This window comes from Mesocricetus auratus, unplaced genomic scaffold (genome assembly GCF_017639785.1).
Source record: "Mesocricetus auratus isolate SY011 unplaced genomic scaffold, BCM_Maur_2.0 Super-Scaffold_100676, whole genome shotgun sequence".
Classification (NCBI taxonomy): domain Eukaryota; kingdom Metazoa; phylum Chordata; class Mammalia; order Rodentia; family Cricetidae; genus Mesocricetus; species Mesocricetus auratus.
The window spans coordinates 144,446,848-144,588,776 of record NW_024429266.1 but is presented as its reverse complement, the minus strand read 5'-3'; the positions used below and the strand labels follow the sequence as shown (position 1 = coordinate 144,588,776).

The 141,929-nt window shown below is 47.2% G+C and overlaps 4 protein-coding genes across 8 annotated transcripts; 1 reads left to right on the top strand and 3 right to left on the bottom strand.

The window, feature by feature from the left end:
- Positions 1-4,021: 4,021 nt before the first annotated feature.
- On the bottom strand, positions 4,022-11,563 carry Bola3 (bolA family member 3). The gene is made up of 4 exons (XM_005078330.4): positions 11,430-11,563; positions 9,821-9,944; positions 8,503-8,591; positions 4,022-4,269 (listed from the first exon to the last, which is right to left on the bottom strand). The coding sequence occupies exons 1-4, from the start codon at positions 11,481-11,483 to the stop codon at positions 4,204-4,206; spliced, it is 333 nt and encodes a 110-aa protein (XP_005078387.1). The 5' UTR covers positions 11,484-11,563; the 3' UTR covers positions 4,022-4,203.
- Positions 11,564-15,957: 4,394 nt separating this feature from the next.
- On the bottom strand, positions 15,958-34,724 carry Mob1a (MOB kinase activator 1A). Its single transcript, XM_040737454.1, has 6 exons — positions 34,494-34,724; positions 29,878-30,044; positions 27,351-27,444; positions 25,681-25,814; positions 20,829-20,992; positions 15,958-19,298 (listed from the first exon to the last, which is right to left on the bottom strand). The coding sequence occupies exons 1-6, from the start codon at positions 34,505-34,507 to the stop codon at positions 19,221-19,223; spliced, it is 651 nt and encodes a 216-aa protein (XP_040593388.1). The 5' UTR covers positions 34,508-34,724; the 3' UTR covers positions 15,958-19,220.
- An 11,190-nt stretch (positions 34,725-45,914) lies between these two features.
- On the top strand, positions 45,915-57,567 carry Mthfd2 (methylenetetrahydrofolate dehydrogenase (NADP+ dependent) 2, methenyltetrahydrofolate cyclohydrolase). Its single transcript, XM_005078319.4, has 8 exons — positions 45,915-46,073; positions 50,316-50,500; positions 51,759-51,881; positions 52,493-52,645; positions 53,400-53,507; positions 54,192-54,284; positions 54,690-54,815; positions 56,445-57,567. Exons 1-8 carry the CDS (start codon positions 45,973-45,975, stop codon positions 56,606-56,608), a joined length of 1,053 nt encoding a protein of 350 aa, XP_005078376.1. The 5' UTR covers positions 45,915-45,972; the 3' UTR covers positions 56,609-57,567.
- A 1,003-nt stretch (positions 57,568-58,570) lies between these two features.
- Slc4a5 (solute carrier family 4 member 5) lies at positions 58,571-138,984 on the bottom strand. 5 transcript variants are annotated; one of them, XM_005078328.4, is made up of 27 exons: positions 138,861-138,984; positions 134,243-134,320; positions 132,448-132,639; positions 122,493-122,622; positions 108,983-109,143; positions 108,099-108,251; positions 107,025-107,120; positions 104,335-104,390; positions 103,325-103,482; positions 101,938-102,025; positions 99,772-99,926; positions 98,992-99,180; positions 96,722-96,896; positions 93,047-93,180; positions 91,319-91,590; positions 86,861-86,919; positions 85,186-85,386; positions 78,407-78,520; positions 76,385-76,546; positions 75,514-75,692; positions 73,914-73,986; positions 68,065-68,133; positions 67,131-67,304; positions 66,415-66,570; positions 64,385-64,469; positions 63,373-63,440; positions 59,805-59,944 (listed from the first exon to the last, which is right to left on the bottom strand). In XM_005078328.4, the coding sequence occupies exons 2-26, from the start codon at positions 134,316-134,318 to the stop codon at positions 63,406-63,408; spliced, it is 3,342 nt and encodes a 1,113-aa protein (XP_005078385.1). In that variant the 5' UTR covers positions 134,319-134,320; positions 138,861-138,984; the 3' UTR covers positions 59,805-59,944; positions 63,373-63,405. The 5 variants fall into 5 exon arrangements, with proteins under 5 accessions (XP_012974703.1, XP_040593655.1, XP_012974704.1 ...); XM_013119249.3 differs by lacking the exon at positions 64,385-64,469 and having other exon boundaries at positions 58,571-59,944; XM_040737721.1 differs by lacking the exons at positions 64,385-64,469; positions 132,448-132,639; positions 134,243-134,320; positions 138,861-138,984 and adding an exon at positions 125,840-125,860 and having other exon boundaries at positions 58,571-59,944.
- Positions 138,985-141,929: the final 2,945 nt, after the last annotated feature.

The following is a 141,929-nucleotide window of genomic DNA, read 5'->3' as shown; positions in this document are numbered from 1 at the left end:
CACTACATGAGTATCATGAATATGGACCTGTGTGTATGTATGTCAACCACATGTGCATGAGTTTATGTATATCTACCAACTGTGCCTGGCATCTGAGGAGTTAAGAAGATAGTTCTGCTCTCAGCAACAGGAGTTGCAGACAGGGTGAGCTGCCCTGTGGGTACTGATGATTGAACTTGGTTCCCCTGAAAGTGCACCAAATGATCTTAATTGATGAGCCATCTCTCCAGGCCCTTTAAGGAATAAACAAGATCTCCATGTGGCTGTCACAAACAAACATGCCCAAAAGCTGTTGGGGGTAGCAACTGGCACGACCAAGCTTAAAGACTCAAAGGGCAATAGTAGAGAACTATCACAATCCCAGATCTGTGTGCTGGTTACTTTTTTGTCAGCACCAACTAGAGTCATCAGAGAAGGAGACAAAATGAAGGATTGTCCCCATCAGACTGCCTTTCCAGAAACGCTCTGGAGGAATTTCTTGATTGACACAGAAGAGTACAACCCACTGTTGTTGTAGCCACTTCTGGGCAGGCAGCCCAGGGTTCTATAAGAAAGGAGGCTGAGGGGCTGGAGAGATGACTCTGTGGTTAAGAGCACTGTCTGCTCTCACAGAAGTCTTGATTCAATTCCAGTATCCACATGATGGCTCACAATCATCTATGGTGTGATCAGATTCTCTCTTCTGGGGGAGAACAGACATACATGAAGAGGAAATACTCAACCAGTTAAAACACAAAAATAAACAAATCTTTAAAAGAAAAGAAAGAACGCAGGCTGAGTAAGCCAAGGAAGGCCAGTCAGGTAGATTCTTTTCTCCAGACTCTGTTTCATTTCCAGCTTTTAGGTTCCCTGAGTTCCTGTCTTAGTGTTCTATTGCTGTGACGAGACAGTATGACCACAGCAACCCATATAAGAGAATACATTGAATTAGGACTGGTTTACAGTTCAGAGGTTTAATCCATTATTGTCATGGCAGGAAACATGCAGCTGGACAGGAAGCTGAGAGCTCTGTATCTGGATTGGCAGGAAGAAAGGAGAGAGACACATGGGGCCTGGCTTGAGCCTTTGAAACCTGAAAGCTCACCCCAAGTGACACACAATCTCCAATAAGGCCACACCTGCTACAACAAGGCCACACCTCCTAACAGTGCCACACCCTGGTACCAAGCATTCAAACACATGAGTCCATGGGAACCATTACTCTTCAGACCACCACAGTGACAAACTGTAAACCATATAAAACTTTTGCTCCCCATGTTGTTTTGGCCAAGGTGTTTATCACACAACAGGAAAGTACTAACTACCCAGGTGTACAAGTCTACAAGCCCAGCTCTGTGAAGCCCAAGCAGGGGAGCACAAACTCAATCACAGCCTCAGAGCCCGTCTCAAGACAAAAGCTGGGGCGGAGCTCAGCAGCAGAGGGCTGGTCTTGCATGCTCACAAGCAAGGTCAACATGCAGAGAATAAGAAACTGTAGAGGGCTGTCCTGGAATGGGATGTACATAACACACGCGCATCAAGGATCCTTGTGGAAGAGGTGATGGAAAGGTTGTAAGAGCCAGAAGTGGTGGGTAGCTTCAAGGAAATGGTGTTTTCCAGACACAGGAGAACAGCTGTACACAGACCTCCATGGCAGTTGTGACAGCATGCACAAGACCTATATACTCTCAAGCCAAACAAAATCCTGGCATGGGAGAGGGGCAAGTTGGCACAAAATCCCACCACTCTGGGGAGCTTTGGCATTTGATAGAGTGTTTTCTTTAATGCCGTGGCTGCCCTCCCAAGGGTAGTAGATGAGCAACACAAACTGGACTTGATGGGAAGAAAAGGAAACACAAGGTTGGGTGGGTAGGGAAGTGAGGGTGGAGAGGGTGGGTATAGGAGGAGTTGGGGGAGGGGCAGTGAATATGAAGTTCTCAAAGAATTGATAAAATTTTATTCTAAATGTGCTACTGTTGGCCCAGAGGCTGTTTAACCATGAAGAACTGTCAGTCACCTGACCTGAAGTACTCTGCAAAAGTGAGGCCTTCAGCATCCTGGAGACCAGAAGAGGGGTCCAACCCTCACAACCAGTGGGGTGCCTCTCAGCACCTCCAGATCTGTCTAGCCCCCCCTCTCCACCTCCAGCAGTCTGTGCAGACATACCCCCTCCCTCCACCACTGCAAAACCCTGCCCTAGCCTTAAGTGTCCCCACGCCCACACCCACGCCACCGTATTCTCTGACACACACTGATCTCTGCTCTCGGGTCACTCTCACTCTTGGTTGGTACCATGAGTAGCAGCTCAGGGATGTGCCTCATGGCTCACCCGACCCCACCCCTGTAGCTTCTCATCCAGAGCTCTCAGACCCACGTAGGCCCAGTTCTGCTTCTATCCCGTGTCCTGTCACACTTCTGCAGGTCCAGATGACTTTGGCTTCAACTTGTACACCACTCACACCGATACCAATCCAGACCCCACCCCCTGGGTGTCCTCAAGCTGCCCTTGTTACAGTAAGCCCACATTAGAACCTGGCACTGGCTATGGACTAACTCACAGACTGATCTGGGCCGTTATCAACAGACAGCTTGCCCCCATGGGCAGGGGTGTGCTGGAAGAGGACCATAGCAGAGCCCTCCAGAAGCTCGGACGGTTTTTCACACTTTGGTCTAAATTCAAAAAGATAAGTGCTTATGTGCCACACACACATAACAGCTTTAGTTCAGATGCCCAAAACACCTCTAGACTTAGCTGGAAAGGTGGCTCAACTGTAAATTGCTTGTTGCCAAGCCTGAGGTCAGTCCCAGGACTCAGAACAGGCGTCACTGAGCCTGCAGTCAGTCCCCAGGACTCAGAGCAGAAGGAAAGAACCAACATGTGTAAGCTTCCCATGACCTCCATATGTGCTATTGCCAGGTGTGGTGGTACATGTCTTTGATCCCATCACTCCAGAGGCAGAGGCAGGTGGATCTCTGAGTTCAAAGCTAGCCTGGTCTACATAGTAAGCTCCAGAACAGCCAGGACTTTGTGAGAGACCCTGCCTCAAAAAAAAGGGGGGGGGGAGAGACAGAGACACAGAGAAAGAAAGAGAGAGAGAGAGAGAGAGAGAGAGAGAGAGAGAGAGAGAGAGAGGGAGGGAGGGAGGGAGGGAGGGAGGGAGGGAGGGAGGGAGGGAGGGAGAAGGGGAGAGGGGGAGAGAGGGAAGAGAGAAAGCTGTTCGGCAGGGATGGGGAGGCTGGCGGGAAGGTAGAAGCCACACCGAAAGGACTGACAGATCCTGTAGAGACCCGTATGCTTGCAGCAGGCACTGACCACACTTGTATGAATCAGTCAGAATTTAGAGCAAAGGTATGGAGTTGACCACTGAATCTGAAGAACACTGGTGAGCCTTCTTCTGGAAATACAAGATGATACAGGTCCTGGGACTGGGGGACAATCACCCTACACCATCTGCTCACCATCGTGGATCCAGACACACTGGTGACACTCACCCAGCAACCGCTAGAACTTCCACGCAGAATGCCAGACTTCATAGCCCTGGTATCCAGAATATCTAGATGCCCCAGCTTCTCAGAGTCACTCCCTCCCAGAGCCCAGGGCGAGCATGTGTGGCTGGCAAGGCTGGCTGAGAAAGCACAGCTCCTGGCAAACTCTGCCTGCCAAATGCAGAGGATGGAGGCCTTCAAACCCTGGGCTACGCATGCCATTCCTCAGCTCCTCTCCAGGGCATGAGAAACTGGGGGTTCCTTGTCATTCTTGAAGAAGTAGGGGAGGGAAAGTTCTCAGAACTTCTTTATAGAACCAAAAAATCTGGGGTTAGGCATAGAGACATGCTTTTCATCCAAACAGTAGGAAGGCAGAGGCAGACACATCTGTTGTTCAAGCTAGCCTGGTCTAAATAGTTCCAGGCTAGCCTGAGCTACACAATGAGACCTTATCTCAAAAAACAAAAACAACCAAAGCCCAGTCTTGATTCTGTGTGCCGTAGCAGGAAGAACTGTGCAGAGATGACCAGTGTGAACAAGGGCACTGCTTCTGTTGTGAATGGTGGGTATCTGTGGTCTTTAATTAACTCTAAGTAGATAACATAGCTCCTATATTATAATACATAAATGTCTATGAACAAAATAGATATATTTTTTGGCAGGGATTTTTCTGGAAGATTGCTGTGGCGAAGTACACTCAAGGTTTCAAGCATCAGCAGTCACATAGCCGGGGTGCCGTCAGGACTTGGGGACAGAGGTAAATATCCGAAGGCCGTGCATACCCTTGATCTCCTCTTTCAGTGCCTGAGGAAGAGATGGCACAGTCAGTTCTCATGTCTTTACACTGGTTATGGGGTGTTCTACACGGCTCTGTCTGAAGGATACCTTGCACATGTTTTGTTTAAGCAACTTTCCCTTCAAAATAGGTTTTGCCCATGTCTGTGTGCTGTGTGTATGTGTGCATGTTTGCATGTGTGCGGATGCACGTGTGCATTTGTGCACGTGTGTGTCCATGCATTTGGAGGTCTGAGGTTGACACTGGGTATCTTCCTTGACCGCTCTCCGATTTATGTTCAGGTGGCTCACTGAACCTGGAGCCTACTGTTTTGGCCAGTCATCTAGACAGCTTACTCCAGGGATTCCCCGTTCTGCTTTCCAGGCACTGAGACCACGCAGGACTGATGTCAACGCTGAGTGTGGTCCCAGAGGTCTGTAACGCCAGCATCTGGTTTCATGTGGGTTCTGGGAATCCTAACTCAGGTCCTCACACTTGCACACAGCACTTTGCCCTCTAAGCCTCTTCCCAGACCCCTTGTAATTTTCACTGGCTTGAGGCAGGGGCTCACTATATAGCGCTGACTGGCCTGGAACTTGCTGTTGTAGACCAGAGTCCTCCAATTCAGAGTTGGGATTAGAGGTGTGCACCACCACACCCAACTCCTTTAACAGTTGTGTTTAGTCCATAATATTTAGGTTTATAGCCAGGTGCTGGTGGCACATGGCTTTTATCCCAGCACTGGGGAAGCAGAGGCAGGTGGATCTCTGGGAGTTCAAGGCCAGCCTGGTCAACAAAACATGTGCCATGACAGCCAAGGCTACACAGAAAAGCCCTGCCTGAAGAAAGCAACAACAAACCCATCTATGCTTGCTGTGGTGCTACACACCTATAGCCCACCACTGGGGTAAGGCAGGGTGGTAACCTGAGCTCAGGAGTTCAAGTCTAGCCCAGCAATATAGGAAGACCCTGAACCTGTGCTCTCTGTCTCTGTCTCTGTCTGTCTGTCTGTCTCTCTCTCACCTACAGCATACACACAGACGTCTACCTGGGTTGTGGAGTTAAAACAACATTGAGTACCTCTGGCCCAGAGTCAGCAAGGGAGTAAATAGGTCAGGGTATGGGCCCAGACGTTCTGTAGTCCTGGCCACAGCTGGTTTCAGTCATATTCTTAACTGGTCCTACCAAGGCCAACTCTATAGTCAATGGAAGCCTCAACTCTGCAAACAGAAAGGGCCCTTAAAAAGCCTCATCTCTACAACTAGGAGTCAAGACCGTGCTGGAGAATCCTACAGAAACAGCTGTGACCTGACCTAGTGAGAGCACAGGGACCCCAGTTTTAAAGCTGGGGAACCAGCACTGAACGGAACAAGCCCTCTGAATGTGAGTGCCAGCTAGGAGACCTGGGCCCTCTATGGGACCTCTAACAGTGGAACCAGTATTTATTCCTAGTACACAAATGGACTTAGGGATCCCATTCCCTATGGAAGGATACTATTTCAGCCCAGATACACGGAGGAGGGCCTAGGCCCTCCCCCAAGTGATGTGACAAACTTTGATTCCCCCATGGAAGGCCTCACTATCCTTGGGAAGCGGGTAGGAGGTGGGTTGGGGAAGATTGGTAGGGGGCAGGGGAGGATGGGAGCGAGAGGAAACAGGGTGGGGGAACCGATATGTAAAATGATTGTTTCTAAATAAAAAAAAAAAAAATGTTATAAAAAAAGCCTCATCTCCCAGTCAGGTCCCTTCCCTCTGCTTGCTGCAGGCCCAGGATGCCCTCTAGTGGCTATTTCTGTCTCTGCATCTGGGCTATTGCCAGCTAGGGGGGAGCCGGGCACACCTTCAGTTTTGTGGTGTGCACACTTCCTGTTCCCAACACCTCCCTGATCCCCCAAGGCTCCTCATCCCACATCAGTGTCACATGCTACCTGTTACAGTCACAGAGGAGTCACTGACAAAATTACTGAGGTACCTGATTAAAGTACCCTAAGTGTGGGAGTGGGCGCCGGAGGGTCAGTCATGGAGCTGCAGACAATGTACTAAGTTCAATCCCTAGTGCTTAACAAATAAAAGAAGGCCAAGGTTGTCCTCCGTCACTTAGTGAGTTCAAGGCTACCCTGGACTACGAGTCACTGCCTCAAAAAAAAAAAAATCAGGCAGTGGTGGCATACGCCTTTAATCTTGGCACTCAGGGGCCAGGCTGGTCTACACATGGAGTTCCAAGACAGCCAGGGCTACAGAAAACAATAAACAAAAAACCCCAGAGTATCATGGGTAAGAAGATGCAGCTTGAAAGCCAGTCATTGTGGTGCACGCCTTTACTCCCAGCACTTGGGAAGCAGAGGCAGGCAGATCTCTTGTGAGTTTGAGGCCAGCCTGGGCTACATTGTGAGCTCCAGGACAGCCAAGGCTGTACAGAGAAACCCTGTCTTGAAAAAAAGAAAAGCTGCAGCTGGGATGAGCACGATTGGGCATGGCTGGGCACAGTGTTCCATTAGGTATTGGGGACACCAAGGGAAAAGCAAAGGACAACAATGAAGAATAGAGCTACAAAAAGACCTCAAGGCCAGCAACAACGGCACTGCAAGCGCCTGGGCCGTGATTCACCAGGTAAGAGGACTTGCTAAGCAAGCCTGACAATTTGAATATGAACCCAGAGCCTATGTAAAAAGGCCAGATGTGGCACACATCTGTAGCCCTGGCATTCCTACAGTGAGGGGAAGACAGGAGAATTGCCTGGAGATTAGCCTAGAGCACACAGTACATTTAAGGAGGGCCTACTATGTGTTCTCAGCCTGTGTGGACACAGGGAGGTTGAATGACCTACTTGGGATCACGACTAAAAAAGCAGGCCAAGGGATGCATATAGGTTAATGGCATCCAGGAATCCAGTCACACCAGGCAGCATATGATAGATAGATAGATAGATAGATAGATAGATAGATAGATAGATAGATAGACAGACAGATAAATCTTAAAAAGAAAAGAAAAAGTGGAGGGTCTTTGGGGCCCAGCCAGGAGGATGGGAAGCAGCTTTAGAGTCAGGTGCAGAAGGGAACCTAGACCAGAGGTTCATTTAGGGTCAGGGTCTGGATGAAGACCAACAGGCAACAGCCTGCTGTGCGGATGATGGCAGAGTGGGCAGGGAAGCCCCTCTGACAACTGCAAAGGATGTGTAAACTCCAGACAAAGGGGTTTACGGCCAGACTCTGGTTTTCAGAAACTAACCCAGCTGATAGTACACAAGACCTCTGAGAGTGACACCAAACACAGTTGTCCAGAGGGGTGACTTCTGGGACAGAGGCCCGAAGTAAAGGCTGGTGCAGGTTCCAATTGAGGAACACATACCAAATCTCCAAAAACGTGTCTCAAGCACGGTCTGTGCTTACAGATATGTCAGTGTGCAACAGCAGAAAACACTGAGTGGGCCAGGCACAATGGAGCACGTCTATAACCCTGTTCAGGAGGCGGTGGCTAGACAGCATGAGTCCAGACAAGGCATCAGATGGACACCTGTCTTAAAATCCCTCACAAGGGTTGAGGATACAGGGTTTGGCAGAGCACTTGCCCAGCATACACAAAGTTCTGGGTTCCACCCTCAGCACCTCATAAACTAGGTGTGGTGGTGCACACCTAGAAACCCAGCATCATGGAGGTGGAGGCAGGAAGATCGGAAGTTCAAAGTCACCCTCGGCTGTAGTGTAAGTTTGAGACCAGCCTGGACTACATACATGAGAAGGAGTCCTTTAAAAGTACCCAGATGAGTCTGGGATGCAGCTCAGTAGGTAGAGCTCTCACCAAGTGTGCCTGAGTTTGGTACCCAGACTTCATAAGCCAGGTGTGGTGGTACACACCCCCAGCACTTGGGAGGCAGAGGCAGGAGAATCAGAAATGCAAGACCATCCTCACCTACATAATGAGTTTGGGGCTGGCCTGGGCTTCACGAGACCCTCTTTAACAAAAACCTAACTCTCTTTAACCCAAACTCTCTTTAACAAAAACCCAAACCAAAGAAACAGTAAAAGTTGGAAGATAACTATTGGGTGGCTTATTTTCAATTTTTAATGAATTTACATTTGTTTAAAATCTCAACCTAGTAAGTCTTTGATTATGTATTTCAGGGTCTCAAGTCCTGGCCTCCTGACCATATTCTAAAGGCTGCCTTGCTCTTTCCTGGGACTGACAGTGATGGCCACCATGCCCTCTGCCGTGCCCTCAGATGCTGAAAGCCAGAGGGAAAAGGACCGTCAGCAGCCACTGACCTGATTGACCATCTGGTGCTGCTGGACAGTCCTCTTCTCTTTAAATTCTTCTGATTCAATTTTAATCTCGTACATCGCCCCACAGCCTCCTGAAACAGTCAAGGGCATTTCCGTTACAACAGATGGTCGCAGACTCGCACTCCTCAAGTACCAGACAGTCCCAGGAAAGGAATGTCCTGCCGGCATTCTGCTAACAGGCGTAGGTAAGAGCAGTTTCCGACCTGACTATTAACTCCTGGCAGGCAGCCTTGACCCACATGTACTCTTGTGTTTGCAAGGCCTCTCTGCTACCCACAACTGAGTGTGGCAGGAAAGAGGAGACCCAAGGCCTGGGAGGCACTGGGAGGTAGAAGATTCTCTCTTAGCCACGGGAGATGGTGGGAAGGTCAATTTCAATATTTCACCTTCCACAGACCCGTTAAAAATTACAAAAATAGCCTAATGTTTCACCCAAACATATGTGGAGTCCTGCCAACAAGGGTTGATAGTGATTGTCGACTCGACAGCATCGAGTATCACTTAGCTGGGCCTTTGTACATAGTAGGCAAGTGTTCTACCAACTGGGCTACATCCCCAGCCCAACGAAAGCTATTTCTGAATGTTCTCACGACCCATGCAAGGGTGCTTTCTGGGCCATCGGGGAGGCCTCCTTGCAGTGGACGTGCGGGGCTGGTTCTTATCTGGCTACCTGCACCTGTGTCCCTCTCTGGGTGTGTCTAGATAAGGCCCAGTCTTCCCTCTGCTTCTGGTGCAGAAGTTACTCCTCCAGCCCAGTCCTGACAAACAGCCAGGCATTTGGAGGTGTAGCGGTGGCCTTAGAAGAACACGGCCAGCCTGGGCTTAGAGAGTCTGCCCTGGGTCCTGATTCTGCCTCTGGCTGTCCTGTTTCCTGCAGCTGTTTCGGGCTTGACTCTTGGATACAGTCGAGTAGTTGACCAAACCTACCTTGGGCCCATTCTGGTTCTGCCATTGTGGAGAGTCAGAAGAATTGGGGTGGGTGAGTTACAAGGTCCATCTCAAAACTGGGAGACTATTACCTGAGCTCTTGGTGCCTCTACAGGGGCAGGCTTGCTCATCAGCAAGCGGGACCTCATGTGAGCAGGCCCCGTCTGGTAACCCAACGTTCTCTCAGCCTGGCCCTTGTCTTCGTGGTTTCCCCCATTCTAAGTCCCCATCTCCAACTGGCCCAAAGCACACATGGCAGAAGCCACAATGGCAAGTCCCCTCCTCCCGGCCTTTTGACTTTAGTCTCTCCCCAGGCAAAAACTCTTTGAAAACTTTAGCAAAGCCCCACGGAGTAGATGGGAGGAAGCCTCACCTGAGATGTCCGTGACTTTGATAGCTGTGGCTCTCGGAAACTTCTCTTTGAGAACCTGGGTCACTTTGAGCTCCCCCTCAGTCTGGGAGGCAAACATCCGATGTACACAGTGTAGCAGAGGAAGCTGTGACAACAAAGAGGGGGTCCATGGAAACTGAGGTGGTTTCTGCTGGAGTGGGGGCAGGCCAAGTGTTGGGGTCGGTGAGTGCGGGTGCTGAAGGTGCCATCCAGGCATTCCTTAGTCTCACCTGAAGGTCCAGAGCAGGGTGCTAGTCTAGACGTTCAGGGTTGCACCCTGGGTCTCTGAGCTATGTTCGTGTGTGCATGTGCATTGGGGGTCAGAGGACAAGCACATCGGTCATTCTCAGGGACACCACCTTGCTTTTTGAGACACAGTAGCTCACTGGCTTGGAGCTCATCAAGTGGGCTAGGCTGGCAGGCAAGTCCCCAGCAGTGGGATTACAAGTATATTTAAGAGTGTGTGCACATGAATGCAGTGCCTTCAGAAGTCAGATGAGGGTATCAGATCCCTGGGGCTGGGGTTCCAGGCAGTTGTGAGTTGATTGACATGAAGGCTGGAAACTGAATTGGGGTCCTCTGCAAAAGCAGTGAACACTCTTACCCACCATTCCACATGGGCCCTGGGGACCGAACTCAAATCATCCTTGGGAGCACTTTACCAACCGAGCCTTCTCCCCAGCTCTCATTGGCTGGTCTTAAAAGGCCAAGATGGAGTCTGTGCCTCTACAGCAGCATCCCAGGGCTGACCCTAAGGCAGGCCCTCTGAAGCAATGAGTGTACAGATGAGAGCCATGGCCGCTGGACACAGGCCTAGGGGATGACTGAACTGCAGGCTGGACGAAAGGTCTGGAGTTAGATGGTCTGCGTGAGGCTGTGAGGCTGCAAGGTTTCGGGGGTGGAGTGCTCCTCAGACAGAAGCATAGGTGGCATAACCCGATGACAGGCACAGTGGCTAGCACTGCAGAATCCTCACAGGAGCCTGTCACCTTAGCACACTGTCCTGTCAACAGCCTGACTAAATCCCAGATGACCTGCATGGGAGGCAGACTCAAGACCAGCAGGCAAGTGAGGATAAAGAGATAGGTGAGGTAAAGCTTAAGGGAGTGTGAAAAGAGGAGAACGGCCAGGCAGTGTGGCTTATGACTTTATTCTGAGGGTTAGGAGGAATGTCACAAGTTCTAGGCTAGCCAGGGCGATAATGTGAGACACTGTCTCAAAAACTAACAGGAGAGCTCGCTGTATGCTGGGCTCCCACTCCAGGCTGCAGGCTATGGAGGGTCAAGGTCAGAGGCCTGCTCTATGTGCAACTGCAGGGCCCAGCAACCAAGGCCTGGACTACAGGGTTACAGCACCTGTTTTCCACTATGGCAGGCAGGGTTTCTTTCCCAGGTTCGCTGTACTGTGACGGTTTACGGGAAGGAATGTCCCATTCACCTGAGCCCGGTACCCACCGGCACTCCCAGTGCGACTCAGAGAGGTCAGGAGAGAATGAATGAGCAGGGAAGGACCCCGGCCTTGCCCCACGTCCCCAGCCAGACAAGTGCCACCCGAGCTCCCCCGCAGCTCCGCCCGAGCCCCGCCGCCTCACCCCGTGGCTCCCGCGGAGCAGAGGCACAGTGGACGCCGGGCCCCATGCCGCCATGCCCCGCGACGCAGCCCGCAGCCTGAGGTCACAGTGCAGCCGGAAAGACACCGGCACTCTGTCCTGAGCCGCCGCCCTGGGAGAGCCCGCCCCCTGCCGCCCGGAGGCCGCGCCCGCCCGGCGGTCGCCACCCAGAACCAGCCGCACCTGCAGGCCCGGGCACACTCTCCATCCCTCCATGCCGCCTTCCACTACAGGGTCCCAGACCCGCTCCCAGTCACCTACCTCGGCAGCCAGATCCCCGGGTGCACGGGACAGTCCTCCTTCCTGACAAGCCAGTCAGTGCTCTCGGGAACTGACTTCTTTCCAGAAAGAAGTTTCCGTGAAATTCTCAAGCAACGGGTGTCTTAGGTTAGGGTTTTAGAAAGAGCGTTCTGGCTCTTCCTCAGAAGAGCGGACCTTGTAAAGAGGCTGAAATTGGAGAAGACAGACTGATGCAGAGGCCATATGAGCGATGGACTAAACCAGGGGCAGGAGGAGAGGGGATGAGGTATGACGAGGGGATAAGGTGTGTTAGAATGGAAGACAGAAATTTGTTTTGGATTTCCCCAAATTCCAGGAGCCACAACCTAGGATGGAACCTGTAATCCCAGGACTGTTCTGTGTTCAAAGTCAGTCAGGACTAAGTAGTGCATTCCAGGCCAGTTTGGGCTAGAGAGACTAGTCTCAAAACCAAGTGGGATGGGAGTGTGTTGGTTCATGCATTGAATCCCAGCACTGGAGACACAGGCAGGCAGATCTCTTTAGTTCAAGGTCATTCTCGTCTACATATCCAGTGTGAGGCCTGCCAGGGCTACACAGTGAGACTCCGGCTCAAAACAAAACACCAGAATAGGTAGGATTAGAAGCACACACCATAGCCGGGCGTTGGTGGCGCACGCCTTTAATCGAAGCACTCAGGAGGCAGAGACAGATTGATCTCTGTGAGTTTGAGACCAGCCTGGCCTATATAGCAAGTTCCACGACAGTTAGGACTACATAAAGAGACCCTCTCTCAACACAAAACAAAACAAAACTTAAGTGTTGAGTGACTCCTGTATTCTAGCCCTCGGAGCAGGGACTGGCTAACTAGATGGTGACTGGTTTAAGACAGACCAAATGATCTATAAATCAGACACTGAGAAATGGTCCTTGGATTTGGCTGGAACTAAAGAAATTATTTTCCAATGTATTGCTATACTCGTACAAAGCCTGGCACTGCAGGCAAACAGTTTTGTGATCATCTCTCCCTCCCTCCCCCTCTCTCTTTAGTTACTGTTGGAAGCCAGTGCAGACAAGTTTGCCACTTGAAGCTTAGTGCCCTAGGGAAGGTCACAGACTACCTCTGTCATTTACATTGGTGCTTTTGCTTGTCAATCCTGTCCCACAGATCACTCACAAACTGAGACTGAGAACTGCTGGCGCTCCACTGGGTACCCCTTACCTTCAGTTTCCAAGAGGCTGCCCAAAGTGTTTTAGAGAAAAATGTCTCAAATCCTTCACACTCCCAGCACACAAAGGAAACAGTTTTCATATGGCTTCCCCTTACCTTCCTATCCAGCTGGAATCCTAACTACAGGACGTGATACCAGAATTGTCCTGCCGATTCTGCCAGGCATCTGGTCACACGATTTGTCTTTTTTGAGGCTCACCTCCAACCAAACCAGTTTCCTTACAACTTGAGCTTTCTATTTTATGTGTCTGGATGTTTTGCCTGCATGTATGTCTGCACATGTACATCCAGCGTCCAAGGCCAGAAGAAAGTGTCAGATCCCCTGAACTAGAGTTACAGATGGGTGTGGACCCCACGTGGGTGCTGGAATCAAGCCCTGGCCCTCTTCAACAACGGCCAGGGCTCTTAACCAGGAGCCACCTTTCCAGCCCTTTTGTTTTTTAAAGCATCTTTGGCCCAGAAAATGGCTGATCCTTTCTGATCTTGAGGTTCTTTCACCTTTGTTTACTTTGGGCCATAGTCACTGTTTTGTTTATTGTTGAGACAGGGTCTCCTATAGCCCATGCTGGCCTCGAATTCATTATGTAGCTGAAGATGGCCTTAGATTTCTGACTCTCTTGTTCTCGGGTAACAAGCCTGTACCACCTCACCACCGGGACTCCTCAGTTAGAGTCTCTTGGGATGCAGCACTGAGGTTTTTGGTTTTGGTTTGGTTTTGGTTTTTTGAAACAGGGTTTCTCTGTATTTATTGCTTTGGAGCCTGTCCTTGAACTCGCTCTGTAGACCAGGCTGGCTCCGAACTCACAGAGATCCGCCTGCCTCTGCCTCCAGAGTGCTGAAATTAAAGGCATGGGCCACCAACGCCGGGCTCGTTCTGAGACATCTTTACTAGCAGTCATTTTATAGAGCCCCCTAGCACCCCGAGTGTCAGTTCTTAAAAATTCAATCCTACAGCTGGGTGTGGTGTTGCACATCTTTAATCCCAGTGAATCTGAGTTCAAGGCCTGCCTGGTCTACAGAGGGAGTTCCAGAACAGCCAGAGCTACACAGAGAACCCTTTCTTGGGGACTAGGGATTGGGGGCGAGCGGGCGGGGAATTCAATCCAAGCAGCTGTGCATCAGCTCCCTGACCTTGTGAACATCTGTGGAAAAGACTGAAAATTTCCTGGCATGCCATCTCCTGCCTCCCCAGACTGCCCCAAGTACTAAACTTTCCCTGAGTAAAGAGCCCTGCAGTGTCCTCCCAAGCCCTTCAACGTCAAAGCAGAGTTATATGACCTGGGCATCTGCCAACCAAGGGGCATTCAGGTTGCCTTTGACTGGAAAGCCTTGACACTGGACCAAGGTAAAGGATGTATGGCTTGTAGTTTCTGGTTATGTTTCAAAGCCTAACTCAGACCTTCCTAACTCTTGTCTGGGTTATTTCTACTCTTCTAAAGTTTCAAATAGCTTTCAAAGACTTAGCCATTAGATACTCCGACACACATTTTGGTGATCACTTAAAAAAATTTCTTAGGCTATACGTAATTTTCATTTTAAAATTATCATTAAATTCATCTATGTGGGAGCATGTACATGCCACAGTGCACATGAGGTGATAAAAGAACTGATTTCTGGAGTTGGTTCTCTTCATCCACTATGAGGGTTCCAGACATGAAGTCATACTGTCAGGCTTGGCAGCAAACACCTCGACCTACTGGGCTATCTTTATGGCCTTTGTGATCACTTTCAGGTCTACTGAAACAAAACAAAAACGAGACAGGCACAGAGCACTTGGGAAGCCACAGTACAGGACTTCAAGTCTGAAGTTAATCGGTGCTGCAAAGCAAGACCATGCCAATAGATGTACAATGCTGACTGACAGTTTGCCTATATCTTATGAGTATTAAGCACGTTTGATCACTTAGCAAGTTTCCAACTCTACTCAAAAAGCCCCAAACCACAGTAGCACTGCTCTTCAAAAGACCTAAAATGTGCCTGTAGTGGCTATTCTTGGTTGCCCACTTGACTACACATGGAATTAACTAAAACCCAATCAACCAAGTACACCTGTGAAGGATTTTTTTCTCAATTAAGTCATCTGCAGTGGGAAGACCCACTTTTAGTCCAAATCTTTTGAGGTGGGAAGGTCCGCCTTTAATCTGGGTCACACCTTTTGTTGGCAGTCTGTATACAGGACACGGAAGACGTCTTGCTCTTGATGGCAAGTCCATTCCTTCACTGGCACTGGAGCCTACTTTGAGATACTGGTGTATACTGAAGACCAGTTGAGACATCTAGCCTTGTGGGATGAACAACTACTGAATTCTTAGGTCTTCCATTGGCACAGACATTGTTGGACTAGCTGGACCACAGCCTGTTAAGTCATTTTAATAATCCCATGTATATTCACTCTACCAATTCTGTTCCTCTAAAGCAGCGGTTCTCAACCTTCCTAATGCCGACCCTTTAATACAATTCTCGTGTTGTAGTGAGCCCCAACTATGGTTTATTTTTGTTGCTACTCAGTAACTGCAATTTTGCTGATATTGAACGTAATGTAAACATCTGTGTTTTTCAATGGGTTGTTGGACCTCCAAAGAGGTTGTGACCCACAGGTTGAAAACCCCTATTCTAAAGTACCCTCCTGATTAATATAATGAGCTTGTTGGCAATTCTCCCACAAGTGGCTGTTTGGACTGGGGAGGGTTTTCAGAATATAGGAGTATTTGACTTCAAGATTAAGAAAATTAGTGAACCCAGCAGGTTCCATCCCATTTCCCAGGAACGTACATAAGATCTGGAGTCCCATAAGTATCCCAGGATGGAGACTGTTCATTTCTGTCTGGGGTGGATCTGCAATAGTCAGAGGGATTTGTTCTTTGGAATAAGGTTCTGGTATTATATTGGTTTCATTTAGGAACTTCTTCCTAAGCTTTAAGAAAGCAGATACTAAATGGTATGCAAAGACAACCCTCTAAATTTAAACTGTAATCAAAATCCACAGAACCTGCAAAGATCTCATTTCCACATTTAAAAGCATGCTAACACACTTCAAAGCCATTTTTGCTTTCAATATAGTTTATTCTGATGAAGTTACAAAAGTAGATACAAAATACTTTTTTAAAAAGTACAGTTAACGACTTAGAAAAATAGAATAAAGCCCTAAAGTTTTAAAAATACAAATAAATTTCTTTCCATGAGGAATATTTTAAGTTATTTTAGATGGTAACCAAGACTACCGTATGCAAACGATTTTTGATGCAGACCAACACAAGACGCTGTTCTATAACCAGCCCGTAGCACACTGGCCATCTGTTTGGCTTTACCTGTATGACACACTCTGATGAGAAAACCGTGAGATTTCAATGCAGCTGCTTCAGTAAAATTACTGATGCCACACACATGTGCTCCAAAGTCCCTCCGAGACTAGCATCAAAGTTGAATATAAAAACAAGAAGATCAAAAGACTCCTCTCGGTCTTTGCCAGAACGTTCACTGACCTCAGGAGGAAAGAACATGACTGTGGAAGGTACTCAGCAGCTCAGGTCCAGGCTGGCACCATGACTGGAAACATACTTGGAGGACCCACACTCTTCGGGCCTGATTTGTTTATGCTTCTGAGGTAATGACGTCATGTCTAAGAAGCTCTACTACTATATGATATTAGGGCTTGGAGAGAAGTCAAGAGTACAAGCAGGAAACCTCACCACCAGGACTGTGTCTGTGCCTTTGCCTCAAGTCATGAAGAACACAGACCTGCAGTTCTCCAGTGATAGTGTGATTGAGCTCTGCAGACCAGGGTAAAAGAACCCTTGGCCAACTGGTTGCTGGTAAATCACTTTATTCAGTCAGAACAGTAGCATAGTGGCTGTCAACACAAAAACTGGATCACAATGAAGAATGACTTTTTAAATCTAAATCTATCATTGTCCAAGTTTTTTAAAGTCCTGGAAGGTAAAGCACCACAGGGCTAAGGTAGAATTCACCAGGCAATTGGAAGCCACTGCAATAAATCAGACAGGACATCTGACTCCTACTTGGGGGGAAGGGGGGGGGGGGGACAGGGAATAAGCAGATAAACCCAGGACAGACTGATTACTTCGGGTGTTATGTAGCGTCCTCTGCCATGCTCTGCCTCAGAGGTGAGCAAACAGCACAATGTGTGCACTCTGCTGGTTAAGGCAGGTCCATTTGGGAGTCTGGCACTGTTTTCACTTAAAAAGGAAAAACAGGGCAGGGACACACACACACATACGCACACATGCGGAGGCACTCAAATTTCAAAACACCAACAAGGTTTTTCTTTGTGTCCCATTAGAGCTGTCTCCATATCTTAGCATCTACCCAATTGGAGCTCAGTCATGGAGAGGGCATTTCTGTCACTAAAATACATGCAAAGGAAAGAGAAATCTTTGATTTGAGAGTGCAAGATATCATAAAAATGATTGAGCCCTGGTTGAGAAAAGATTTTCACTTAAGCAAATCAAATGGAGTCTGTGGTTAAGAAGTGATGCTTTTGGACCTCCAAAGAGGTTGTGACCCACAGGTTGAAAACCCCTATTCTAAAGTACCCTCCTGGCATCTAGAAGCCTGATTCCTATCTGCAGATGACTGTCATACACTTGCACAACAGCTGACATCTGGACCTTTGCAAACACCTGGGTTAGAAGGTGTTTCCAAGCTGTCCTTTTTTCTCTAAGCCATTATCCCACCTTGAATTCCTCTAGCAGTGATGTGTAGTTTCAGCAAAAGTAAGATAAAACAGTTCCTGCAAAATTCTAAGCATATTTAAGGACATACTAAAAATGAATTATTAAAACTGGAGTTTCTAAGGAATTCTTTCTTTTATAGTTTAGTGGAATCAAAAATACAAAAACCTCATCAACTCTAACCTTTCTAAAGCCACATAGGCCACATAGGCAGCCAGTGAGCACTGTGCAAGTCCCAGTTCTGACACAGAGTACTAGCACTGCCAATCAGGCAAGTGTCCAGGATATTTAGGATGTCATGTACACCTGAGGAGGCAGCCAGAACTGACTAGATCAAAGGAAAAGCAGGCACCTTCCTCAATAAAGGAGTCTTATCCTGATAGGATAAGGAAATTTTCAAGTTTTGATACAAAGACAAAGTAGGAGAGAACCCCTAGAGCTCAATGCAGCCTTTGTGTAGTAACAGGATGAAGCAAGGTGGCTGTTAACTCACTCCCCTTGCTGGGTCTCCAGCTCTCCCTCTAGCAGGCAACAGGGAGATCTTCTGCAGTCACACACACCCTCAAGCTACTTTTTTCCTTATTGCCATAAAGTCTGCATTTCTACACATAAACATCAGGTTTCAAGTTGCAATAAAAACATGGAATCGTATAGGAAATAATCAAGTATTCTAAATATTTTTTTCTACTGTCCCCTCCAGAACTGCAAGGCCTCACGAATCATCAATGGAAACAGTGGCTTGAGGCCTGAATCTGTCACAGTTTTTTGGAGTTCTTGATCTCTGCCAAAATCTAAGTAAAGAGTTTCAAAAGGAGAACCTGCAAGGCCACCATCAGAAGACACAAAGACTGTGTCTGTCTATACATCTTCATCTAGACAGACAAGACACAATCCCAAAAGAGTTTAGAAAGTCACTTAAAATAACTTTGGTTAATCTCATGCCATATATGCCTGTGATTTAAGCCTTGTGGATTTTGCAAAACAAACTGTTTTCAGCAAAAAGTTCACCATGTAGCCCAGGCTAGCTTCCAATGTTTTATCCTCCTGCCTCTGCCTCCACAGTGTCAGGTAACAGGCATATACCATCATGCCTGGATAAAAAAATATATACTCTCATCTATAAACACCAGAACACAGACAGGAGCCTAAAAGGCTATCTAAGGTGAACCGGAAGCTCTAAATGCTGGGATTAGAAATGGAACACCATTTCAGTTTGTAAAATGAAGCAAAACTGATCTGTGTTAGGAAATTTTTTCTAGAAACTAAAGTTATGGCTGAAAATTCTTAATGTCCATTATGCTGTCACATGGGAATACTCAAATCACTTTCTTAAACAAAAGATCAGCAACAAACTACAGGTTAGTCATAAGGTTACAACAAAGGACAGTAACAGGACAGGGGTGGCCACACAGCACCTCTAATTTGGCTGGCTATGGGTCTTGTTCTGAAGCTATCTGGCCAACCTACCTTTGCGACAATTTTCTCTGCAGGCAACACAATGGGTCTTTTGATCCTGTTTTCTTATAGTCAGTATCACTAGTCCATACCAGACAGCAATGAGAGAGTGCTAGCAGTAAATAGAGCAAGAGGGTAATTGTGTTCTAGAAGAAACATTTATCTGTCTTTAGATCCAAGCTTCTCAATTAATTCCTGAAGTGGTGCCAACTCACGCCTATCAATCAGATTAAACTCCTGGAAAGAGAAGAAAAGTGAAATGTAACAATGAACCAAAATTCAAACTCTTACATGTCAACAGTGTCTGGTGACCCTTAAGATCACCAGGTGTGAAAGTTCCCCAGAAAGACCGAGACATGACTCATGACTTTTACGGTGCTGGTACACTATGCTCCCTTCCTAACCAAACTCTTGGGGTTAAACACCAAAATGGAATACATGAGTTTATATATAATGATCTAAAAACTGCAAACTGAGCCTCTGGTAATAGCCACCTCTAGAGAATTCAACTTCACACACACACACACACACACACACACACACACACACACACACACACACACACACACACGAACATATACATGCATGCACACACAGGGCACAAAAACAGTAAGTGTGGTACAGTTTTTGCACTATACACAGAACCCACCAAAAAGCTATCAGGTTTCTCTACTACAAATGATATTTTATATACAGAATTGCCTAGCTCTAAAAGGATTTTTTCCCCCAAGACAGGGTTTCTCTGGAGCCTATTCTGGCATTCGCTCTGTTAACTAGGCTGGCCTCAAACTCACAGAGATCCAGCTGCCTCTGCCTCCTGAGTGCTGAGATTAAGGTGTCTGACACCAATGCCCAGCAAGGAGTCCTTTTTTTTTCCCTTTTCTTTGTTTGTTTGTTTGTTTGTTTTTTAATGTGTTCAGTCTGCATGTATGCCCGCTGGCCAGAAGAGATCTCATTACATATGGTTGTGAGCCACCATGTGGTTGCAGGGAATTGAACTTAGGACCGTTGGAAAAGCGGTCAGTTTTCTTAACTGCTGAGCCATCTCTCTCTAGTCCCTCATTTTCTGCTTTTATAAAAAAGTTTTTACTTTTGTGTGTGTTTTGGGTATCAGAACCCCTGGAGCTGTAGTTACAGGTGGTTGTGAGCTCCGCCATGCAGGTGCTGGAAAATGAACTTGGGTTCCCTGCAAGAGCAGGAAGTGCTCTTCACTGCTGGGCCATCTGTCTTTCCTGGTTTTTTGAGACAAAGTGTCACTCTGATAATTCTTTAGTATCTTTTTCAAATAATGTGAATTATTCTGGCCTTTTGAAGTTCTAATTCTAAGTTAGTGCTCATAGACAAGAAGCCACAAACCTGGAAGCCCAAGTAGGATGCTGTCTTTTTTCCTTTCTTTTTTAAAGCTCTAGTTACTTATTTCAGGCTTGTCTGCGAGCTTTGTGAGTTTATGTGCACCACACGTGTGCACATGCCTGTGGAAGCTGAAAGAGGATGCTGGATCACTTACAGGTAGTTGTGAGCCTACTGATACGGTTTCTGGGAACTGAACCCAGGTTCTCTGCAATAACTGTATACGTTCTTAACTGCTGAGCCATCTCTCCAGCCCAGAGACATAGCCCTTCTATACTGCTTCATGAATTGATGAAAAAGTATAGAGAACAAAACTGGGGACAGAACAAAGCTTATACTTAGACAGTCTACATCTATGAATAAGACACAGTGTTCTTACCCAAGACCAACACCCCAAGATCAATATGGCTCACCTACCTGAACAAAGAAAATAAAGTGCTTAAAGGAGGTGTTAAGGTGGGCCTCCTCTTGCAGCTGCATCACGGAGTCAAAGTGCTGGTGGTAAATATGGGCGTAAACCCTGAAGAGACGCTTCAGAATAGTCTTTGCCACAGACATAAAGTTTTTGGGAAATGGGACACCTGTAATTGAATGCACACCTATCAGTCAAATGGGATAGCAGCGAGTCTTGACACTACTCAAGCAACTACAGCATATAAGTTTCAGAGTACTGTAAGCAAGGCAAACCCAACTTGAGTATTCTTCCCACTCCACACTGATTGCCTACCACAGAAGACACAAGTATAGAGACTGCTGGTCACAGTTCAAATGAACATGTTAGTTGTTGAATATGTTTCTCCCTAAGATGAAATGCAACAAGAAAAGCACTTTGATTATAAACATCACTTTTGTCATTTGTAACAGAAAAAAAAAAGGAATGAAAATTTTCCTAAACACAATAAAAGACAGATGGTCCTCAAGTCATTAAAGAGCATCTCATCTTCCATATTACCCTGGAAAGTTAAAAGCAGGTCTTCATTTTCCTAGAGGCCCAAAAAGGGGGATCCTTCCTGAAACAGAAGATGGGGAACTCGTTCCTTCTCAGAGAAAAGAAACATCTCTTGAGAGAAAAACTGGGAGGTGGGGGGGGGGGCGCTCTGGAAGCAGTAGCCAAGGGGTTGGCAACTGGCTACACTCCTGACAAGTCTGGCTGGCTGGCAGAAACAAAGACAGGTGGATCTGTAAAAGGCCATGGCTGTCCCAGGCTTGACAAGAAGTCAGCTTCAAAGGCCAGTCCCTCAGAACCACTCTAAACAAACACCTTTCAACCACTCAGAAAACAGAGGCTTTTAACAGCATTCCTTCCAAGTATCCTACTTTTTTTTTTTCTTAAACAAGCCCTTAAAAGCTTGATATTTGACCGGGTGGTGGTGGCACAAGCCTTTAATCCTAGAACTCGGGAGGCAGAGGCAGGCAGATCTCTGTGAGTTCGAGACCAGCCTGGTATACAAGAGCTAGTTCCAGGACAGCCTCCAAAGCCAGAGAAACCCTGTCTCAAAAAAACAAAAAAGGCTTGATATTTAAATGAATTTTGCTTATTTCTGTGATTTTCCCAGTCCCTAGTCTGAGTTATACTGAGTTTTCAAATACTACACTGGAGCTTGAGCTATTTCTCTGGACAGAATCTTAGTACAAAATCCCAAAACAGCAGGTTTTAAAATCAAATATCTTTTCTCTTAAAATTCCTATCCTACTAATGACTTAATATATGCTGCTTAAAAAAAGAAAAAAGAAAAACAACAGTTCTAACCAACAAGCTAAAACAACTAGCAAAAATTACAATACTGATAATAGCCTAATGGGGAGGAGGAGGCAGGGGAAGGAGTCTAGAATTATTACAGTAGAAAGAGAAGCTGAGGAAATAGGAGGGATTCTGAGGGCATGATGATGAGATTTTATAACCTCAGCTAGTAGGAAGTAGCTACAGGACCCAGCATTCAAGATCATCCTCAGCTACACAGTGAATTCAAGGCCAAACTGAGCTAAATGAGATCTTGCCTCAAAAATGAAATCAAAAGAAGCATAACTGAGTATACATGTAAGCTGTTTTATTCTAAGTACTCTTTTTTTTTTTTTTTTTTTTTGGTTTTTCGAGACTCTGTGGTATTGGAGGCTGACCTGAAACTAGCTCTTGTAGACCAGGTTGGTCTCGAACTCACAGAGATCTGCCTGCCTCTGCCTCCCGAGTGGTGGCGTGCACCACCACTGCCCGGCTTCTAAGAACTTTCTAAACTGAATTTAATAGACCACATTCAAGTGGATTCAATATAGAACCAAGTATCAGTGAGAAAGGAAATACAAGGTTTAATAGAAGACTGTTAGTAACAAGCCAAGTCTAGCAGGGTTTTTTTTTGCTTCTTTGAGACAAAGTCTCACTCTGTAGCACAGGCTAGTCTTGAACTCCCAGCAATCCTCCTGTCTCAGCCTCTGGAGTATTAGGATTTTCTCCATTTTCCCCAACAGCAGCCTAAGTATAAAAAGTTGATCTAGGGCCAGCAGGTTGGCTGCATGGATAAAGGCATCTGCTGCCAAGCCTGATGACCTGAGTTCAATCTCCAGGATTCACATGATGGAAGGTGAGAACTGACCTCCCTAAGTTGTTCATACCCTTACACTGCCACACAAGTTCACACCCAGACCCAGACACACTGGGGTGTAGAGAATAGGTAAATAAATAAATGTTTTTTTAATTGATCTAAATGTTTCTCCCAGAAGTGCGTCTGTTTAGGACTATGAAGAAAAGCACAAGAAGAATCTGGTAGCCAGGTGGTAGTGGGGCACACCTTTAATCCCAGCACTTAGGAGACAGAGGCAGACAGATCTCTGAGTTCAATGCCAGCCTGGTATACAGAGTAAGTTCCAGAACAGGCTCCAAAGCTGCACAGAAAAGCCCTGTCTCAAAAAAAAAAAAGAATCTGGTAAGAAGATATTCAGACCCCCAGGAACTGCAAGCAGGCTAACTTCATTCTTCAGTACAAAACCAAAATCAAAATAGTAGCAAGCCAGAAATGTGCTCCTAGCAGAACATTTTAGAAAGAAATGGAGAAGTTGGGATATAACTCAGTGGTATAGTTTGTGCCCATCCATATGAGGGGCCCTGGGTCTGACCTCCAGCACCAAAAAACGTAGTAACTTACAGTCATCAAAAATAGACAATGAGAAAATATCTGAAGATGGCTTTGCCGTACAAGGCTGGAGACCCAAATTCCATCCCCAGACACCATTAAATAAAGGCAGAAGGAAGAACTACTCCAAAGTTGTCCTCTGGCCTCCACTCATGTACTGTGACACAAACACACACACACACACACACACACACAATTTTTAAAGTAATTTTTTTTTAATCTACATTTTTTTTAAGGCAGGGTCTGGCACTATACAGCCTTGGGTGATCTGGAACTCACAGAGATCTTCCTTTGGTATTATCTGGAGTGCTGGGGTTAAAGGTAGAAATATGCCCAGCTAACATTTATTTTTACTTTGAAAAAATGTTTCTGTATTTTTATGAAGAACAGATAGAACATACATGAAGAACAGAGTGAGCTAGCCCTATAAGGTAATCCGAAATTATACAATTTCCACAAGGCTTACAAGGCCCCAAAACATGGCAACTTGCTCTATACATGATTTAACTAAGGAAGGAAAGACACTTACATCAAATTGGAACAAACTGGCTAACTTCTTTTAGGAAAGAAAATTGAAGCAGCATTCAGAATAAAAACCTTGACAGCCTAAAGATTTTTTTAAAAATACTAAATAAAAAACATAAGCAATGTCATTATCACCGGGTGGTGGTGGCACAAGCCTTTAATCCCAGCATTCGGGAGGCAGAGGCAGGAGGATCTCTATGAGTTGAAGACCACCCTGGTCTACAAGAGCTAGTTCCAGGACAGCCTCCAAAACCACAGAGAAACCCTGTCTTGAAAAACAAACAAACAAACAAACAAAAAGCAATGTCATTATCTTTTTTTGTTTTGGTTTTTCCAGACAGAGGTTTCTCTGTATTCTTTGGAGGCTGGCCTGAAACCTCACTTTGTAGACCAGGCTGGCCTCTGCCTTCCGAGTGCTGGGATTAAAGGTGTGTGTCACCACCACAGCAGCAATGTCATTATCTAACAATAAAGAAAACCTTTCCCATAGCTAAAATGCAATTTGGGGTGGTAAGCAGAGCTCAGGGTGCCTAGCACACAATCCTAGCACCACAAACAACTTAACCACCCATGTTTTAAAGAAAATGAGCAAAATAAGAGGTGTACATAGCAAAACACCCTATAAATAATACCAAAGGTGCCTTAGGGGAAAAATATACAGCCTACATGACAAAGACCAACGATCTGTAAAAAGAACATAAACAGAACAGAAAATTTCAGGATTTGTGTGTCCATGAGCACAAGTGTATACATACATGCATGTGCTGTTGAGGCGCATGTGGAGTCAAAGGACACCTCCCATCTTGTGGGTCTCAGGGATCAAGCTCCAGCCACCATACTTCCTCTATACTTCCTGAGCCATCTTGGTGGCTCCTTCATCAATATTTTTTTAAGATTTTATTTATTTAGTATACAGTGTTCTGCCTTCATGTATGCCTACATGGCAGAAGAGGGTACCAGATCTCATTATAGATGGTTGTGAGCCACCATGTGGTTGCTGGGAATTGAACTCAGGACCTCTGACAGAGCAGTCTGTGCTCTTAACCTCTAAGCCATCTCACCAGGCTGACATCTATATTTTCAAATGGACATTAAAACAGAAGTTTAGGGCCAATGAGATGGCTCAGTGGGTCTGGTGCTTGCCATGAAAAACTAACAAGTTGATTTGAATCCTCAAAATCCACATAAAAGATGAACACAGTGGTACACACCTTTAATCCCAGCACTCAGGAGGTAGAAGCAGGCAGATCTCTGAGTTTCAGGACAACCTGGTCTACAGAAAGTGCCAGGACAACTAAGACTACGTGGTGAGAACAAACCAAAAAAACACATAAAGGTGTAAAGACCATATCCAAGAAGTTGTCTGATTTGCACATATATGCCATGGAATGCATACATATACACAAAATAATCATTTTAAAGTATATCCAATTTAATAAAATTGGAAAAGATTAAAAAATATGTAACTGGTATGAAAAAGCAGAAGTGGACATGCTAGGGGAATATACATGGGTACAAGCGTTTTTGGAGAGTGTGGCTTTCTCTGTTAAACTGATATAAAGTCACAGAGCACCTCAAGATTACAGATATCATCCAGAAAGAAAAGCCGTTCTACTTACCGATCTTTGAAGGGAAAAGGGTTTCATCATCAAGCTGATCCTGAACCCAAGTCATCAAATAGTCAATATATTTTGGTGCAGAACACTTGATTGGCTTTTTAATATTAGTGCCATCTGCCCAATGGTATTCATACCTGAAGAGAACGACAACGTGTTATTGACAGCTGTTAAACCTTAACATGTGTAACCTGTAATCAAAACAGGCTCACATTTTGTCCACAGAAATTCTATAAGACTAGATTCAATAAGAACAGATTCTTACTTCTGGATGTACAGCTACTTTTGTTATTTCTATATAGGTTACCAAAAAGAATGAGTAAATATTAAAACACCACCTAAAAATTCTTGTAAGAATTTAAACTCTAGGGGCTCAGAGGTTAAGAGCACTGACTGCTCTGTCAGAGGTCCTGAGTTCAATTCCCAGCAACCACATGGTGGCTCACAACTATCTATAAGAGATTTGGTGCCCTGTGCTGGCCTGCAGGCATACAGACAGACAGAATACTATATAAACAATAAATAAATACATCTTTAAAAAAAAAATTTAAACTCTAGCCTAGTGTTGGTGGTACACGCCTTTAATCCCAGCACTCAGGAGGCAGAGGCAGGCGGATCTCTATGAGTTCGAGAACAACCTGGTCTATAAGAACTAGTTCCAGGACAGCCTTCAAAGTCACAGAGAAACCCTGTCTCAAAAAATAAAAAAAAAGAAAGAAAAACAAAACAACAAGAACACCAACAACAACAAAAAAGTAATTTAGCCAGGCACTGGTGGCACACGCCTTTAATCCCAGCACTCGAGAGGCAGAGGCAGGAGGATCTCTGTGAGTTCGAGACCAGCCTGGTCTACAGAGTGAGTTCCAGGACAGCCTCCAAAACAAAACAGAGAAACCCTGTCTGGAAAAACCAAAAAAAAAAAAAAAGAGCACTGGCTGCTCTTCCAGAGATCCTGAGTTCAATGCCCATCAACCACATGGTGGCTCACAACCATCTGTAATGAGATCTGGTGCCCTCTTCTGGCCTGTAAGCATACATGCAGACATAATACTGTATACACAATAAATAAATCTTTAAAAAAGAAAAATAATTTAAACTCTAATCAAACTAAAAAAAAAAAAAAACCAGATCTTTTGGATGAATCTAAGTCACGTTTCTTTTAAAATTACATTTATTTGTGTGGGCATGTACCCATAGTGCATGTGAGAACAACTTTCAGGAGTCAGTCTTGGCAGCAAGTGCCTTTACCCTCTTGAGTCATCTCACTGACCCCTAACTCAAATTTCTGTATGTTTACTCCTACAATAGAACAATACAATTACAATATAAATATCAAACACTGAGTATTCATATAACAAAGTAGTCAACAATAAGGGCTATCGCTAAGTAGTGAAGAACTCACAAACTGAATTATCGATACATGAAGAAACAGGCAAGAATAGTCTTTATTGGGGCTGGGGAGATGGCTCAGAAGTTAAGAGCATTGGCTGTTCTTCCATAGGACCTGAGTTCAATTCCCAGCAAACACACCCTCTTCTGGCCTGTGGGCATACAGACAGATGCTGTATACATAATAAATAAATCTAAAAAATGTTAAAAAAATAGTCTTTATTATTAGTTTATCAGTTATAAAAACATGATTCAAAAGCCTCTGGACCAGGCTAGACACATACCTGGGACCTGCAGACATGACTGGGCAGCTTGCCTCAGTGCAGAATTCTGTAATGGTTCCATACAACATGTTGATCTGATTGAAGAAATCCACAGCTGCAAAGACAATGCCATAACTATGTTAAGTATCTATATAAACCATGACAAACCAGATCTCTTAGCCAAAGGAAAATGGACAATATTTTCTTTTTTAAAATGGGGTCTATGGTGGCACACTCCTTCAATCCCAGCACCAGGGAGGCAGAGGCAGGAGGCAGAGGCAGGCGGATTTCTGTGAGTTCGAAGTCAGCCTGGTCTACAGAGTGAGTTCCAGGACAGCCTCCAAAACAATACAGAGAAACCCTGTCTCGAAAAACCAAATAAATAAATGCATAAATGCATATATAGATAGATAGACAGACAGACAGACAGACAGACAGACAGATAAAGTGGGGTCTATGTTGCCCCAATCTAGTCTGGAACTCCTGGGCTCATGCAATCCTTCTGCCTAAGCTTCCCAAGCAACTGGGATTGCTGGAGCACACTACCATGTCCAACTAACTTAGCTGGAGCTGATTTTAATTTAATGGTAACTAATCAGTCACTGGAATAAATTATTTGATTAGCTCTTGGAAGACTCACAGCTTATCAATCTAAACCACATTTGTTAGGAAAGAAAAAAGGTGCTACAGAACAAACTTAGTGGGAAGTTACAGGCTATATCATACATTTCAAACATCTGCTTCAGCATCAGCATTTGACCACTCAAAACGATTTTAGAATCAAATATCTAGTCTGGGTCTATTCTAATACAAGAGTTTAAAAGATGAATACAAGACACAAGAAGATGGGACCTACATGCCAACAGTAAGTTCTAGAAGTTCAAAGAAAAGGTAACATTGGAAAGGACTGCACAGTCAGGGAGGACATTCCAAAGAAGCTTCCACTAGATTTGGAGGATGAAGAGGAAGGAATGAGTGGTAAACTTGATTGGGTGTAAAGAGAATCATTAAGACTCAGAAAGTGTTTCAAATGCCATGATCCTATCTAAAGGAGTACTTGAAAAAAAATGAACTTGGGCTTTCCTAGTTTCTTCAAAATGAATTAAGAGAAAATTCTGTTTCATCAAAAACATCTCATTAAAAACTCTCTAACTTTTCCAGATTGATGGCTGTGTGGAAAGCATGGGACTGACCCAGACCCCCTGAATGTGGGTGTCAGTGAGGAGGCCTAGGTAATCTATGGGGTCTTGGGTAGTATTTATCCCTGGCATACAAATAGACTTTGAGTGCCCATGCCACAATATGGGAGGCTCTCTCAGCCGGGACTCTGGGGGGAGGGCCTAGGCCCTACCCTGGATGAAATGACAGTTACTGGAGATCCACCATGGAGGGCTTCACCCTCCTTGGTGATCAGAGTGGAGACTGGGTGGGGGATTGGGGGACCTGGTGAGGAGGGAGAGGGAGCTGGGATTGACATGTGAAACAAGATTGTTTCTAACCTAAATTAAAAACAAAAAACTCCCTAACTTACAAATTCCTTCTTAGTTATATTCTATTTTTTTTTTAAGCCAGGCATTGATGATGCATGCCTTTAATCCCAGCACTTCAGAGGCAGAGGCAGGCAGATCTCTGAAAGTTTGAGGCCAGGTCTACAGAGGGAGTTGCAGGACAGTTAAAGCTACACAGAGGAAACCCTGTCCCCAAAAAAGAAATTAATAAAATTAAAAGCAGAAGTTTCCCTAAATTAGTACTTTACATTGCTCAAACAACATACAAGCCTCCTACTTTGCATTTACATTTTTAGTTGACCTTACTCATTTCTTCACAATATTCTCCCCAAGAAACAGCCTAAAACACTTGGTACTTCTCTTCAAAGTCTCCCCACTCAACCACACAACCAAGTACTTTGACAAGTCTAAATGTATCTGTACTCATGTTTTTCCTATAAGAGAAAATTCATTAAACAATATTTTAGCAAACTCTGTAAGTCAATAGCTTAAACTTTTTGTTTTTCTTTTCGAAGCAGGGTTTCTTTGTGGCTTTGGAGGCTGTACTAGAACTGGCTCTTGTAGAGCAGGCTGATCTCGAACTCACAGAGATCTGCCTTCCTCTGCCTCCCGAGTGCTGGGACTAAAGGTGTGCGCCACCACCACCCAGCCAGGTTAAATTCTTTTTTTTGTTTGTTTTTTGTTTTGTTTTTTTGAGACAGTGTTTCTCTGTGGCTTTGGAGGCTGTCCTGGAACTCGCTTGGTAGTCCAGGCTGTTCTCGAACTCACAGAGATCCGCCTGCCTCTGCCTCCCGAGTGCTGGGACTAAAGGTGTGCGCCACCACCACCCAGCCAGGTTAAATTCTTTTTTTTTTTTGGTTTTTTTTTTTGTTTTTTTGAGACAGTGTTTCTCTGTGGCTTTGGAGGCTGTCCTGGAACTCGCTTGGTAGTCCAGGCTGTTCTCGAACTCACAGAGATCCGCCTGCCTCTGCCTCCCGAGTGCTGGGATTAAAGGCGTGCGCCACCAACGCCCGACTCAGGTTAAATTCTTAAAAACTTACTGTTAACAGCAATCCACTCATTGAGGTCCTCTCCCTCTGGCAACATGACAGCTTGCCTCAGATTGCCACTTCCCAGAGTGGCTTCTGCATGTTTTAAGAGTTCATACTGATGGGAGCCTTCAGGAATGTTCTTCTTTGGTTTGAATGTTTTCGAAGAACGGCTGCTGCTGTTGGGTTGAAAGTAAAAATGTATGATTATTTTAGGAATGAAAGCAGACTGGCATTTTTCATATATAAATGGCTCTATTAGGGGGTTGGAAGACAGCTAAGCAGTTAAGAGCAAGTATTACTATTGCACATACACACAAATAAATATTGGAATAAATAAGCTGATCAATAAAAAGCAATCCCTGAAGAGCTAGAGAGATGGTTCAGCTGTTAAGATCCCTAGCTCCTCTTCGAGAGGTCCGAGTTCAATTCCCAGTGATCACAACCATCTGTAATGAGATCTGGTGCCCTCTTCTGGCATGCAGGCAGAACACTGTATAAATAATAAATAAATCTTAAAAAAAAAAATAAAGGCCCCATAGGTCCACATATTTAAATGACCTATTTGAAAGGATTAGGAGGTGTAGCCTTGTTGGAAAAAAATGCATCATGGGGTGGGCTTTATGGTTTTCAAAAGTCCAAGCCAGACCCAGTCTCTCTCTCTCTCTCTTCCTGCTGCCTGCGCTTCTGATGTAGAACTGCCAGTTACTTCGCTAGCGTCATGTCCATCGCCATGCTCCCCACCATGATGACAATGGAGTAAAACCTCTGAAACTGCTAAGCAAGCCCCAGTTAAATGCTTTCATTTATAACAGTTGCCATGGTCTTAATGTCTCTTCACAGCAATATAAGACTGACCAAGATAAGGATATCTGGCGCCTGCTGGCTTCCAGCCTAGTGGAGAAAAAGAGTTCCAAGTTCAAAGATAGACCCTGCCTCAAAGGAAGAAGCAAAGAGTGACAGCAGGCGCCTAATGCCCTCTTCTAGCCTCTGCATCAGGGACACACACCCACACATTTGTGTGCATATTACACAGTCACACGTGTACATATATGAAACAAACAAATGAAAATTTAAAAAAAATTTTTTTTGGTTTTTCAAGATTGGGTTTCTCTGTGGCTTTGGAGGCTGTCCTGGAACTCACTCTGTAGACCAGGCTGGCCTCAAACTAACAGAGATCCGCCTGCCTCTGCCTCCCGAGTGCTGGGATTAAAGGAATATTTCAAATCTTAGTGAAGGAGCAGCACCACAATTTGCTACAACATAGGGCAATTTGTTATACCCCATCTTCCAGAGCATTTTAACCAGGGGGACACACTCTAGATTCCAATGCTTGTAATGGCAACATCTTTTAACAATGCAAATCTACATCTTCCATTCACTTGTAGGCCTGTCTCTTAGATTTGGACAGCACAAAATATCATGGGATGCTACCTAGTAATAAAGGAGGAACTAGTACATATGTTCACAGAAAAATTCAAAACACAGCTGAACACATTACAAAACCAAATTAGAGCAGAGCCTATTTTGTCCATAGAAAGCACTAACAACAACAACAAAACAGAAAAAGCATCAACACATATCAGAATCCATGGTAACTTCTACGATGGGGAAAGGAACAGACTTGTGGACTTATACCTCACCTGTGAAGTGTGAACTTTAAGTAGTATAGGAAGAATTATAAAAGCACCACACTAAAAATCATACTTTATAAACGAGATTCGTTAGGGGAAAAGACAGTCCAGAACACATGGAGATAGGAAACTTAATGACAGGAAACTAAATATGGATAATTAATATTAAGTAATTTCTTAAGATTCAATATGATCTTCATATTATAAACTAAGATTAGTGTGCTGGGCTGTGGTAGTGCACGCCTTTAATCCCAGCACTAGGGAGGCACAGGCAGGCAGATCTCTGAGAGTTTGAGGCAGGCTGGTCTACAAAGTGAGTTCCAGGTCAGTTAGGGCTGTTACATAGAGAAACCTGTCTTGACAAACCAGATTAGCGCTTCAAGGGCTGGAGAGATGGCTCAGTGATTAAGAACACTTACTGTTCTTACAGACGACTGGGGTACAGTTCCTAGTACCCATACAGTGGCTCACAACTATCCACAACTCCAATTCTAAGGGATCTTGTAGTTGGTTTTTATTACTCTTTACTTTTATGGGGAGGCCCACCACCCAGCTCCCAAATAAATACACAAGACTTATTCTTGCTTATGAATGTACAACCTTGGCTTACTTCTAGCCAGCTTATCTTAAATTAGTCCATCTACCTCTGGGCTTTTTTCTATTTCTGTATATCTTTTCTTTACTTCTTACTCCCTGTGTGGCTGTGTGACTAGCTATACATACCCCTCTGTCTGTCTGTCTGTCTGTCTGTCTCTCTCTCTCCCTCCCTTCCCCCATCTAGATTTCTCTTCATATTTATTCTCTCTGCCTGGCAGTCCCACCTATCTTTTCTCTTGCCTGGCAACTGGCTATTCAGCTCTTTATTAGACCAATCAGGTGTTTTAGACAGGCAAAGTAACACAGCTTCACAGAGTTAAACAAATGCAACATAAAAGGATTAACACATTTTTTGCATCACTAAACAAATATTCCACAGAAGAAACAAATGTAACACATCTATTCCACAAAAGAATCTGATGCCCTCTTCTGGCATTCATGGGTAGTGGATGCAAATGACACACATACATGGAAGCAAAACACTTACATACAAAAAGTAAAAATCTTAAGCTGGGCATAATGGCATACATCTTTAATCCCAGCACTCTAGAGGAAGAGACAGGCAGATCTCTTTGAGTTTGAGGCCGGCCTGGTCTACATAGTGAATTCCAGGACAGGCAGAGCTACATAGTGAGACCCTGTCTCAAAGAAACAAAAAGTAACCAGATCTTTAAAAAATATAGTTATGCTTCAATTGATGGCATCAAGACAGTTAAATAAACCAGAGGATGGAAGAAACCATTTTTAAGTCATAGATGTGGACACTCAAATATATGAAGAATTTTTACAAACCAAACAAAAAAGACAGACAGATGGACAACCACTGTACCATATATACACATATGGAAATGTCACAGTAAAACCCACTAATTTGTACAGTTAACAGATGTTAACAAAATAAAAAATCAATCTGATTTTAAAATAGGACAAGGTTTTCTTTTTTTCTTTTCTTTTTTTTTTTTTTTTGGCTTTACGAGACGGGGTTTCTCTGCATTGTTTTGGAGGCTGTCGGTCCGGCCCGGCCTCGAACTCACAGAAATCCGCCTGCCTCTGCCTCCCGAGTGCTGGGATTAAAGGCGTGCACCACCGCCCAGCAGGACAAGGTTTTCAAAAGACTTTATTTTATCCTCAAATAGCATGAAAATACACACACAACTATGCTCGATGTTACTGGTCATTGGCAGAATACAAACCAAGAGAATCTACTTCACACTCAAGTCTAACAAGACCATTGACAGATGTGAATTGGAGAAGTTTGAAAACTCATACAGTGGATAGGGATGTAAAATGCAGTGCAGAGCCGGGCGTTGGTGGCGCACGCCTTTAATCCCAGCACTCGGGAGGCAGAGGCAGGCGGATCTCTGTGAGTTCGAGAACAGCCTGGACTACCAAGCGAGTTCCAGGACAACCTCCAAAGCCACAGAGAAACCCTGTCTCGAAAAAAAAAAAAAGAAGAAAAAAATGCAGTGCAGGCCTTTAAAAAGCTTGGCAGTGCCTCAAAAGACTAACATGTAACAATCCATTCTTAATACCCGGGAGATGTCACGCACGCACGCACACACACACCTGTAGCAAGATGTTCACAGCAGCGTTATTCAGAATAACCAAAAAGTAAGTGTAAAACACTAAGATTTCAAACAGCTTTGGTTACAAATACTCACATTTACCACACCTGTTGAAGAGCTACAAACAAAAAGTCAGGTTTTTTTTCAGGGTCAGGCTCAACTAGACTGCCCATGATAGAGTGGTCAGCTCTACACCCAAGGCAACACTAACTGGGGGTGGGGGGCGGGGGGTGTGCGCGCGCACATATAAAAAATATAAATGATGAGAACATAAATTTGAAAGGGAAATGAGAGGACACTGGAGAGAGGGGTGGATATGATGGGAAAATAACCGCATCTAAGAAGTTCTCAAAAACTAAAAACCTTTAAAAAGAAAAAAAAAACCCTCACATTTGGGGCAGAAGTTAAAGCGTCCACCTTTAAAAACTCCCAGCACCCAGGAGGCAGAGACAGGTGGAGCTCTGAATTCCAGGCCAGCCTGGGCTACACAGTGAGCCCCTCTCTCAGAAAAGACCCACATTTAAAGCAGGCCAGTCCTGGTGGCCTAGGCTGTAATCCTAGCTACTCGGAAGGCTGAGGCGGGAGGCGGCCAGGTTCAAGGCTGCCTGGGATGGGGGGGGGGGAGGGGGAATCACATAACAGGGGCCAGCGGCCAGCTCCTCAAACGTAAACCTGTGTGAAACCACTGAGTATCTGCGCTGTCTAGTCACAGCGCACGTCGTTTTCCTGCGCGAACCTCTTCCGAGGCGGCGGCCCCGCCCTCCGCTCGGCACCCTCGGCCGGGCCCCGCCGACCCACACCAGCCCCGCCCGGCCCGGCCCGGCCCACTCACAAGAGGAAGCTCATCCTCGCTAGCCCGAGGGGCCGCGACCCCGCCCCAGTCAGACTCGGCGCCGCCGCGGGCACCGGAATACGGAGGGCGGTCCGCGGCTAAGTAGGGCCGCCGAAGCTTCAAGGCCCGGGCGTGGAACTGGATCCCAGCCGCCGCGAACCAGCACGGATCACACTGCCCTCCGGAGCTGCCACCCACACTTCGGAGAGCCGAAATGCGGAACCAACGAGATCTCGCGAGACCAGGTTTCCTCCCGCCCCGCCGCGCCTCGCCCCGCCCCGCCCCTGCTGAGCTCAGCCAATCAGTATTCCGTGGGCCCGGGAAGGCAATGGGGCCGGTTCCGCACTACCGACTACTATTCCGAGGCTGCGGGACCTCTGCCAGCGCCACTTAGTGACTGTTTTGCTATTTAGGGCTTCATTCTTTTTTCTGAAGGGATACTATTCCAGCCACATCATCTGTTGATGGGCACTTGGCTGGTGTCCACAGGCACATTATAATGCTGCTATGAATGTCGATGTGCATGTTTCTGTGGGTGATGAAATATGTGCACACCAGGTGACACCACGGTAGAATAAAGAAAAGAAGGAGAAAGGAAACTGACGATAAATGGTGGTACAGGATGCGCAGTGGCAAAGTACTTCTCCGCTCTAATTGCTGGTGGTTTTAAACCATTCAGATGTCACCTGTCACATTAATGACATCGATTTTGTTTTATCAGCTGGTTTTCTTTTTTCTTTCTCTCTTTTTTTTTTTTTTGTTGTTGTTCCTTTGCTGAGATAGGATATGACATAGCCCAAGATGGTTTAAAGCTCAGTAAGTAGCCGAGGGTGGCCTTGAATTCCTGACCTCCTCCCTCTGCCTCTAAGGGCAGGAATTACAGGCTTGAGTTGCCATGCTGGGCTCCTTTTATTAACTTTTATAAACATTATTTACAATCTGTATTTGTGTGTGTGTGTGTGTGTGTGTGTGTGTGTGTGTGTGTGTGTGTGTGTAAGAACCACATGTAGAAGTTGGACCATGCAGGGGAGCAGGGTCCAACCACGTTATCAAGCTTGTTCTGTAAGTTTTCTCATTTTATTTTTGTTTAATTAACATCTATAACTTCTGCAGTTTTATTGTATATGGTTTAAAGTATGTGCATTGATACAGGTTTGTGGTTCTTCCTTTCTTTTTCTGGTTCTTTTTTTTTTTTTTTTTTTTTTTTTTTTGGTTTTTACGAGACAGGATTTCTCTGTATTGTTTTGGAGGCTGTCGGTCCAGCCTGGCCTTGAACTCACAGAGATCCGCCTGCCTCTGCCTCCCGAGTGCTGGGATTAAAGGCGTGTGCCACCACCTCCCGGCTCTTTTTCTGGTTCTTGAGTGAGAGTATCATTACGTAGTCCTGCTGTCCTGGAACTCACTACATAGACCAGGATGTCCCAAACTCACAAAGATCTGCCTGCCTCTGCCTCTCTGCATTTTATTTATTCATTTTGTAATTATAATCTTCTCTCTCTGTCTGTCTGTCTCTGTGTGTTGGGGTGTGTGTGTGTGTGGTGTGTGTAAGTATGTATGTATGTGCGTGTGTGTATATGATTTGAGAGACTGGAGAGATGGCTTAATAATTAAGAGTACTTGTTGCTCCTGTGTAGTTCTTGAGTTCAGTTCCCAGAATCCACAACTGTCTCTACCTCCAGTTCTAGAGGATCTAACACCTTTTCTAACCTTTGTAGGCACCAGGCATTCGTGTACACTGGCAAAACACTTATAAAATAAAAATAAATCCTCTTTTAAGAAGAAAAAAGTGTAATCCCTGCACTCGGGAGGCAGAGGCAGGCGGATCTCTGTGAGTTCGAGGCCAGGCTGGACCGACAGCCTCCAAAACAATATAGAGAAACCCTGTCTCGTAAAAACCAAAAAAAAAAGAAAAGAAAAGAAAAGAAAAGAAAAAAGTGGTCTGTGGTGGCACAGGCCTTTAATCCCTACTAAAGAGACAGAGGCAGGCCCAATTTCTGTGAGTTCTAGGCCAGCCTGGTTTACAGAGGTAGTTCCCGGATAGCTAGGCTAGAGCTGTTACACAGAGAAACCCTGTCTCAAAAAAAAAAAGAAAGAAAGAAAGAAAGATGACAGTATAAAGGAACTCCAGGGGTTTCTTTTTCATCATTTAATGGAAGTGTTCTTAAAGTTGTAAAATTATTAAGTGTATGGGAGGGGAAATACAGGTATTTATCAGAGAAAGCTCTCAGAATGGTCGGCTGTAGGGAGAAACCCTTAGGGATTAGGGGGAAATCTCTGGTCAATATTTAAAGAGGATATCAATATAATTACTGAGGGGCCAAAGATAAAGTTTCCCAGTGAGTGGGGGGAGAGGAGGGGAACAATAGCTAATTGCTATTGCTACAGGGCAATTTGGTCTCCCAGGTAGGGACCAAAGACTGGGTGCTTTAATCACTCTGGCTCAGCTGGGTAGAGAGATAACTTCAAACCATCTGGTTACAGCAGATGTGTAAAACAGAGAAGGGAAGCAGCAGCCAAAAAGGATACTCTGTCCCACCTTTCTGAGCTGCTCCCCACCCCCACCTCACCCCCACCCCCACTGCTACCCCTGTTCAGTATTCAGTTCCCCTTTTGAGCTTCCTCAGGCAAAATTGGCAACCTTGACTTTTCGGTCTGTGTAAGCACCCCTACACCCTCTTTTGCAGAACTCCACCCTCTTTGACACTACCCTCACCCACACAGACCCTCTTCCCTCTCTCTCTCTCTCTCTCTCTCTCTCTCTCTCTCTCTCTCTCTCTCTCTCTCTCTCTCTCTCTCTCTCTCTCTGTTTTGTTTGTCTTTTCATTTTCTTTTAGGCAGACCTCATGTAGCACAGCTGATCTCAAGCTCACCATGTAATCTCAGCATTTGGGAGGCATAGGCAAGCAGCTGTCTGTGAGTTTAGGGCCAGCCAAGGTTATATAATGAGTTTCATATCTCAAAAACAAAACAAAAAAACAGCACAGATCCCTTAGTAGCTAAGGATGTCCTTGAATTTCTGCTCCTCCTGACTCCACCACCCAAGTGCTAGGAATACAGGCAGGCACCTGTTTGTGCAATGCAGGGACAGGGCCCTGGGCTTCGTGCTTGCTAGGCAGGCACTTCCCTAATGAGCTACACCCTTGGCCCTGATAAGTAGTCCAACAGTAGATTGCACATGATTGCAAATCATGGCACTGTGATGAGGAAAAGCACACAATTGATGAAGATTGTTGAAATATTGGCAGGAGAGTTAAAAATAGACTGAATACTCACTTTGGCAGCATATACACTAAAATTGGAACATTATAGAGATTTACCGTGACCCTTGTGTAAGGATGGTTTGTAACTTTCTGACATTTACTACCAAGCTTAACAACCTGAGTTTGGTCCCCAGGAGCCTGGTGGAAGGAGAGAACTGACTCCCACAAGCTATACTGACTTCCGCACACACATTGTGACACACCCAACCCCTAACTCCAACACACACAAAGAAATAAGTTTTAAAAAATAAAGACTGGCCAGGCATTGGTGATGCATGCCTTAAATCCCAGCACTTGGGAGACAGAGGCAGGGAAATCTCTGTGAATTATAGGCCAACCTGGTTTACATAGTGAATTCCAGGAAAGCAAGAGCTTCCTAGAGAGATCTTATCTCAAAAACAAACAAACAAATAAAACTGGAAAATTCGAGTATCATTGAAGCTAAGTCCCCAGAAGATGAGTTTGTCCAGAGTGGGGGGTGGGGGTGAGAGGCACTGCTCAGAGCTGAACCCGTGTGCAAAGGCTCGGAAGCAAGCAGGAGTTTGCTACTGAGGGAATGAAGAATGGCAGCCTGATGAAACTGTGACAAGCCGGAGGGACAGTGAAGGAAGATGAAACCAGCCACCTGAAAGCTTAGCCTCTTTCTTCACAGGAAGGCGCACAAACATTAAGACTGCTTGAAGCCTGATGGCGCGCGTGTTATAGAAACATGTTTCTGTGGGTGTGTGCATAGGTGTGCAGGTACCTATGGAAGGCAGGGGTTGGTGTTGGGTATCTTTCTCTGTTGATAAATTCTTTCTTTCTTGCTTGCTTGCTTGACAGTGTTTCACTATGTGACCCAGGCTGATCTGAAACTTGATACATAGACCAGGCTGGCCTCGAACTCACAGAAATCTGCTTTCCCTGACTCTTAAGTCCTGAGATTAAGGTGTGTGCCACCATGCCCAGCTCAACAGTCTCATTTTGAAAAAGCACTCATTCCTATTATTTTAAACTGTGGACATGTGTGTATGGGGGTATGGGAAGAGTGCAGGTGCCTGCACAGGCTAGAGTGGTTGGATCCCCTGGAGCTGGGGTTCCAGGCAGTTGTGAGCGGCTCATCACAGGCACTGGAAACTGCACATCAGTCCTCTGCAAGAACGGTATGCTGTCTTCACTGCCGAGCCATCTCTCCAGCCTTCAACCACTGGGGTCCCTCACTGTTCCTAGAACTCACTAGTAGACTAGGCCCAGGAGCTCCAAGATCCTCCTGCAAGATCCTCCTGTGTCCACTTCCCAGGCCTGGCTTACAGACATGGCTTTTATATGGGCATTGGGGACCCAGACTCCGATGTTCATGCTTTCATAGTACTTCCCTGACTAAGCCACCCCCTCAGCTCGCATTTACTCTTTAAGAGGGGAAGCAGATCCAGGTGAGGGGACACACAGCTGTAATCTCTGCGTAGAAAGCCTGAGGCAGGCTGGGTAGTGGTGGTCCATACCATTAATCCCAACATTCGGGAGGCAAAGGCAAGTGGATCTCTGAGTTTGAGGCCAGCCTGGTCTACAGAGAGGGTTCCAGGACAAGGCTATGCAGAGAAACCCTGTCTAGAAAAAAAAGTTAAAAAACAAACAATAACAAGGAAGATTGAGGCAGAAAGATTGCTATTTAGCCAGACCCCAATTTAAAAAAACATGTAAAAACTCAAGAATCCAAGAGACCATGGAAATGGTTCAGTGGGTAAAGGTACTTGTTGTCAAGCCTGACTGAGTTCAGTCCTCAGAACTTGAATGGTGGAAGGAGACAACAGACTTCTGAGAGTTGTCCTTTGACCTCCGTACACACACCAGGGCACGGATATGCACACACACACATTTTACAGAAATAAAATTATTGGAGATGGAGTTGATAGGGACTTAGGTCTGTGTGGGCTCAGGCAGATGAAACAAACTAAGACCTATTTTGGAAAGAAGTTCAAGGTGGAACAGCTGGGCATGTTAGGAGGCCGTGGGAAAGAGAAGAGGCTCTCACCTCAGAGTGTGGTTAAAACCTCTTGCCAGCTGAGAGTCAAGGATTCCAGAACAATTAACATTTGTTTAAAGACCTTTCTTCCTTCCCAGCAACAAACCTGCAATTTTCTTGGACTTTCACCAAGAACCCATTGACAGCAAATGACAAATCTTTACTCCTTTCTTGTGACCATAGTGGCCCTATTCTTACTTTATTAGGTTATAATCTCATCCAAGGCAACCTCCAGAGTCATTTTATAATCTCACCTATCAAAAGGGGAGGGAGTTCTTTGGGCAACTTGGGGAGGAAGGGTTTATTTGGCTTACACTTCCACATCATTGTTCATCATCGAAAAAAGTTAGGACAGGAACTCAGACAGGACAGGAAGGAGGAGGCAGGAGCTGATGCAGAGGCCATAGAGAGGAGCTGCTTCTTGGCTTGTTCACCATGGCTTGCTCAACCTGCTTTCTTATAGAACCCAGGACCTCAGCCCAGGGATGGCACTACCCATAAAGGCTTAATCACTAATTATGAAAAATGCTCTACAGCTAAACCTTATGGAGGCATTTTCTCAATTGAGGTTCCCTCCTTTCAGATAACTCCAGTTTGTGTCAAGTTGACAAAACTAGCCAGCACAGAGGGGCTTGGGAGATAGCTCAGTGGATAAGACACTTGCTGTGCAAGTGTAATCACATCTGGGATCCCTGGAACCCATGGAAATGCCAGGCAGGTGCAATGCTCTGTCTGAAATCCTGGGGCTCTGGAGGCAGAGACATGAATTCCCAGGGCTAGCTGGCAAATTCTGGGTTCAGTAAGAGTCCTTGCCTCAATGAGTAAGGGGGGAAGGGATCAAGGAAGAAGACAGCAATATTAACTTCTGGCTTCCACACACATATGTACCCACATCACAAACACTTATGCATATATGCCAGGTGGTGGTGACACTTTAAATCCCAGCACTCGGGAGGCAGAGGCAGGCAGATCTATGTGCGTTCAAGGCCAGCCTGGTCTACAGAGCTAGTTCCATGACAACCAGGGATACTCAAAGAAACCCTGTCTTGAAACAAACAAACACATATACATGCACATGCTAAGGAAGAAAGGAGTGGGGGTAGGGAGAAATAATAAAAAATAATAAAATAATAGGTAAAATAACCGGGCGTTGGTGGCGCACGCCTTTAATCCCAGCACTCGGGAGGCAGAGGCAGGCGGATCTCTATGAGTTCGAGACCAGCCTGGACTACCAAGCGAGTTCCAGGACAGCCTCCAAAGCCACAGAAAAACACTGTCTCGAAAAACCAAAAAAAAAGAAATAATAGGTAAAATAAAAACTGGCTAAGGAGCATTTTTGCTAAACAAATGACAGTCAAATATAATACTTTGGGAAGCAGAAGCAAGTATTTTACTAAGCATATTAAAAATCCATGCCAGGAAGCCAGGTGTGGTGGGGCACGGCTGTAATCCCAACTATCAGCAGACTGAGGCAAGAGGATCAGGAGTTTGAGGCCAGACCCTGGGTTACAAAGCAAAACTAACTCTCTCTCTCTCTCTCTCTCTCTCTCTCTCTCTCTCTCTCTCTCTCTCTCTCTCTCTCTCTCTCTCTCTCTCCCTCTCTCTTTCTGTCTCATGATAGTAGAGCACTTGTCTGGAATGGAATGTGAGAGGCCTTGGGTTCCATCCTCAACACTGCATGGAAGAAAAGGAAGGAAGGAAGGAAGGAAGGAAGGAAGGAAGGAAGGAAGGAAGGAAGGAAGGACAGACGAACTAGGGGTTGGACAGCTGACTCAGTCAATAATGAAGTACCACCCATACAAGCATGAGGATCTGAGCTCACATGCCCAATACCCATGTTGTGGTTGTGCATGCACCTGTAGCCTTAAAGCTGTTGAGGGAAGAGACAGGAGGATCACTGAAGTTTAATCATCCTAGCTTCAGCTTCAGTGAGGTACCCTATCTCAAGAGAATAAGGCAGAGTGTGGTATGGAAGGGTATCTGATGGATGGCCTATTCTGGCCTCCTCATGCTCCCATAGGAGCACCCTAAAATATACAGCACACGCATACACGTATATACACAATAAAATAAAGTGAGGAAGACACCCCATGTTGATCTCTAGCCTGCACACACACACAGACACACACAGACACAAGTATACATACATGCATTCACACAAAAATAAATTTAAAAGTACATATATACAAGACATTCAGATATACTTTTAAAATTTCATATTTTGGGAAAACTTTCAACATTTTGCAAGGAGGTGAGAAGGTTAGCCTTCTTTAATTTTATTTTAAATTTTCTTCTTAAATATTTTTGTTTTTGATTTGGTTTTTTTTTTTTTTGAGGTAGAGTTTCTCTGTGTCCTGGAACTCACTCTGTAGACCAGGCTGGCCTCAAACTTGGATATTTCCCTGCCTCTGTCTCTTGAGTGCTGGGATTAAAGGTACATGTGACCACCACCCAGCTGTTTTTCTTAAAGAATTTCTAGTTGTATGTATTTTATGTGTACAAGTGTTTTGCCTGCATGTATCTATGTCTGCCACATAAGTGACTGGCGTTCATGAAACACCAGCTCTCCTAGAACTGGAGTTAAGGATGTTATGAGCCAACATGTGGGTACTGGCAATCCAAATTTCACACGCGTGTATCATGTATCTTGATCATATCCACCCTGACTCCCTCCCTCCAACACATCTCCTGCCCAACTCCATGTTTTTTCTTCCTCTCCCCCCCCACCCCGTAATAGTCCCCTGAATCCAATTAGTGCTGCCCACATACACACAGAAGTGGGTGGTGTCATCTGCTGAGGCTTGTGCCCCACCAGCAGCCACCCTGGAAGAGAAGTGACCCTAGCTCGGCTTTTCTGAAGCAGGGCGCCCCTTTTCGCTGCCCTTTTCACAGCTATGCAAGTCCAGATAATCAGAAGATGCCACCTGCTGGAGGCTAGCTGGAGATGGGTTCTGAGAGTCATAGTGTGGAGTCACATGACCTGCAGGCCGTACTTGGGCCCATACAACTTTTCATCCCCACTGTCTTGTGGGATCTCAAAGCCACACCCTTTTTCTTAGGCTGGCTTTTTTCTTTTTCATAGTATATGTGTCTCACCCCAAGCCTCAAAAGCACAGAATATTATTTTTTTTATTTTTGAGATAATTTCAGACATACAGAAAGGTGACTGGCAAGGTGCAGAGAATACTTGTAGATTCCCAATTGCTGCTAACTCATACTTGCTCTCTGTTTTATCTAATTACGTGTCCTCATGAATGTACACTGTCATAAAAAGTGTGTCCCCTTTCAACTCATTGTGTTGTTTGGCTATTTTTATTTTTGTCGTTGTTTGTATGAGATAAGGTTTCATTCTGTAAATCAGGCTGATGTGAAACTCACTACATAGCCCACGCAGGCCTTGAACTGGTGGTGATTTTCCTGTCTTAGTCTCCTCAGTGTTGGGGTTATAGGTGTGAAGCACTATCTTAGGCTCTCTCTCTCTCTCTCCCCTCCCCTCCTCTCCCCTCCCCCCCTCTCTTTCTTTCTTTTTTGTGTTTTTAAAATTGTAATAGTTGGTGAGCAGCAGTGTCGAAAACCTTTAATCCCAGCACATGGGAGGCAGAGGCAAATGGATCTCTGTGAATTCAATGCCAGCCAAGTCTACAGAGAGAGTTCCAGGATAGCCAGGGCTACACAGTGAAACTCTGTCTTGAAAAACCACACAAAAAATTATAAGAGTCTTTAAATTGTGTGTGTGTGTGTGTGTGTGTGTGTGTGTGTGTGTGTGTGTGTGTCCAGGATTCAATTCAGACTCACAAGTTGTATTTTATGATCACGAAATTGAATCTGGAACATCTCATTTACCATGATCTTGGCACTTTTGAAGACTGTCATTGGCACACCTCATACGGTGACTTGTTTGATATCTCCTTGTGTGTAGATTAAGATCATCTGTTTTATTCCAAAGTTTCAGGAACATATTTTTCTTTTGCTGGATAGTGTTTATTGTCCAAGTCTATGATCTTTCTTCTTCACATAGAAACAAGAAATGTCTAGTAATTTTTAGGGAATGTATTAGTTAATTTTCTCGTTGTTGTGACTGTCTACCTGACAAGATGGAACCTAAGGGTAGAAGCATTCATACTAGCAGGTAGTTGGGGGATATAGAGCCCACTGTTGTGGGGGAGGCAGATGAGCTCCCAGCTGTGGTAATGGGAGCCTGAGGCTGCTGCCTCACATCTCAATAGATGGGGAATCAGAGTGGGGGAACACAGGCAGGCTTTCTCCTTTCCCCATTTTATTGATCTCCAGTCCCCAGTCCATGGGATAGGAGGACTTTTCCTCCTCAGTTAAACTTCTCACAGACACACCCAGAAGTGTGTCTCCCAGCTCACTCTAAATCCATGGGACACTTACTAGTTTAGGAAAGTCTCTAAATTAATTTTCAGATTTTTAAAAAACTATCAAGTGATGTGTTTTTGTCAGTGCCTCATATCAGGGCCACAGAATATGTCTTTGTCCCATGAATGATAATGCTAACTTTGTTCATAAAAAAAAAAAGGACTATGGAGCTGGAGAGGTGGCTCAGCAATTAAGAGCACCTGCTGCTCTTTAGAGACCCAGACTTCAGTTCCCAACAACCACGGGACGACTCACAGCCGTCCATAACCTGGTTCTGGGGGATCCAATGTCCTCTTCTGGTCTCCATAGGCATCAGGCATTCATGCAGTGCATAGCCATGCAGGTAAAACACACGTACACATAAAACATTAAGTTAAAAAACTTTTTTAAAGATTATGTTGTGTTCTTTACAGTCCAAACCCCCCCCATTTTTACATTTTATGTGTTTTGCCTACAGGGATGTGTAAGCAGCTATACTTGTGCAGGAAATGGAATCTGGTCCTCAGCCAATGCTCTTAGCCATTGAGCCTTTTTTCCAGTTCCTATGGAAAACTTTATGTTTTAGGAATATTTATTTTATTTATGTATTTTTTTTTTGGTTTTTCGAGACAGGGTTTCTCTGTGGCTTTGGAGGCTGTCCTGGAACTCGCTCTGTAGACCAGGCTGGCCTTGAACTCACAGAGATCCGCCCGCCTCTGCCTCCCGAGTGCTGGGATTAAGGGCGTGCGCCACCAACGCCCGGCTTTATTTATGTATTTTATGCATATGAGAGCTCTTTCTTTATGCGCACTAGAAGAAGGAATCTGATCCCATTACAGTTGGTTGTGAGCCATCATATAGTTGCTGGGACTTGAACTCAGGACCTCTGGAAGAGCAGTCAAGTGCGGTTAACCTCTGGGCCATCTTTCCAACCCCCTTAAGCTTTTCAAAAAATGTTTTTAAGTATGTGTGCATGGGAGACCCTTGGAGGTCAGAAAGTGTCTGATCCTCTGTAAGTATGTATGTATGTATGTATGTATGTATGTATGTATATTTGTGTGCCACATGTGTGTGTAAGGGTGCCCTTGGAGGCCAGAAGTTTCTGATCCTCTGGAGTTACAAGAGGTTTGTAGCCACTAGGAGGCTTAGAATCGAACTTGGGTCCTTTGCAAAGGCAATAAGCACTCTTAACTGCTGAGCCATCTCTCCAGCCTCTATGTGACAAACGCACATGTATTTTGCTCCTTATTCAGTTTGACCCAGTTGTTTTGATATCCTTTGGTGATTCCGGATCAATTTTTGTTTCCTGGTTTTTCGAGACAGGGTTTCTCTGTGGTTTTGGAGGCTGTCCTGGAACTAGGTCTTGTAGACCAGACTGGTCTCGAATTCACAGAGATCCGCCTGCCTCTGCCTCCTGAGTGCTGGGATTAAAGGAGTGCACCACCACTGCTCGGTAATTCCGGATAAATTTTAAGTATGATTTTGCCAAATGGTGATTTTTTTCTTTTAAAAAAATATTACTTTAGTGTCTTTCAGATCCTCGGCACACAGTTGGTGGTTTAGACTTTTGTTGGATGGATGGACGGACGGACAGACGGACGAACAAACGAACGAACCCCAGATTCGGTTGGCCTGGCTGGGGGGGGGGAAACCTCTGCTGCCTCTGTTAGGGGCTTGACTCCTTCAGCCAATCAGAACGTGGTCCTGCCCGGCTTACGTAGAATGGAGACCTCCTATTGGCTCCTCCCCCGGCTCAGGGACCAATGGGAGTATGGAAAGGCGGGGCTTCCGCGGGCCGGAGGTATAGCTTCGTGGCCCGCGCGCGCGCTTCTCTCCGGCGCGGGCACCGGCGCGGGCCATGGCTTCATCCTCTCTGTTATCCGCGTTGGCTGTGCGGTTGCTGCGCCCCGCGCACGGCTGCCACTCGCGCCTGCAACCCTTCCACCTGGCGGCAGTGCGGTGAGTGTGTCGGGTAGCGGGTCCGCGGAGCGCGTCGTGGACAGATGTCCTCCTCCCTCCCCGAGCATCTTTCCGGCGTGCGACCGGCCGCTAACGGAGGGGTGTGGTGGGGCGACGTGGCACCGGGGTACACGTGGAGATGCGGTCGCTAGTCCGGAGGACATCGTTCCGCCGCCGCAGGGAAGGGTGCGGAGCGGTCCGCCTTTTCCGGACCCTAGCGGCCGCCGGGGTTGCTGCAGTCTGATGAAATCTGCGAGCCGGCTTGCTCCAGGGGTACCGACTTTCCTCCTCCCGAGTGGGTGTGGTTCGCATGATGCCCCTGCCCCGCGGTGGTTCCCCCCAGTCCACTCGGTAGCCTACCAGTTCTAACCTGGGCGATCTGAGGTGATATGTGTCCCAAAAGTTGCTGGGGGGTACTGGGACTGGGAGGTGCATTGTTTTAGGGGGAGCTGCAGTATTGGAGCTTCCGTTCTGCACGTGGACTGCCGTAGTGGTCACACCATTCTGAGAGTGTTCAATACCACGTAAACTGTATGCTTGAAAATTGCCAGAGGCGGGCGCGTTGAGATTGTTTCTGAGGCAGGGGGATTAAGTCACAAAAAGTCACAATGATACATTTCGTATACGTATTGTACATTAATTTTTAAAAGTTGAAAAATGAATCCCCCCTCCCCCAGTAAGTTGATTGAAGGAAAAAAAATCTGATGGGGAAGGCAGGGAAAGTTCTGTTTGCATTTCCTTCGGAGGATAATTGACTTGTCGGATCTTTCTGGACCTCAAACTCCCATTTCTGAGCCTAGGTGGGGAGACCCAATGGGGGGTTGTGATTTCTTCCCCCACATCTGTGCATTTTGCAATGCTTCTTAAAGCATTTGCATCGCCTGAATCCTGTGTCTTGTAAAAGCTGGTTTTGTGTGGTGCCCCCTCCCCCAACACATCACAGAGTTTGAGACTGAAAATTTAGAGCTGATAAAAACTTTGCCTTCCACAATGGGACTTTTGTTCCTGTTGAAGAGAAAGCAGGTGAGATTTCCACCCGTTGGAAGATATTTCCGGGTCCTGCATGTTGGAACACAGGATGCTGAGATTTTGTTTTGTTTTGTTTAATTTTTCGAGACAGGGTTTCTCTGTAGCTTTTTAGACCAGGCTGACCTGCACACCTCTGCCTCCCGCCTCTGCCTCTGGGATTAAAGGAGAGCACCACCACCGCCCGGCTCCATGCTGAGGGTTTGGAGGGACATTATTCAGGTTTTCCGAGATCTGATCCTGACCTGCCTCTTTGAGCTCCATCTTCCAATTCTCTGTCCTTTCTCCCTTTCCTCTTCCTGAGTTCTGATCGCACGTGGCTGTGGACCACATACATGTTCAGATACCTGGCTAACTGAAAAGATCCTGTAATTCATTACCCAAAGAGCTAGACCAGTTTGCTTGCCCTGCGGTTTACTCTTGCCTGCTATTCTGAGAAGTGTAGGCTCTGTATCTCCGTAGACAATCTGTGCCAACTGCCCTGCACATTAGATAATTGCAGTGTCCACTTTGTTGTCCCAGGGTTTCAGGAACATAAACTCCATGGTTGAAGGGAGAGTACTGTAACCTAGGAGACGGTGGGTAGAGGAGTAAATGAACTTCGTGGCAGATGTTTACACTTGAATCTTGTTTCTTACTGTTTTCTGTATAAAACAGGGTTTTTATAAATAAGCACGATAACCAAGAGTAATTTATGTAAAGATGTTGGCAAAATACCTAGTGTTCAGTGTTGATTTCACCCCCCTTCTCGTTAATTAAGTAGCAGAACTTTTTCCAAAATAAGTTGATTGGTAGTTATAAACTTCCCTGATATTGACTGGAAAATCACTAACTGTTGGTTTAAGAGGAAAATAAATATTACTGACTTGGATATTTTATTTGTTTTGACTTTTATTAGACTTCTTTCTAGTCTGTCATTTTAGTAGGAAAATTTCTAAACATGTCTGTGGAAGAATTTAATATCTAAGTTAAGTATACAGGCTTAGAATTTCCTCTTGGCGGGCCGGGCGTTGGTGGCACAAGCCTTTAATCCCAGCACTCGGGAGGCAGAGGCAGGCGGATCTCTGTGAGTTCGAGGCCAGCCTGGTCTACAGAGCAAGTTCCAGGACAGCCTCCAAAGCCACAGAGAAACCCTGTCTCAAAAAAAAAAAAAAAAAAAAGAATTTCCTCTTGGCTTTTTTTCCCCCCTAGTTTTGGGTCGGAGCTCAGTCTCCTATCTCCCTTTAAGCAGTGATTTAATTTGCCCCTTGGCAAAGAGATGGAGGGAATTGTCAAATGGCTCGTGCAGGAAGCAGCAGAGGGTTAAAATGAATGTAGTTGGCTTATAAAAAGTCTTCATTACATTGTGGCCTGGCTTTGTGTTACTTTGTCCTTTTTTTTTTTTTTAAAGTAAATTGGCATAACATCCAAAACCTCCCTCTGCAGCAGAGATTAAGACCTGAAACTGGCTTTTCCAGAGCCCTGCATCTTAACTTCAGACCACTGTGGATTTTTGGTCCAAGTGGGCATCTGCTGTTTCCTCTGCACTTACTGCTGTCCAAAGAAAGTTTTTATGAAGTACAAGCTAAATCCTTGTTACAGATGTGCAAATAGATGAGTGTGCAGTTCCTCATTAACATGTATTATCTTCCTCCTCCCTCCCCTTGCAGGGTCTTGTGTTCTCAGGCTGACCTTGGACTAGCTGTGTAGCCAAGGGTAACTTTGTCGTCAGCTGTGAGTGGATGGTGGGGTGAAGCAGAGAGCCACTTGGGAGCCACTACCCCAGTCTTAGTTACTTGCTTCTGTGATAATACCCTTACAAGAGCAACAGTTCAAGGTTATAGTTCATCGTGGTGGGAGGTCTAGGCAGCTGGTAGCATCCACAGTTAGGAAATGGAGGGAAGATACTTGCTACTCCTTTTCTTCAGTTTTTTGTTTGTTTTTATTTTGTTTTGTTTTTCTAGACAAGGTTTCTCTGTGTAGCCCTGGCTGTCCTCTGTAGCCTAGGCTGTCTTCCAGCTCAGGGATTCACCTGCCTCTGCTTCCCAAGTGCTGGGATTAAAGGTGTTGTACACCACCATCCTTGGGCTTCTCCTTTTCTTTCTATCCCAGTCGGAATGGTGCCACCCATAGCTCAATTAAAGCACTCAAGGTGATGATACCTTACTGGCATGTCCAAAGGCCCATCTTCCAGGTGATTCTAGATTCTTCCAAGTTGGCAATACTAACCCTCATGCCCTCATATATCAGAACAGTCCCTGAAAGGAACTGGGAAGTGGCGGGTATTCTGAGGTTTGACTTGCCAAGTGTGGTGCTTATTGATCTACTAACCACATGATATAGTTTGTATATAACCAAGGCCTCTGAATCATTCTAAAAATACACGAACCTTTATTTCTTGTTATTTCATCAACAGTATATTATATAACAACTGTTCATACAGAATTGCGCTGTGGTAGGTTTGTAAGCAAGCTATAGGTAATTTAAGGGGTGGGGTGTGTGTGCAAAGATTATCAAATATTGCACTATTTTCTATAAGGAACTTGACCAGCTGTAGGTGGAGAAGGCATCTTGGAACCAGTACTTAAAGAGGGACAGTTGTATTATATAGTACTGTATAATACAGTTCAGTGGGGCTGGAGAATTGCTCAGTGGATAAGAGCACTTGTTCTTATTGCAGAGGACCCCAGGTTCTATTCCTAATGCCCACATGGCAGCTCAAAATCATCTGTTGTTCTCCAGTTCCCGAGGGTCAGATCCCCCTCTTCTGACCTCAGGCACTGCAGGAACATGATACATATGCATATATGCGGGCAAAATACCTATACATACAAAATAAAAACAAGTTAGTCTTTTTGAAAAGGAAAAGAAAATCAGTCTACTACCTGGGAAACGTGACCAGATAGTAATAGCAATACCACCAGTATAACAAAAATTTCAAAAGGAATATCAGTATTGCGTCGGTGGCACTGAGAGACCCTGGGTCTGAAATCTTACCTGGCCAGTGTCAGCTGTCAGCAACTTAAACTGAGTTTCCACGGAACTGTTTTAATCGCTGGCCATCCTGAACTGGTAGCAGATGGCACCCGTCAATCTGCCTCCAGATCTCACATTTAAACCTAAGCCTTTTGGTGTTGAATGACACTTTTTCTAGTTGGAGCATTCCTTTTTTTTTTTTTTTCCTTCTTTTTGCAAAGACCCAAAATTATATTTTTGTAACTTTGTCACCTTCTGCAGCAACGAAGCTGTTGTCATTTCTGGAAGGAAACTGGCTCAGCAGATCAAGCAAGAAGTGCGACAGGAGGTGGAAGAGTGGGTGGCCTCAGGCCACAAGCGGCCACATCTCAGTGTCATTCTGGTTGGTGACAACCCTGCCAGCCACTCCTATGTTCTCAACAAAACCAGGGCAGCAGCTGAAGTGGGTAAGTGTTACTGTCAGGGCCCTTCTGTTGGTTCCTGGAAGTCTGTCTGGAGGCAAGGCCACACCGGTACATGGTTCCTCTTTCTGAGCAGAGTCCTAAGTGACGGCTCCTACCACAATCCCGGCACTTTGGAACAATGAGTCAGGCACTTTGGAACAATGAGTCAGGAGGACAGGAATTCACGGCCAGCTTGGCCATATAGCAAGTCTGAGGTCATCTTGGACTATATGAGACCCTGTCTCCCAAATCTAAAATACAAAGCAAAAAAACTAGAGGGCTGTAATCTCGATTCTGTCCTTAGCAGGAACAGTTTGTCAGTGACCTTGAACACATTTCACATTGGCTTCCCCTGAGCAATAGCTGTCTCTGTCTTGGGTCAGTGAGAAGGCTCATGGGTTGGTCCTTCAGCCCAGCCACATCAGAAGGGAGGCTCCAGGTGCTCAGACCACTGACTGTCACATGAGCATCTGAGCCAGCCGCCTCCAACTTGCTGTCATATGGTAATCTGCAATGCCTGAAGCACAAAGCCACAGATCTCCCATCCCCCAACACCTGAGCTACTCATGCTTATAAAGCCAGTCAGTAAAAAACTCAAAAACCACTTCCTTAGTTGGACAGTCATTTCCTTCAGACCTATGAGCTGTGCCACAGAGGCCTGCTCAATCTTTCCCATTAATGCTTAAGCACCTGAGACAGAGATGCTCTTTTAAAAATTCATAACAGTTATTATGCTTGTTTGTTTATTTAGTATGTGTATGTTTACTCTTCACCTTATATTTTGAGTCAGGGTCTCTCACTGGAGACAGTCTGGCCAACAGGCTCCGAAAATCCTCCAATCTCATTGCCAAATCACTGGGGTTACAGATGTGTGCAGGTGTGCCCGGCTTTTACATGGGGGCTTGGGATCAAACTTGGCTCCTCGGCAAGCATGCGGAGCCATTTCTCCTGCCCTTCTCGCTGGCATCTTATCTGGGTCTCAGGCTCCTTCTTTGTCTCAGTGAGGCTGTTGAAGAAGAACAGACTAGTGCACAGCGAGCCTCGGGCTAGTGTTTAGGAGTGTACGATCTGAAGCTGGAGGGATCCTTGTGGGCAGTTCACTCTAGCCCTCACGGTGGTCGCGCGTTACCTATGGCATTAAGGACTTCGTTGTTCTTTATTTTTCCCCAGAGAAGAACTTAGTCTTTATTCATCCCTACGGTTTGGAGCTGTATACTTTGGTGTTTGTTTTTTTTTTAAGCCTTGACCTTTCTTACAATAGGGATCAACAGCGAGACAATTGTGAAACCAGCCTCAGTTTCAGAGGAAGAGCTATTGAGTTCAATCAGGAAATTGAACAATGATGAAAACGTAGATGGCCTCCTTGTTCAGCTGCCACTCCCAGGTGAGAAAAGGGATTTGGGCTTGCAAGATAGTTTTATGGTTAAGAGCACTGACTGTTCTTCCAGAGGACCCAGCTTCAATTCCCAGCACCCACATGGTGGCTCACAACTGCCCATAACTCGAGTTTCAGGGGATCTGATACTCACTTCGGACCTCCATGGGTACCCGGCACAGACTTGGTATATACATACATGCAGGCAAAACACCCATACACATAAAACTAAAATGATTTTTAAAAATTAAAAAAAGGTTAATGAATTCTGAGCAGTAGAGGGGCTCTGCTGCTATTTGAAGTGCTTAAGGAAGTGCTCACTGTTGCACTGTGTAGACCAGGCTGGCCTCCGACTTACAGCAGTCTTCCTGCCACAGCCTTCCCAGTGCTGGGGTAACTGATATGAGTCATTCCTCCTAGCCTGCTAAGATCTTGATGTAAAAGGGGGGGCACATTGACTGGTATTTGACTCATGGCTTTGCTTAATGTGCAGTCTTTCTGGACATCATGATGTCACGTCAGAAGGGAGTGGGTTCGTGTAACAAGCCTGATACACTGGAGCAGGTCAGCCTTTCCCTCACAGCATGGACCTCAGGCTGCAGCCCTGATTTCTTTTTCAGAGCACATAGATGAGAGGAAGATCTGCAATGCCGTTTCTCCTGACAAGGATGTTGATGGCTTTCACGTCATTAACGTGGGGCGAATGTGCTTGGACCAGTATTCCATGCTACCAGCCACCCCGTGGGGCGTGTGGGAGATAATTAAGCGAACAGGTAGGTGTGTTTTCAGTTGCATTTCTGCTTTAGCATTAGGGAAGTAGGTTAGGTTGGGTATCCTTGATCTGAAAATCTGAAACCCTTTCAGCACTGTTAATTTTAGATTGTTTCTGGAGTGAGAGCTATGCAGATATTCCCACATCCGAGTAACTCCAATATTGAAACATTCCCAGCCCCACATACTTCAGGGAAAGGAATGCTCAACCTGTTCTTATAACTGGCAGAACCCCTCCCCCCAGCAGCAAAGAGTGGGCCCCCACTCCAGCCCAGGTTCCCACCCTGCAGGGCTCAGCTCCTAGCTGTTGCTTATGATGGCTCTCTATTCTACAAGCCTTGGAGGGAATCTAAGGTTTAACAGGGATGACAGCAAGAATCTATAAGATATTTTACAGTTGACAGTGTGCCTTCTCTGTGTTCTCTGCACCTTCTCTATGAGGCAGCCCCAGCTCTGACTGGCTGATAGTGATTAGATTCATGACCTAGGATGTGTGCCTCCTCTGCTGTATATTCTGAGACAGACCAGGACCACTTTTAACGCAACTCTATATGTGTGAATGAGTAACTTGTTATGGAACTAGCTCCAAAGAAAGTCAAGTTCTGGGTAAAGCATGCTTGTAGGCAATGAGACATTTTTAGACATTGTTTTGATTGTATTTATTCAGAGTTGGTATCTGTGCCAATTCATTTGATGTATACACAGATGGTGTGTGTGGGTGTGTGTGTGTTTATATATTATTTTTTATTTTTGCAGGCATCCCAACCTTAGGGAAGAACGTGGTTGTAGCCGGCAGGTCAAAAAACGTTGGAATGCCGATTGCAATGTTGCTGCACACTGATGGAGCACACGAACGGCCTGGAGGTAAGGAAGTTACCATTGCTGTTGTGGGAGAACCCTCAAAACCTAGCCTGTGTCCACTGTTAACACAGAAAACAACCATGGTGTGGAAGGCTACACTCAGTGCCACACGGACCCTGGAACTAGCCTGGGGCTGATTGGAGTCCTGAGTGAAGCATGTTGTAGGGTTAGGTGTGGTCAGCTCCAGCGTGGACAGCACCAGAAGCTTTCTCACTCAGATCTGGTGTCCTCTGGGAGGAGAAGACACTGCAGGCCCCTGCAGAAGAGTGAACTGACATGACTGCAGCGTGTCACGTCATGTTCTGTTGGCTCATCTAAGAAGCTGACTAAGTCAAGAATTTCATGAAATTTCTGTAATAATGAACTTTTGTGACCAACTTCATTTATCATTTACGTGTGTGTGTGTGTGTGTGTGTGTGTGTGTGTGTGTGTGTGTGTGTGTTCTCTTCTGCCTTGAGTTCTGAGGGATGGACTCAAGCTGTCAGGAATGCATGGCAAGCACGTTTACTCCATCTCTCTGTCCTAAGTATTGGTTTTTAAAAATAAATGACAATTAGCCATCTTAGAAATTGTGCCAAGTCCATGATTTCCCAGAGGTGTTGAGTCTCTGCGGTGCTGTGAATAGCTGAAACCCACCTTCATCCCAGCCTGGATTTGGGACTCAGGGCCTGTGTTTTTGCCTCTCAGGTGATGCCACAGTTACAATATCTCACCGATACACTCCCAAAGAACAGCTGAAGAAGCACACGATCCTTGCGGACATTGTGATATCGGCCGCCGGTGAGCTCTGAAGAAGTGTATATATAGGCTGACTCGTCACCTATATATACACCTGCCCAACTGCTATCCTGCCCCGCTCTCCTCAGCAGTGATTCTAGAAGCTGCCTACAAAGATGGGGCTGGGGTTACAGTTGTACCTGTCACTCTGTTTAGACTGGAGGAGGGTTACCCTCAGTATCTCCATGTGAAGCTTAATGGTTCTTAGTTAATGCTGTTCTTCCGGTCACCTGCCTGTAATGCCCTCTGGCTATTATGTCCTCTTCTGGCCTCCGTGGGCACTGCAGGCACATAGTACATATAGATACATTCAAGCAAAACATTTCTATACATAAAGTCAGTAAGTCTAAAATAAATAAAAATTTTAAATGGTATGTTGCCTTAGTGATGGTTGTTCTCTGTTGCCAGGCATTCCAAATCTGATCACAGCTGACATGATCAAGGAAGGGGCAACAGTCATCGATGTGGGCATAAACAGAGTTCAGGATCCTGTCACTGCAAAGCCCAAGTTGGTTGGAGATGTAGACTTTGAAGGTATTTAGTGTCTTTTTTTTCTTTTTTTAAACAAATCTTGTAAATATTACATTTCATGACATTTAGAACAGATTATTTTCTTTTCACTTTATTCATTTATTTATTTATTATTTGAGGCAAGATAGCCTTGGCTGACCAGGGACCTACTGTGTAGACCAGGCTCTTGAACTCAGAGATCCCTCTGCCTCCCGAGTGCTGGGATTAAAGGCGTGCGCCACCACTGCCTGGCCACAACTCTTAATCTTATATTATTTTGGTAATATTTTTAAAACACTTTAAAAAAAAAGGTGTGTCTGTGTGTGTAGGAGTATGTGTTTGTATATGTGTGGATGCATGTCTGTGGAGGCCCAAGGTTGACCCTGAGAGTCTTTCAAGATTGCTCTGAGAGGTACCACCATGCCTGGCTATACATGCAGTTTTTTAGAAAATGGTGATGTATACATGTGTTGTGTATGTGTGTGTTGTGTGGGTGTGTCTATTTGTGTTATGTGTTTGTTGTGTTTGTGTTGTGTGTCTGTTATATGTCTGTTGTATGTGTGTTATGTGTGTACTACATATGTGTGTGTTATGTGTGTACTACATATGTGTGTTATGTGTGCTGCATATATGTGTGTGTGTTGTGTGTTTGTGTTGTATATATATGAGTGTGTGTTATGTATGTCTGTGTGGCACTGTGTGTGTGTCCTTGAATATCTTCAGTTGTTCGTGACTTGTAGTGTTTACTTGGAACTTGCTAGCTAGTGTGTCCAAAGCCAGCCCCAGGGATCTCCCAGCACTGGAGTTACAGGCACATGCCACCACATAATAAATCTTATTTATTATGCATACATCGTTCCTCCTGCATGTATCCCTGCAGGCCAGAAGAGGGCACCAGATCTCATTACGGATGGTTGTGAGCCACCATGTGGGTGCTGGGAATTGAACTCAGGACCTCTGGAAGAGTAGTCAGTGCTCTTAACCTCTGAGCCATCTCTCCAGCCCCACGCTTTTTTTATGTGGGTTCTGAGGCTTGAACTCAGGTCCTCATTTGTACAGACAGTACTTTACAACTGAGCTGTTGCCCTGCTCTGTAGATGCTATTTTTCTTTAAAAAGGGGGGGGGGAGAGGGCTGGGCAGTGGTGGCGCACGCCTTTAATCCCAGCACTTGGAAGGCAGAGGCAGGCAGATCTCTGTGAGTTCGAGGCTGGGCTGGACCGACAGCCTCTAAAACAATACAGAGAAACCCTGTCTCGTAAAACCAAAAAAAGGGGAGGGGAGGGGGGGAGAGACAGAGAGAGAGAGAGAGATTAAAGGTTTGTTGTATGTATATGTATGTGCACCATGTGTGTGCCTGCTGCCCACAGAGGTCAGAAGAGGGTGTCAGATCCCCTGGAACTGGAGTTATGGATGGTTATTAGTCACCATGCTGGTGCTGGAACCCAACCCACTTCCTCTGCAAGAGCAGCCGGAACTTCTGAACCATCTCGCCAACCCCGTAGATGCTGTCTGTCTTTTGTAGTTTGCAGCTAATGACGACTCTTACATTTCTTATTGTTCTTTCTTTGAATACTTTTTTCATAACATGATAAAGTATACATGATCTTTGCCACACATATTTGAAGCAGACTTCCTGTCTTGTTTCTACGCAGAGGTCAAGAAGAAAGCCGGCTACATCACTCCTGTCCCTGGGGGTGTCGGCCCCATGACAGTGGCCATGCTAATGAAGAATACCATTATTGCTGCAAAGAAAGTGCTGAGGCCTGAAGAGCTGGGGGTGCTGCAGTCCAAGCAGCGTGGAGTTGCCACCAACTAGCTGTACTCCATGCCGGTCTGGGAGGCAAAGCGGGCCAAGAGGAATGCAGTGTTTTTAATTTATTCTGTTGAAATGGTTTGAAATAATGTTTGTATTTATTGAAACCTTAAACGGGTGGATGTGTGTGCGCATGGCTCTGCAGAACCTCGCCAGGGTGCCCATCAGTGTCCTGCCAGTCACCTGGTGACGCAGGGGAGACATCCTCACGCCGAGAAAGGATGCTGAACTTCATCAAAAAGCCTGCCTTTTTAGGCTCTCATTTCCCAAGTGCTATTTATTCCAAAATGAGTTGATGACTCATCTGAGGTGCCAAGCCTTCGGAGTTCAACTTTCAAACCAAAGGAAAACTTTCTAGAGAAAACTAGGGGAAAGGAAGAAAGGCAGCACCAAGAGAAGGACGGCACTCCCTTACTTCCTGTGCACGCCAGGTCAGCGCAGGTTTCTCTGAGGAGAGCTCACTTGGCTGGGTTGGCAGAGGAAAGCCCAGCATTGCTAGCTGTCACCCTGTGACTGAGTCACTGGGGAAGGTTTAGGATTTCCCCACTTGCTGTTACCATCCTGTGAGCTTGCCCTATTTCAGTTTTCTAGAATCAAAAAGATCATTTTATAAATGATGTGTGTCATTGTCACGTTCGGCTTTTGCAGCACATTTCAACTTTACATTTCCAACTGTTAAGAGTGTGTGTGTCTGTTTTCTTTGACATAAGCTTTGAGGCCTGTGTTTTGAAAAACAAAACTTGGGTGTGATAATCATGAGGGCAGGTTGGGTGGAACTTACTCACCACCAAAGGACTGATGGCGGCTGCCTGTGTGTCTTTCATGTACCATGTTGGCTTTCCTGAAAGGTACTGAAGAGCTTGAGTTAATGTTAAGATTTAATCAGATTTTCTTATTAAAGGGTTTTGTTGCTACTGTTGGCTTTTTGTTTCTAAATAAAACACATCTGTCTGGTGTGGAAAGAGTTTCTGAAATGCTGTCTGCTTCTGTCTCAGACTTAACCTTGCTACTATTTCCTATCTGATGTTTTGGGCTAACTTCCTAGATTATACCTAGATTACTCTATGAGTAGCTGTGGAGAAACCAGCCTAATCCTTTTGTATCCCAACACTGAGTTCCAAGCCAAGAGTTTATTAATCTAAGACATATGTAAGTGACTGGGTATCTTCTAAGCCAGTCCCTCCATTCATGTACCACTCACTACAAAGGACTTGCTTGCAGATTTTTCAACTCATGTACCTGTGTGTGCAATGGATATATTCATCCCTGCTGTGCAGTCGCTTGGCAAACTGGAAGGTATGTTCTCATGGGTGTTTGGATTTAGGCTGCAAGACTCAATTCCTGCTTAGGCACCCCAGACAAATGAGAGGGGTGACGCATATGTGTTGACCTATCTCTCCCTCATTCTTCTGCCAGTGGCTTTACTCTTTACCCTTGTTTGTTTGTTTGAATGTATATGTGTATTTGCCTGCGTGAATGTATGTGCCATGTGCACGCAGTGCTTGTGGAGGCCAGAGGAGGGCCTTAGGTCTTCTGGAACTAGGGTTCAAATAGTTGCGAGCCATCCCAAGGGTGCTGGGACACAAACCCAGGTCCTCTGCAAAAGCAGCAAGTGCCCTTAACTACTGAGCTAACTCCAGCTCCCTTGCTGGGGATATTTTCATAAGTCAGGTATGATACATGCTATAGGACATGACTGTTGATGTCCTTCAGTTATTAGATATGGTGTAAGATAAGCAGACAATTAAATTTTATTGAAGTGCTGTTTACATTAGAAATGGAAAAAATTTAAGTGAATGGAGAATATGCCAACATGTTAAAGACTACTGAGGTTAAAATGTTAATGTATATACAAAATACAAGTGATATTTAAGGTAAAAATTACATGGATCAATTTACACCAAACTTTTAAAAGCTACCTGGTTTCTCAGCTCGTTTGATTAATGAAGCACACTTACCTCTGAGTCTGTAAAAACGCTACAGTTTAATCTGGATAGAGTGCTATTACAGACCAGTGGGGCTTTGAAACTTGTAGGTTGGCTCTCCCAGGATTGGAACAGAGGAAGATAAGCAACTTTATCTTGGAAAGAGTTTGGATCAACGAAGAGCTGGGCAGTCTTACCTCAAGTTGGGATGGTGTTTCTACCAACCACTTGTATAACATACTAGTTTGATTACCAACATTAGCTGCCTAACAGGCAGTGTTTGTGAAATTAAAATATTGGGCCTTGCTGGGCGATGGTGGCCCACACCTTTAATCCCAGCACTCTGGAGGTGGAGGCAGGTGGATCTCAGAGTTCGAGGCCAGCCTGGTCTACAGAGTGAGTTCCAGGACAACCTCCAAAACAATACAGAGAATCCCTGTCTCGAAAAAAGAAATTTGGGCCTTAGTGATTTCAAAAATTGTGTGTGGGAGGGATCGGGGAAACCTACTCAGATTCATCAAAAAGTGGATTCCAGGTTATGAAACCAGTGGCAAGCTTTAACAGGTTATTTGGTTAACCTAATGTGGTTTTAAGAGTCCAGTTAATGAGCACTATTTTGTCTTAATCCACTCAGCAAGTTAAGGCTCAGGCCTTTAATCAATCCCAGAGACAGGTAGCCCTGAGTTCTGAGCCAGCCTGGTCTACATGGGGAGTTCCAGGACAGCTGAGAGTATGTAGTGAGCTCCGATTTCAAACAAAATTCACTGGTTCTTCCATTAGTAATTTTGGAACTGGCCTTTCAGTGTGTGGACAGCCCAGCCACACCTCCAGAGCCAGGCCCTCTGGACAGAGGACTGAACTTCAAGCAGAATGAGGCAAAATGATTCTCGGCCACTTATTACTTTGCAAACCTTCAGAGCACACTCAGACCTTCAAGTTACTTAGATTTCAATCTAACCTTTAAAAGATACTAAATCAGCAAATACTTTAAATAGAAGATACTAAGTCACTAGATACTTCTGTTCGTTTCAGGAGAAAGGGTATATCTATGTTGGTCATTTTAAGCCACGTGGTTCTGTTTGGGATGTTTTAATAATTGCAAAGGGAAGAGTAGAGCTTGACCGTCGCAGATAGGCCTCCAGGTGTCTGGTCAGTGGGTGAGGAAGCAATTGAAGGGCTTGTCACACGCTCTAGATGAAGCCTGGGCCAGCTTTCATGCTGTCCCCAGCCTGGGAGAGCAGCCCTGTGCTAGAGGGTAGTCTCCCCGCCCACCCCTCTCCCATAGCCCTCATCGTCTGTGAAGTCAAGGTCAGATTCCATCTCTATCTTCACCTGCGGCACCATGAAGACTGGACTCGGTGAGTAACTGAAAGCAGGTGAAGCCGGACAAGAGATTTTGAAGTGCAGGGTGATGCTGAGTAAGACAAATTGGGAATAAAGAATTAATATCCAGTCTTGGGTTTGCTCAGCACCTGTCACTGAACAGGGCTCTAACGGAAAACTTCCGTCATTGCTTATCAACTTAAAAATATTTTTTTAACGTGTGTGGCTATTTTCTGCATGTATGTCTGTGCATTATACGCATGTAAGCTTTCTAAAGAAAAAGGTTTACAAGCCAGGTAGCACTCTGACAGATCTGAGTTCAAGACCAATCTGGGCTACTTAAGTGAGAGCCCATCCCAGCAAAATTATGAATTTACTTATGGGTGTTTGATGGGGGGTATAAGCGTTGAGTAGCAGAGGGTAATGCAGGAGTTGACTTTCTCCTTCTACCATGTAGGTTTCAGGGATTAAACTCAGATCATGGTTTGCTTGTTGGTTTGCTTGGTTTTTCAAGACAGCGTTTCTCTGTGTAGCTCTGGCTGACTTCGAACTCATAGAGAACCTCCTGCCTCTGCCTCTCAAGTGCTAGAATTGAAGATGTGTGCCACCACTGCCTGGCTCAGATCCTGTTCTATTTTATTTTTTTCCAGAAGTGTAATGCTGTGTAGATCAGGCTGACCTTGAACTGCTGCCTCCCAAATGTTGGTATTAAAGGTGTGGGCCACCATTTATTTGAAGACAGGTCACCAGGTTTGGTGGCAAATGGCTTTACCTCCTGGGTCATCTTGCTGGCCTTTTTGTGTTGTTTTTTGATACAGGGTCTCATGTAGCCTCAAACTTGCCTTGTAGCTAAGAATGGATGTTGAATTCCTGATTCCCCTGCTTTTGCATGAGAGACATGAGCTTATTGCATCCTTGGACTCAAGTGTCCTCTGTCTACTGGACTTTCACTGTTGTCACTGAACTGGTCCCAGCCTGCTTAACCTATTCAAATGGCTGCCAGAGCCAACTTTCTGAATCATAGATCGCACTGTTCTGTTCCCTTCTCACTGTTCAAAGGACAGCATCCAGACTCCATGGCTTGGCAGAGACCGCTTAGTTTGAACAGGCCACTTTTCCAATTTGATTGTCCCCCAATCCCTGTGTGTGTATGCTTTCAATGTTGCCTTCGGCCTGTTCCCATGACCTGGACTGGCCTTTCTTCCTCTGCTCTGGCCCACTCTGACCTACTGAGGTCATCAACCTCTACATGTGCCCATGCATGTTCTCACACATGTACTGTGCCTTTGTCTGCAAGTTCCCCTACAACTCCAAGTATGGCACCTCATGCCTGGCAGCCTTTTAAAAACTGTTTGTTTATTTATTTATTTAGCTTTATTTTATGTGCGTTGGTATAACAGTGTCAGATTCTCTGGAACTGGAGTTACAATTTTTGTGAGTTGCCATATAGGGGCTGGGAATTGAACCTGGGTCCTCTGGAAGAGCAGCCAGTGCTCTTAACCACTGAGCCATTTCTCCAGCCCCCAAGTTTTTACAATTTTATTATTTGGTGGCCCTCGCCTTTAATACCGGCACTCAGGAGGCAGAGGCAGGCAGATCTCTGTGAGTTCGAGACCAGCCTGATCTACAAGAGCTAGTTCCAGGACAGTCTCCAAAGCCATAGAGAAACCCTGCCTTGAAAAACCAAAAAAAAAAATCATTTTATGTATATAAGTGTTTGCCTACATGTATGTCTCTACACCACATGTGTGCCTGGTGTCTGGGAGTCCAGAAGAGGGGCTCAGATTCCCCAGAACTAGAATGATAGATAGTTCCAACCTGCCATGCTAGGAACCAAACTTGGGTCCTCTGGAAAAGCTGTTGGTGAACTTAACCTGAGAGCCATCTCACCAGCCCCCATCTCTTTAGCCAGCTCATCCCTCTCCACCCCCATCCATCCAGCCCCTCCCCCACCCCTCAGTCCCCAGCCAGTCCCTCCTCTACCCCTTAGTCCCCATGCCTTTGAGGTTTCATTTATGTTCAGCCAAGTCCTGTCACTGAGCTCTTTCCTCTCTGGAGAGAAGTCCTCTTTTTTGTTTGTTTGTTTGGTTGGTTTTGGTTTTTTGAGACAGGGTTTCTCTGTGGCTTTGGAGGCTGTCCTGGAACTAGCTCTTGTAGACCAGGCTGGCCTTGAACTCACAGAGATCTGCCTGCCTCTGCCTCCCGAGTGCTGGGACTAAAGGCGTGCATCACCACCGCCCGGTGAAGTCCTCTTTTCCTTTCATAGATTTGGGCAAACACCAGTGCATATGGCAAATGCCATCTCTAGCTAACCAAACTCTCTGCATTTATGAACTTGTTCTGTTGCTCTGTGTAATTTAACAAGTTTTAAAAAATTCTCTGTCTTGGTCTAGGCTCTTGCCTGCAGATAAGATAGAGATCCGATTTAGTGTAAGCTTTTCTTGTTTAATGTAAAGGCGTACTCTGTGGGGACAGGGCTCAGTGGCTTAAGAGCACTTCTCTTGCCCAGGAGTATTCTTGCTCCCATGTTGGTGGCTCCTAATCACCTGTCATTCCAGTTCTGGAGGATCTGATGTCCTCTCTGGCCTCTACAGGCACCCACACACCCTGACACTGTGACACCCAAGCAGCTGGAGTCACATCCAGGACCTGCTATATGTAAGACTCTTCATGCATGGCACCTCATCAAGAATACCAAGGCATTGCATTGGTATGAGAGTTCTTGGCATCTGGGCCTTGAATACTTCCCTGAAAAAAAAACTTTTCTTTTTTTTAATGAGACAGGGTCTCATATAACCCAGGCTGGCCTTAACTTGCTCATAGCAAATCATGGCCTTGAACTCTTGCTCCCCTGGCTCTGCTCCCCTGGTGGATTACAAGCATGTACCACCATTCTTGGGTTTCATAAAGTTTTGGGGATTGAACAGGGATTTCTACATGCTAGGCAAGCCATAACCTCTGGGCTACTACCCTAGTCCTTTGCCTGAATGTTTCTAGAACTTTCTAGTTCTCTTTCCTCGATCCTTTTTCTGACCTGTGATAACTAACCCTACTGTTGTTCCTAGAGTACCTTATGTTTTGGTCCTTTGTGTCTATCCACACAAGCTTTCAGTGACAGATAATTAAGCCATGTTTTCAATGTCCTCTGTTGCTTTCTGTTTTCTGTGTTTACTTCCAGTATTTTAAAGCCGACTTCCCTTGTGCATTGTAACCATGTTGGAGTCGATGAGAACATACATTTATTATACTTGACTTCTATAAGCAAATTTCTTACCGCCTGTCTCCCAGTGGTGGGCCAGCAAAGCTGTCCTAGACCCTCAAGCCTTCAGTCACTGCTTAGTCTCTGATCTGATACTCAACGAGTCTACCTCGCCCTTAGCTGAGAAGCTCCTGGCAGCTTATAGCTTCTGGGGAGGGAGTCATTTCCTTATGGGTGTATGGGTGAGAAGTTGTTTATGGCCCAGTCAATAACCCTAACCCATGCACATGAGAAAGAAAAGTACCCAATAGCCCTTTTACCTTCGATCCAGTTCTGAGCCACTGAAGGAAGAGTCAGAACGAGTAACTCCAACTGGAAGATCTTTTTCCTGGAGCGAGATGGAAATGCCAGTGGTGAGCAGGTCCAGTAGGGTACAGGGGAACATTCTAGCTCTCCAGCATGCTCCTCGTCCCTACAGTCAATGTTGCACATGAGGAATACCAGGGTCTCACAGAGGTGGGTGGCTTCAGGCTCAATCCCTCACACAGGGGACTCTCAGCTGGTTAGGAAGGAGTGAAGCACAGGGAAGGCAAGGACTCGAGGGGATGACGGAAAGTGGGTCAGGAGAGGAAGGAACCTGAAGTGACCTTGTGCTATGACAGAAAGTCCTCAAGGACTCCCAAGGGTGCCAGCAGGATGCTCTGACCACCCAGAACTGGTCTTTGAGGAGAGGGACGAGTCCCATGATAGGAGCCCCAGGATCAGGCTCCGTTTTATCTTTCAGAAGACTCCAAGGACAGGTGTCTATCACTAGGGAAGGATTAGAGGCTGTGAAGGATCTAGAAGAGTCTTCATAAGCAGAAGCTGACCCTCCCTAAGCAACGTCGCTGTCGGCGGTGGCAGGCACCTGCGGCTCTCACAAGTCACCCAGCTGGCTCTCTAACAAGGGAACACTTAGCCCTGACTGGAGCTCTCAGTTATCACAATCTCAGGGAAATGTGGGAGGCTCCGGGGCCACATTTGGACTGGTGTGTTCTAAAACCATGAACAGGAAGACCAGCAGAGCCACAGGGTCCAAAGGAAAGTTAGGAATGGAGGTCTTGTCTAAGTGAAGACTGCAGGATGCTCTTTTGTTGGAGTGGGGGGGGCTCTCCATGTGTGCAGAGTTCCTATGCTCTTGGCCAGTCACTTTTATTTCTCCCTAGCCCAGGAGTTCCTCACATCTAAAACAGTTAGACCACTGAGCTGCAAGGCAAAGTCTGTCGGGGAGTAGGGGGCAGAGGGAAGATTGGCAGTTGGTAGAAAGGGAGAGGCAGCAGGTGTTTTACTTACTGGCAATGCAGTGGATACCATTTTGGGGATCAGTTGGGACACTTTCCATAGGGATCTTTATAATGGAGGGAGGAAGGAACTGGGGCTGGAGAAAAACAGTGGGATAGGAGATAAACACCAACACAACTGCTTCCTCATTGAGACAGAAGATGCAGACACGCACAGTGTAAGCCACCATTCTCTTTCCACCCAGGCCAGGTAGTGAGGGCTGCAGCAAACACTCGGGCCCACGGAGGCACTGTGGCACAGCAACCACTGTTCTAGAGACCCACTGTTCCCAGGAGACAGGTGGGAATTCAACCAGGAATGTCACTTGGAACAGTTTAATCTGCCATGTAAGCAGCCGCTGTGAGTGACTCACACTATAGTGACACTGTCATAAAGGCACTTTTAAAAATGAGTTTCTGTGATTCAAATCCCAATTTTTCACTGAGTGTATGCATCATAAAATGTTTCCTCTCAGGCCTGGAGTAATTCCTGGCACATGGGAACATCTCAGATGTTTACTGAAGAAACCAAACATTTGTCTGTAAAAGACACTTGGTGGAGAGTAGGGCTGCAGAGACGGTTCAGCAGTTACGAGCTCCAGCTGCACTTACAGAAGACTGGAGTTTGCTTTCCAGCCCCCACACTGGGCAGCTCACAATCACCTGTAAATCCAGCTCCAGGGAGCTAACACTCTTTTCCGGCTTCCACAGGCACTCATATGCACATGGCCACAGACCGACACCCTGACACATTCATACACAATTTAGGAAATGATAAATCTTCAGACAACTGGACTCTTCCTTCCTTGGTCTTTTCCTTCCTCCACAGACTGGCCTCAAACACACCGTGTGCCTGGGGATGCCCTTGAATTTCCGATCCTCCTGTCTCCACCTCCTACGTGTTGGGTGGCAGGTATGCACGCCCATGCCTGGTTCATAAGGCACTAGAAATCGAACCCAGAGCTTCATGCATGCTAGCAAATGCCCTACCAACTGAGCTATATCCCCAGTCCCAGAACATTTCTCCTTTGTTTTTCAGAAATTTATCTCTGCACATTTTTTTTTACCAAAAAAAGCACATGAAATTAATTTGAGAGCTCTCTTCTGAAAGAGTACAGCAACTAAGGATGAAGCCATCACAGTTAAATACTGGCTTAAGCATTGTTCCCCACTTGGCAACAATTTCTCTGTGAACAACCTTCATTTGCAAATGGTGAGACCCCTAGAATATGGTAGATGAAGGTTATGGGCTTGAGTCAAATGGGGGAGAGTGGGAACCGAGCATGGTATCAGGAGAAGGCAAGATCAAAGTAGGAATGGTTTTCTTAATTTCCTTTGACAGTTGACTATATATACATCTTGGGAGGTTTTGTTCCCTTTGGGGGAACAATTGTCATCATTTGTAATGAGTGCTTGAATCAGGAAATCTTTCTATCTAACGTTTTGAGATTTACTGTAGAGTCTGGACTAACTCCTTGGCTCTTGAGTCCCTGACAGTTTTAGGGCTGAGATGCAAAATTAGCACAGGAGGAGGAGAAGGGCAGGTGGGGCAGCCAGGAGGTCATTCTGTCTTAAGTGGAGATGTGTGTTGCTCCCACTTCCATCCCTAATACCCTGTGGGCCGGCCCTAGGCAAGCTTGCCACTAGGACCCCACCTGGAGTTAGGCTGTTGTGAGTTCCCTCTGGACCCCCTCCCCTGGGCCTGCTCCTTTCTCTGGAGATCCTCCTCCTAACTGTCTTCCTGTTGGAGCCTGTGCTGCCCCCAGGTACTTGCGCTGCTGTTGAAAATGGTCCTAGGAACCCACAGTAACAGGAGGGTGGGTATGGCCATCACCTGTTCCTAGGCAGGGAAGCTCACCAGTTTGTACTACTCTGAGGATACTCCCAGGAACAGATGGGGGTCTCAACACCCAAGACCAACACAGATGGCATCCCTCCTGTGTCAGGTGTTATTTCAGGCCACCAAAAAACCACCCCTCACCCCAGCAGCAGCAGAGAGTCACCCAGCCTCTGCCCTCTGCCCAGGCTGCTCACTGTCCCCACCTCCTCGTCAGTGTTTTCATGGACCCCTTTCCTTCTCTTCTTCTTCTTGTCTGTCTCCTGTTTCTCCTTCTCTGGGAGGATGTTGTCAATCCAGGCCAGGTCGTGCTGGGAGAAAATCAAGTCCAGGAGCCTTCGAACAATGATGAGGCCCAGGATCTGGGTTGGGAAGATGGTCAGAAAGGCTGAAGTTTTGTGGGAGCTCAGAGAAAACTGTGAGCTTGTGTTTTCTCCTTGGTTGAGTTCAGGGGCCCTTTGCGGTTAGTGTCTTTGCAGCCATCCCAATGTCCTCAAGACTAACGAGCCAGCAAGCCCCTGAGATCACAGCATCCCTAGTGCTGGGATTGCAGCCAGTGCCACCCTGCCCAGGATACATTCTCAAGTTCTTGAATCTAGGAATCTGGTCTCTGCCCGTCACGATCCATTCATCTTTTCAAATGCAGTGGTTCTGCACAATGAAAAGCTTACTATTATACTTCTATTTCTAACCAGCTTGAAGTTCACCATGGGGAGCTTGGCTTTCTGCTTTGTCTTGCTTCTCCAATCCCACCCCATCCCACTTGCCCACCAGGGGAGGTTGGTGACTTTTGCCCTGGACTCAGTTTATGGGTTGTCCCTGCAGGGTCCTGTTACTCTGGCACTCTTCTCTGCTCACTGGCCCTGAACCTCTTGGTGGCACTGCCCCGCCCAGTCTGCTAAGGAGCCCACACCCTCCTCACCATGACTGGGAAGATGATGGCAGCCATGGTTGACTTGAGGATCCAGAGCAGTGCCAGGCAGAGAATCTGCACCAGGGTGAACAGGTGGATCCGGCGAAGGGGCACGTGGCGCAGGAAGGCGTGGTCTGGCTGGTGCTTGGCTGGCATGAGGAAAAGCTTACAGCGTTCCCAGAACTGGCAAGAATATGGCATAGGATTCAACTGGGAGGTCATGCTCCTGGGCCAAAGGCTACAGAGCTGGGGAAGTGATGATCTGGTAGGGCCTCGGAGAGAGGACTCCTAGTCATGACAGGCTATCGGAATCTAGGCGTGTATAACATAGGGTAGGGGGCTGGAGAGATTGCTCAGAGGTTAAGAGTGCTGGATGCTCTTCCAGAGGTTTTGAGTTCAATTCCCAGCAATAACATGGTGGCTCACAACCATCTGTAATGAGATCTGATGCCCTTTTCTGGCATGCAGGCATGCATTCAGGGAGAACATTGTATACATAATAAAAAAATAGGGTAGGGCACCAGATAAAGGAAATAGCCTGGAGGAATGTGAATGTGGTCCTTAATTAAGGAAAAAGCAACAAACTTAACTGCAGCACAAACTGCCCAGGGACCCTAGCCTCAGTGTGTCAGAATGAGACAAAATCTTTTCTTTTGTAGAGTATCCTTAGGGAAGTGGGGAGGAAATGTTCATTAATGTTAGCTTCATCTGTCTCAGTTTCTCCACCTGTAAAATGGGATCCAAGGGCCTAATGACATAGATTGTATGATACCTGTGAAGTGCCTGGTATAGTCATTTTGTTGGCACAGTCGATGGAGGAAGTATCATTTCCATTATCCTTTTATAGAATCGGGGCAGCAAGCATTTAGAGACTTGGTATCACACAACTAGACAGGAAGCTCTGACTCTAGGTCACATTAGCCTGGGGAGGGTGCAGTCTTACCTGGATGCCATTCAGGGAGGCTACACCCATGTAGAGGAAGACTCCATAGAGCACTGGCATGGGGATGTACTGCAAAGAGAACAGAGGTTTTGGGCTGGGGAGGGTCCTTGGCTATTTGGTGATGACATCAGCCAACTGCAGAGGCCTGACTTTGGAGGAGCCGAGGGTCCAAGAGCAAATCTGAAGCCAGAGAATGTGAGGGGGGCCATGAGGGAGGAACAGCACTCCTCTTCCTGCTTGGGTGACAACGCCAGCATGCAGCTGCTTTTCAGGACTGGCCGCTCTCTGGGCCACTCAGAACCTATGTGATGGGGGTTACTCCTCCCAGCAAGAGGGAAAGCTACTCGATCCTGCCAGATCCTTCCCACTTCTGCCTCAGCTGACAACCACCGAAGCAACCCTGGCAAGCTGAGCTTGAGCCTGCCTGTTCTTAGGAGGGCCTGGTAAAACACTTTGGAAAGCACAAAGTTTGATACCAACATGGTCGCCTAACTTAGAGGTGCCATTTAAGAACGTTGGGACAGTGACTGGAGGGATGGCTTCAGTTAAGAGCACCAGCACCCACATCTAGAGGCTCACAACCACCTGTAACTCCAGCTCCAGGGCATCCTCCACCGGCACCTGCGTTCAAGTGCACATGTGCACACACAGACACACATACGCACAATGTTTAAAAGTAAAATAAATCTTTAAAGGAAAAGAGTGTCAAGACATCCAAGCAAGCCAGTGCTCTGTTAGACTATTGATTTTTAAGCACTAAGAAAGAGTTGGATCTAGGTGTTGTAAACTTCAACCCCAAGGCATTTGAGCTAAAAGTTAAAAAGGGATTTAGATGGCCCTTGCATTTTCCTGCTAACACATGGCTTGTGAGAAAATGTCCTAATTATAAAACAACATCCCGCCACCACTCAGGAGGAGGCCGGTGGATCTCTGTGAGTTCAAGACCAGCCTGGTCTACAAGAGCTAGTTCCAGAATAGCTTCCAAAGTCACAGAGAAACCATGTCTTGAGAAAAAAAAATAAAGAGAAAAAAATAAGACAACATAAAAAGTTAATATGTTAACACTGTGCAAACTGCATTTTAAGTATGGCAGCAACTGAAAGAAGATCTTAAAAATAAGTCAGTATTGTGGCTTGTTTTTTTGTGCCTTTGTTGTTGTTGTTTGTTTTGTTGGGATTTGTTTCTCTGTATTGTTTTGGAGGCTGTCCTGGAACTCACTCTGTAGACCAGGCTGGTCTCAAACTCACAGAGATCCGCCTGCCTCTGCCTCCCGAGTGCTGGGATTAAAGGCGTGCGCCACCACCACCTGGCATGGCTCATCTTCGTTATCCCAGCACTTAAGAGACTTCAATAGCAGAACTATAGGAAGTTTGAGACCAGCCTGGCCCGTATCTCAGGTTCCAGGCCACTCAGGGTTACATAGTGAGACACTATTTTTAGAAGTAAAAGAACAAGGGTCATGTGCTGCGGAGGTCGCCCAGGGATCTAGAGTGCTCACTGCCCTTCCAGAGAACCTGAGTTCTGCTCTCAGCACCCACATTGGGTGGCTCACAACGGCCTGTAATTCCTGCTCCAGGGTGCTCCAATGCCCTCCTCTGGCTTCTGACGGCACCCAAACTACATGGCATACACTCACACAGACATTCATATAAATAAAAATAAGTCTTTAAAAAAAAGTAGTCAAGGGACTGGGTTAGGAGCGCTGACTGCTCTTCCGGAGGTCATGAGTTCAATTCCCAGCAACCGCATGATGGCTCACAATCATTGTAATGAGATCTTGTGCTTCTGGCCTGCAAGGATACATGCAGACAGAACACTGTATACATAATCAATCAATCAATCAATCAATCTTTTTTTTTTTGAGACAGGATTTCTCTGTGGCTTTGGAGGCTGTTCTGGAACTAGCTCTTGTAGACCAGGCTGGACTTGAACTCACAGAGATCCGCCTGCCTCTGCCTCCTGAGTGCTGGAATTAAAGGTGTGAACCATCACCACTGGGCAAATAAATCTTTTTTTTTTTTTGGTTATTCGAGACAGGGTTTCTCTGTATTGTTTTAGAGGCTGTCCTGGAACTCTCGAATAAATCTTTTTAAAAAAGTAATCAAAATCAATAAAACAAAGAGATGAGAGGAATTTGTCATTAGATATCAAACTGTATCACACTGTACCTGGTTTCTGCAGGGCTGTGATGGAACGAAAACGGAGCCCAAGGGTTCACATACACTCAGCAAGCGTTCTACTAGCTGAGCTACACTCAAGGGTTCGCACACACTCAGGGTTCACATACACTCAGCAAGTGTTCTACTAGCTGAGCTACACTCAAGGGTTCGCACACACTCAGGGTTCACATACACTCAGCAAGTGTTCTACTAGCTGAGCTACAGCCCTAGAATTTTGAAACCCCAGCACCCAGAGCCCCGGGAAGTTCCTAACCCAACCTCAGGGCACCACATTCATGGTTGCCTTCTCACAGTTGCCGGGTCCCATGTCAGCAGCACCCCAGCCTGTACTTCTGCTTCTTGGGGTAGCACTGTCTTAGGACCCAGTTTTGATGCTCTTGTGAGTGTTGTAGCTGTTCAGTATTAGCTGGAAAAAAAACTTAATTCTTTTGAAATCCTATTTAAAAGTTTTTTTTTATTTTAAGTTGTGTGTGTGTGAGTGTATGCTACATGTGTGTGTGTGCTCTCAGAGGCCAGAAGAGGGGTGTTGGGCTCCCTGGAATTGGAGTTACAGGTGGTTATGGGCTGCCTGTTGTGGGTGCTGAGATGCAAACTCAAGTCCTTGGGAAGAGCAGCAAGCTCTCTTACCTACTGAACCACTTCTCCAGATGCCAAAGCCTTCATTTATAGGAAGGTGTACACCTGGATATGCTCAAACCAGAAATCCTATGATTTATGGTCCTGATCCTCCACTGTGGACAGAACCCAGTTCCGTACCTGTGCTAGGTAAGCCCGGTGACACTGAGCTCCACCCCAACCCTAATTTCAGTTCTTTTCTTTATACTGCTATGGGCCTGATGCCCTAGACAAGAGCACAGATGGTATTAGAGCAAAATCAGATGTCAAAATTATGAGCACAAAATACTGGCCATTATATACAGGATGTAATAAATGTGCTCATAAAAGAATTGATCACATTGTAAATGGAATGGAAGGACAGAGACCACAGCAGAATTTTCTAGCAGCCTTATGGTCAGTTCAAACACAGAGAAATGCTGATGTGGGATGGCTGGATTGCTGAGCACACCCGCAACTGGACTGCAGTCTGAGACTGTCCCTGGGAGATGGGAGCTGCTGTCTGCAGAGTGTTGGGAGCAACCTTGGGTCACTGAATCACACTCTTTTTAGACTATTGGGGTTTTTTTTGTTGTTGTTGTTGTTTTTGACACACACACTTGTGTATCAGGACAAACACCAATAGTTCTTTGGAGACTTTTTCAGAAAAGTGAACATTCCTTGGACATTTAAAATATACAATGGGGCCAGGGAAATGCCCAGCAAACACGGTTTCCTGTTGCTGAGCCTAACAATCCAAGTTCAATCCTGGGGACACACAGGTGGCAAGAAAGAACTACAAGTTGTATTCTGACACTCACATATGTCATACACCACATATCACATGCGCATGTGCGTGAGTGCGTGCTTGAACACATACACACACACACACACGTAAAAATGTACAAACAAAATGGTCTGGGAATATAGCTCAATTGCAGAGCACTGTCTGGCATTCACAAGACCCTGAGTTCCATCCCTGGGACCATAAAAGTGGTCCTTCGTTTGCTTGTGATCATATCAGGGCCTTGCAAGTGCCAGGGGAGCCCTCTGCCACTGCTCTGTCCATCCCCCCAGTCCCATGACCGTCCCCCCTACCCCCCCCCCCGTCTTCACTGCACTATTTATTTTGTGTTGAAGCCAGCACTGAACTCACTCTGTAGCACAGGCTGGCCTTGAACTTGTAACTCTTTGCATCATTTTCCCAAGTTAGAGGCCTGGGCTATCAGGCCTGGCTCTTAAAAGTGTATTTTATTTTACATGTATTCGCTTAATCAAATTTAAAAACATAATATGCTCATTGCAAAACAGATTTAATTTTTACTTTATGTGTACTAGTTTTTTGCTCACATGTAAACATATATGCAACATGTATACCTGGTGCCCACTGAGGCCAGAAGAGGGTGTCAGATCCTCTGAAACTGGAATTACAGATGTTTGTGAGCTGCTATGTGGGTGCTGGGAACCAAACCCAGGTCCTCTGCAAAAGCAACCAGTGCTCTTAACCACTGAGCCAGCTCTCCAGCTTCTATTTATTGATTGACTGAGTGTGTGTGTGTGTGTGTGTGTGTGTGTGTGTGTATTCCTGTGTGCAGGTCACTGAGCTTGTATGAAGGTCAGAGGACAGCTTTCAAGAGTTGGTTCTCTCCTTCCAGGGTATCAAACTCAGACTGGCAGCCTCAGCAGCAGGTACCCTTACTCAACGAACTGTCTCCCTAGCCTGCAAAGAACCACTGTAAAATAAAGGAGACCATCTGTCCACCTGCGTGTGATCTATGCACACAACGGAGACGTTCCTTTGAAGGACCCAGCAGCACAGCCACCACTCAGATGTGCCCAGCATCTATTTGCAAGCCAGAAACACTTGTCAGTGAGTGAATCATGCACGTCTGGCTGTTCACTCTGTTCTTGCAAGGCCACCTCAAAACTGGCTGACTTAAGAGATTAGAAGGTGGGAGGAAGGAACAGCAACAAAAGTGGACTCAGTTTAATAAGAAAGGAAAGTCTTGCGTGGCAGAGATGGCTCCTTCAGTAAAGTGCTTGCCACACAAACAGAAGGGCCTGAGTTTAAACCCCAACCCCAAGTGAAAAGGCCGAGTGTGGAGGGACATATTTGTTATCCCAGCACTGTGGAGGTAGAAATGAGAGAAACCCTTGAGCTTGCCGGCCTGCCTGGCCAAATGTGTGAGCTCCAGATTCAGTGAGAGACTCTGTCTCAAAAAAAAAAATTAGAGAAACCATAGAGATAGCTCAGGAGTTAAGAACACATACTGCTTTTGCAGAGAACCTGGGTTCAATTCTCAGCACCCATGTTGGGTGACTCACAAACCCCAGGAGAATCTGACACTTCTGGCTTCCATGGGTGGTGTCCATACTCATTCACGTATATACATGTGCACACGGACACATGTGTGCACATGCACACAGATGTGCACAAGTACACACACACACACACACACACACACACACACACACACACGGGAATCTTCTGTGGGTATTGATGGAAGGAATGGACCATTAATAGACAACTGGATGTGGCAAAGAAGAGAGAGCAGTGCGGCCTGTCAGGATTACCTCATTCCTGACTGGAAAGGGCATCTCCTGAAGGACGCAGCCTTGAATGCAGCGCTGCTATAGTGTCCTCTAGCTGCTGGGAAGTGAGTAAGAAGGGTTTCAAAAATCTGGGGGAATGTCGCTTGTGTGCCCAAGATATAAAAGATGGAGAGATGGAGATTGGTCTTGTACAGCCTAGGGGGTCCTCTATGCAAAGTTTACATTCAGAAAATGGGCAAAGCAGGAAGATCTGGAGTGAGCCCAAACCATGGCAATGTGGACTGCCCGCCTCTGGAGATCTTTAACTAAGTAGGAAAACAACACTGTAGACTTCCCTGGTGACAGTGGCCCCTGGAAGGGCCGGGGCAGAGCAGACAGGACAGCAGTAATGCTAACAGCCCATGTAGCATCACAGAAAATGGTGAATGATGAAATGCCACCATGGCCTGTTCACATCTTGCCTTTCTTATGGCCTGCAGGCCAGGGGCCCTTGGGCCTGTGGGTGATGGGGTAGAGCCTCACCTTTAGGATAGGAGCCAGGAAGACGGAGATGCCTGTCAGGATGAAAACCATGATGCCAGTCACTCTCTGCTCCCTGGCGGAGACAAGCACACAGTCAGTGGTGACCTGGAAGACACTCAGTGGCTGTTCCCAGCCCCTTCAGCTCTTCCATTGGATTTGAAGCTTACTATGTCCCACACTATGGACTTGAGGGGTTGCTTCATTGGGCTCTGCCTGGCAGCTCAAGCCCAGTCTTGGCTGGAAAAGGTGGGGAGCACCTAACCTAGGTCAGGGCATTTTGAGGAGTGCCAGGGAAGCTGTTCAGTGTAGTGCCCAACAGCTGCGTGCTTGAGCTTGAGTTGGACTTAGGTCCGCTCTTGGCTCTGCTACTTACACGTGGGCATTAGGCAAGGCCATGAGCGCCGAGCTGACTATAGTCGATGACAACACCGCTATTGGGAGGTTGTAAAGGGCTTAGTGCTCTGCTTTAGTGTTCAGTTCCTACCCCTGGGAATCACAGCTGATGACGACCCGGGGAAGGAGTCTGACTGCTGGTGGAGGAGGCAGCAGGGCCAGGTGCAAATAGGCCCTGGCACAACCCAGACTGGAGCTGTAGGCTCTGGGCAGATGGCATAGGTCCAGGGAGGGGACTGAGAAAGGTCTCTACCCAGGCCAGTCTTGAGCACTGCAACCAAGCAAAGAGGTCTCCCTCAAGGCATGCCCAGGTAGTCTGTGTGTCCCAAGGACACAGGAAGTTCCCAGGGAAGCCATTTTGGAGAACACCAGTGTCTGGCATGGACCTTGGAGCTTCGCTGTATGAACCGTTTGTGATCTGACACGGGGCAAGAACAGAGAGTCAAGGAGAAGAACAGAAGTGACAAGCCAGGGCTACAGACTGGAACCCTGGATGGGTCCAGGAAGGCTCTCAGGAGGTATGGTGGCTAAGCAGGATGTGAACCAATGGGGAGACCTCTAGAGGGTCCTTCAGGAAAGCCAGAGAGAGAGGCAAGAGGCTCAACAGTGGTCCATGAGTGAGACTCTGGAGCAGCGGTTCTCAACCTGCAGATTGCGACCAGATACTTATGTTACAATTCATTACAGCAGCAAAATTATAGTTTTGAAGTAGCAATGGAATAATTTTATGGTGGGAGGGGGTTCACCATGACACGAGGAACTGTATTAAAGGATCGCAGCATTAGTAAGGTTGAGAACCGCTGATCTAGAGAGAGAGAGAGAGAGAGAGTGTGTGTGTGTGTGTGTGTGTTCATACTGGGGACTACTAAAAAAAAAGTATCATTTAGAATTGTCCAAGGGGTGGTAGTGCACACCTTTAAACCCAGTACTCAGGAGGCAGAGGCAGGCAAATCTCTGTGAGTTCAAGGTCAGCCTGGTCTACAGAGTGACTTCCAGGACAGCCAGGGCTACACAGAGAAACCCTGTTCTCGAAAACCAAAAACAACCACAACAACGAAAGAATTGATAGAATTGAACTTTCACCTCTCTCCTCCAGGCTGAGGTTTCAGTGGTCACAGAGAATGCCCAAATACCTCGAGGAAAAACACCTTCCCTTCCCCTACAGTGTCTACTCCCAGTCAAGTGGCTCGCGCCTGCTCTGTCCTACCTGACCCCCAGGAACTGGGGCTGCTCCCCGGGAGCACTGGTCTCTGTCTCCATCTTGAGGCTGTCGATGTGGGCAATGGAGATGACCGTGGCAGCCACATACCAGGGGAGCCCCGTGAAGGAGCACAGGGCCATGAGGATGCCCACCCAGAACAGGTCCAGATGGTAGCCGGCGGCCTTCTGCAGGACAGTGGGACAGGAGAGGCTTCTGGGGACCTTATCCTTCCCAAAGTAACTGTTTTGTGGGTCATGGTCCAAGGGCTCCCCATGCATTCCAGAGTGTATTCTGGCCCCACTAAGGCACTCACCCTGAGGACTTAGGTGTTTGGGCCTCACCACTCCTAAAGGTGGCTTTAGTTGCCACCTGGTCTAAAAAAATTGAGCCAGGGACACAGGTGTGGAGAGAGGGATGTTCAGGCTTGGCAAGGCCCTGGGTTTGGTCTCTGGGGAGAAGAGCTCGTGCCCACCGGCCACAGCCTCTCTGTTGTTCTTAGGTAAGGGACCAGCGTAGAGTGGTCCAGGCTAAGTGAGGCAGTCAGTGGTGACCTGAGTCTTCTCAGAGCCGAAGGCAGGGAGGGGATCTCTAGGAAGCATGGGGCTGAGGAAACTCCTCTGCCTCCTGATTTTAGGCCTACACTCATCGGCATGTGTGAGGAGCTCAAGTTCAAGTGTCAGGAGGCACCAGCCACAAAGACATTTTGAGGTACACAGGGGGCTTGTGCTGGCATCTGGTTCTCAGACAGAGTCACCTTGGTCCTGTTCAAGGGCATGTGTCTCTCACCTGAGACACTAAAGTGGGACTTATCTTCTCAAAGTATGAAGGGAAGAATGCCCTTCCTCTACCCCCAACCGTGCTCCTGGCTCAGCCTTACCTTCAGCTTGTTCTCCTTCCGGTTGACAATGACAGCAGTGATCTGCTGGTCCATGAAGATCAGGATGGTCACCAGCAGGGCGGGCAGGATGCTCGCAGGGTACACCCACCAAGGGTTCTTCCCAAAGGGGGCAATAAACCAGCCTCGGTCAGGCCGTGTGGGCTGAGTGGAGGAAGTGGAGAGGCCTGTTCCCCTCTCTTTTGTCCCAGACACTTGCCTGTGTCCCTTCTCATCACTGCTCCCTCCCCACTTGGAGGCACCTTTCAGCTACAATATTTCCCCCTCAAAGATGCCAGGAACCTGCAACCTTAAAGAGAATCACAGAAGCAGGTGGGCATGGATGGAGCTCAGACACGTTGGGGCTACACAGAACTAAACAGGCTGCAACACCCTGGGAAAACAGGCAAGGACCGGAGGGCAGCCAGGAGGGCATATGTAGCCATTCTGCACAAAAAGACCAATGGCAAAAAGGAGGCCAGACAGAACAAAGCAAGGAAGTACCTGATGGGCCTAGTGTTGGGGACTATTATTTTAAGTAGGCAAAGATGTGTTACCTTTGTTTCTGCTGCCTTTGTTAATGATGTAAGGATGTTTTACATTTGTTTGTGCTGCATCTGTTTAACTATGTAAAGATGTGTTGCATTTGTTTTACCTTGCCTGCCTAAGGCACCTGATTGATCCAATAAAAAGCTGAACCACTAATAGTTAGGCAGGAGAGGGATAGGTGGGGCTGGTGGGGAGAGAGGAAGAGGAGGAGGAGGAAGAGGAGAACGAGGGAGAAGAATGAGGGAGAAAGAGAGGTATACTCCCAGGGCCGGAGGCCAGGCAGTCACCAGCCAGCCAAACACGAGAAGCAGGAAAGTAGGACATACAGAAAGACAGAAAGGTAAAAAGCCCCAAGGCAAACATAGATGAACAGAAACAGGATAATGTAAGTTATAAGAGCCAGAAAGAAATAAGAGCTAAGATAAGGCCAAGCATTCATAACTAATAAGAAGTCTGTGTCTTGATGTGGGAGCTGGTTGGTGGTTCAAGAGAAAAAAATCTGCTACAGCCTAGTGCTGCCTCTGCCTCTGCCCCTGCCCCTACCCCTGCCCCTGCCCCTGCCCCTGCCTCTGCCAAGCCATCTGCCTAAGGAGCTCCCAGGGCTGTCTGTAAAAAGTCAAATATCAGTTTGCATGTTAAGAATTTGTGCTGGGGGTCCTGGAGAGATGGCTCAGCAGTTAAGAGCACTAACTGTTCTTCTAGAGGTCCTGAGTTCAATTCCCAGCAACCACATGGTGGCTCACAACCACCTTGAATGAAATGAATGAAATCTGGTACCCTCTGATGGCCTGCAGGCAGAAGGCTGTATGCACAATAAATAAATAAAATATTAAAAAAAAAAGAATTTAGGCCGGGCAGGCGGATCTCACAGATATCCGCCTGCCTCTGCCTCCTGAGTGCTGGGATTAAAGGCGTGCACCACCACCACCCGGCGTAAGAATCTGCATTTTTAAGATCCTTCCTACCTAACCCCCAGGAACTTGGGCCTGCTTCCCTGAGGCACTGGTCTGTCTCCATCTTGAGGCTGTCGATGTGGGTGATGGAGATGACCCACACACCAGGGGAGCCCCATGAAGAAACAGGAGGCCATGAGGATGCCCACCCAGAACAATCTGACACTAGTACAGTGTCACCCTTTGGGGATGACCATTCTAAGGAATCACTTTGGACAGATCTCAGTTGGCCCAGTTTGTAGACTGCCACAGGCAGAGGATCAGAAATCCTCTGACAGAACCCCCGAGGCTTCTGCTGGCTTGGAGGGGAGATTTCAGAGTCTTTCCCACTCTAAAGGCCCACAGCCGTGTATTATGGTAATATGTCCCCACCCACCTCTCAGATGATCACCTCCGGGAGGCATACACAAAGGGCTAGAGTACACACAGGGTCTCTTGGCTGAGAGGGAAAGGTTTGATGAACACAAAGGGGACCTTGCAGGTAGGAGGCAGGCAGAGTGACTGCCCAGATCAAGGAGCAAACCTTGATGACATTCGGCACATGCAGCTTGGGGGTTTGCAGGCCAAAACAGGCATCGATTCCACAGAACAGCAAGATGGAGAAAACAATGGAAAAGTCAGCCACCAGGGTCCGGACCTGCGGAGAAGGAGGAGGAAGTGAGTGTGAATCCTGGCTCGGAAATCAGCAGGCCTAGGCTCTCACAGCCTGGATCACCATGTCTCCAAGCCTCAGTTTTCTCTCCTGCAAAATGGAGATAATGACAGCAGTCACCTTGGAGACACAGGTGAGAGATGTTGGTTGAGGGAGCTTGGGAGGCTTTGGCCAGCCTGGCAGTCTCCCTGAAGTCACACTCAGCAGGTGGGGGAGTTGAACTCAGAAGGAAACCCTAGCTCCTCCAAACACACTGGCAGATTGTTGTACCCCACCTGGGCTGAGAGGGGCCCCCTCCATTTCATGGGGGACCCCCGACTACTCTCAGATCGTCCGTCTGCTAAGAGTCTCCAGTCTCTCACTGTTTTAGGGAGGCTATTCCACCTCAGGACCTCCTCTGTCCGTTCAGAACCAGTGTCCCCCAGTGCCGTCTACATGTCCCCTCTTATGTCTTTTCAGAGAAAGTGGTGGTGTCGGGATGGAGCGGAGGGGCACATCACATCTGTATTCTATGGGCACGCCTGTTCTCCGCGCAGGAAGGAATCAGCAGGGACATGTCACCAGCTTAGCGTGCCCACATTGTGAAGTGCTCTGAGCTAAACCACCCTGAAGGAGTGCAAGTCTGCGAAAGAGACACTCAGACATCCCAGGTCTCAGAACTGTGACTGGGCACCTGAGGAGAGGCAGCACTGAGTTCTGGAATGACCGACTGTCTCCTCCACTCCTCTCTGTATCACCATTGGCTGGAGATAAGCCAGGAGGCAGGGAGCATAGTTCTGATGTTCTGTTTATAGAAACCACTTGAAGGGCAGAGGTAGACACAGCACACTGACTTCATCCCCGAATCCCCACGCTTTCTAGTTTGTTATTAAAATAGCATGTAACTGGCTAAAATTCACATAGCATGGAGAGACAGGAAAGGTGCATCTCAACCCCACCGACCTGTCCTCACTTGGTCCTACCTTCCACATATACCCACACTTGGTGTTAGTTCTGGAAGTCTCTTTGGTGGCTTCACACAGCTTCATACTTTAAAACCATTATTTGTTCATTTTTATTTATTTATTGTGTATACAGTCTTCTGCCTGCATGCCAGCGGAGGGTACCAGATCTCATTCAAGGTGGTTGTGAGCCACTATGTGGTTGGTGGGAATTGAACTCAGGACCTCTGGAAGAACATTCAGTGCTCTTAACCGCTGAGCCATCTCTCCAGCCCCTCATTTATTATTATTACCGCCCATGTGGGAGAATGATGAGGGGGCACATATGGAGGTCAGAACACAAGGCTGAGGTTTCAGTTCTCTTCTTCCACCTTTCTGTGGCTTCTGGGGTTGGGCCCAGTGTGCTGAGCCATCTAGCTGACCCTTCATGGTTTGAATTATTAATTAAAACACCCTACTCTCTATACTGGGTCACCTTGCCCAGCCTTAACACATGGGGAGGTGCTTAGTCTTACTGCAACTTGATATGCTGTGTTTTGTTGATATCCATAGCTATCTGCTCTTTCCTGAACAGAAAGGGAGGAGGAGTGGATTGGGGGAGTGGGAACGGAAGGGGAAGTGGGGAGGCCTGGGAGGGAACACTGTAGCCAGGATGTAAAATAAATAAATAATTAAAAGAAGCACTGCCTTTTTTTTTTTTTTTTTTTTTTTGGTTTTTCGAGACAGGGTTTCTCTGTGGCTTTGGAGGCTGTCCTGGAACTCGATTGGTAGTCCAGGCTGGTCTCAAACTCACAGAGATCCGCCTGCCTCTGCCTCCCGAGTGCTGGGATTAAAGGCGTGCGCCACCAACGCCCGGCTAAGCACTGCCTATTGATGAGGGCTTAGATTTGCTTATGCTGTCCTTCCTGCTCGCTCCAAACCCTGGGGAGTTATTTTTAAAATTCTTCTATGAGTGGCCTTTGCTGTTTGTATTTCATCACTGCTTCAGCTTTTGCCAGTGCCTTTAACTCACCACCACAGCAGGTGCCACCCTGCCCTGACCGCCACCTCTCTCCTCCTCTGCTCCCCCTTCCTCTTGTGACACCTTCACTCTGACCTCTACTGCCAAGTGGATTCTATCTGTAAAAAGATTTCTCATTTTAGATCATGTGCTTGTGTGTGTGTGTGTGTGTGTGTGTGTGTGTGTGTGTGTGTGTGTGTGTGTGCGCGTGTGTGTGTTCATAGAGACCAGGCAGTTGTGAGCTGCCGGATATGTGTACTGGGAACTGAACTCAGGGTTTCTGTAAGAGTAACAGATGATGTTAACTGCTGAGCCATCTCTGATACACGTATTTTTAAGACAGGGTCTCTACATAACTCTGACTGTCCTGGAACTCATAGAGATCCACCTGCCTCCTGAGTGCTGTTACTAAAGGTATGTGGCATCACGCCTTCCTCCATTTTGATTCTAATAGTTTAAATATGTAAATATTGGTCACAGCCCAATCAATATTCAGGGCAGGTAGATACTTCTCTTTTCGTAATCTCAGCATCCAGATCAAAGAATTATTAAGTTAAACAATGTGAATTTGCCGTTTTTTCAGATACAGGTGATTTCACATGCTCTGACCTAACACAAAGATGGACATAATACCTAACAATGTACTTTGTTCTGCCTTAAGAAATAAGGTTTCTTATTTCTGGGCGCATACCTTCAATCCCAGCACTCAGGAGGCAGGGGCAGGTGAATCTCCAAGTTAGTGGCCAGCCTGGTCTACATGGTGAGTTCCAGGACAGCCAGGGCTACACAGAGAAACCCTGTCTCGAAAAACCAAAAATAAAAAGTTTTCTAGGTGTGGTGGCTGACCTGGTCTACATGGTGAGCTCCAGGACAGCCAGGGCTACATAGAGAGACCAATCTCAGAAAAGAAAGGAAGGAAAGAAGGAAGGAAGGAAGGAAGGAAGGAAGGACAGAAGGAAAGAAGGAATAGAAAAGAAAAATCCTCCATTTTGTTGATACCTTTCTCTTGAACCCAGTAGCATTTTGCTCTCTATAGAAAACTATTGACAATTTTATCTCATTCAACAAAATATAGTATTGTTTTGTGCTGTTAAAATTGTCACATAAGGCCGGGCGTTGGTGGCGCATACCTTTAATCCCAGCACTCGGGAGGCAGAGACAGGTGGATCACTGTGAGTTCAAGACCAGCCTGGTCTACCAAGTGAGTTCCAGGACAGGCTCCAAAACAATACAGAGAAACCCTGTCTCGAAAAACCAAAAAAAAAAAAAATTGTCACATAAATGGTAGCATATTTTGGTAATCTTCTGACACTTTGTTTGTTCAACATTATTCTTGTGACATTTTTTCCTGGCAGAAAGAGATAGCTACGTACATTAATTGTAGCAATGATTCCATGATTTTTTCCATTTATTTATTTAAAAAAATTGTTTTATGTGTATAGTTGTTTTGCCTGTGTGTGAGTGCAGTGCATGCCTAGCTGGTGCCCAAAGAGGCCAGAAGAGGGCGCTGAATTCCATTCCCTGGAACTGAAGTTACCAACAGTTGTGAGCCACCATGTGGGTGCTGAGAACCAAGCCTGGGTCGTCTAAAGAGCAGCCAATGCTCTTAACCATCCAGTCCTCTCTCCAGACTTTCCATTCATCTATTCGTTGCACTATAAGTTGATACAGATTACTCAGTGTGGCCCTCCTACTTTGGGAAGCTAATGCAGGAGAATTGCCATGAGTCTGGGACTAGTGGGACCACAGTCTAAGTGAAACCTCATTTCAAAACAAAACAAAATAAAGCTGATTACTTTCATTGTTTTTCCTCTTAGAATCAATGTTCTTTGTGAAAAATGTTGCCCATGTGTGAGGCTTCTCTGCAGTGTACACCTGGGTGTGGAAGTGACAGCCTGAGGACAACGTCATCTTCAGCTTCATCCCAGGGGGCACAGCCTTCTCCGTCCTACGTGGCTGGCACTCCTGAACAGCACTTTTCATCTCCAGTCCCTGGTATTCCTACACTTACCAATCTTATGAGTGCCAACCGGTGCAGCCTTCTTCTCCAGGAGGCAACAGAACACTTTAGTCTCTAAAAAAAAAGTGTGTGTGTGCGTGTGTGTGTGTGCGTGTGTGTGTGTGTGTGTGTGTGTGTGTGTGTGTGTGTGTGTACAAACCACAGCTTGTGTATGGAGGTCAGAGGACAGCTTGTGGGAGACGATTCTCGCCTTCTACCATGTGTGTCCCAGAAAGGGTATTTAAGTCACCAGTCTCGGTGACAAGCACCATCACCTGCTAAGCCATTAGATCTTAATTTTGGTAAGATTTAGAATGACATTAAACTTCAGCTAGAAATGCAAGGGTGATGATGTTGCTACTGAAAAAAGACAAAGAACTTGGTCTATAAGACGATACTTATCATAAGGTGTAGAATTGAGGACTGTGGTACTGGCATATAAATAAGCCAGTGAAATGGAACAAAAAAACCCAGAAGGGACACTGTCATGCAGGAACATGTGAGACATGGCAAAGGATGCATTGCAAAACAGTACAGAAAACAATGATCTTTAAAAGCAAAAACAAAAGCTGGGACAATGAGCTTTTTATACGAAACACAAAGCACCACTATCTCCCATTATACATCAGAATGGCTTACAATGGATTGCGGAGCAAACACAAAAGGCAAGCCAGGCTTTTAGAGCTTGACAGGGGATTTCTGTTAGTACTTTCTGAAAGGGAAATTTGACTGTTTGATTAATCAACAGATCCCATTAGAAAAGCCAAGGAGTGGGAGAGGCCGTGGAGAAGGAGGCTTAGCAGTTAGGAGCACTGGCCGCTCTTGCTAAGGTTTGGTGGCTCACAACACTCTGCAACTCCAGCCCCATCAGATCTGATGCCCTCTTCTAGCTTCTTTGGAGACTGCACGAATATGGTGAACATACACACATGCAGGCAAACATTCATACACATAAAATAAATGAATCTTAAAAACAATAAGTTAAAAGAAGCCTGGCAAGACAGCTCAATAGGTAACCCTCAGGACCTGAGTTCTACTCCCAGGACCTACATGGTGGGAGGAGAGGACTAACCCCTACAGGTTGTCCTCTGAGCTTCATACATGAAGCATGGTACACCTGCATAAACAAATAATAAAAAAGTTTTAAACCAGGTATTGGTGGTGCATGTCTTTAATCCCAGCACTTGGGAGGCAGAGGCAGGTGCATCTCTATGAGTTCAAGGCCAGCCTGGTCTACAGAGTGAGTGCCAGGACAGGCTCCAAAGCTACAGAGAAACCCTGTCTCGAAAAACAAAACAAAACAACAACAACAACAAAATTAAAAGAAAAATCAAAGGCCAGTTAACAGAATGGGAACAGGTCTTTGCAACACATACATCACAAAAAAAGAGTACACAGCATATAGAAATCAAATTCAACAGAAAACATGTGACAGATTAAAACAGAACATTTCCAAGAACAAAGCCAATTTGGCTATATGGCCAATAAACACATGATAAGTTTGTTTTGTTATTGTTGTTTTGTTTTTTGGTTTTTCAAGACAGGGTTTCTCTGTGGCTTTGGAGGCTGTCCTGGAACTAGCTCTTGTAGACCAGGCTAGTCTGGAACTCACAGAGATCTGCCTGCTTCTGCCTCCTGAGTGTTGGGATTAAAGACATGTGCCACCAACACCTGGCTGTTTTTCTTTCTTTCTTTCTTCCTTTCTTTCCTTCTTTTTTTTTTTTTTTTTTTTAGCTTTATCAGTCACCAAGGGAACAAAAAAATTTAGAAACACAAGGAGTTAAGAAGCAAAAGGCCAAAAGGAAGGTTGGAAAATGTTATCCTGGGAACCTGGACTTTTCTACCTCCAAAGTCTTGCTTGTGGGTCTTGTTTGTTTTTCGATACTGAAGATTAAATCTAGGGCCTCCGCTGGGCATGATGGCACATGCCTTTAATCCTAGCCCTCCGGAGGGAGGCAGACACAGTCAGATGTTTATAAATTCAAAACTAGCCTGGTCTACAAAGTGAGTTCCAGGACAGCCAGGGCTGTTACGTAGAAAAACCCTATCTTGTCTCAAAAATACCAAAATAAATAAACAAATTAAAAAATGAAAATCTAGGTCCTCCTGCTATCAAAGACAAGCACTCTGACCCCAAGCCATATTCCTAGCCCTCTTTCAAAAAACTTTAATCTTATAGTTAAACCTTTATTTTTATTATTTATTTGTATGTGTATGTCTGTGTAAATGAATGGCGTCTATGTGCTGGGGTCTCTGGTGGCATGTAGAGGACATCATGTCTCCCTGGAGTTTCCCAGGCTGGCTTTGAATTTGTGATCCTCCTGCCTCAATCTCTATGGAGCTGGGAATTATAGGCTTGGGCCACTGGGCTGGGCAAAATTTGTGGTCTTAACTTGTATAAATCCCTCAGGCCAGTGCCTCCTTGGTGTCCATCCTTTCAGAAGATAGAGTCATTTGGAGGGACACTGTGGGAGTATTCCTTTAAAAGAATTGTGCGTGCCCACACAAGCACAGGTACCATTGGCCCAGCTTGGAGGTCAGGGAATAAAGCATGGGAGCAGGTTCTCTCTTTTCACGGTTTTGGTCTTGGGGATATGACTCAGGTTGTCAGTCTTGGCCTTAAGCACCTGTACCTGAGGTGCTGTCTCACTGAGCTGAGCCTGTCTTAAGACCCTGGATGTAAGTCCTGATACCTGCTAGGGATACTTACTTTGGTAGGAAAATAGCGGCTGAATTTGAATTTCTTCAGAGTCAAGGTCATGGAGTAAGTCCCGAAGAAAAGGATGAAGGACATGAGTGCCAGGTCTGGAATGAACCGGCAGGAGTCCCCCAGCAGGCGCCCACCGTAGCTCAGACACTCCTTCTTGCTCAGCAGGGACCAGTCCAGCGCTGTGAGGTTAAGGGGGGTGTACTTGGAGACCAAGCACAGGAGAAAGGGGGTCAGAACCCTCCTATTAGGCAGTGTGTCCTTCTCCCTGTGGTCCTGGGTCACCTCACTTCCAAACCTTTGCAGGTCCCTAGCCCTCCTTCCCATGGTGGTGCCCTTAATACCAGAGCAGTGTCCCTGGGGCAGGCTGCCCAAAGAATGACAGGCACGCAGCTCCCAGAAAGATTAGGGACAGTTTCTTCTGGGACATGTGGCTTTGACAGCAGGAGGAAGATGCTATTTCCTTCAGTAGGTCTGTCTCCCGTTCCAGGCTGAGAGCCTCGGTGCTACTGACACTGCCTTCCCAGAGACAGTTAGCGTCTCTTCCTTTCCCTGTGTCTCATCCTCATTGTTCTCTTCTTGGGTCATTTCAACCACTTCCTCCCTTGGTGTCCCAGATGCTAAAATTCAGAGACTGTGAAATAGTGAAAATACATACATATACTTATAATCTATATCCTTTGTAGCTGTGGGCCTCACATATGTGAATTTAAGCAGTTGCAGATAAAACATTAGTTGCATCTGTATTAAACATGCATTCATTCTTCCTCCCTTCCTGGCTGGATACGACTCCCTGCCTCAAGCCCCTGTGGCCTCGGCTTCCTTGTGGTGATGGACTATAGCCTGGAACTGTGATCTGAATAAACCCTTCCTCTCAAAGCTGCTTTTTTTTGGGGGGGGGTTGGGGTTGCTTGGAGCCACTGTAAGAGGCCTCACACCTTTGTCCTCACGCTTTTAGAAATCTGAGACCACTCTGCGGAGTCACTAAGGAGTGAAGAAGCAATGCAAAGAAGACACAGACCAAACCATCCCAGCGGGTGCATGGGAGGCCACCTCCCAGCACCTAACACGTAACAGGCACTGGTAAGCAGGCCCTGCCTGGGATACACGGTCAATGGAGACAGAGATAGGCTGAGCCATTGACTGCCTGTGCAGGGGAGTGTAAGCATCCTTAGGGACACTCAGAGTTTACAAAGCTGCCCCAAGGCCTATACGCTGCCCTTTACCTGGATTATAATCTAGCATCCTTCCATCTGCTCAGGCTGAGAGAGGCGTGAAGCCCACCACTTACCATTGTTTGGGAAGGCAGACCTGCTGGGGTCCCTGGAGACTATTAGGTGCCAAGGACAGGTTAAATTCATTGGGGGCGGGCTAATGAACTTCCAGATCTGGGAGTGCACTGTTGGATGGGAACTGGGAGTTCCCCAGCAGAAACTAACCGCAAACTGTATATGTATACATCCGTTTATCATCTACCTCCCCTGGGTATGCACACATTATATTTCTGCATAGAGATGCCACGCACAAAAGATGCTTTTAAGCAGGATGCTTACAGTTATAAGCTTAAAAGCATCGTTCGCAGAGCCCAGGTGCTCCTGGGATTGACCTCCCAACTCCTTCCTGACCCCCCACCTTAAACAAAGCGCACGAACAGTCTGCCTGATAAGAAAGGGCTTACCAGAGACGTGTTGGTGTTTGGTGCCAGCGGGGCTGAGGCATTGACCATGGTCGTATTCACTGGAGAAGACACAGAACATGGGCCGGGGTCAGTGGTTCCTAGATGTGCAGCCTGCAGCCTCTGAGGGCCCCACCCCTGCCCATCTCAGATCTCTCCTACTGACTTCACCTTCCCGCTCTGCTCCCATAAGGCAGGAAATTGCACACCTGACTCACACAGAGCAGCTGCGCTGTGCAGACCAGCTCATCCTGAGGACCAACAGCTGATTCTAACAACTCATATCAGCAATCGGGTGCTGAAACCAGCTGATCAACTGTGTGTCTGTGAGTCCTGCTAGACACAATTTTGTGCTGTCATGAAGTTTTAAAAAAATGTTTCAGAGAGCGAATTCCATGTCATGCACTATACCAAATTCTGGGAATGCACTCATTTGTTCATTTCCCAAAATCTCCATGACGTATCCCCATTTTATAGATGAGGTAACTGAGGCTCAGTGATCTATTACCTAAGGTCTCAGAGCTCATGCTCGGAGCTATGATCCCATCCCGGGCCACTGGCGGAGTAACTATCAGCCTCCCACTCTGCCCAGTTTCCATCTATGGAGACGTCTCTCCTACCCACTCTATGATCTTTAAAAGCCAGCCAGACCTACCAGAGTGTTTACTTGGATATTTTCCTCTCTAATATGCACCTTCAGTGCAGGGCAAGAAGAGTATAACCTGGATCTAAGACCTGAAGGAGAACCAGAGCCCAAAAGTGCTGCTTGCTACCAACTGTCCACTCTGCGTCCCTTGCTAAGCAGCCCCTTCCCTGACCTCAGTGTCCCTAACTGTAAGTGGAGTACCTAACAACCTCTTGAGCTCTGGGAGGAAAGCTGGAAGAGTCAGATCATTTCCCACTCTCCCTCTACCGTGTCTGGCTCTCCTGACTCTTCTGGGTAGGAAGGGCTCATCACCCATAGGGCCAGGCTCCCCAGGTGATGTAACCACTCATCATGAAGGCCAGCTTTGGAAGACCCCTGCTTGCCTGCTCTCCTCCTCTGGACTGCATGAGTGGAGGGGAGACTGGCTTCTTCCCTTCTGCCTCCAAGCAGTTCCTGAGTGGCAGGTTTGGGGACCGATGGCAGTTGGTGCTATAGTCTGAAGTGGTGTAGAATCCCCATTGGTTCCTGCTGGCTGTCTACCTTTGGATTGACACGCAGCAAAAAGATCCTAGACCTGAGGCTTCATCCAGCCTCTAACAAGTTGTCCATGGGGCTGGGTTTAATCACAGAAGTTGGTCACGTCTGGGCCAGCTGGATCAGTGTTGACCCTGGGCATACCAGTGCCAAGGGCATTGCATCCTAAGAATCATCCTGAAGAAAGCCTCCCTTGTGAGGAATCAGGGAATCTATTGCCTCTTCTCACAAGAAAACATGATGCCCGGTTAACATCATGAACAGAGAAGCCAGACAAGAAGGCCCAGTAGGGGTTACCCACTCCACTGCTCAAGAGTGCCCCAGCACCCAGTGTTTTCACGACAGACACCTTGTCTTCTACTTGGGCTTACTAATTCTCTTATAGCAAGGACTGAAACCCTAAACGAGATGGAAGAACTATAGTATGGGGAAGTCCAGAAAGGGTCCAAGTAGCAAATATTGTGCAATTCCGGTGTACACAGAGTGGTACTCACTTAAAGTTGAGAGCGGCCAAATCAGCATTTGCAGCATCCATAAACAGAATACAAATCAGTTATCATGGAAAAATATCAAAGAGGAAAAGGGTATCTCAAGCAAGCTTGTATGATGAAGAATGTGAGAGAAGGATAGTGTGCCATCGTTAGACTGGGCTGCACAGAAAAGCTAGGAAATAGGGTGGTCAGCGGCACATGAACTGGGCAGAAACCCCCATTAGCTCCCCACTGCGCTGGTCTTCTAAATGCCCAGACCATCTAAGTTCTCCTAATGAAAATGAACTGGCGTTAACACCAGCCCATTTATTCTCTGTGGAGAAATCGTGCCGGGATTAGTAGCTAATCGCAGCTCAGTCAGGCAAAAATTTTCAGACTTGGGAGGGAGGGCAACTGAAGCCGTTGGAAGACTTGTCCATACACAGCCAGTTGGGCTCTACCCCAGAGTTTCTAGATTTCTCAAGTGTGGGGTTGGAGCCCACAATTCTGCATTTCTGCTAAGTTCCTAGTTGGGGCAAATGCTGCCAGGCTTGGGACCATGCCCTAAGAACCATGAGGATGACTCAAGATAATCAGGCATCAGGCAAGAATTGTGGGGAAGTAATTCATAAACAGGCAACAGCTTTTTTATGCCCTTGGAAGACCACTGTCTATGCTCCTGCAGCCCCTGTTCATAGGGCATCTCTAGGTGAACAGATGGTCAAAGCTCCTCACAGGACCCCTGAGTTTGGGCTCTTTCTAAAAAGAGACAAGGATGTATGATTTTTTTTTTTTTTTGGTTTTTCGAGACAGGGTTTCTCTGTATTATCTTGGAAGCTGTCCTGGAACTCGATTTGTAGACCAGGCTGGCCTCGAACTCACAGAGATCCACCTGCCTCTGCCTCCCGAGTGCTGGGATTAAAGGCGTGCGCCACCAATGCCCAGCTAAGGATGTATGATTCTAAAAGGCAGGGTTGGGCCCAGTGCATGGGCCGAGAGTCTGAAAAGCACAGTAGTAAAACCAAGCTTGGCCCCTGAGGCAAGACTCTGCCTCATATAGAATCAAGAAGGCCTGTAGCAGAATCTCTTTAGAGATCTAGGCGAGGACCAGTACAAAGGGTAGACTTCACCTATCACTGTTTAATAGAACAATTCAAAACTAACGCTAGAAAGAAGAAAAGACAGAGAGAGAAACTTAGACTTCTTTCCAGGCCAGTGTAGTGAGTAATCCCCTGCAGGAAGGGCATCTCATAAAAGACACAGCCTAAAGTAGGACCCCATACTTGCAATACAGAATTTTGACTGACAAGATCAAAAAAATTTTTTTTTGGTTTTTCGAGACAGGGCTTCTTTGTGTAGCTTTGGAGCCTGTCCTGGCACTCACTCTGTAGACCAGGCTGGCCTCAAACTCACAGAGATCTGCCTGTCTGTGTCTCCCGAGTGCTGGAATTAAAGGCAAGATCAATATTTTTAAGGCAGGGTCTCAGCACGTAGCCTTGGCTGGTCTGGAACTTCCTACATACACCAGGCTAGTCTCGAACTCACACAGATCCACTTCCCTCTGACTTTTAAGTTCTGGGGTTAGAAGTGTGTGCCAGCACCCCTGGCATTATCAATTCTTTTTATTATTTTTTTATTTTCATTAAGATGAGGGATTGAACAATCTAATATTTACTTATTTTCCTTCTTATTTGAAAACCCCCCAGGCATCCCTGATAAACACTGATTACTCTTTGACTGTCAGGGAAAGTGAGGTTCAGTGTGGCCGTGGGTGGCCTCTGGACCTCAGTTTGCTTTCCGCAGGCCAGTATAGTGGCGCTTGCGTAGGTCTCGCACCCTACTCTGCATTCCCTTGAGCCCTCCAGCTTTGTTCCACTAGCAGCTTCTAGGGGCATGGTTCTGACCGTGATGGAGATCCGACTCTGGGGAGGCCTTCACTTTGCAGGGGATGATTCCTTTGGTCAGAAAGCACTGAAGATTGATTATCAGGCTGGCCAGATGTTAGCTCCAGCCCACTCAGTGCTGGAGTCCTTTAAACCCCGCTGGCACATGCATGCCAGACAGTCCAAGCAATTGGCTCCCAGGCAAGGGGGTTGGTAGCTCTCACAGTACTCTCCCCGCTGTAAGTTCCCCCTATGCTCGGCAGCAGCTGGCTTCCTGGAACTTCTCAGTTCTCATCCCACATCCTGTGGTGGATGTGGTCCCTCATGACGGTCCTCTCAACCTGCCCACATGCCTAGGAGACTGCATGATGCCAGTTTCCCCAACTCTTCCAACAGCATGACAGGCAAGGCCCCCCCACCGTGACTGTGGAGATGCTTGTCCCCTGGGTTGGTCTCACTCTATAAGGTTTGTAACCACATTGGCAGTGGTATGTCATTTATTAATGGCCCTGGGAGGGACCATCAGATCTCCCCCTGACTTGCACAGCATAGCCGACAGCTGTAACCTCCACACAGCCCATGCTTCGGTAAACCATGCCTTGCTCTTCCTGAAGTGCCCTGCAGTTTCCTGATTACAGCCTTGGGTGTTTTTTTACCACAGCATGTGGTGGCTTTTACTCCCGTTATCATCCCCTCAAATTCTTTCCCAAAATTAGGTTCAAGACTCTGCAGTTAGCATTGTGAATTTCACAGCCAGCTGGGTAGCACAGCCAAGGCCAGTCTGGGTTGTGTAGACAGACCAGTTTCACTAAGTAAGCACCCAGCATGTGTTCCTTTGGAACAGTAAGCACCTGGCTAAGCAACCCCTCCAAACAAGCTCCCCTCCCGCATTGAGAACGTGGGGGGGGCGGTGCGCATTGGTGATTACCTGTGTCAGGAGCAACACACTCGCATTTGTAGGTGGTGATGGAGTCAGGCTTGAAGTCCGTATTAATGGGATAGTAACTGAAGGCACCAATCATCTTCTTGATGGCGTCGTAGATGAAGATGAAACTGATGAGGGTGGAGAAGCCCTCTTCGGTGAATCGGGTGATGTACTTGATGATAAAGCTGGCATCTGTGGCCACCAGGATAAGGCACTGGATGGCGGAGTGCAGGCCAATCCAGAGGCGGAACTCCATGTAGTCCAGGCCATTGGCTCTGGATGGCAAAAGGAAGTAAGGGACCTCTGGTCTAGGCTCCCCAGCCCCACCCCAAGTGGCTCATCTGTAGCACAGAAGACTGCCTTAGGACAAGACAGGGACAATTCCTGGGTGGGGTTGCCTAGTTTTGTGTGTGTGCATGTGCATGTGTGTGTGTTTTCTTTTCTTTTTAGAGGGGTTTTCAAGACAGGGTTTCTCTGTGTAGCTTTGGAGCCTATCCTGGCACTCGTTCTGTAGACCAGACTGGCCTCGAACTTACAGAGATCCACCTGCCTCTGCCTCCCAAGTGCTGGGATTAAAGGCGCGCGCGTGTGTGTGTGTGTGTTTATGTGCATGTGTGCACGTGTATTTGTGGGTTTGTATGTATGTTGGTGTGCATGTGTGGAAATCTCCAGGTAGAGAGTGAAAGGAGAAATATCTGCTCAGGACCCTCAAGGCCAGGTTCTCATCACAAAGGAGATTTATTTGCTCCAGAGGGACAGAGGGTAGGGAATGAGAGACAAAGACAGGAGACAGAGGACCAGGGAGAAGGGAAAGGGATATTTGTTTGAGGGGTAAAGGGGGACAGACAAAGGACTGCCTCTGGATAGAGAGGAGACAGACTTGGCCTGTAGGCAAATGGTGGCTTATAAAGATAAAGGGGGGGGCATGTTAGGATGGGGTGTTTAATTTTAATTGGGCATGTTAGTTAGGTGAACCAGTGCGGGCTTCTTATTGCTGGACTGCAATACTTCGATAGCTGGATCTTGGTAGTCAGCTTCAGGAAGATGAAGTGACTAAATAAGGTACTAGACCTTGATGGCTAGCCTTAGGAATGTAACCTCAGGGTTTTTAGCAAGGCAGAGGGAATGGGAGAGAAGGGCAAGGCCTGCCAGAGCCATGTTTGCAATGCTTGAGCTGGCCAGAGTCCCTTCAGGGACTCCCAGGGACGTACCCATCTCTACCTTCCAAGCACCAGGATCACAAGATGTTACATGTGGGTGAGTTCTGGGGCTTGAACTCAGAACTTCAGGTTTACAGAGCAAGCACTTATTGACTGAGTCACTTCCCCGGCCCTGGGGTGCCTGGCTTTTGAGAATTCTAGGAAGGGACCTCACTGAGTGTCAGGAATCTTGGTGCTTGGTAGGGAATGGTCTGGAGTAACATAGGGAATGGTCCAGTCCAAACCCATAAGGCAGCCGAGCCTTATGAGCACCTGCCCAAGGCTATTCTGCCACACTGGCTTTCCAGTGAGCAGTGGTGTGGCCTGGCTTGCTCCCATATGCTAATCTGCACTCTGAGAACATCAAGGCAGTTTACAGGAGTCAAAAGGAACCACCCAACAACCACAGTTCAAGATGCCCATCCTCAACAAGCCCCTCCATCCCCCACCCAGCCTGGACCTGTTCTCCACCCTCATCTTGGCTAGCTGCTTCAATCAAGACTAGGCATGGAGCCTACCATGTGGTACCTACTTGCTGAAGTCAAAGAGGAGCTTCTCGAAGATGAGGATGGGCCCTGTGCTGCTGAGGATGATGAGGGGCTGCCCCGAGAAGAGGCAGAACAAGGCACCAGCCATGGCAGTGCCCAGGAAGCTCTCCATTACTCCCTGTCGAGTAAGAAAGCAGGAGGCTCAGGGAGGCAGAAGGGGCTGGTGGGTGGGCAGTTTCCTCTGAGATTAAAACCTCCTATCTTGGAGCGAAGCTTCTTAGGACACAGGATTTTTACAAGGGGGTAAAACAACCCATCGTAAAGGGTGGTGAAACTCTCTGTCCTGCAGGGAAGCTCCTTAAGCTCAGGAAGTATACAACTAGATGGCTTCAGGAAGTCCCTGAATCTGAACAGATACACTAGTCAGTACCCACCATGCACATGCAAACTGTAAAGCCTACAGAGACAGAATCTCGGACAAACTGAGCTGCCTGTAGGAGGCTCAGGCCAATTGGGTCAGTTGGAAAGGACACTCTTGAACCTGTGAGCTGCCTGCAGGCTGTGCAGTGTGCCACAGGTTTCTAGCTTTTGTGTGCTGTCACCCGTTGGAGTGGGCTTTGCTGATACAGCGGTATTTGAGTCATATCTGTTCCTGTAAGTAATCCTTCATCCATGTAAGTAACCCCAGAAAAACTCATGGTTCACCAAGTTGAGCTTTGGCGTTATCCTTACTTTGGTCTCTCATGGGCTCCCTATCTGGGGTGAGGAGATGTTTGTTCTGTCTCTCCAGGAATAATGTCACACAACTGGGGCCTCTCTACACAGGCTAAGACTAACTACCTCTCCACTGACCTGTCAGTGGGCTCTCTCTTCCCAATCCTACCTCCCGTCTTTCATTCCTGCCATGGCTAACATCACTCTCTAATTCCATTTGGATAACGGTTCTCTGGGACTTCCGTTGTCATACTGAGCCCTACAAAACAGTGAAAATTCTTATCCCGGGGGCCCTTTCTGTTGTCATTCATTCATGTAATTATTCATTCATTTTCAAACATCTATGGGTTGCCTTTAGACTTCAGACCAAATCATTCATTCAAAAGCCACCTAGCAGGTACTGGAGAAATGTCTCAGAAGCTAAGAGCACTTGTGGCTCTTCTGGAGGACACATGCTCAGTCCCAGCATCTACACAACAGCTAACTAGTATAATTCCAGTTCCAGGGGATCCAACGCCCTTTTTCGGCTTTGCAGGCATTGCAAGCATATAGTGCTCAGACACACATGTAGGTAAAACAGTCATGTTAATAAAATCAACATAAATAAATCTTTAGAATGCTATGTACTAAGCAATGTGATGGGCACCAGAGACCAGCCAGTCAACAATAGAGCACATTTTCAAGTTAGTGGAACATGAAGATAAGCAGCTAGTTTTTTAGGGCTTTTAAACCTAGGCCTTATTGATGATTTAGGTACATGATTCTCAGTTGTGGGCGCTACCTTGTACCTTGTGGGCTACTGAGCAGCATCCCTGGCCTGTAGTCACTAAATGCCAATACTCACTGTCCCTTCCAGTTATAAAAGCCAAGTCCAGCTGTGGATATGGGCAAATGTCCCCTGGGGTCAAAACTGCCCCTGGTTGAGAGTCACTTCCAAGGAGTGGGATGCTGGCATGGGTTCCCAGTGGCAGAAAAGCTCACAGCAGAAGAGAAGGGGTCACCAAGCAGGTCACTCCAGACAGATAGGTGAGAGTTGAGGACCCAAGCACAAGCAAGTATTGGCTCGGAGATGTGCATTAGCTGGATTGCAGAACAACCAGCCCCAGGGAGGGGACAGTGCACACCAAGGCAGGGGCAGAAGGGAGTGTGTCCCAAAGAACTGAGGGTATCGGGGTCAACAGAAAACACATTGTACGAAGGACAGGATGCTGAGGACGAGAACACGGAGACAAGGCTTGACAGACAAGCATGTAGTTCAGGGCAATGCTAGCTTCTGTCAGGGATAGCAGGGTGAGGCACGTTACATGTTATGCTGGAAAAGAATCACGAGCATCCAATGAAAAGAAAAGATGGCAGATGGCAGATGGTAGATGCCATGTTATCAGTGTGATCCAGGGGATTCAGGGAGGCAGCCACGTAGGAATGCCCAGGAGACAGCTGGGCATGGACCTGGAGCTTGGGAGACAGATGTGGGTAACAACAGAAGTTCATTTCCACATCTGAAAACGGGTCTTTTCCATGGTGCTCTGAGATTTTATGTTGTCTTGCAAGTGTTGGGGATTGAACTCACGGCCTTGAACATGCTAGGAAACCTCTGAGCTAGATCCTTGCCATTTTTCTATTTTAAAATTTAATATCTTAAAAAATTATGTGCTATCATTATTATTGTGCATGTGTATGTCATGTGTACATGTGCACACACACATACATGTACAAGTGTGGAATTCAGATACGTAAAAATCTCTCCCTACAGAAGACAACCTTTAGGAGTCTTCCCTCCTTTTGCTGTGGGCACAGGGGGTCTAACTCAAGTCATCAAATTTGCACTGTAGGTGCTTTTATCCACAGAACAAGTTCCTTACTTTTTTATTGTTGCTGTTATTTTGAGACAAGTTTCTCCCTATGTAGCCCTGGCTATCCTGGAACTGTCTGTGTAGAACAGGCTGACCTCAAACTCAGTAGAGATCTGCCTTACAAGTGTTGGAATTAAAGGCATGCATCACTACACCCAGCCTGTTCCTTACTTTTTATATTTTGAGACAGAGTCGAATGTATCCCAGGGTAGCCTCCAGCCTAGTATGTAGCAGAGGCTTGCCTGAACTCCTGATCCTTCTACCTATGTATTTTAAGTGCTGGGGTTGCAGATGTGTCCCATCACCATAGCCTGGTATATTGTTGTTGTTTTGAGACAACATAATGCTGAGTTGCCCAGGCAGGCTTTGGACTTCTGATCCCTCAGTCTCCTGAGTAGCTGAGATTGTAGGGCAGGGCTCCCAAGCTTGACATTGCTCTGAGCTGCCTAATGGTTCTGCACAGAGGCCCCCACTGGAGAAGACCCTTGGTGGCAAACTTGTGTGCGTCTCTATGAGGCCAGTACCTTCCCCAGGGAAGCTCACGATGCTCTCATGGCAACGACTTAACTCTCATTCCATAAATGAAATCAATGTGAGCTTTTTTAAATAGAGGGGACTGGATAGAGAGATAGCTCAGGGGTTAAGAGCACTGATTGCTCATCTAGTTCCCAGCACCCATAGGAAAGCTCACAACACCCTATAACTCCTGTTCCAGGGAACCCGATGCCATTTCTGGCTTCCATGGGCACTGAATGCATATGGCACACAGACATACATGCAGGCAAAACACACATACACATCAAGTAATTTTAAAAATAAATTAAAATGTAAGGAGAAAAATAAATTAAGATGTAAGGAGAAAACATAAAATTAAAATGTAAGGAGAAGGCCACAATTAGCCAATTTAATTAAGAGTGGTGATTGAGTTAATTAAATATCAGTGGGGAAGGAATGAACCGCAACATGGGTGATTTTCCTAAAAGTTCAGACTATTTACATTACTCTTAAAATCGTTATTTTATAAAGAAATGGCCAGATTCAGGGCGGTACATGCAATCTTGGTGTTGGGATTACAAAGTGAAGCTCCTTACTGCCACCAGGTGGCAGTAAATTTGGCTGGTGTTTGCGGGTCTGCCCCCAGCTCATACTCACCTGGTAATTGTCTGTGGCATCCCCCAGAAGCCCACCAAAGGTGATGGCGTTGGTGATACAGCCGAGGTAGATGAATAGAATGGCAGAGATGGACTGGATGTGGAAACCGTCATAGAAGTCACTTGGGAACCAGGGCAGCTTCCTCTTGACATCCAGGCGTAGTCCCCCAAAGAACCTGCTTGAGACAGGCAGGAGACTGCTTTCCTCTACAGACACCAAGAGGGGAAGGGATGCCTCCAGGGCCCTATAAAGTCTGGGGTGAGGACCAGGGGTATATGGAGTCACAATCTTTCTAACAGGACACTGAGAATCAGACAGGCTTCTTGTCAGCCTGAAAGTTTGCAGTTGGCACCATCCATGCTGGGGAGGGTGGACACAAACTGTTGAAGAGAAGGTCGTTCTGATAGGAATATTGCACTGGGATGGTCTTCCCCGTGTCCCTAATCAACCCAAGTACCCTGTGATGGGTAGCGCTAACCGAAAACTGCACAGAAGCTAGAATCATTTGGGAGATGGATCTCTGGACATGTCTGTTGGGGGTTATCTGGACTTTGTCAATTGGTTTGAAAGAATCCTGTTGACTGAGGGTGTGGCTGCTCCCTGGGTAGGGATCTGGGGCTGAACAAAGTGGAGACAGTGACAGGAGAATGAGCAAGAATTTATTGTTCTCCGAAGCCTGACTGTGGCTGCAATGTGTTCAGTTCCCTTGACCTCCTGCAGCTTCAACTTCCCGGATGTGATGGGCTGTAACCTAAACTTCAGACCAGAACAAGCTCTCTCTCCCTTAAGTTGCTTTTGTCAGAACATTTTATCACACTGAGAAACTAAGTCACAACACACAGCTTATTCCCAAAATCATCATTAGCACAAAGCCTGTGCTGCTATGGGTTTTCCTAAATCCCAGTCAACCTGGGTGACTCCAGGAGCAGTCAAAAAACTCACAACAGGACAGCCTTTGTTTTTGGTTTTTCGAGACAGGGTTTCTCTGTGTAGCCCTGGCTGTCCTGGAACTCACTCTGTAGACCAGGATGACCTCGAACTCACAGAGATCCACCTGCCTCTGCCTCCCGAGTGCTGGGATTAAAGGCGTGCGCCACCAATGCCCGGCAACAGTTTTCTCCCATTCTCTCCCAAAGAAAAGAAAAATGAAACTGTAAAATAAGACTAAAAATTTAAAATGTACCATTATATATTGGGTTGTACTTCTTTTAAAAAGTTACATTAAGCTGAGTGGTGGTGGTGCATGCCTTTAATCCCAGCACTTGGGAGGCAGAGGTAAGTGGATCTCTGTGAGTTCAAGGCCAGCCTGGTCTACAAAGCTACAAAGAAGCCCTGTCTCGAAAAACAACAACAACAAAAATACATTTTATCTCCAGTCCCTGGTGACTATGGTTTTATTTAGAAAGTCTTTGGGTTGGGAATGCAGCTACTTGCTCACTGTGCATGAAGCTTTGGGTTATAAACCAGGCACGGTGGTGCCTGTGAGTTCAGCTCTGGAGAGAGTGGGTCAGGGCCATCATTGATTCAATATCATCCTCAGCTGTATCAAGCTTGAGGTCATCTTGGGTTGCATGAGACCACCAAAAAAAAGTTTTTTGCTGATTTATACTAAGTTACAATGAAGTCATTAAGAGTGAGCTCTGAGTCAGCCCTTATAGAAACAGGGCAATACTACCCAAAGACATGCACATGGGGACAAGCAAGGCCATACAACAACACAGACAAAAACTGGGCGGGAGATGCTACTGCCAAGGTAAGGACTGCCGGAAGACTCTCGGGGGCCAGTAGAACTCCGAGGAGGCAAAGGAGGCTCTACCCACAGGCTCAAAGGCATTGGCACCTCTTTATTTAGAGGGCAGGACCGAGACAGGGTCTCACATTATAACCCAGGCTGTCCTGGAACTTGCAGGAACACTCCTGCCTCAGCCTCCCCACTTCTGGGATCACAGGTAGAACCCACCAATGGCCTTGCGCCCTGCTGACATCTCCATTTCGATCTGTGTGAAAATGGATTTCAGTAGTTTTATACTAACTTGTTTGTGGTGCATTGTTTTTGACACGGGTGCCAAAGGATGTCTAGAGAAAAGTTTGGGTTCCTTTCTTATGGGTGAGGGAGGTACTTTTGTTCCTCTCACCCCACGAAACTGAAAGACTACAGTGGTCTGACCCCGTCCCTAGAGGGCGCTGCACACAGCAGCGGGAGGATCGCTAAGAGGACCAGAAGAGAGGGTTCAAGGTTGAAGGCTCTCTGCCGGGCATGGAGCGGGCACCTTCCGGTCCAGATGAGCTCCTCCCCGATTTCATGCATAGCTGGCATCTCTGCCTCGTCGCCACTGCCCACTCCGCCGGCCCCGCTGCCTCCAGGCCCTCCTCCACCGCTGCCTCCTCCAGCCGAGGCACCGCCTCCGCCCGCAGAGCCATTCATCTGGCCCAGCTCTGCCAAAGAGAACACAGATTTCCTGAAAGAGAAAGTGGGGGGTAGGGGAGAGCAGGGCTCTCAATGCTGGGAAGGGCCCAGGCCCTCAGGACCGTCCCCTTCCCCCTCCAACAAAAAATTACTAAATATCTTAACATCGCAGGGGAAATGAAGATGGAGGCGGGGAGATGCTCGGCTATCAAAGCATTGGCCACACAAGCAAGAGGGCAAGAGCTGGGATTCCCAGAAGCTACGTGAAGGTCAGGTGGGCAAGGCAGCCGTTTGCAGTTCCACCACAGGGGAACCCCAGAACGATCAAGACTAGCCAAATCTGCCAGCGCCGACTTCATTGAGAGACTCTGCCTCAATGAATAAGGTGAAGAGCAATGAAAAAAAATTCCCAGACATCAACCTCAGGCTTCCACATACACGCGCGCGCACACATGCACGCGCACACCCATGTACACACACCACAAAGACAAAATGATTCAATGCCCCTCACCTACTCTGACCCCCCCCCACTCCCGACTTTATAGCTGTTCACATGCGGCCCTGCTGGCTTCTGATGCCTTACAAAGAGAACAAAAGGCTGGTGTGGGGTGCCCTCCGACGTTCTTATCCTTAACACACACACCTCTTGTCAGCTGAGGGAACTTTCTTGGGTGGCTCAATTCTGATGTTTGGATCCCATTCTCCAGGGGGGAGGACAATGACCTCATCCAGAAATTCATCAATTCCTGCAATCAGATCTTCTCGGTTCCGGGCTTTATAAGCCACATCGCTGAAGAGCTGGTGAGGAACGAGGAAGGAGAGAAGAGAGGAAGGAGAAGAGGCTCAGCTCTCCCCTCCTAGGAATTAGCACATCACAGCCTCTTTTAAAGGAGCCCATTTTAGCCACTGCTCCAGATGCCAACTTGACTTCAGTGGGTCGATAAGGACAAAGGACAGTAAGGGAAATGGGACAACAGGAAAGAGCTAGATCTTAGAGCAGGCAGTCATCTCAGAGCTGAAACCCAGGTCGCTGTCATACTTTAGAGACAGGCAAGCATAGGGATAGCTTATCAACCTGGGACTCCTGCTTTGGCCTAAGTTCCTTCCTTCCTTCCTATCTTCCTTCCTTCCTATCTTCCTTCCTTCCTATCTTCCTTCCTTCCTTTCCTCCCTCCCTCCTTTCCTTCCTCCCCCCCTCACTTCTTCCTTCCCTCCTTCCTTCTTTCCTTTCTTTTTTTCAAGACACGATTTCTCTGTATAGCCCTGTGTTGGAGCTTGCTCTGTAGACCAGGCTGGCCTTGAACTCAGAGATCCACCCGTCTCTGCCTCCTGAGTGCTGGAACTAATGGTGTGTGCCACCACCCAGCACACTTACTTCTTCTAATAGCGCATTTGACAGTCTAGGGCCTTTACCTGCATGTGCTACGTACACACTTCCCTTTCTGTACATGCACCTAGCAACCTATTAGCAATGTAGGGCCCCCTCCGGCACCGAGTTGTACACACATCGAACAGTGGAACTGTCTCCTCCCGTAATAACCATCAGCACAGACAGATTCTGTTCAATGGTCCTCTCCACGTGTGGGGACAAGAAAGCAGGGAGGTCCATCAGGCCTCAACTAATTTTGTGTAATAAGTCAAACCGTGTCCTCCAAGTGAACTTCTAGGGAGACTCCCCTACTTATCATTTCATACCTGTGCAAAATTGGGTGTGTGTGCAATACAAATCAGATGTGTTATGGGGAGGGACATTCACTACAGGAAGATGATTATATAATTTAATCTGTCACTCAGAAATAACCACCCAAACCACACTCTTCTCTTGAAACCCATAAAAAGAAGCCCTCTGCAATAATTGGGGTCCCTGGGTCCCCTCACTCATGTGTCCCTCTGTACTCTTGACAGTGTACTTTATAGCTGTTCACAGGTGGCCCTGCTGGTTTCTGATGCCTTACAAAGAGAACTTTGCTTTGCTTTGAATCAAGGCCCCCTGCTGCTTCTGTACATCTCTGTGTGGCTTTATTTCAAGTCTTTTGAGTAAGAGCCAAAGAACCTGGGCACACTTGGCCTAGACAGCAACCCACCCTGGGGACACCTCTGCAGGACTTTTGTGAGGACCCTCGACTTTTCTTTTCTGTTTACCACAGAGAAAGCACACGAGAAAGTCTCTGCAGAGCCCAGTTTGAGAAGTTCCAATTTTCAAATCCATTCATTACTGCTCAGACATGCCCCCTGGAAGGGTCAGGTTACAAAAAGACTTATAGATTTGCTGGGGTTATGTCTGAGTTTAAAGACCTCCAGCCTCCCCGTCACTCTGGAGATAGAGCAGGACCTTCAGGCTCTTCTCCCAGGGTCTGGATGGCCTCTGGATCAGCTCACTGGGCTTGCCCTTGCAGAGGGCTCACACCGAGCTTACATGTGGCACTTCAGTTCAGCTTCTTTAAACCTTCCTCTTTTCTTTTCCCTTTGTCCAGAAGGCTAGCATCCCAAGGTCATGGCGGTCTACCTGCTTCCTGCTCTGCTGTCTCAGTTCCCCCAGGCAGCTAGCAATGGCTGATTTTATTTTTTATTTTTATAATAATATCATATATAATAATCTCATCGTTACAGATCTCACTGGGTAGTGCTCCTCCACGGGAAGGTCTGGGTCTATTCCTTGTATCTCATAATCCTTAGGTCCCTGGTACACAGCAGGGGCTCCGCTGTATTTGTTAGATAACCTGTGATGATGGGGAGTGGGAAGGCTGTGCCAGTACCACAGCTATTAGCACTCAGAAAGGAGGCGTTCCCGCTTCAGAGTCTCACTTACGTCATCCACCATGAGGGTTGCAATAGCTCGGCCAATCTCATTATAGGACTTTGCTCTCCCGGAGGGTCCTAGAAGAATGAACAGAAATCTGCAAAGATAGAGGAGGAAGAAGAAACAAGGAGGGGAAAATAGAAACAGATGAGGAGAAGAACACTTTGGCCTTCAATGCATCCACTGTTTACTTTTTAACTTCCCTCCTTTGAAGCTTTTAAAACTCGTCATTTGTTGCGGTAATTCTTTCAGCCTTTAAGGTACCGGCCCCTTCGGGGCGGGGCTCACAGGCTACACGTGGGCTTGGAGCAAGCTCTCTTGGGTTGTGGTCTGAAGGCTGATGGTAGCCTACAGCAGCTAAGGGCAGAAGACCTCGGCGGTTCTCTACCTTGCTTTGTCAGTTGTGAGTGACTCCCCAATAAATACCTGACTTCCTTTTATTCTGGGCTCTTGTGGACTCCCCAAATACATCCTCAATCATTAAGTTACGTGTTTGTTTGTAAAAAGGTATGTGTATTAGAGTGCAATGCCTGCAGAGACCAGAAGAGGGCATTGGATCCCCGAACTGGAGTCACAGGTGATTACCAACATGGGTGCTGGGACCTGAACTCAGGTCCTCTGCAAGAGCAGCACGTACCTTTAGCCACTGAGTCATCTCAAGACTTCATATTACTGCTTTTTTTTTTTTTTTTTTTTTTTTTTTGGAGACAGGGCCTCACATAACCCAAGATCAAACTCTTTATGTAGTCAAGGATGACTTTGAACTCCTGATTCTCTTGCCTCTACCTCAACAAGGACTGGGGTTACAGACAAGGGCCACAAAACCTGGCTTTTCCTTTTTCCATTTATTTAGCTAGCTAGTTATTGTATGCATGTGTGTGCATGGACATATGCCATGGCACACACGCCACAGCACACGTGTGGAGGTTTAGAAGACAATTTAGTTGTAGGACTCGTTTCTCTCCTTTCATCATGTAGGTTCCAAGGATTGAACTCGGGTTATCTGGCTTGGTGACAAGCGCCTTTACCCACCGAATCATCTCACTGACTCAGAATCTTCCTTTCGTTCTTTGATTTGTTGAAGAAATGTTTCTGCTTCTTCCCACACTGGGCATCCTTACATTTGCATTGCTGCCTGGACCACAACTGCCTCCCCCCACCGCCCCGAACCCCTTTCTCTCTTGTGAGGATCTCACTGTTGCCCTGGCTGGCCTGGAACTCTCTTGTGTAGAGCAGGCTGACCTTGAACCCACAGAGATCTGGCTGCTGAGTGCTGGGGATAAAGGCATCCACCACTATACTCGTTCTATAATCATTAAAAGGACACCCCTACTTGCTGACTGCATGGTGAGTGGCTCCCTGAAGACAGGCGTGGTGGCACTTTTCAGTGACTCACCTGGTGGGGACAGGCACTTCTGTCACTCCTCCCAGCATGGCAGACTGGACAAGACGAACAAATGCAATGAATGGTTGGTCCAGGAAGTCCACCTCGCCCACAAGCACGTTGGAGGCTTCTGAGTCCTTGGGAATCTTCTTCATGAATTTGTTTTTCCGCTGCCCAGGAGGAAAATGACACAGCCAAGAAGGTTTGGCATGCTCTTACTCTCACTTCAGAGAATACAGTTCCCACAGAAATTATAACAGACTGATATAAATAACCAAATATTCTCTACAGCTCGGGAGATGGCGAGACTCAATGCTTGTTAACCCGAGACCAATTACGCCTTCATGGATGGTAGGATCCAGTCATGCACTAGACCCTAAGACACTCACTCCACTGCCGTGTGAGTCAAGGGGTCAGAGAAGAGCCCTGGGCTTGCTGAACCTAGCTCCCACCTACAACCTCCTTTGTTGGAACTCAGTGGTAAGCTGCCCAGATCTCCCTCTAGGTCTTCATCTTTGGTGGTTGAGAGAAGTCAGTTGTGATGGTCTCTGCCATTTGTCCTGCTTCCCTACTCACAGAAATCCCTGGACCAGTCTCCAAGGATGCAGGAGACTTCCATGCTTCCAGGTTCCCCCCAAGGGGACCTCCTGGGGGAACTCATAGTTCCTAGACTTTAAGATTTAGACCATGAAGGGGGTAACACTTCAGCCCTACTGAGATGGGGCATGTCCTCATCACTACACTACCTGGCTACCAGCTTTCCAGGGCAAGGTCAAACAGATGGCGTGATCGGGTCTAGTGTCCCCAAGTAATCCTCTATTCAAGCTACTCCACCTTCTGTCTTTATGACTTCTCTTCTCCAGAGCCATCTGATGATACAAATGTCCCTAGGTTACTTCTAAGTTCTTAGTCCTGGGGGATGTCTGGTCCCTTGTGGAGAGGTTTTCAAGGCTCTCTGCTCTTGACACCAAAGGCTTCCTCCTTCCCTGCCTGCCTCTGAGTCTAGGGCAGCGCTATCCTACCTGGTCTGTGTTTGGGGTATGAGAGATGTCATTCATGCTTCTACTCTGGGCGTGACCTAGGAGAGACAGGAAAGCAAGTCTGTCAGGGGAAGCCAGGCTTTCACCAGTGCTCGGCCCTTTCTATGCTTCTACATTCACAACCACAGCAAGGCCCCCCTCCCTCGGTTCTGCAGCCCCTTCAGCTGGCATCCCCACTCTCCTAACCTTCAATGGCAGCTTGCTTGAATAAGCAGCTAGACCCCAGGCTCTATGTCTACTCATTTGTCAAGCTATGGCATGCTTGTCTCTAGCCTTTGGCCCCGCCTTCTTAGCCCTCACTGAGATTCCTATTCCAAGTACAGCTCTGTGCCGCACTCAGGTTAGAGGGGACATAGAGATGTATTTTCAGATGAGGTGCCAGGTATCACTAGCCTGGAACTTGGTGAAAGGGACCAGTTTCATCTCTAGCCTTCTGGACCCATGAAAGTTTTTAAAAACTGGATGGCAGAGTCCATGGAGAGACAGGGACAGTACAGGAACTGACTTGCCAAGAGCTCCTGCCTCTGGAAACCATTCTCATTTTCCATTAGCAGTGTAGTCCAGTGGGCATGCTCTGCCCTATGATTCCTTGGCTTTACTTCTAGAACACTGCTCTCCTCCACTCACTTCCCAGAATCCTTTTCTGCTTGACTCTTCATGGGGTTTATTTTTGCCATCATTCCCTCAGAAGCCTCTCACACTGCAACACTGTCAGTCACAGCCACTGCGATCGCTTCTACGTGCGTTCGTGTGCGCGTGCGTGTGCGTGCGTGCGTGCGTGCGTGTGTGTGTGTGTGTGTGTGTGTGTGTGATATGACACACAGAATGCATCTCTCTTGAGTTCCATCTCTCTTGAGAGTCAGAGCCTTGGAGCCGCCCCCGTCTAGCAACCCAGTTCAGCATCTTCCACAAAATCTCCCTCCAGATGTATTTCACTCAGCATTCCCTGCATGCTGCCCACTGGCCACTTAACATCCTGGGAGGCAGTCTTGGCTCCCCCTCCCCCTTCCCACCAGTTGCTATTCTCTACTTCCATCTTTCCCCTCTACTGAATTCATGCCCAGACTCCTTATTCTCTCTCTGACTACAGCACACCTGTTTCCAGATCTCCAGGGTCCCCCTTACCTTCAGGGTGATGTCCTTGGGTTTCTGGATGAATGACGAGGCCTTCTTTTGTCTGACTTTGAACCTAACGCTACTGGAGAGCTGAGTGGATGTTTTTTCCTCAACAGCAACTTCCATCAGCTGCTGCTTGTACCCTGGGTTTAGACGTTTCCCCTTGTTCCTAGAAGCCCCTTCCCTGGCCCTGGATTTCCAGAACAAAATGTTCTAATGAAAGGGTTTTTTTTTTTCTGTTCTCTAAGACTCGGTTGCATGTCTCCTCTCTGAGGCTTCCCCATCGTCATCTGTGCACTGGGTCACAAAGCGATAATCATGCCTCCTGTCTGGGGATGCCCGAGCATTGCTGAACAGGAGTGTCTTCATACACAGGGCTAGTTGAACAGAACTCTTTCCAGAGCAACCTTCTGCCTACTCACCACTGCCCCCTGTTGACCATATGAGAAATAACAAGGCCAGGAGTAGATGGGGGGGTCGTACTGACAGGAGTAGGTGGGGGCGGGGATACTGAGAGGAATCAAACATTAGGACAGAGGGGGGAAAGACTGATCACCTGCTGCTAGTTCCCTCTCTCTCTCTGCCCCCCCATAGGCCTCAAACTCTGAATCCTCCCACTTCCAACCCCAGAGCACTGAGATTATAGGCATGTGCCGCTGTACCCACAGCTCACATGACTGCTCACCACGAAAGAGCTTGGAAAAGCCTGTCTGTGACCGCGGTCCTCAGAGTCCCCTGATCACTGCTACTGACCACGCACGTGTTTCTCTTTTGTGGTGGTGAGGGGCATCTTGTGTGCCCTTCCACAAAGGACTTGGGTGGATGTTTGTTTTGAGACAGAATCTCACTCTGTAACCCAGGTTGGCCTGGAACTCACTACATAAGCCAGACTGGCCTCGAGCTTGTTGTAATCCTTCTGCCTCAGCCACTGTACCCAACCAGATTTTTATTTCATTTTGTGGTGCTGAGAATCAAGCATGGTGCTTTAAATACACCAGGCAAGCTCTCCACTACCAATGCTGCACCTTCATCCCCAAGGACCTGCCTTTAATACCATTACCAGGAAGGGTTCTCACCAGGAAACAGGACAGTGATTGAGTTAGTGAGAACAGGAGTTTTGACTGAGATAAACATGCCTAGGAGACATGAGGTCAGTGTTGATGACATTTGGTTGTGCTTGTGTCTAGCAAGGGGTACTACAGTGGTAAATCAGGCCCAGGGACAAGCCAAGGTTTAGGGGGATATCTGGTTTTCTCCTGGTGGTATCTTTTTTAAATATTTTATTTATTTATTACATATACAATCTTCTGCCTGCATGCCAGCAGAGGGCATCAGATCTCATTCAAGGTGGTTTTGAGCCACTATGTGGTTGCCAGGAATTGAACTCAGGACCTTTGGAAGGACAGTCAGTGCTCTTAACCGCTGAGCCATCTCTCCAGCCCTCCTGGTGGCAAGCTAGAATCCTGGGCTCTACCCTCACCATCTATGGACATGTGGACGTTCCACAGCTGCCACAGATGGCGTGCTGCTGTCCCTGATCAGCAGAGAACACTCACACAGATGTCCGTAGCTGGTGCTTTGCCGAATCCTCAAGTCCTCGGTGGATCGGTGGAGAGCTGGGCCTGCTGAGGGACTCCTGGCAGAGCTGCGATCTGGAAGGGGAAGGAAGTCAGGTGACTCCAGAATCCTTGCTGCTGCAGCCTCTCTGGTTAGCACAGGGGCTGTGTACTCACTTCAAAGTAAACAAAGCTACTACAAGACATCCCCCCTTCCAAGAATATTTTTAAAGGCATGGTGTGAATAAGCTTACATGGGAATTGGGCTGGAGAGATGGCTCAGTGATTAAGAGCACTGGCTGATTTTCCAGAAGGCCCAGGTAAATATTTGTACAGTTGAAACGGAGTTAGAATTCACGGTTGGTCAAATCAACACTGGGTACAACAGGCTGCCTACCTTTAGAATCTCCAATTCTGCCACTCGCTGGCTTCTATGTTTGTCTGCTGGGCTGACCAGGGCTAGTGCCTTCAGACTTCTCAAATATCTAGAGCCAATGGCTGGAGTGGACAGTCTACACTCCCCAAGTGGCCCCAGGCTTTGCTAATCATAATGACACCAGAAGTCAGCCCTGGCACACTTGAGGTGACCTCAGTGCTCACACATCTTCCTGTGCTGTTTTCTATGAAGGTTTCTGGCTTCTCACAGGGGCAGGGCTTAGTGGAAAGCCCAGACCCTTTCCTAAGCCAGGCATCCCTACAGGCTGTGTGGGTCTGCTGCGAGGTTATAGCCTGTCTCTCTTTCCCAGGATGTATTCCAGAACTACAGAATCCCGATCTCCGGGTGGGGGTGGGGAGTGAGGGGTGGTAGGCATTAGGACACATTTCAAGGACTCAAGTCATTGCAATGTGCAGCACAGGGCATGAGTTCTCTGTTCCTAAGAACTGCCATGCTCTGGTGTCAGAGACAGCATGGAGTATGGCTGTCCCCCTCACCCCAGACCTTCCAGAGGAAGAGGCTGGCGAGCCCCAGAACCTCAGAATTTCTTTAGGATCATGAAGTTAGATACTTCCAGTCATTGAGAAGGCTTAACCTAGCCACACGCCCTGTGCCCAGCAGCGAATAGCCCTACTCACTTGTAGTGGAGACCGACTTCCCAATGTCTGCAAGGGAGCGGTGAATGGGTTTCTTGGTTTGGTGACGATGCTTTCTCAGGAGCACGTAGCTGACCCTTTCCCGGAGCTCTGGTCGCAGAAGCCCATCCTCTATCTGCTTCTCAATGACATCATCTGGATGAGAAACAAATAAGCCAGGCCCATGTGAGACAGAAAGAGGCCAGGGCTTTGGGGTCTGGATTCTGCCCTGCTATTACTGGGACTGAATATGAAAGGGATCAGGGACACGAAAGTTGTTCTGCGGCTTTGCCACTGACTGTTGGGACTGCCACCCTCAATCTCTTCATGTATAAGGTTGCGTATGCATCTCCAGGCGTGTGCACGTGTGGACAGAAGTCTATGCTATGTCTGAAAAGTGCATGGAATAGGACCTATGAAAGTGTGTCAGGATGCTGTGTTCAAAATGAATTCTTTTTTAGAGGGAAAATAGCTAGAGCAAAACCAAATGCACCAGATAGAATAAAAGTCACAGGAATGTTTAGGGACAAGAGGCAAGCCACCCCCTCATTTGCTCCATTAAGTGGGAGCTAGTTTGCAAAAGAATAAAGATGGTCCATTTTCCTCTGAAAAGAAACAAGTTGCCACGGCAACAGTAGTTGCTGCCCATTGAAGGAATCATTCTCCCTGCCTGCTGCCTTGCTAAACCAAACTTCAAGGATGCTCTTCTTCTAGTGGTTGGAGGTCTGCACAGTGTAGAAACCAGGGCATCTCAGACTGTCTAGACAGCTTCAGTCAAAACTCATCTTTGCAGTGTTGAATCGGCCAGTCATGTGGACTTGCAGGTTGGCAAACTAGGGGGAATTGCCCTAGTTTGTGGGACCACAGCAGAGAGGCCCTGGCCTCACCTATGATCTTTGGTAGGGAGCCACTGTCCAGATCCAGCAGGACTGTCCCTGTCTGCAGGCAGGTGCGGAGCTCGAAGAGGCTGTGCAAGGACAGTGTGGACACGTGGGGCTTGCTCCAGCGTTCTCCTCCTTCCTCTACCTTCTCTTCAAATTTTATCCACCTGGAAGAGGTAAGATCGGAGCTGAGCATGGCCAGCACCCTCAGGAGGAAGCCGATTCCAGGTCTCCCCAGTACCGTCGTGCAACACCTTCCTCTGAGATACAAAAGTCCATCCTGCAGGAAGCTCCTTAAAGAGGGAGGTAGACAACTCAAAAAGCTTCAGGAAGTCCCTGAAACTGACGAGACTCACTAGGACCCTCCCTGCTGGAGTCAGCAATAAAAGCTGAGAGTCCCTCTCAGACGAGCAGAGTTGAGCTGCCTGGAAGAGGTTTAGACCAACTGAGGCACCTGGAAAGGACACCTTCCAACCAGTTGAGCTGCCTGCAGGCTGTGCAGTGTGCTCCAGGTTCCCAGCTTTATGAGTTGTCACCCAGGCTGGGTGGGCTTTGGTGATGCTGCTGTCTTTTGAGTCATTTGCACTACAGGAAGTAACCCTGTAAATATTCCCATAAGTAACCCCAATGAAACCCATGGTTCACCAAGTTGTTATCTGGTGATATTACTTTAGTCTGTCATGAGCTTCCCATCTGGGGTAAGCAGATATGTAAGTGTGTCTCTCTGAGAAAAGTTTTGTCACACAGGCCTGTGAGTACATATTGCTGGAGACACTGGCTCTGAATTCACAAGCAGATGATTTCTTAGGGATGCTGTCTGTCTGTCCTCATACTGACGATGTTGTCATGCCAAGGACAGAATGATAACAGACAGACAAGAGGAATAATTCTGGGGTGACAGAAATATTTTAATATTAGGATGTGATGATTGAACAGTTCTATACATCGAAAATAATTTAAATGAGATAATATTAGGTAATTTTATAGTAATAAAATTGTTTTTGTTTTTAAAGTCTTGACAGGAACCTGGTTACTCATGTTGGTTTCTCATAAGTGCTCCATGTGGTTTGCTAGGAACAGGAGAAATGTCCCCAGACCAAAAGTATTTCTCTCAGGGGGCTGAGGAAATGGTTATGCTAATAAAGTGCTCGCTGAATAATCATAGGGCCTGAATTCAATCCCCAGTAGCCGCACAAGTAGCCAGGTTTGGAGGTATACACTTGTGATCCCAGAACTGGTGAGTGAGACCGTAGAATTTCTCTGTATAACCCTGGCTGTCCTGGAACTTGCTATGTAGACCAGGCTGGCCTAGAACTCACAGACATTCACCTTCCTTCTACCTCCCAAGTGCTGGGATTAATAGAGGGTGACAGCAGCACCAGACCCTTGTTTTTCTTTTAAAGATTTATTTTTATTTTATGTGAATGCATGTTTTTGCCTGTATGTAAATGCATTGCGTACATGAAGTGTCCACAAAGACCAGAGGAAGGCACTGGACCCCAGGGACCTGGGATTACAGATGATTGTGAGCCATCATGTAAGTCCTGGTAACCAAACTCAAGTCCTCTGCAAGAGCAGCCCATGCTTTTAGCCATTTCTCCAGCACCTCATCTTGTGTTTTATTTGTTTGAGATAGATGTCGACCAAAATAAAAGAAAAGTAATGTATCAGGAGACACATTTGTTGCAGAGCACCAAAAGACTACCATTTATAACAAAACTTCTCCTACTTAATAAGAAAAACTCATGGAATGAGCCATTCCTGGGAGAAATGATGAGGAATGAAAATACAGCTATCTACTAATGGTCTGGGCTTTTTAGTTACTGCAAATGCAGTAACACGCTCAATTCTCAGACTGCCAAAAGCTAAAGACTGGGGCTGGAGAGATGGCTCAGCTGAAGGGCTCTCCTTGCTCTTGCAGAGGACCTAGGCTCAGTTCTAGTACCCATGTGACAGCTAACAACTGTCTTTAACTCACTCTGGTTCCAGGAGATCTGACGCCCTCTTCTGGCCTCCACAGGCACTGTGTACACATGGTGTGCATACATACATGTAGATGAACACTCATATGCATAAAATGAAATAAATTTTAAAAACTATAACACCACCACTAACAGCAACAAACCTAAAAAAGACAGCACATGTCACAGTGTGCCACAGGTATAGTGTTTACCGCTTTCTGTAGTTAGTGTGTGCATCTTTTGACCCAGGGGATGTTTCTAGGGGTATGACAGGCGTGCAATCACACACCTACTCCTGAAAGTGAGTACAAAGGTGCTTCCTGCAGCTTTGCATGCTAGGGGAAGAACTGGTTTTCAGTAGAAGCATGGTGAGTACCTGCAAAGGTAAATGAAAAGTCTAAGTGAAGGCCTAGAGTGGAGGTTCAGTGGTTAGGACCACTTGTTGATCTGGCAAAGGGCCTGTGTTTGGTTCCCAGAACTCATGTCAGATAGCTCATAAATCTCTGTAACTCCAGCTTCAGGGAAATCCAACACCTCTGACCTCAGCAGGCAACAGCACACATTCCCTGCTCCTCCCATGCACATAATTAAAAAATGATAAAACTTTAAATTTGCCGGGCTTTGGTGGCACATGCCTTTAATCCCAGCACTCGGGAGGCAGAGGCAGGCGGATCGCTGTGAGTTCGAGACCAGCCTGGTCTACAGAGCGAGTTCCAGGACAGCCTCCAAACAATACAGAGAAACCCTGTCTCGAAAAACAAAAAAACAAACAAACAAACAAACCTTTAAATTTAAAATACTCAGAATGGTCTAAGAAAGATCACCATAGACCAGAAACATGGACCTCAGAGGCCCGGAGATGGAGGTGTGTGTTGGTCAGCTGGTAAGAGAAGCCAGGCATAATAGGCACTGTGATCCCTATGCTCCCAAGGGAAGAGAGAGGGTGAATATAGGTGAAGGCACTCCCTGCTCTGAGCTCAGAGGAAGAGCAGAGAGACAATTAAACACCACACAGGGATGTGATGAACAGCAGTAGGACATGGAGAGCCAGTGGGGACAATTGACGCACCCTTTTCAATTACTGCTGCTGGGGATAAATACAGAGGGGGAAGGTCGACTAAAAACAATTTCAGACTTGTATTTTTCTTTTCTTTTCTTTTCTTTTTTTTTTTTTTTTTTTTTGAGACAGGGTTTCTCTGTGGTTTTGGAGGCTGTCCTGGAACTAGCTCATGTAGACCAAGCTGGTCTCGAACTCACAGATATCCACCTGCCTCTGCCTCCAGAGTGCTGGGATTAAAGGCATGCGCCACCGCCACCCAACGAGACCTTTGTCTTTCAATGCAGAAAGACTCTTTGTATTGCCCTGGCTAGCCTGAACTCACTGTGTGGCCAGGCTGGCTTTGAACTCACAGAGATCCACCTGCCTCTGCCTCCCAAGTGCTGGGATTAAAAGTGCACGCCACTACACCTAACCCAACCAATTGTGTTTTTTAAACAATAGATGAGGGATCTAAGAAATGTGGGCACTGGGGCATAATTTGATGAAATTCATGGAATGTAATGCTTTCATTGTAATTATCTTTATTTTGCTTTAGAGACTGGATCTTGCTCTGTTGTATAGCCCAGGCTGGTCTAGAACTCAAGAACCTTCTACCTCAATCCCCAAAATGCTGAGATTTCAGGCTTTCCTTACCAGGCCAGCCAGATGACAGTGTTACTGCAGTTACGTTAAAAAGAAGGTGACCTCGTATGAGGAGTAGGGTCCCAAAAGCCTGTAAAAGAGTCATAGATAGCCCGTTTTCACTGTTAGGAGTCCCACAAGAGAACCAAGCTACACAACTGTAGCAGAGGGCATAGACCAGTCCCTTACAGGCTCCCTGGTTGTCAGTTCCGTCTCTGTGAGCCCCTAACAGCCCAGGTTAGTTGATTCTGTGGTGTCTTTGACCCCTCTGGCTCTATAATCCTTTCTCCTGATGTATTAATACATGTATTAATACATGGGGAGGTTCTTAGTCTTAAAGCAACTTGATATGCCATGGGTTTTGATACACATGGGAGACCTGCCCTTTCCTAAGCAGAAATGGAGAAGTGGATTAAGGGGTGGGAACAGAGGGGGGATGGCAGGGAGGGTGGGGGGGAGAAGAGGGAGGGGAACTGTGCCTGGGATGTATAATAAGTAAATTTATATAAAAAAAGAAGGTGACCTCAGGCTGGAGAGATGGCTCAACAGCCAAGAGCACTTATTAGTCTTGCACAGGACCTGGGTGTGATTCCTAGTACCTGCAAGACAGATCACAACTACCCATAACTCCAGTTCCAGGGTATCCGATGCCCTCAACTCAACAGGTTCCAAACACACATGTGGTATGCAATGCATATACAATGATAACATAGATAAATCTAAAAAAATTTAAAGAAGGCCATCTCATTTTTAGAGACAAATATTCGATCGGTTACAGGCCCAATGATGTGGTAGCTGGGACTTGTGTTAATATGGCCTAGTATATGTCTGGGGCAGGGTGTGGGGGACCTTGAGATTGTCCACAAACTAATTGGTAATGGGGTGATGGGTACATGGAGGTGCGTTCTAATACACCTTTGTGTACATTTGAACTTTCTATAACCCAAGTAAGTGCTTAGATATTGTCTAAACTGAATAAAGACACAGGGTATTTCTAAAGTCTCTGGTCAGGGCCAGGCTTACAAGCTTGTGGATGCCTGATGGAATGGTCTGTGTAATCCCAAACAATTCACTGCAAAGCAACCTTTATACCACAGCTGGCTTCAAAAAGTACAAATTAGATTTGGAGAAGCAGGTCAAGTGGAAAGAAAATCTCTGAGTTGGGAAAAAAAAGCTTTTAGGTATTTCATCCAGTCCCGGTCGGTGCCATGGCCTCCACCACTTCCGTGCATGCCAGAGTCAGGAGCCAGGTGACCCCCAAGAGTCACATGTTCCAGAAAGCAGATCTCTGTCACAAAGAGGGAGGTCCAGACCTAAGGCCTTTTCTGCAAATGGTAACTTGACAGGTCGCTGCTATCCAGACACAACAAGATCAAGAGAGAGAAAGTGTGCCGGGGCTAGCCACCAGGTACAAGCCAGTCTTCCAGCACAAGCCCACAGGCCTGGAAGAAGGCCATCCCACGAGGAAGGCCTAGAAAGGGCTGAAAGCCAAGACGGAGCGGGGCTGTCGCTCCATCAGTCCAGTGCCTGCCCACAATGCAGGAAGCCGGTGTTTGATCCCCAAGCACCACGTGAAAAACAACCTTTAATCCCAGCACTCGGGAGGCAGAGGCAGAGGCAGGTGCCTCTGTGAGTTGGAGTCCAGCCATGTCTACATAGTGAGTTCCAGGCCAACCAGGGCTACTTAGTGAGACCCTGTATCAAACTAAAATGAAACAATGAGCAAACAGCAAAACCCACCGTGATGGTGCAGCCTGTGGGAAGCAGAAAGTAGAAGCAAGAAGATTAGAAATTCAAGGTGGGCTGGCCAGATGGCTCAGTGGGTAAGGGTGCTTGCCAAGAGTCTGGTGATCTCAGTGTGATGCCTGGAACCCACATAAAGGTGGAACGAGAAGAGCAAAGTCAACCTGTGCCCCACGCCATGTGAGTGTGCAGACAGGCACATGATACATTTTAAATTGCTTAAACAAAGAAGTTCCAAATCCCAGCTACACAGCTGAGTGTGAGGCCAGTCTGAGCTACAAAGTCCAAGGTGAATCCCAGACTGATCATGTCCAAATTTCAGAGCCCTGGGAATCAGACATCAGTGTTATTTAAAATGAAAAGTTGGAAGAGCCCCGGGACGGGGCTGTTAAGAGCGCTGGCTGCGCTTGCAGAAGACTAGGGTTCCATTCCCAGGACCCACATAGTGGCTCACAACCATCCGTAACTCCAGCTCCACGGGATTTGGCTGGTATGTGATTCCTGCACACTAAGCAAGAACTCTGCCAGCTGAGATATAGCCCCAGTGTGATTTGATTTTGTCTGTTTGTTTTTATTTTGTTTTGTTTCTAATATAGGGTCCCTGTACTGGCTAGTTTTATGTTAATTTGACACAAGTTACAGTCCTCAGAGAGGAGGGAGCCTCAGTTGAGAAAACGCCTCCATAAGATCTGCAGGCAACCCGGTAGGACATTTTCTTAATTAGTAATTGATGGGACAGGGCCAAGCCCATTGTGGGTGATGCCAAACCTGGGCTGGTGGTCCTGGGTTCTATAAGAAAAAGGTTGAGCAAGCCACGAGGAGCAAGCCAGTAAGCAGCACGCCCCCATGACCTCTGTGTCAGGTCCTGCCTCCATGTCCATGACCTGCTTGACCTCCTGGCCTGACTTCCATGATGAACTGTGATGTAGAAATGTAAGCCATTTCCTACTCAAGTTGTTTTTGGTCATGGTGTTTCATCACAGCAATGGTAGCCTTAACTAAGGCAGTCTCCTATGCAGCGCAAGCTTGTCCTGAACTTAAACTATAGCCCAGGTTGGCCTTGAACTTGTGACCCTCCTGTTCAGCTCTGTAAGAGCTAGAATTGCAGCTATGTCCTGCCACATGTGGCAGTTTTAAGTACTTTCAAATGCAATTCAATCTCCTGAGAAATGCAACTTTTGATGCTAAGGCTCTGTTGATTCTAAGCATTTATTATTTTAAGAAACACATTGGCTGGGCGTTGGTGGCGCATGCCTTTAATCCCAGCACTCGGGAGGCAGAGGCAGGCGGATCTCTGTGAGTTCGAGGCCAGCCTGGTCTACAAAGTGAGTTCCAGGACAGCCTCCAAAGCTACAGAGAAACCCTGTCTCGAAAAACCAAAAAAAAAAAAAAAAAAAAAAAAAAAAAGAAACACATTGGCGGAGCTGAAACCACAGTTCTGCAATTAAGAGCACCTACATCTTTTGCAAAGGACCCAGGTTCTGGTCCCAGCACCCACTTGGCAGCCCACAACTGTCTGTAACTCCAGTTCCAGGGGATTCGGTGCCCCCTTCTGGCCTCTGAGGACACTGCATGCACATGGTACACATACCCACATGCAGGCAAAACATTCATATACATACATAAGTAAATAAAAAAATCTTAAAAAAATAAAGAATTCTGTTTGGGGCAGAGAGATGGCTCAATGGTTTAGAGTATGTACTGTTTTTGAAGAGGATCTGAGCTCAATTCCCAATGCCTGTGTCAGGTGGCTCACGACCCACTGATAAGCTCCGGAGGGTTCCATACCCTCTTCTGCCTCCTTAGGCACCTTTACATATGTGCACAAATCCACTCTCCCATCATAAACACATCAATAAAAGATAAAAGTCTTTTTAAAAGAAAGCATATATACTTGTGTTAATTCTTTGTTTCATTCAGACCAGTGGGTCAGCAGAAGGTGACAACTCCAGAAACCTTCACTGGACCTCAAATCTCCATACTGCTAAGAAACACAGCAGCCACAGACCTGGGCCCCTGGCCTGGGCACCAGCAACCCACAGCTCCTCCAAGCTACTCTTCCACCTCCCTCCCTCGTCAAACATGTTGAGAGCCACAGGCGCCTAGGGCCTGCTCTATTCAGCAAGCCCCTCCCATACCGCTTAAGCCATTCTCTTTCCTCTGTCCCATTTCTATTAGCTCCCAATAGGCTCACATCTCCCTTCCTCAAAGACAAAAGCCAAAGCAGAGGCCACAGCTCAGTGGTGGCCTAGCATCCACAAGGCCCTGGTCCCATACTCAGTAGTGCATGAACAGTAAGAGTCTTGGGGCTGGAGATGTGGCTTAGCAGGCAGTGAGTTGGCTAGCATGTAAAGGAGGTGGCGTCTGTTCCTCGGGACAGCATGAGAACCTGGGGTGGTGGACTGCAGAGATGCTGCACAAGTTAGGATGCCACGGAAAACGCCTGGTAGTGGTGCGCACTTGTAAGCCGAGTCCTGGGTGAAAGGGTAGCGGGCAAAGACAGGCAGATCTCTGGAGCCTGGTGCTAGCCAGCTTGACCAATTGGTGAACCCCAGGTTCAGTGAGAGAGCCCTCAAAAATAAGATGGAGAGTAATTGAGGAAGACACCCAACATGGACCTCTGGCCTCTATAGACACATGTACACATGTGTGTACACATGTGTCATCTATGTTCACACATATGTGTTTGTATAGTCATACAAACACACTGTCTTCAAGTGTTCTGGTGTCCCACACCTTAATCTCAACACTCATGTGGTAGAAGGATTAGAAGTTCAAAGTTATCCTCTGTTACATAGTAAGTTCGAGGTTAGTCTGGACTCGGTCTAAAAAAATACACATACATACATACATACATACATACATACATACATACATACAAAGCTGAAGACCTCCCTTGAGCCTGCACTCCGCTTCAGACAGTTCTGCTCTTGAAGAAGCCCCTCAGCACAGCTGTCCAAATGATCAACCGACTTCTAAACTCGGATTCCCACCTTGTGTCGTCCGAGCGTCATCACTAAGCTGTCTCCCCAGCCCACGCCTTTTCCTTTTATCTCTTCTCACACCTAAAACCAAAGAACTCTGTCTTTTCCCAAAAACTCTTCGGGGTCCCCCAAACTCTCAGCGTCAAGCTCAGTTTCCATAGCTCAGTCAACTGCTGACAGTCTTACCCATGGGCCATGGCAGGTGCTGACAGTCTTACCCGTGGGCCATGGCAGGTGCTGACAGTCTTACCCATGGGCCATGGCAGGTGCTGACAGTCTTACCCATGGGCCATGGCAGGTGCTGACAGTCTTACCCGTGGGCCATGGCAGGTGCTGACAGTCTTACCCGTGGGCCATGGCAGGTGCTGACAGTCTTACCCGTGGGCCATGGCAGATGCTGTTTGTCTTGCCACAAGGAACATATGCCCAGCCTCTACTGTTCACCGTGGTCTTCAGCCCTGGGATCCATTCCCAGCACCACATAAACCAGGCAGCAGGAAGAACAAGAATCTGAAGCCATCCTTAGCTACATAGCAAGTTTGAGGCCAGCCTGGGCTACATGAGATACAAAAAGGGAAAAAGAAAGTACCAACTCAACTAAGCTGACCCATTTCTCACGCACCTTTCAGTCCTTTTCTGGTCGTGACAGGAATGTTCTCAGAGCGTGTGTATCTGGTAAGAAACTTCTGGCAAGTTCTTGCTCCCAGGACGCTGAGTGGAAACCACAGCAGCTTGGATTTGGAGCTTGTTCTCAAGGCTCTTGAGTGTTAAGCTCTAGTTATTTCTGAGTAACCCTGAAAGGCCCTCCACTCTTGGGTGGGTTCCAACCTGGACAATTCTCCTGCCAACCCCTTCCCTTGCAGTTAGGCAAGTGTTGGTTTGCGAAAGGGGTTTTGGGTAAATTATTTGCTCATAATATGGGGGGGTCACCTCTACCTCACCTGACACAGCCCTCCCTCGGGCAAGGTCATTATCAGTGGCCAGCTAGCCAGACTTCTCTTGTGGGAATGGCAGAGAGACAAAGTTAATAACAGTCTCTCTCTCTTATTAGCAGCCTGACCCTCCACCACTGATCGCATCAGAGGGGCGGCCCACACACAGTCCCCATCATGTGCACGGGGGGGGGGGGGGGGGAAGCTCGGTAGAGCTCAAAAAGCCACTTTAATCTATCCAGCAGTGACTCCTTCAGGAGTCCGAAATGTCCCCCAAACTAATAACCCGGCAAAGCACCGCCAGGGTAAATTCCTTGCGGATTTGAGATTTCCACTCTCTTAATCTCCTAACTCAATAAAGCAAGCAACAAATTAAATACTTTCCTGAAAGGGACCCCTCCCCCACTTTCTTTGATGTTGGGTGTGATTAGCCTGGGCCTGGGGATCTGGGAGGTGTTATTCTTCACTCCCTACAGTTGTCTTCTGTTATTTTATACAGGCCCAGAATCCAATGGGATTTGCTGGCTCTTTGATTCTGGAAACTTCCGAGACTTCTGGCTTTCCTGAGGTGGGTTCCACCATCCCTTAGCTGAGAGAAATGCTTGCCATTTTTTCGATGAGTGACAAATTCCAAGCAGGTCTGACCAAGCCCCTCTACTTTTGGGTTTTGTTTGTTTTGAGTTTTGTTTGTTTCATTTTGAGTGGGTTTTTCTTTTTTCTTTTTGATGATTTTTGGTTGGTTTTTTGTTTTGTTTTTTCTTTACAACAATGTACCACTGTGTAGCCCTAGCTGGCCTGGAGCTTGCTGTGGTGTTGACCAGGCTGGTTTGCCTCTGGAGTGCTGGAACTGAAGGCGTGGACTACCACTTGAGGCACAGGTTTTGGGTGCACACATTGCCTAAGGAGGGGAGGAGGCAGTCCCTCTTTCCTGGGTCTTTATAAGCTCCCTTCTTCTCTGTTCACCCACTTTGACCAGAAGACACAATGCCCAGGGCAGATGGACTTCAGAGACACCCCACACCCCCCACTCCCCACCCCCCACCCCCACTCCCCACTTAGAGGTGTTAAATGACAGTGCTCCGGGCAGGCTCTGGCTGTTTGAACTGTCCTTTCCCATCTTGTGAGCCCTGGATAGAGATACAGAGGTCCCAGGCTCTGAAGCTGTCTGTATTTGACTCCAGCTCCAAAAGAACTGCCTTCAGGCCTGTGTCCTTTCCTGGTAGTAAGTCCCTAGAAGCTGAGGGGGGTGAGGTCAGGGAAATGGTCAAGAGCCTTGAGAGCTCAGAGCACAAGAGGCCTCAAGCTGGAGGGTCAGACAGGCCTGGGGGCAGGCAAGGCAGACTTAGCTTCCTGTGTCGCTGACCCTTGGCAAGCTACTAGTCCGTCACAGAATTCCATCTGTGAAGCCAGATCCCAGCTCTGCCCTCCTCAGGGTCACTGTGGGGTTTGGATGGGGTGAGTCTCTTAGCACACTGGGGTTCAGTGAACCGTGACTAAGAAGAGGCTCCTGGGCTTGCATGGGGCACTGGGCCCACAGCTGTGGGGCTGCAGAGTGGTTCCTCCCCAAGGCCAGCAGCACCTTCTTCCTCTCAGCGGCCCTCCTTCCGGATGCCCTGGCCGCAGAGAGACCTGAGGATGTGGAATTTGCTCTTCCCTCTGCCCAGCAACTGCCTAGGCCACAGAGGGAACTTCTGGGCTCTGGGTGTCACAGTGATCTCATGCAGACCTCGCCCCGGGCACAGCTGGGACACTGTTGCCTCCAAGGTGACAAAGTGAGGGTCTCAGGAGAGATAAGCCGTAGGAACTGACGCTAAGTATTCAGCCTTTGCCATAGTTCAAAGTGCAGCTCCGCCTGACAAACCTTACTCCTTAGCATCCCATTTCTCTGGATGGAAGCGAGTTGATTTCATCTTAATTTAATCACGCTTTGTTTTGGTTTTGAAACAGTCTTGGGTATTCCAGGCTGGCCTTACACAGGCTACGTAGCTGAGGACGACCTTGAACTTTTCTGGGCCTCCTCCCTCCTTATCTCCTCAGTGCTGGGATTACAGCTGTGTGCTTCCAGGTTTGGTTTGTGTGGTGCTGGGGAATCGAACCCAGGACCTCGTGTATGCTGGGCACATACTTTACCAACCAAGCCAAATAATTTAATAAAATCAAAATGGTTTCTCCTGCATGGAGAAATGGCTCAGCGGGTAAAGTGTTTGCCATTCAGGTTCGAGGACTAGATTGGGATCTCCAGCACCACGTAAAAGCCAGATGAGTGTTACATCTCACGCGCAGTCTCAGGACAGAGGAAGCAGGGCAAGTGGGCTAACCACTGTAGCCAGGCTAGCTGACGGGCAAGCTCTGGATACAAGAGCCTTGTCTTAGACTATAAAGTGGAGAGAAATTGAGAGAAGAAAGATACCTGGTTATCAACCCTGATACTCCACACACACACACACACACACACACACAGGTATGTGTGCCCCAAGACAGGAAAACACACATACACAACCCCTTACCTGGCAGAGGTTAAAAAATTATTACTCAATGGGTGGTGGCGCATGCCTTTAATCCCAGCACTCAGGAGGCAGAGGCAGGCGGATCTCTGAGTTCGAGGCCAGCCTGCTCTCCAGAGCAAGTTCCAGGACAGTCAGGACTACAAAGAGAAACCCTGTCTCAACAAACCATACAACAAAAATATTACTTTTCCAGGAAAGGGGTTGGAGCCACGGAAAGGCTAAGGAGCAGCTGCCTGTCCTCCAGCCCCCGGGGTCCCTCCCAGAGCCCCTCCTGCTGCCCCTGTCTTCCCTCCCCTCTTGGGTTTTGGGAGCACATGGGACTACTAACCTGCTCTGTTTGGCTCAAAGGCCCCTGTGTCCAGTCACTGGGGATAAAACAGCGCCACGTTACTCAGACCTAACTTTAGCTCCTGACTTCACCACACAGCTCCCCACTAACCTAGACAGATTTCCTCCTCCTTCCCCTGTGCATGGGTCTCTCCCTCTGCACTCTTTTATTTATTATTTATTTGGCATGTACGTGCCTGTGTGGTGTGCATGCATGTATGTGTGTTTATGTGGGTATGTGTCTGAGTGTACATACATGGAGAGGGGGCTGAAATTGACGTCTGAAGTCTCCCTCAGTCACTCTCCTGTACGTGCCTGTGTGGTGTGCATGCATGTATGTGTGTTTATGTGGGTGTGTGTCTGAGTGTACATACATGGAGAGGGGGGCTGAAGTTGATGTCTAAAGTCTCTCTCATTCACTCTCCTTTATGTTTATTGATGCCGGGTTTCTCCCCTAACCCAGAGCTCAGCTCACAGATTCTGGCTAGTCAAGTAGTCACTTGTGCTGGGGAATCGCCTGTCCCTGTCTCCTGAGTGCTGGGATTACATGTGACCACCACTCCTGCCCAGCTTTTCCATGGGTTCTAGAAGTCCAAGCTCCGGTTCTCAACCTGCCTGCTTAGTTAGCTCTGTGTCTACTAGCCAGCCCCCGAATTCCTCATGCTTTGTTCCATGGCTCTACCTCTGCTTATCCAAATTGCTGAGGATGACATGCCTAGACCCTTCCCCTGCCACTCAGACTTATGCCTTCTTTGCTGTCCAGCCTGACTGGGTCTTTCCCTTTCACACATTTAGTCTGAACTAATTGACATTAAAGTATGTGACCAGGGTCTCATGGGTCACCGGTCCATCTTTCTGTTTAGACTCCCCTGCCCCCCACTGTGTGTCTGTGTAATACATATGTGTCGATTCATATGTACGAGAGTGCACAGTGTGTGCAGGTCTCAAGATGAGAGGACAAGCTTGTTCCCCAGGTTCTGCCCACCATCTTTAGAGAGATTCTCTCATACTCTGGAACTCAGGCTAGGCTGACTGGCCACGTGCCCCTGAGATCTACCTATCTCCACCTCCTGGCTGGCACCGAGGTTGCAGCCCACAGCATCACTGTATTATTCTGGGAACAGAACTCACATCCTCATTTCCTCCAATCAAGCACTTTGCCAACCAAGCTAGCCCCTCAATTCTTGCATTTTCATTTCTTTGACAATAACAGCCATTTGCATTTGTTCCTTAGTGTTTACAGTTAAGAGACACCAACAGTGGCAGACAGAAAGGCGCTTGCTCATAAATGGGGATGCTCCCTGACAGAACTCAAGCTGTGAGTGCAATCTCCCACCAGCCTATGCCCCAGACACATCCCTCCATTCCGGCCTCCTCTCACCTGGCTGACTCCTTCCACTCCATCTGGTCCCCATCATGCTGTAGAGTGTCCATCTCTGTGAAGAGGGTGGGGTTGGGAGCCTCATCTTCCTCCCCCAGGATGTCCTGCAGCTGCTCAGCAGCCGGAGACCCTGAAAAATGAAGGAGCTGGCTCTGCGGAGTGCCCTGCAGAGGTCAGGAGGCCACAGGGCCAACAGAAACAGAGCAGGCAGGGGCGGGGTGGAAGACACAAGGGATGAGTGTCTCTTGACTCACTAAGACTCCGTCCATGTTCAGCCTTTCCACTGCGTGCAGGTGAGATAAGAAAGGATTCGGTCTGTGTTTGGATTCAGGGTCTTATAAGTGGGAAATGCCCAAAGCCACGGCAGTAGCAGGATCCAGGAATGGAAAAGTGAAACGAGGAACAGCCTAACCCAACTTCAATAGGCACAAAAGCATAGAACGGTTGCCTATTCTACTGGATCCCAACCCATTCAGCAATGGTGAAGAGGCAGCTAGTCAGGGGAAGCCTGGGCTAGTGTCCTGTGGGTTTTTTCCCCACTTTTCTGGTTCCTGCATGTCCTGCCTCCTCACCAGTAGCCTGCTAGAAGTCACCTCCCGAATGTTCTCAGGCACTGTCTTTCCTCCTCCCCTCCCTCCCTCTTCCCGTCACATAAGGACCCCCTGCTCCGTACCAGACATCATCCTTAGTACTAGAAAGCAAAGCAGTGAAGAATTCCCATGAGCTTGCTGAGGTTGTCCCATGGCATAGACGGTAATAAGCAAGCAACCAAACCCATACATGACCACTTGGTTAGTGCCTGTGCTCTGAAGAAAGTCACAGAAGGCCCCTCTGAGAAAGGCATTTTTGAATTGTGACTGGACACACTGGGAGGAAGTGTGCTTGAACGTCGTAGGTGCCGTGGTGGGAATGTGTGGACGGTGTGGCTGCAACACAGCGAGACAGCTGACAAGACGTCAAAGGGTGACCCATGCCTTGGCGGAAGGCACCCTTGGGCGCCTCCTTCGCCTGCTGTCTCCCCTGTGCTTTCAGGAGCGTTTCTTCCCTCCCGCCCTTGGTTCAGCCTCCCATCCACCATCCCCAGACCTCATGATGTTTTCCCCTTTCTTCCAGTTTCTTATCCCCTCAGTCTTTCCCACTTCTGCCTTCCTCTATGTATCAGTAAGTTCTCCATTGTCAGTATTTTCAAGAACTCTCTTGAACCTAACCTCTTCCCTGTAACTTCCCAGTAGAGCCAGGCCTTGACCTCGTCTTCATCTCTGATGTGTCCTGGAGTCCCAGAAGGTAGGGCACACAGTGTGCCCCTAGTCTGTCTCACAGCCATTGCTTGCCCATGAAACTGCCGACACAAGGCTTAGACTACAGAAGGTCCTTATCGCCCCGCACCAACCCCAGAATCCGGGCTCAGAGCCCGTGGAAGGAAGCCTCTTAACCGTGCCCTTGCCAGCAGCTTCCCTGTACTCCTCAGTGCCACCCCTGACCTCCGTGCCTCTCTGTAGGTGGCTTTAGCTCCTACCCACTTCTGTGAGAAAATAAAGGCATTTGGATGTCAAGTCCCCTGGATTCACTCCTGCTAGTCCTTCTGCTGTCATCAACTGCCCTTGGGTCAGAAGACTCCTTCCTCCATTCACCCTCAGTGTCTTACCTCAGGAGGCCTGCCATCTCTGCCCCCTCAGAGCACCCCATCCTCGCCCACGCAGCATGAGTTGCCGCTTTAAACATCCCTAAGATACTCTTACTATGGACTTCGGGATCACAGTGCTCTCTGGGCAACACAGTCTACACAAGTTAGACAATTTTCCTCGCAGAAAGTGCTAGTGACTTACGTGTGTGCAGACCCACAGTGGACTTCCAATGCATTTGTTTTTGAAATTTTTCTGTCCTTTTTAAACTTATTTCACTGGCTTTAAGTTTAAGAAAATTTTGCAGGGCGGTGGTGGCACATGCCTTTAATCCCAGCACTCGGGAGGCAGAGGCAGGCGGATCTCTGTGAGTTCGAGGCCAGGCTGGACCGACGGCCTCCAAAACAATACAGAGAAACCCTGTCTCGTAAACCCAAAAAAAAAAAGTTTAAGGAAATTTTACGTTTAAAAAAGGATCATTCCTGTAGGCATAGTGACAAATGTCTTCAATCCTAGCACCCGGGAGGCAGATGTAGGAGGATCTCTGTGAGTTTGAGGCCAGTCTTGTCTACATAGTGGGTTCCAGGACAGTCAGGGCTACAAAGAGAGATCCTGTCTCAAAAAAAAAAAAAAAAAAAACAAAAATCAATCACCCTCCCCCCCCCAAAAAAAACCCAAAAAACAAAAACAAAACAACAACAACAAAAAAAGATCACTAAAAAACCTTTCCCCTTCAAATCAAGCTATGGCTACTTGGTTCTGATGAGACAAGCCAGTCTACCATGCAATCAGAGTATGCTAGCCACTGCTCTGTTTTGGTTTTGCCACCTGGGAAGCAGATCCAGGGCCTGTGTGTGCTGAGCAAGCACCCCACTACCGGGCAGCCTGATAGAAACTCTTCACGTGTAGATTTGCTCTTGTGCATTTCCAGTTGGAAAGCCTTGGCTGCCTCTCGGTTACCTAAAGCTTAGGCTTGGTGATATTGCAAGCCATCCGCAGGGATCCAGACATAGCCCGAGGCATCCTTCACTGGGCTGCCTCTGAGCCCAGCTACATCAGAACACACACAGTTCTCTGAAAACAAGGGCAATGCCATCCCTTGGGCCTCTGTCCCCATATTTTGTAAATCTGGAATCTTTCACACCCTTTGAGGCCAGGAAGGACAGATCGATCCTGAGGAGATAGCAGATTAGAAAGCACAGACGGGGCAGAGGTCCGTGCGGGAACCAGCCTGTCTGGGCAGTACCTGCTCCCTGGAACAGCTGGGCGCTGGAGTCTCCCGAGGTTGGTGCTGCCTCTGGCCCCAGCCTGTCTCCCTGGCTGCTGCCTCCTCCACGGTTATCCTCTTCCCCACACAAAACAAACTCACTTTTGTTCCAGTTAAGCAGCAAGGGAGGCGGGGAGGAGGAGGGCAGGAGAAGGACGAGAGGGAAGGAGGGGGATTGTGGCTAGAAAGAGAAGAATATATGCAAAGAAAATAGAGATGGAGTGTGAGATTACGTGGAAATCTTGGGAGAAAAGAGCAAAAGAGGGAAAGGGGGCGGGGAGGGCAGGGGAATCTGAGGTATGATGGAGAGAGGAGGCTTAGCAATGAAGCTCCACAGCAGCGGGGTGGTGGCTGCCGGCGACTGTGAGAGAACACCCAGAACTGCCCCTCCCCCCACGCCCCCGCAGCCACACCTCCTCCCTCCCTCGCCCCCGCCCCCTGTGAGCCCTTCGACAGACCTGGAGGCTCCAGTAGTGCAGGGCGCCTCTCGTCGGGCTCCTTTATAAAGGCTGAGGCAGGGAGGTAAGATTTGTACACACACACACACACACCCCAGGGCCTCCTTAAGATCTTAAGATTTTGGTGGCAGGTGAGCAGGCTGCCAGAGCCTGGCAGGCCCCGTTCTCTCTGCAACCACTCGGAGTTCGGTGGAGGTTGGGGTTGCTATGGGGGCGTGTTTGCTGGGGGTCCATACTGTTACATGAAGCTGGATTAGCTTCCTTCCCAACTTTAATTCCTGGGTTTGCAGTTTGTACTCACTACTGAGACAAAGTGCCCAATTGTCACTCAGGGGATGCTCTTTGAGAACCTGTGGACAGTAGGGACTGGTCACTCGGGGTGTGTGTGAACCCCACTGGGGAATTACTTTGCTCTCTGAGAAACTCTTAATCTGGGTCTGGCTCAGCAGTGCTTACACATGCAAGGTTGACCAGAGGTCACCCAGGCTCCCAGGCCTGCGGCAAACTCCAGTTCCTTAGGTCTTAGGGTTGGGAGGGAGCTTAGTGATAGAGACGTGCAAACCTCCAGCTCACAGACAAAAACTGAGCCAGTGAACACCACAAAATGCCCCCAGTGCAGGTGAGTTGACCTGGGGATGCCGCATATCCCCACCACATACTGACTCATGCCTGGGTCCTGACCACATTTTCATATTCAAGGCTTGACGAGCAAGCAGGGCTTGTGTGAGATTCGGTGAAGCAGACGGCTGACCGAGGGGAAGGATGAGCTTGAAGTCTGGAGAGTAGGAGGTTATAGACCAGTGTGCTGCTGCCACTGCCTCATTTGCGGGGGGGTTGGGGGGTGGTGCTGGGGCTTGAACCTGGGGCCTCTGATACGCTAGGCCAGTCCTCTACACTGAGCTACAATGCCCTGTTGTTTTGCGAGACTAGGTCTAGCTGTGGAGCTCAGGCTAGTCTCCTGAGCCACACTCCCAAGTGTAGGGGTTACAGGAGTGCGCCACCACCTGGCTCCAATCATGGCCACTTAAGCCGGGCCTTCTCTAAGGTGCTGTGGCCCCACATACACATGGCACGGGCAAGCTAGGTACAGCAGCATACACCCGTGACTCCATCTCTTGGGAGGCAGAAGCAGCAGGATCAGGGACCCAAGGCCAGCCTCAGCTATATAGTGGAGCTCCAGTCTAGTGTGGGCTGCAGGAGACCCTACCTCAAAAAAAGAAAGAGAAGAGGAAGAAGAGGGAAGACTAGCGCGAGGTGAGGAGGAAGAGGACAGAGAGGGAGGAAGAAGGAGGCAGCTGAGGAGGGAGGCGGGGAAGGAAAGAGAGGGGGTAGGAGGAGGAAAGGACTGACCTTGGAAGGGAAATGCGTGTGGCAGGGTTGAGCCTATTTCGGAAGCACGGAGAGCAGCTCTTTTTCTAGCTGAGGACTGCCACCCATTGCTTGGGCAGAGCACAAGGTGATCTGGTGACACAAACCCTGGCAAGAAGCAAGGGCTTCACCCTAGGAAAGCCGTGGGGAGCAGTTGGGGACACCAAAATGCCAGTGAGTCCAGGCTCTGAGGAGCTGAGTCTCCCCCTCAGCTTTGCGTGGTCAGGGTCTCTGGCCCATTTCCATCGCATCGCTGTCCACTGGCCCGGGGCTTACACGGCATGGGCACTCATGCATACTTTCTGGGTGAGTGAATTTGACTAACACTCACGAGCACATCAGTGGTAGGAGATTAGCTGCCCACAAGAAAGGAGCTAAGAACCTAAGAGCCAGGAAACAGGAGCTGGGGGCGGAGTTGTAGGGGATGCCTGCTGCTGTGAGAATACAGGGGGCAGGGAGACAGGACCCCGGGGTGCCAGGGTCATTCTTGACAAGTGAGAGAGGACTGGGAAACCCCGTGGCCCGTTTTCATGGCTGATAATATCTCTTTTCCTGACACTGTACATAAACTTCAAATGTGTTCTCCAAGGCAGGAGAAGAGAGCCTGAATATTTGTGCTCACAGGAATCCCTCCTGTGGCAGATGGCTTTGGGGACATCTGATGAGCTTGTTTCCCACCCCTGAAAGCTGTCTTTGGGTAACATGACTTATGCCACTGGCCATAACCTGTTAGGTCTGGAGTCGTTAGGTGGACATCTGATCCATGTCTGGAAAGGTTGAATTATGTCTCTCAGCTAGCTGGCCTTTCTCGATGGTTCCTGGGATTGTGAGCACATAGATAGGGCGCTGAGGTGGGGACAGAAAAGAGGAATGAATAGACCTGTCACTGAGCTGCTGGAAAGGCATGCAGCCCCAGAGAGGGGACTCAAGCTCCCTGCATCCTCCAACTCTGCCTTGAGTGAGACACTCTCCTGCTATTACACTGAGAGCTCACACATGTTCCCCTGGCAGACACCCGATTCTTAGAAGTCTCTCCTTCCTCCCCTGGCTCTCTCTTGAGACTTGGCTGCCCATTGAAGCTGACCTCTTGTGGGTGAACTGTACCCTAAAGGAAGCAAGGTCTGAGCAGGCCCTCTCTTCCAGAGCATGCTCTAGTCTCAGAGTACAGGAGGTCACTCCGGGAGGGCCTTTACAGAAATGTTGACCACAGTAAAAAATTGACCACATTCGGCCTCAACCCACATAGAAACTATGACCACTTCTGTCCTCTTTGGATCTACTGGGCTGTGTGGGTATAATGAGCCCCGTTCCTCTGTCACTGTAAACCAGGCTGGTCTTGAACTCACAGAGGTTCACCTGCCTCTGCCTCCCCGTGTGCTGGGATTAAAGGTGTGCACAACCACCACTTGGCTAAGCCCTGTTCCTAAATCAGTTATTTCTGGAAATGCCAAGAGAGCTGAGGCATTCACCCATCTGGGCACAGAGGATGGGACCGATAGCTCATTGGTTAAGAGTGCGTGTTACTCTTGCAGAAGACCCATGTTCAATTCCCAACATCCACATTAGGTAGCTCACAACTGCCTGCCACTCCAGTTCCGGGAGCTTGAACACCACCCTGTTCTGGCTTTGGAGGGCGCCTGCATGCACATGGTACACATATGTGCACTCAGGCACACACACAAATACATAAAGTAAAAATAAATAAATCTTTTTAAAATGAGAGAAAAGCTATATAGGCCTGGTATAGTGGTTCGCGTTATAATCTTATCACTTGGAAGACTGAGGCAGGAGAATTGTTATGAGTCAAGGCCTGTTTGGACCACAGGAGAGATGGTTCAGGAGCTAAGAGCACTTGCTGCTTTTTCAGAGAACCTGAGTTTGGAACCAAAGTTCAGTTACCAGCACCAGAATATAGCAGGCAGCTCTGGAGTTGGGATGCTCACAAGCAGATCCACATAATAAAATAAATAAAACAATAAAATAAGAAAACCCGTGCTGGATAATTTTATGTCAACCTGACACAAGCTAAAGTTGTCTGAGAGGAGGGAACTTCAATTAAGAAAATGCCTCCATCGCCGGGTGGTGGTGGCGCACGCCTTTAATCCCAGCACTCGGGAGGCAGAGGCAGGCGGATCTCTGTGAGTTCGAGGCTGGGCTGGACTGATAGCCTCCAAAACAATACAGAGAAACCCTGTCTCATAAAAACCAAAAAAAAAAGAAAAAAAAGAAAATGCCTCCATAATTCAGGTTGTAGGCAGGCCTGTAGAGCATTTTCTTAATTAGTGATTGGTGGGGAAGGGTCCAGCCCATTGTGGTGGTGCCATCTCTGGGCTGGTGGTCCTGGGTTCTATAAGAAAGCAGGCTGAGCAAACCATGGGGAGAAAGCCAGTAAGCAGCATCCTTCCATGGCCTCTGCATCAGCTCCCGCCTCCGGTTCCCACCCTGCTTGAGTTCCTGCCCTCGCTGTTTGTGACAATGAACTGTTCATATGGAACTGTGAGTGAGATCAACCCATTCCTTTCCAACTTGCCTTCTTTTCACAGTATTGCATCTTTGTGTGTATATTTGAATCAGCCTGTCTCAGAGACCCTGGGGTGGAGGAGATGCTGTAGAGAGAAATCAGTCCTCTGCCTTTGTCCTTGCTCATCAGAAATGGGGAAAGAGGGCAGGGGTGGTAGAGTGTGTGTGTGTGTGTGTGTGTGTGTGTGTGTGTGTGTGTGTGTGTGTATGTGTGAGTCTCATTGGCAGAGCACTTGCCTAATGTGCACAAAGCCCTGGGTTTGATCCCTGGCACCACTGGTAGTACATGTCTGTAAATCCCAGAATTTGGGAAGCGGAGGCAAGAGAATCAGGAGTTCAAGGCTGGCCTGGGCTACATAACAAGTTAGGGTTCATCTTGGGCTACATGAGACCCTGCCATAGAGAGAATGAGAGAGAGAGATAAATAGAGAGAGAGAGGGAGAAAGAGAGAGAGAGAGAGAGAGAGAGAGAGAGAGAGAGAGAGAGTGCACTTATAGTAAAGGAAGGAAGAAAGTCAACGTGAAAGGCTTCTTGATTCTAAAGTCTTGGAACTCTGAGGCTCCTGTATCTATATAGGAAATGGCCTTTCCTTTGTCACTTATCCTGGAGTAGTTTTGATTTTTTTTATTGTATGTGTATGGGTGTTTTGTCTACATGTATGTCTGTATACCAGGTGCATGCCTGGTGCCTGCAGATGCAGAAGAGGGCATTGAATCCCCTGGGCCTAGAATTATAGACAAGTGTGAGCTACCACGTGGGTGCTGGAAAATCACATCCAAGTCCTCTGGAACAGCAGTCAGAGCTCTTATTTGCTGGAACTGTCTCATCAGCCCCAGCTTTTATTTTATTTTTTAATGACCTTATAACAGGTCAATACCCAGTAAACAGAAGAAGATAGCTTCATTTTTTTCTTGCCCCTCCATCAGAAGGAGTTTATAAGCATCTCAGCAGCAGGAAGGCTGACCACTGAAATGTCTGCTCATTGAGGAAAAGGCTTGGGCTCTGTGCTCTTAGTGTGGGTTAATGTGCGTAAGCAGAGCTGGCTGGGCACTATGGACTGAGTCAAGTCCTTTATCTGTCTGTATCTCATTTGGTAACCCTGACAGTCTGGTGTGGGCAGGCAGCCTGTTCACCTGGAACAGACATGATTTTAGCCCTGGAAGACCGCCTCTCTCATCCCTGGAAATACCTCCCCATCCACCACAGCCTTCCCCCTACAGAGTGAATTGCATACTGAATGCTGGGACATCCCCAGGTGAATCTAACTCACCCGACTGGGTCTTGGGGTCAAGTTTTCATTAGCAACTGAGTAGAGTGGAGACAAACTCATGAACCTAGGGCTCTTGCTTCTGTGGCATCTCAAGAGATTCTCAGACAAGAACAATGCTTTTCCTGGGCAGAAAGCATGTCTCTTGCCCATGCTCATTGCGGCTTGCCGGTGCTAGTCATCACGCATTCTAGGCCTGAATGCAGCTTGAACAGCCTATAAAAATTGAGTTCCTAAATTATATTCACACCGAGAAAAGAGAAAGGTAAGGAAGAAGAAAGAGAGGAAGAGAGACGATATGCTATTATTTCCCTTTATTCCCAACCAGCCTCTCTTTCACTGACCACTGATGAAGAGTAACATTCATATAGGCTTTGGAGTCGACGGTTAATTTCCCAGCTCCACTGATTACAGGTTATATTATGCTTGGTGTCTTTGAACTTTGCTCTCCTAAAATAACTACAGGATAATGATATACCTCTCTCTCAGGATGATGAGAGGATTAACTAGGATGACTATACTTCAAATTGTACCACAGAGCTGCAGTAAATCAAAACAGCACATTACTGGTAAGCAACAACAACAAAATAAAATAAAAGCAATGGAGCAAAGAAAGCACAAGAAGTGAACCCAGCCATATGGAGTCAGCTGGTATTTAACCAGGGTAGCACGAATGTACAATGGGAAAAGTAAGTCACTTTATTAACCAGTATTGGTAAACAATGCATATTCATTGCAAAAAAAAAATGAAACCCGACACCCTTATACATCCACAATCTCAAAATAGATTAAAGACTCCAGAGCAAAACTTCCAAACCAAGGACAGCAGGGATGTCAACAACCTGAGTGTGATTCCTGGCTCCCTGTTTCCACACGATGGAAGGAGAGAACTGACTCCCACACGCTGTCCCCTGAAACTCCACACATTCACCACAACACAAGCCTTCATCCACAAAATAAATGTAAAAACACTTTTTAAATTTCCAGGCTGCAAAGGCTCCTCCAACCTAGAGGGGAATCACGTTGTCAATAGTCCCATGGGTGATTTTGGAGATTTGACACCAAAAGCCCAGGTAACAAAAGCAAGTGTGTGGGGAAGCTTCAAATGAAAATGTCTCTGCAGACCTCCACCAGATGAGGGCAGCTCCCAGTGCTGGAGCTACAAACACATGACCACCATGCCTGGTTCATGGTCTGGAACTGAGCCCAGAACTTCCTGTGCACAGGACAAGCACTTTGAGCTATACCTCCAACCAGACCACAGTTCTCAACATCACAGAGAGAGGCCAGAGAGCTTTAGGTTAGCTGCGTCAGTGAGAGGAGAGTAGTGGAACCCTAAGAGTTAACACTGAGCCCATGGCATGCACCCATATTCTACAGAAAACCCCCCACCTGGCTGTACTGTACCCAGCGGCAGCCTGGCTCTCCAGAGCATGCCCTTGAGAAAACTTACGAGTCCTTTTGGTACAATCCATGCCGCCTCCCCGGCTGCTGGCCCTGATCCCTGGGCCGGCCAGTTCCTGCTGTGGTTTGTCTGGCTGCAGGCACCACTGGACTTTTTGCAGGCCCGAAAGATGTCCCTTTGAGTCACTTTTCCTTTGAGAGTAACTGGGGACTGGAAACCCAATATGTATTGAAGGGAAATCTGTGGAAACAGCAGAGAGAGGAGGCAGTGACTGAACCAGTCACAGAGTCAGCTTTAGAGGCAATATGGAAGACATGGCTGCCTGGACAGAGGCAGACTCCCAGCGCTTAGGAAAACAGAATTCAACCTGTACACCAGCTCAGTCTATGCTGGGAATAGAGTTCTGCTAGAATGCACATACAGTGGGGGGGGTGGCGCTGGAGAGGGGGCACGTCTCATTCTTGCCTTTGCACAGCAATGACAACCAACAAGCCCAGGAAAATAAACCCAAACGCAAAATCTGAAGCATGCTTTCTCTTGAATGTTTTTGTTTCCCCATTGTTGTAAAATCAAAACATCATGGCTCAGAAGTTCAGGCCACACACTGCTCTTGTAGAAGACCTGAGTTTGGTTCCTAACACCTATGCCTACAGCTCACTAATAACCTGCCTGTAACTTCAGCTCCAGCGGCCCTGATACCCTCCTCCAGACTCTGAGGGCACCGGAATGAACATGTATACACACACTAAAAAAATAAAAAATAAAAAATCACATCACGTTTTGTTAAGTCAGGGACCGCTCACCACAGACTTCAGGGCTCTAAGCCAACAACTCTCCACCAACAGAAACAGCCCTGTAGCTTCCTTGTGCAGGCTCTAACTCAGCCACTGGTTTCAGAATCTACTAAATATTGGTGTCTGTCATTGATCATAGCTGGGAGCATTGGTAAATTCAATGGCTTTATGTTGCAGGATCTCTGCTCTAATCCACCCAGACAAAATGTGCAGTCATGTGGTCCCTAGAGACATGTTCAGTTCAGTAGTTTATCACTGTGACATGACACTGTCAACTACAAAGACAAAGTTCACACCTCAAAAACTGCACAACTGAATTACAAAAAAAAATGCAACGCCACAAAACGTTATTTGGGAGTGTGTGGGTTCATGCGCATGCACACACCGTGTGCTTGCAGAGGCCTAAGATTGGTGTCAGATGTCCCCCTTGATGACTCTCCTTTATTCTCTCGGGTACCCAGAGCTGGATGACTGGGCTCGTCTACCTAGGCAGCTTGCTCTAGGGATTCCCTGCCTCTGCCTTCCAAGTGCTGAAGTTACAGGTCTCCACCACACTCGCCCAACATGTGTCCTGGGGAACCAAACTCTGGTTTTCACACTTGCACAGCAAACAGCAAATGTTTTACCCACTGAGTCATCTCCCCAGTCTGTCATATTTTTTCCTTTGGTGGGGGAGAGTGTTGTCTTTTTGAGACAGGGTTTCTTCTAGTTCTGTTGGGCTGGCCTCGAACTCAGAGATCGGCCTGCTCTGCTTCTTGAGTGCTGGGATTAGAGGTGAGCACCACAACCACCTGACCGGCATGTTTTTAAAGTAAGCTTATGGCTTGGCGTTGGGCCACCGTCAGAGCTACTTAGCAGTCAGTGAGCCTGGATTGGACCTGCCTGCTAGGACACAGTAGGCTGGTCCCACCAGCTTCAAGGACACACTGCCAAGAGTCCAAGAAAGAGACAGCTCTCTTCAGTCTCTAATTAGGAGTGCTGATACGGTGACACTCCAGGAATTCTCAGGCCCTTGTGGGAATCCCAATAGGTTTTCAAAATGTTGTCACCTTGACCTGGTTGTCTCCTCCTGTAGACTGTAGGATCCAGCTTTCTGCCCCCAGCCTTCTCCTCTTCCACCTTCATCACTACGAAGGAAAAGATGAACACGGCTTCAGAATACTGAAAGCTACAGAGATGCCCAGTCAGCAAAGCCTTGCCCTGCTAGCAGAGTTTGATTTCCCAAACCCACTCTTTATTTTATTTTATTTTATTTTATTTTGTTTTTTGAGACAGGGTTTCTCTGTGGCTTTGGAGGCTGTCCTGTAACTCACTTTGTAGACCAGGCTGGTCTCAAACTCACAGAGATCCACCTGCCTCTGCCTCCCGAGTGCTGGGATTAAAGGCGTGCGCCACCAACGCCCGGCCCCAAACCCACATCAAAAGCCAGATGTGGTGAAGCTCACTTATAATTCCAGTGATGGGGAGTTGGGAGACAGACGGGTTCCTGGGACTCACTGGCCAGCCAGCCTAGCTGAGTTTGAAAATTCCAGGTAAATATGAGAAAGCTTTTCTTAAAACTCAAGATGGATGACGTGCTGAGGAATGGTATGCTATGTTAGCCTTTGGCTTCCACATGTACAACAAATTTAAGTGCATGTCCACCAGAACACACATATGCACACGAAATAAAAAAATTGTAAGTTAAAAAATAAAATACGGATGATAATGGATAGCATTAATAGGCAGTATTTTGAGAGTATCTCTGTATGACTTGCCTCACCAGTACTATAGTATTGATTTACCCCACTGGGGATGCAGCCCAGAGCCTTGCCTTTGTTTGTTTGTTTGGGTTTTTGAGATGGGGTTTCTTTGTGTAGCTCTGGCTGTCCTGGAACTGCCTTTAGCTCACAGAGACCCACCTGCCTCTGCCTCCTGAGTGGTGGGATTAAAGGCGTGTGCCACCACTGTAAGCCTTGCCTATCTTTGTTGTTTTTGTTTTGCTTTGTTTTTCAAGGCAGGGTTTCTTTGTGTGTGGTCCTGGTTGTCCTGGAACTCACTATCTAGACCAAGCTGGCATCAAACTCACAGAGATCCACCTGCCTCTGCTTCTAGAGTCTTGGGATCAAAGGTGTGTGCCACCACCACCTGACCACTTAAAATTAATTTGTTGATTTTGAGACAAAGTTTGTGTATAGCCTTGACTGGCCTGGAATTCACTATATAGACAAGGCTGGTCTGAAACTCAGAAATCTGCCTGCCTCTGCCTCTCAAGTGGTGGGATTAAAAAGCATGTACCATGAAGGTCTTGCCAGCAAGTGTTCAACTACTGAGTCTCACATCCAACCATTGGTACCATTATACAAATATGGAACTGAGCACTAAGATCTAAATGTCTGTCAAAAGGAGAAAGAGAAATTTAAACCCAGATTGTCTGTTTTGGGAAACTATGCAGAGTTCTTAGCCTAAAGGTTTCTAAAAGTATACTTCCATCATAAAAATAACAGAAGTGTCAAACTTACCATTAAAAGAGTTTGAACACCTATTAATGATACAAAATGTTCATCGTTCCTTTATCCAGTTTTATTCTGTTGTCATTTTGAGACAGGGTCTCTCATGTAGCACTAGCTGGCCTAAAATTCACTGTGTAGAGCAAATTGGTCTTTAACTCACAGAGACACTCCTGCCTCTACCTCTTGAGCTCTGAGATTAAAGGTGTTCACTACCACAGCCTGTGTGTTCAAAAACTTCTGTACAGTAAAAAATAAATAACAAAAGTCAAGCATGGTGGCACACCCTTTTCATTCCAGGCCTCAAGAGCAGAGGCAGGCAGATCTCTATATGTGAGGCCCACCTAGACTACATAGTGAATTCCGGGCCAACTAGGACTATATAGTGAGGCCCTATCTCAAAAACAAACAACAATAACAAAACATAATCCATTGATTGTGCCAACAAGTGTGATACCTGTTCGGCTGTTATTTGTGGGTCTGATGGCTGGTGTGCAGTCTCCCTGATCAGCTGGTCCGTTATGACTGACCAGTGTTGAGGCCGTGTTGGTTGTTAATTGCTCTGAGTCTCCTTGATGGAAATAACTGTCTTGGGGATGGAGCGAAGGAAGGCTAGAAGAAAAGGCAAGTGGCAAGAGGGAGTGGCCAATGGTGAGCTGGGTGACAGATGGCCAAGGTGACTGCTGGCTCTGCTTCACCTCATTGCAGTGGCAGCTCCCTCCCACTGCCTTGGCAAAGTTGCCCTCTGCTGTTATGAATCTCCATATCATAACACATCTGGGAAGCCCCATAGAAGAACCAAAATGAAGAGTAAGCGCTGTCCCTAGAAAATCCCAAGCCACCCCTGGAATTCCCCACATTTCCCCTAACGTAACTCATGAACAATTTACCTTTAAGATGAGTCTTCTAAAATCCCAGTGGTGGCCAGTGAGGTGGCTCTGGGTAAAAACATTGCCCCCAAAATCTAGGGACTGAGTTCAATTCCCCAAATCCACATAAATGTGGAGGGAGAGAACTGACTCCACAGACTGGCGTGAGCAACACACATGATGATGATGATGAGGATGGTGATGAATCCAATACATTCATATTTTAAACTGCAGCAGTGCGGCTCTCTCCTTTTATCTAAATGTCTAGCTTTCTTTTTCCCCGACACAGCATCTCATGTATCCCACAATGGCTTCAAGCTTGATACATGAACACACACACACACACACACACACACACACACTCTGAAAAAAGATGAAGAAATTGCAACAAGGAGACTTAAATCATTTGTCCCAAGTCATAGAGCAGGCTCTGGTGGAGCCTGTATTCCAATTTACTTCTTTCTGATTCCTAAGCCCAGGAGAGTAAGGGAGGGAGAGAGAAGGGAGGAATGGGAGAGAAAGGAGGGAGGGGGAGAGAAAGGAGAGGAGCAAAGGGGAGGGGTCTGGCTGAATTCCTGTACTCACCACAGCCCAGGACCCTATAGGAGCTGACTCAACACCTTCAGCCGATTAGAGTGAATTATGTCTGAAGAGTGTGAAACCCTACAACTACCCATGATGATGTTGCCAAAGACAGACGGCAACACCCCGGCATGCAGCAAGGGAAGAGCGGCAAGGACAGTTTTTCCTGTCCCCAGGCCTCCCTTCCCAACTGGAGACCATCGTTTCCCCATCCTCCTTGGGTCCCAAATCACCTTGGCCTTGAGCATGGTTCACTGTTCAGACCCCATTTTCTTTTGTTCTGAGACACGGGCCAGCACCTTTCCACGTCCCTGCTGCCATCCCTGGATCTAGGAGCCTAAAGAATAACCTAAAACCTTCTTAGCAAGATAAATACTCTGAACTCGAGTGGCTGAGTCAGTGGTACCCTGGCCCACAGACATCCAAACTCCCGCCCCCAGCAGCCTTTATGTCCAGTGTAGCAAGGCGTAGTGATGCAGCCACCCTTAAATTTATACAGTACTTCATGACCATCAGAAGCGTAGTGGCAGAATCATCTGCCAGCTGTAAATACCTACTGCCCCACCCCATCCACAGGGCACATTGATTCAGGCAAGCCCATGCAGATATGTGCATCAGGGGCCCGGGCACAGTCGGGATGAAACAACGGTCTGATTATTAGGGAAGAAAGGCAAAGGATGCTGATTCATCCTCAGCGCTAGGCAGCCGTGGCTCTGGACATGAACTACCTAGAGAACGCTTGCACTACACTTGCTGCTCTACCAATACAGGAGCTTTTTCTCCCCCTTGTCTTTTAAGCCGTTTGACCTCTATGTTTAAGAATGTTAAACCAGACAGCATGGTGTCTGGTGAGCCCGAGAATCACAGGAAAGGAATTCCTCTCTGGTGCAGCCTGGATGATTTTGTCCAAAAATGACACAGGACCATGCTAGGCCTTAGGAAGCTGAGCTAGAAACTAGACAAAGGAAGGTGGGCATGGTCGCACATGCTTGTCATTCCAGCACTTGAGAGGTGGAGGCAGGAGCATCAGGAGTTCAGGACCAGCCTGTGCTACATAGCCAACTCCAGGACAGCCTAGGATGCATGAGACCCTGACTCAAACAAACCAAACAAAAGAAAAATCTCTAGAAAGGCCACCTTCCAACCAGAGGCTCATTGGTCCTCAGGCCTGCGAAGCGAGCTCCGATCTTCCAGCAGAGAAAAACAAGAAAAGGAAATGTCCCTGAACAATTAGCATTAGTCACTCCAGGTACCATATCCACAACCTAGGAATGAAAATGCGGAATGAAAATTTAGCAATTCTTTCTCCATCCCAGGTGTCACACTAACAGTCGCGATTTTTCTCTACAACCTGCAGGCAGAGAAGAGGCAAGCCTCAGGCTTCTGGATGCTTCTTAAGTATTTCCAGGCTCACAAGCATTGTAACTACAGACAGAAACTCACAGGCCTGGAAGTGAAAGAAACTTGCTTCCATCAGATGGCAAGTTGCAGTAACTCACCGGGGTTCTGGGAGATTTGGAGAATTCGCACCCCAAACCAGTGAACTCAAGGCACTAGGATGACGACGAATACAGTATAAATTTCAAAGGAAAGGCAAACACCCAGGGCTCATCTGGAGAGTTGGTCTAGCATTCTGTGTCAGTGTGTATGACAATCACACTTCAACACTCAGAGTACACACTCAGAAAAACACACTTTGTCTATGACACTTTAAGCTGCAGACTTACCGTGTGTTCTCTGGAAGCAGTGGACACCAGGCTCCAAATCGCAGGAAGGCCAGAGCCCCTGGCTCGGCTCCCGTTGGGTGGCAGGAAGGCTTTCTGTGGCTTCCAGGCTGAGCAGTATTTGGGGCATTGGAGATTGACTTCTGGGGTTCAGTAGCGGTCAACCATGTGACCAGGGTGGGGGAAGGGACACTCCTGCAGGGTCAGGCACCGATGCCTGATTGGCTGACAGACTAGGTACAGCAGGGGCTGACTAGGGCCCACAACAGCAGGGGACTTTACTCCAAATATCTTCTCTAATTTAATTGATAATTTTAACCTGGTGAGCATTTCATGACTATGGTGTATTCCAGCCTTGAGTCTGAAGTACCGATTTATCTCCCTGCTTGGTTTTCTTTTCTCTTTGGAATTCTGTACTCTCTCTCTCTCTCTCTCTCTCTCTCTCTCTCTCTCTCTCTCTCTCTCTCTGTGTGTGTGTGTGTGTGTGTGTGTGTGTGTGTGTGTGTGTGTGTGTGTGTGTGTTCCTGCCGTAGCACATATGCAGAGGTCAAATGAATTGTGGGACTCAGTTCTCTGCTTCTACTCTGTGGGCTCCGGGTATTGAACTCAAGCCTTTGCTTTTGCCCACTGAACTATCTTGCTGGCCTCGGATCTTTTTTTATTATTATTTATTCTGACTTGGAGGGATGTTACAGCTGAAAGAAAACTTGGAGATGATCTCATTCTACCCCAAAGTACCCAATTTAAGTGAAGGGAAACTGAGATCCAGAGGGATGTGGCATCATTTTTAGGAGTCTGTGCAGGCTTAGGTCAGTTGACATACAATGATGACCCCAGCTGACTCAAAATTACAGCTCATTTGAAGGTCTTCAGCTTTCAGGTGTTAGATCTAAGGACTGGTAAGATGATGACATGGGATCCGGCACTGCAGGCACCTAAAGGTGCAGCCATTAGAGTGAGAAATGACTGAGGAATAATGCAGCCAGGACTATAGTCAGCACATTTGGACATCATGAGTTCCTTGCTTATTTGCATATTGTCTTGCCCTCTGATGTGGGAAAGACTTCATTTTGTTCAGATATGTCTCTGGTATCCAAATAAAGTATGGCTTGTAGATGGTTGGGCTCAAATACCAGCTCAAATTGGGTTTGTTTTGTTTTTTAAATGGGTTCAGAGCTCAGTTAATCTCTGTGGGACCTTGGACGAAGTGGTTTCTGGAAGTGGTAATGGTTTCCTTCCTTCCCTTCTTCCTTCCTTCCTTCCCTTCTTCCTTCCCTCCTTCCCTTCTCCCTTCCTTCCTTCCTTCCTTCCTTCCTTCCTTCCTCTCTCCCTCTCTCCCTCTCTCCCTCCTTCCTTCCTTTTCTTTTTTAACCTCAATTTCCTCAACTGGAGAAAGTGGGGATAATCACGTCTATGTCTGCAGTTGATTGAGTCTAGGCAGGTGACATATTAGGCTAGTGCCTGGCTAGTAACATTTCATATTTGCAACACTTGCAGTAAGCTGGCAACATGTACTGGATTAGTGGGGACCAGGTAGGTTGTGTTTTAGCAGAGAGGGGGCAGCTGACTCCTAGTCTTCCTAGCATCTAGGAACTAACATCCCCTGCTGGCCCTGGCAGAGCAAGGGCTGGGCCTCTCCTCCTGCCTTCTCTCTGCTGCCACCTGAAGGTCATCTACGGCAGTGAGCCGAGACTCACAAAGTACATCTCCCACAGAGGGAATTGAGCTTTTGACAGTCCCTTTCCCTCTGAGCTTCCAAGCTTGGTCCTTGACAAAGCTTCCACTGTAGCCGATTGGCAATGCTACCGGAAACCATTAAGACCAGAAAGGAACTGAGAGTACTTAGGCAGCCATTTCTGAGACTTGGCCCCAGAATGTGCAGGCAGCTAGGACTGGCTACTGTCCTCCAGGTCTCCATTGAGGCTGTATTTGCTGAGCTGAGAGCAGTGCTCCGGTCAGTTCCTCCAAGCTGAGCCACACTGTTCCCATCCTGACTGAAGTCAGTCTCCTTGGGGGACAAAGGATCATTATGCTATCAGTCTGCTTCTCTGGAGGCATGGTGTGTGTGTATGGTGGGGCGCGGGGGATCATCACTGAGAATCAAAGGCACTAGTATGCTCATTAGACTATCATTGGGAGGGGGAGGTTTCATTTCCAATACAGCCTGGTGTGGTAACACACACCTTTAGCCTCAGCACCCTGGAAGCAGAGGTAGCAGGATCTCTGCGAGTTCAAGGCCAGCCTGGTCTGCACAGTCAGTTCCAGGACATAATGAGACAATGTCTCAACAAATAAATAAATAACATTAAAATTTTTAATGCAAAACATCTACAAATGAACTTGCTTAGATGTGTGTCTTATATGAGATAGTGCAATAAACATTGCTTAGGAATATATAACAAAGAACCCGGATGAGGAAAATATTAAATATTCAGAAATGTATATAAAATTAAAATACAACCCAGTGACATTTTAGATGATAAAAGAAAAGGAAAACCATTCCTAAAGTATTAAAGGTCTCTCAAACCTTCACTGTGGAGCCCCACCATGCCGTGTTCATTAAAAGGAATTTCTGTTCCCATTTACAGATGAGAAAACTGAGGTCTAGTGAGGCTAGATTGGCTCGTGCAAGGTCACATGGTGAACAACCAGACAGACTGGGGGTAATGACTCACACCTGTAACCAAGCACTGGGGAGCATGAAGTAGTGTTGTGGGATATTTGTACACTGTGTGGTGTAGTAAAAAGCTGAGCGTCCAATGGCGAGGCAGGAGGCACAGGCAGGACTTCCGGGGAGAAAAAGGAAGAGGCTCACATGGGAGGTGCCAGGAGACGCAGAGTGGAGACAGGAGGTGCAGGATGGAAGAGAGGTGACACCAAGTGATAGAACACAGATTAATATTTGGGAGCTGGCTGGTGGGACAGAAAAAGACGTTTTACATTTGGTGCGCCAATGTGTGGCACAACCAAATGGATGGAGAAGTCACGCCAGCCAGTGGCACAGCCACTCCAGTAGCTGTGTGGGCCTCTCTGCGAGCACTCGCAACTCCTGGCTGCTGCTCAAGAGGACTC

What these genes read in the sequence shown, in the direction of transcription:
- Bola3 (XM_005078330.4), bottom strand. Translation starts at nt 11,483, where the DNA reads ATGGCGGCATGGGGCCCGGCGTCCACTGTGCCTCTGCTCCGCGGGAGC. An exon ending in CAAAGTCACGGACATCTCAG is followed by an intron (nt 8,592 to 9,820) that starts GTGAGGCTTCCT and finishes TGACTGTTTCAG; the next exon opens with GAGGCTGTGGGGCGATGTAC. An exon ending in AGCACCAGATGGTCAATCAG is followed by an intron (nt 4,270 to 8,502) that starts GTCAGTGGCTGC and finishes TCTCTTCCTCAG; the next exon opens with GCACTGAAAGAGGAGATCAA.
- Mthfd2 (XM_005078319.4), top strand. Translation starts at nt 45,973, where the DNA reads ATGGCTTCATCCTCTCTGTTATCCGCGTTGGCTGTGCGGTTGCTGCGC. An exon ending in CATTGTGATATCGGCCGCCG is followed by an intron (nt 54,285 to 54,689) that starts GTGAGCTCTGAA and finishes CTCTGTTGCCAG; the next exon opens with GCATTCCAAATCTGATCACA. An exon ending in TGGAGATGTAGACTTTGAAG is followed by an intron (nt 54,816 to 56,444) that starts GTATTTAGTGTC and finishes GTTTCTACGCAG; the next exon opens with AGGTCAAGAAGAAAGCCGGC.
- Mob1a (XM_040737454.1), bottom strand. An exon ending in GTCATGTCTGCAGGTCCCAG is followed by an intron (nt 25,815 to 27,350) that starts GTATGTGTCTAG and finishes CGTTCTCTTCAG; the next exon opens with GTATGAATACCATTGGGCAG. An exon ending in CCTTTTCCCTTCAAAGATCG is followed by an intron (nt 20,993 to 25,680) that starts GTAAGTAGAACG and finishes ATTCAATTACAG; the next exon opens with GTGTCCCATTTCCCAAAAAC.
- Slc4a5 (XM_013119249.3), bottom strand. Translation starts at nt 134,318, where the DNA reads ATGAAGGTGGAAGAGGAGAAGGCTGGGGGCAGAAAGCTGGATCCTACA. An exon ending in GGATTGTACCAAAAGGACTC is followed by an intron (nt 122,623 to 132,447) that starts GTAAGTTTTCTC and finishes TTCATTTTTCAG; the next exon opens with GGTCTCCGGCTGCTGAGCAG. An exon ending in GGAAGGAGAACAAGCTGAAG is followed by an intron (nt 75,693 to 76,384) that starts GTAAGGCTGAGC and finishes ACTGTCCTGCAG; the next exon opens with AAGGCCGCCGGCTACCATCT.